This window comes from Rhinoderma darwinii, chromosome 4 (genome assembly GCF_050947455.1).
Source record: "Rhinoderma darwinii isolate aRhiDar2 chromosome 4, aRhiDar2.hap1, whole genome shotgun sequence".
Lineage (NCBI taxonomy): Eukaryota > Metazoa > Chordata > Amphibia > Anura > Rhinodermatidae > Rhinoderma > Rhinoderma darwinii.
In genome coordinates, this window is record NC_134690.1 from 290,182,538 (window position 1) to 290,326,716 (window position 144,179).

At 42.3% G+C, this 144,179-nt stretch overlaps 1 protein-coding gene across 3 annotated transcripts; it reads right to left on the reverse strand.

The window, feature by feature from the left end:
* Positions 1-5,615: 5,615 nt before the first annotated feature.
* Positions 5,616-111,856, reverse strand: FAM120B (family with sequence similarity 120 member B). 3 transcript variants are annotated; one of them, XM_075862593.1, is made up of 12 exons: positions 111,757-111,856; positions 109,249-110,283; positions 105,436-105,616; positions 100,990-101,091; positions 96,180-96,352; positions 94,303-94,395; positions 49,757-49,963; positions 25,767-25,878; positions 14,170-14,286; positions 10,982-11,065; positions 10,523-10,612; positions 5,616-5,814 (listed from the first exon to the last, which is right to left on the reverse strand). In XM_075862593.1, exons 2-12 carry the CDS (start codon positions 110,266-110,268, stop codon positions 5,756-5,758), a joined length of 2,238 nt encoding a protein of 745 aa, XP_075718708.1. In that variant the 5' UTR covers positions 110,269-110,283; positions 111,757-111,856; the 3' UTR covers positions 5,616-5,755. The 3 variants fall into 3 exon arrangements, with proteins under 3 accessions (XP_075718708.1, XP_075718709.1, XP_075718710.1); XM_075862594.1 differs by lacking the exon at positions 111,757-111,856 and adding an exon at positions 111,699-111,732; XM_075862595.1 differs by lacking the exon at positions 10,982-11,065.
* Positions 111,857-144,179: the final 32,323 nt, after the last annotated feature.

Consider the following 144,179-nt stretch of genomic DNA (forward strand, 5'->3'; position numbering starts at 1 on the left):
GCAACCCCAGACCATCACATTACCTCCACCATGCTAGACAGATGGCGTCAGGCACTCTTCCAGCATCTTTTCAGTTGTTCTGCGTCTCACAAATGTTCTTCTGTGTGATCCAAACACCTCAAACTTCGATTCGTCTGTCCATAACACTTTTTTCCAATCTTCCTCTGTCCAATGTCTGTGTGCTTTTGCCCATATTAATCTTTTCCTTTTATTAGCTCAGATATGGCTTTTTCTTTGCCACTCTGCCCTGAAGGCCAGCATCCCGGAGTCACCTCTTCACTGTAGACGTTGACACTGGCGTTTTGCGGGTACTATTTAATGAAGCTGCCAGTTGAGGAGCTGTGAGGCGTCTATTTCTCAAACTAGAGACTCTAATGCACTTGTCTTGTTGCTCAGTTGTGCAGCGGGGCCTGCCACTTCTCTTTCTACTCTGGTTAGAGCCTGTTTGTGCTGTCCTCTGAAGGGAGTAGTACACACCGTTGTAGGAAATCTTCAGTTACTTGGCAATTTCTCACATGGAATAGCCTTCATTTCTAAGAACAAGAATAGACTGTCGAGTTTCACATGAAAGCTCTCTTTTTCTAGCCATTTTGAGAGTTTAATCGAACCCACAAATGTAATGCTCCAGATTCTCAACTAGCTCAAAGGAAGGTCAGTTTTATAGCTCCTCTAAACAGCAAAACTGTTTACAGCGGTGCTAACATAATTGCACAAGGGTTTTCAAGTGTTTTCTAATCATCCATTAGCCTTCTAACACAGTTAGCAAACACAATGTACCATTAGAACACTGGAGTGATGATTGCTGGAAATGGGCCTCTATACACCTATGTAGATATTGCGTTAAAAACCAGACGTTTGCAGCTAGAATAGTCATTTAGCACATTAACAATGTATAGAGTGTATTTCTGATTAATTTAATGTTATCTTCTTTGAAAAAAAACTGTGCTTTTCTTTCAAAAATAAGGAAATTTCGAAGTGACCCTAAACTTTTGAACGGTAGTGTACCTAATGTAGCAAAATAATATCATATCTCACTCCATAGAAACCAATGCGGCGTTGTATATTTGGTGTTTCATATAATTTTTTTATTTTTGTAATACATTATGTATTTTTGTTTTTATCTTTGTTGTTGCTTAAATTAAAAAATAAACATATTTTTGATACAATATAATATATACTAGTCTATATGCTCCTTTTGTTCGATTTTGGTTTATATCATGTCTATTTGGGAGCCGTGGGCTGTTCCCTTCTCATTTGAGACGGACTATTTATAGGAATAACTAAGAAGATATTTTTATGACTAAAATTAGTTCCATACATCTGAATGGAGTAATTTCTGCAGCATTTTCCTCCACAGAAAAGTTTATACTTGTCATAAAGGAAAATGTTAATACTATATGAAATATATATAAACTTTTATCATGATTAATAATCTCTATGTGTAAGAAAAATTCTTTACCTACAGGCACTCTGCACTTTTGGACATGTTGCACCACCCAGTTGTAATGGAGTAGCACAGCTAAAACAATCCACTAGTATAACCAGCACCCTACTTGCGCTGGCCTAAAAATATTTTTGCAGGTTAGTGGACAAATGATTAGGAGCTGATTTTCACCCCTCTCCAGCTAAATGTTTGTGCTAGACACTGTGACATATGGCGAGACCTAATGCAAAGGTGTTTTCTTTTTTTAGGGTGAAGTTCTGGGTAAATGTATATGAAATTGGATTCCATTATTTACTTTGCACAGTTGCTCTGTGGTGTTAAGAGCTGAAAATATTTAGTTTTCATTACGAGACCTGTTAGTTGGTTCCCTACTTTACTGCTTTCTTCTTGGCTGGCAGCCTACTGGCAGATACACGCAAGGAAGTTGCAGGGATCGAGCATAGTGCTTCGCCAGGGACATCTATGTAAAAAATACAATGACGCAAAGTGGGGTACAACATTTTACTTCATAGTGATACATAGTAATGTTAATACATAAGCAGATGTACTGAACCGTTCACGTGATTATGTAATATGACTGCATTTATGTGACATCACAAGGGCTTTCATGGGACTAAAACAGGAATCCCCCTCACCAGGGTCGGCTCCAGGTTTATATGGGCCATTGGTTGACACAGAATTAGTGGGCCCCTTTGCGGCAGTAAAACGGTAGAAAATGGCAGTTTGTGCCCCCATATAGAAGTTAGGCCCTGTTTATGCCCCTATATTAAAGTTAGGTTCCTAGTTTGTGCCCCCATATAAAAGTTAGGGCCCCTATGTCCCCATATAGAAGTTAGGCCCTCAGTTTGTGCCCCCATATATAGTGTCCTCTGTAGATAATGCCACAGTGCCCTCTGTAGATAATGTCACAGTGCTTTCTGTAGATAGTGCCACACACACACCCCCTATGGATAATGCCACACAGCCCCTAAAGATAGTGCCACACACACCCCCTTGTAGATAGTGCCACACACCTTCCCTTGTAGATAGTGCCACACACCCCCTTGTAGATAATGCCAGTGCCCTTTGTAGTGCCACACAGCTCCTAAAAATAGTACCACACACCCCCTAAAGTTAGTGCGAGCCCCACACCCTCCCTTGTAGATAGTGCCACCCCCCCTTGTAGATAGTGCACACACACCCCCTTGTAGATAGTGCCACACAAACCCCCTTGTAGATACTGACACACACACACACACACCTTTTGTAGGTAGTGCCCACACACCCTTCCTTGTAGATAGTGCCACACACACACTTGTATAGTTATACACAGCCTCAATTGTAGATAGTGCCACACACCCTCCCTTGTAGATCGTGCCACACACACTCCCTTGTAGATAGTGCCACACACACCCCCTTGTAGAAAGTGGCACACACCCCCCCTTGTAGATAGCGCTACACCTGCCCTGCCTGTATCTAGCACCATTGGGGCTCCCTCTAGGAATGGAATCCCAAGCCAGAGCATTGCCGACGTTCTGGCCGGGGATTTCTCTCCTGGAGGAGCCCCTGATGTCACTGTCCACATATGGATAGTGCCATCAGGGGCTCCCTCTAGGAGCGGAATCCCCGGCCAAAGAGTCGGCAGCGCTCTTATCGGGGATTCCGCTCCAGGAGGAGCCCCTGACGTCACTGTCCATATGTGGATAGTGACACCAGGGAATTCTCCAGGAGCGAAATCCCATGGTCAGAGCGTCGGCAACGCTCTGGACGGGGATTCTGCTCTAAGGGGAGCCCCTGACCACACTGTCCATATAGCGACAGTGATGTCAGGGGCTCCCTCTAGGAGCGGAATCCCTAGCTAGAGCATTGGCAACGCTTTAGCCGGGGATTCAGCTCCTGGAAGAGCCATGACGTACAGCAGCCAGCGGCCGAGTGGGCCCACCCAAGGATAGTGGGCACCGACATTTGCCCGGGCTTGCCGGGTGCGGACGCCAGCCCTGCCACTCACAAAAAAAGACCCAAAACAGTGAGTTCAGAAGCAGTTGACATTTTTTTTTCATTTTTGGTGCTAATCCACAGCAAACACTGCATGTGTTACAAATCTGCAGCATAATAGGCATGCTGCAGATTAAAAAAATATGAAGACACCCCCAAATTCAGTGGAAAAATAATCTACATGTAAATGGGGTTTTGAAATAAATTTCTATTTCGATACACACGTGTATATATACATGCAGTATATATATATATACACAAACCGATCGGCCATAACATTAAAACTGGCTAATATTTATACGTCCCCTCTATCCCGCCAAGACCCTTGGAGGCATAGACGCCACAAGCCCTCTTAAGGTGTCCTTTGGTATCTAGCACCAAGACGTTACAAGCAGATCCTTTAAGTTAAGTCCTGTAAGTTGTGAGGCTCTATGGCCTCAAACCATTCCTGAACAAGTTTTGCAGTGTGGCGGGGCGCATTACTCTACAGAAAGCAGCCACTGGCCATTGGGGAATTCCATTGCCATAAAAGGGAGTACTTTTCCTGCACCAAAGTTTAGGTAGGTGGTATGTGTCAAAGAAACAGCCACATAAATGCCTGGACTCAAGGTTCCCCAGCAGAACATTGTCCAAAACATCACACTGCCTCTGCCGGCTTGCCCTTCTCTAAAAGTGCTTATGATCTAAAAGAAAATGTGACTCATTAAACCAGGCCACCTTTTCTATTGCTCCATTCTCCAGTTCTGATGCTCACGTGCACACTGTCGGCCCTTTCAGTGGTGGACAGGGGTCAGCATGGGCACTCTGACGAATCTGCGGCTCTCCACGTGCATCAATAAGCCTTGGCTGCCCATGACTCTGTTGTTGGTTCACATGTTGTCCTTCATTGAACCTTTTTTTGGTAGGTACTATCCACTGCATACCATGAAAACTCCATACAACCTGCTGTTTTGGACATGCTCTAACCCAGTCGTCTAGCCATCACATTTTGGCCCTAGTCAAAGTCGCTCAGATCCTTACACTTTTCCATTGTTCCAGCTTTCAATACATCAACTTCAAGAACTAAATGCCTAATATATCCCACTCCATGACAGGCGCCATTGTAATGAGATAATCAATGTTATTTACTTCACCTGTCAGTCGTTCTAATGTTATGGCTGATCGGTGTCTATCTAATCTATCTATCATCTATCTATCTATCTATCTATCTATCTATCTATCTATCTATCTATCTATCTATCTATCTATCTATCTATCTATCTATCTATCTATCTATCTATCATTAATGTAAATTTTCTCATGCGTTATGGAGACCGGAATGGAATTGTAATGTTATACTGAAGTTGGATATTAGAGGGCTCCTGATTGACATAGCTCCATAGACACCAGAAGGATTTATTACATACTGTTTGAGCTAAGTCTACAATGTACATGAAGTCCATTTCCTTCACTATGACAAGGGATGCCTTCTTTTCTTTTGATCTATGCTCTAGGGTGGCTTAGTATGTGTTTTGCCCAAGTACGGCAGATTCCTTGTCTATTGTTCACTGTTAGCATTAATTATAAGGGTAACGGCATAACCTCTTGTCATATAACATACCTAGCATTTGTCATACTTTTAAAGTGAAATTTTAGGTTTTGGCTTCCTTCAGAACGCAGCCTAGATTGGTACTCTTATTTTTTTTATCTCCGCATTTCATAAGCCATATCTTTTTTATTGTTCCATCGATGTATCTGTATAAGTGCTTGTTTTTTTGCAGGACAAGTTGTTTTTTTTAATGGCGTTATTCAAGGGTACATATAATGTAATGTATAACTTACATTTTTTAGGGTGAAAAAACCCAAACTGAAATTCCATAATTGTGTGTTGGGTTTTGTGTTTACAGCATTCATCGTGTGGTATAAATGACATGATAACTTTATCCTGCTGGTCGGTACGATTATAGCGATCCCCTTTTTTATGTTCTTCTACTTTTGCACATTAAAAAAAAACTATTTCTTTTTTTTTGTCGTTGCATTCGAAGACCCATAAAATTTTAATTGTTTTTCTTGACGGAGCATTACAATGGCTTGTTTTCTGATTTTTTAGGCAAGATCTAATACCCTAGTCTAATATCCTTCTCACTCTGTCTAACCACTTAGATGCCGTGGTCAGTGGTTGTGTGTTAAGTATCATTGTAGGAAGGGGTTAAACATATTTAAATTTTATGACAATATTGTTTTGCTTTATGAAGTCCTCTGAGCAGATCTGGCAGCTTCCAAAGACACCAAGGGGTGCGCAAACTTTTCTGAATCTGGGAGCCACATTGTTAGACTGTCTTGCTTCAAGGGCAGCAATTATGGGTTAGAAAATTGGTGTCCTCTACTTCTTTGGCCTCTGTGACGCGATCTTTGTCCTATAAAGAGGTTACAGAACAGTGTTAATGAACTAGTATAGATATTGCAAAACAGTTAAGTTGATTTAAAAGAAGATTGAATATGTCTGCTGTATAAAAATGAATGTAGAGTGAAGGGTCTCCATCTCCCTTATTAAAGTGGTTCCAGAAAGCTGCTCTCTGTAGTATTATTAACATATGTTTTACCTTTAACACCGATTTACCCATGTATTGCCCTACTTCTGTCTCTAGGCCATTCACATCAGTAAATATAGATCAGTGTATGTAAAAATGGCAGAGGAAAAGCAAATGTAATGATGGCAAAATCAGTTTATGTGACTTTTCGTAACACAATATAAGATAAACACAATATAAAACAGCGAGCAATTAAAGCTGTACTGCAACTCTATCATTCCTCAGCTTCCAGCGGACGATGAGATAACAAGAGAAGAAGAGTATTTAGGAGTTTAGGTTAATTCCAATGCAACTGATTGGTCTTAGATCATTAAAAAGCTTAGAGATATATCACTCAAGAGAAGGGATTTCCTCTCTCTGCCTTAAATGTTCTTCTTATGAGTGGTTTTGCAATTAAATGTAAAAGTTATGTTTCTCACAACATGGCGACAGAAAAAAATACATTATTTTTACAAAAGTAATTTTATTGTGCAAAACGTTATAAAACATATAAAAGTGCTATAAATGTGGTATCACCGGAATCATACTGACCCGAAGAATAAAGTTAACATGTAATTTATAATGCATGGTGAATGCTGTATAAAAAAAAAAACTATGCCAGAATTGCTGTTTTTTGGTTACCTTGCCTACCAAAAAATAGGATAAAAAGTGATCAAAAAGACGCATGTGCCCCAATACGGTACCAATAATAACTACAGTTCGTCCCGCAAAAAAACAGCCCTCATACCACTATGTCTATGAAAAAAGAAAATGAGTTAAGGCTCCAATAAGTCAGGAAATAAAGGGGAGGGCCCAAACATATCTGCTGGAAGCGAGGGTGCCCGTATTATACCAGGACAATGCTTTCCTAGCAAAATTCCCCAAACTACAAAGGCCCAGAGTGTGGACCAAAAGGGGGATAAGAAACAATACTATTTATCAGAGCGACACTGGCCTGTGCATAAAGGATTGCTTCACAGCGTAACACACATCTATGAATTATTTTATTGGTTTCTTTACCCCATTATTATACCACCCACCTGACTATGTACTATCTACTCTGCCCAGCTTACATTGTACCCTCCCATTATAAACGGAAACACCAGTAAAACTCCAAACAAAACTACTACCAAGCAAAATCCACGCTCCAAAAGCCAAATGGCGCTCCCTCCCTTCTGAGCCCTACAGTGTGCCCAAACAGCAGTTTACTTCCACATATATGGCATCGCCACCCCCGGGAGAACCCTTTCAACAATTTTTGGGGTGTATGTCTCACCACACCCCTTAATAAATGCCTTGAGGGGTGCAGTTTCCAAAATGGGGTCACTTCTAAGGGCTTTGTTTCATTATTTCACATCAGAGCCCTGCAATTGTGAACCAATACTTTGTAAATCGCCAAATTAGGCCTCAATTTCCCATGGTACACTTTCACTCCTGAGCCTGATCGAATGTCTATGCAAAAGATAAGGGCAACATGTAGGGTGTTTCTAAAACTGGGAAACACAGCATAATAAGTAGAGAGCTGTCTTGTTATGGTGGCACAAGCTGGTCACCACATATTGTCATATTTATGGAAAAAATAAAATTTTCACTCTGCAACACCGAGTGCACACTAATTTCTGGAAAACACCTGCGGGGTTAACATTCTCACTACACCCCTAGGTGAACACCTTGAGTGGTGTAATTTCCAAAATGGGGTTACTTATGGGGGGTTTCCAATCCTTTGGTTCCACAGGGGCTTTGCGACATAGCGCTGTAGCGCCCATGGCCGCGGGACGTCGGGTTCACTCACCTCCCGACGCCCGCAGCCATGGATCTGTGAGCGCTGGCCTCTGTCTCCCTCCTAGGAGATGTCAGCGCTCACTTCCGCTCTGTTCGGCCGGGTCCCGTAGGGTGCGCGCGCACGCTCGCGCCCGCTCTTAAAGGGCCAGCGCGCGCACATGAAAACTATGATCATTAACCCACGTGATTCCCTGCCCTATAAGAATGCCCCAGCCCTTCTGATCCTTGCCTGAGCGTTGTTAGTCTTTCCCTGTCTGTCTCGCAAATGGTCCCTTAGTGTCTCCCGTTCCAGCTGTTACCCGTGCCGTTACCGTTCCTATATTCCGCATTGTTCCTGTGCCTACCCGTGTTCAAGTGCCATCTGCCACGTCAAGTGCCATCTGCCACGTCAAGTGCCGTTTGCCACGTCACGTGTCGTCTGCCACGTCAAGTGCCGTCTGCCACGTCAAGTGCCATCTGCCACGTCAAGTGCCATCTGCCACGTCAAGTGCTATCTGCTCATCGGATACTGCCCACCACGTCTGGCGCCACTTTCCGCACCTGCCTCCATCCGTGCTGAAGCCACAGTCACCGTCCGGACTATTTCAGGTACCTAAGCATTACTGTCTGCTATCTTACTTTCACATAGACTGTGACCTGGTCAGCTGCCTCCCCGCTACGGCGGAGCGGCCTAGTGGGTCCACAAACCCAGTGTCCGTGACAAGCGCCCAGAAACCAATCCAGCTGAATCTACATTCAAAAAGCTAAATGGCACACCTTCCCTTCTGAGCCCTACTGTGTACCCAAATAGCAGTGTATGACCACATATGGGGTATTGCCATACTCGAGAGAAATTACTTTACAAATGTTGGGGTGCTTTTTCTCCTTTATTTGTTGAGAAAATGAAAAATTTTGAGCTAAAGCTACGTCTTATTGGAAAAAAAATGTTATTTTTATCTCAACTGCCAAATTCTAATAAAATCTATGAAACGCCTGTGGGGTCAAAGTGCTCACTACACCCCTATATTAAATCCTCAAGGGGTATAGTATCCCAAGTGGAGTCACTTTTGGGTAATTTCCACTGTACTGGTACCTTAGGGGCGTTGCAAAAGCGAAATGGTGCCAAGAAACCAATCCAGCAAAATCCGTGCTCCAAAAGCCAAATGGCGCTCGTTCTCTTCTGATCCTTGCCGTGTGCCCAAACAGCAGTTTATAACCACATATGGGGTATTTCCATACTCCAGAGAAGTTGCTTTACAAATGTTAGGGGGCTTTTTCTTCTTTTGTTTTTTTTTTTAGGTAGAACTACATCTTATTGGAAAAAAATTAATTTTTCATTTTCACGTCCAAATTCTAATAAAATCTATGAAACACCTGTGAGGTCAAAATGCTCACTACACCCCTAGATGAATTCCTTGTGGGTGCAGATTTCAAAATGGGGTCTGTTTTGGCATCAAAAGACCTATTCAAACCTGACATGGTACCTAAAATATATTATAATAAAAAGACGGCCCCAAAATACACTAGGTGCTCCTTTGCTTCTGAGGCCGGTGCTTCAGTCTATTAGCACACTAGGGCCAAATGTGGGATATTTCTAAAAACTGCAGAATCTGGGCAATAAATGTTGAGTTGCGTTTCCATGGTAAAACCTTCTGTGTTACAGAATTTTTTTTATTAACTATGAATTTCTGCAAAAAAAATAAAAGTTGTAAATGTCACCTCTACATTTAATTAATTCTTGTGAAACGCCTAAAAGGTTAAGAAACTTTCTAAATGCTGTTTTGAATACTTGGGGTGAAGTTTTTAAAAAGGGGAATTTTATGCCGGTTTCTATTGTATAGGCCCCTGAACTGGTCCCTGTAAAAATAGCCTTTTGAAATTTTCTTGAAAATGTGAGGAATTTCTGCTAAAGTTCTAAGCCTTGTAACGTCCTAGAAAAATAAAAGAATGTTCAAAAAAACGATGCCAATCTAAAGTAGACATATGGTAAAAGCTAATTAGCAACTATTTTGTGTGGTATTACTATAACCAGATACATTTAAATTTGGAAAAATGCAATTTGCAAATACTGAATGTATCGACCAAATTTTACCACTAACTTAAAGTACAATGTGTCACGAGAAAACAAACTCAGAATCGCTTGGATAGGTAAAAGCATTCCAAAGTTATTACCACATAAAATGACACGTCAGATTTGAAAAATAAGGCTCCGTCAGGAAGGTCAAAAGTGGCTGCAGCGGGAAGGGGTTTTCCCATGGGAGACATTTATGACATATCCATAGGATTTGTCATAAATGGCAGAGAGATGCGGGTCCCACCTCTGGGACCCGCACCTATCTCTAGGACGTGGCGCCCCTAAACCCCGTTCTACCTTTTTCTGCTCCCCCTGCCTCTTTGGCCACTTCCTGACTATATGGTTGGGAATACGAAAACAGCGTAGCTCGCTGAGCTACACTGTTTCCGTAACTCCCATAGTAATGATAGGCAGTTAGGCGTAACTAGCATTCAGTTCTATGGGACTTACGGAAACAGCTTAGCTCAGTGATCTACGCTGTTTCCTAAGTCATGGTCAGAATTCTCCTGCTTCAGCCACAACACAGAGCGGTAGAACAGGGTTTAAGGACCCCCATTCTAGAGATAGGTGCAGGTGCCAGTAATCGAACCCACATCTATCTGACATGTCATAAATCTATCTCATGGGAAAACCCCTTTAAAGCAAAGTTCAACAAGGTAGCAATGTTCACTAACTAAGTTATGGTGAATAAACTACAAATCAATGCAATTGTTATTTTACCTGGATTGTATCTTCCATATTCAAGACCCCCATAATGTGCAGTTCCTCTGCTATCATACTCATGTGAAGGGTTAAAGTCTGTCCACTGTCCTGTGTACAATAAAAAAAACACATATGTATGGCAATCGAAACTGTCAACTGTAATAAAAAACATTATATTTTCTGTATAATAAACGGCTGAAATAAAGTGTCATGAAATAAACGTATTTTTTTTCTATTGTGCTCCATTAGATTAAGGGTAAAAAAAACCTTCAGCGGTTGTGCAAAATTGAGGCAATTACCGTAAAATTTCTGTTTAAATGGTGTAATTTCGGTAAGATGCTGTGCTTCTGCCAAAATGTGACAAATTTTTTTTGGGGGACTGCAAATTTGCGGCAAAATTTTTTTATCACAAAACCTGCTTGTGTGAATGCATGCTTATCTAATTGTTGTTGTTTTTTTGTCCATTTTATTAATTACCTTGATGACTTGCTTGCTGATTTGGAACATTTTGCCAATAATTACTTTTGCCCCTTTGGTCATGGTAAGAATAAAAGTGCCTTCCTGATAAAAATAAAAAAAATGCCTTATTTGTACAATCTACAGCAATACAATGTATAATGCAGTATTATAACAATGTAATAAACAATCTAGTAATGAAAATCTACACAAACATAAAGGGGGGGGGCGATTTTTACTGGCGTTACATACACCAGTCTTAATATAAAGTGTGCTGGAGTAAAATATGGAGATAGGCCCCTTTTACAGCTATAACAGCCTCCACTCTTCTGGGAAGACTTTCCACAACATTTTGGGTTGTGTCTGTGGGAATTGGTGCCCATTCAGCCAAAAGAGCATTTGTGATAGAAACGCATTTCATGAAGCTCCAAATGCACAATTCTTGTGCGGATGTCACTTCCAGAGGAAGTTTTGAACTCTGTATTGAGTGATTGGCAATTTTTACGCGCCACGTGCTTCAGCACTAGGTGGCCTGGCTCTGTGAGTTTGTGTGGTCTACCGCCTTTTAGGCTGAGCTGTTGTTACTTCCAGATGCTTCCAATTCACAATATTAGCGCTTAGGGCTTGTTCACATCAGCGTTGTCTTTCCGTTGAGGGGTTCTATCGGAGGTTTCTCAATGGTAACGGAAACGTTTGTCACCGTTGTGACAGGGTTTTGTTGTTTTGATGGAATTAATAGCGCAGTCGACTTGAGATCAATGATGATGCAAACAGAAGCTAAGTTTTCTGTTTTCTTTTCCGTTGAAAACCTCAGACGGAACACCTCAACGGAAAGACAACGTTGATGTGCACACAGCCTAAGGCCTCATGCACACGACCGTAGTGGTGTACACGGCTGTGATTTGCGGCTCGGACAGCCGCGGTGTGTCACCCGCGGGCCAATCGCGGGCCGTGCGCATTAATTTCTATGAGCCTGGACCGCAAAACACGGCTGTAATAAGACATGTCCTATCTTTTTGCGGTCTAGGATCCTGTGCAATGCACAGACCATGGAAACCACGGTCGTGTGCATGGGCCCATAGAAATTAATGGGACTGCAATTCACCCGCAGATTTGCGGCCGCAAAAACATGTTCGTGTGCATGGGGCCTAAGTCCTTTTTTGACTAAGGAGATTGCATGGCTGTGTGCTTGATTTTACACACCTGTTTGCAAAGGGTGCGTCTGAAAAACACCTGACTCAATAATTAGGCTAGGTGTACTTTTGGCCATATAGTGTACCTGGATTCTGAATTCCAGCCCGCATTACAGAATTGCATTCACATTTCAAGCTCTGATTAGACATTGAGGAATGATGGGATATTTCAGCTTTGAAGCCTGCAGAATTGTGAATGCAGTTCTGCACTATAAGGCTGAATGCACAGGTTGAGTATTACGCAGCAAACCTGCAGTTAATACAGTACCAGCAAAGTGCAGATACACGGTGCAGATTTTTTCTGCGTGAATATTGACGTGCAGTGCGTATTTTAAAATCTGCAGCATGTCAATTTATCCTGCGTTTCCGCTTGCGAATTGTATCTGAGTAGTTTTAAAGAAAAACACACCAAAATAAGCAGCATAAAGCCAAACCTATTTCCGCATCAATATGTAAATACTGCACCTAAAAATGCATCAAATTACGCAACGTATGCATGTAGCCTAAGGATAAGGCCAAACGGAGCGGCCCTGACATGGTCGTGACGTGGCCAACAACCATGTTCAGCGCGGCTGTCAAATATCCTGTTAATGGCTGCGTGTTAATGCGGGTAAAACTTTCCTTTATCTGCAAAATCGTGCGGCAGTTAAGTAATACACCCGTTATGGATGCACGATTTTGCAGATAAAGGAACGTTTTACCTGCATTAACGAACGGCCATTAACAGGGTATTTGACAGCGGCGCCGAACGTGCTGGTGGCGCGGTTGTTGGACTCGTTGCAACCGTGTCAGGTCCGCTCCGTGTGACCTTACCCTAATATAGGCTGTAACTCTTGATAAGTACAATATAAGTAATAGCAGGTAATTACAAAGTTAATCAACTTTTATGTAAAATATTATTGAAAGGTAGACATTCTATTACTGATTAGGCTAAGTAGTTGCCGAATGCGTCTCTGCCATGAGGCCCATGAACTGTAAACAAGGTATCTATAGGATAGCCATAAAGGGTTAATCTGTGAGTGTTTAGTATTACCACTACACAACGCGCAGAACCTGAGACTGGGGAACTGTGGGGGGCTGTGTACTGTGCTTGGTATATAACTGAAATGGCCATGACGGAGGAAAACCTTGTGTGTTAGCCAATCCGCATTGCTGAGAACACTGCCAGTGATGCTGATTGGCTGAGAGCTGTTCACAATCCTCCTCTCAAATGTCCTTTTTAGCTAAATGCCCGCCATTAGTATAAAACCACAAAACTCTGGTTCTGGGATCGGTAAATGGTGCAGTAATTATATTAACCCTTTACGGCCATATAATAGATGCTGTGCTTTATCTAGCAATTCCTAACACTTTTACACATTGTTTATATTTACAAATAAACTAATGCTAACCTGGATAACTACTTATCATAAAGATATAACTAGTATTTCTAAAAAAAAAATGAAAGCACATATGGATATCATAGAAAGTGATTTACTGCTTCCAGCAGCTATTTCTGACTTCTATACGTAAGGACTTGCTTTATCTAGATTAGTTATCTTCCTATTTGTCTTTAATCTTATTTTGGGAAGACATTTCGGGGACTTCAGAACCAATTACAGGTTTTCCATAGACTTATCGTATAAAGCTACAATAGTTTCAACTTACAATGGTCGTCCCGGTACCAATTAATATTGATACCTGTACTACATTTCAACTCATTGCTGGGCCAGCTTCATTAAAAAAAGGGATTGTCTTCGTAATAGAAGCCAACCAACCACAATATCTTTTTTTGTTACTAATGTTACTAACTCTATTGTGTAACCGAATGCACTAAACTATAAACATATTCTTCCCAATTACATGTATGCAGAAAATTCTGAAAGTTCAAAAACTTTCTAGCATCACTGTACCTTTAGATATTTAATAAAACTAGTGTTAATTATTAATTCAGAAATCCTTATAGAAATATATAAATATTGTACAACGAAATGACAATCATATAAAACAATCCAGCAGAGATGTTCTCGGACATACCTCGGTTAGGTGCTTGCTGATGGCGGACATTCTGACACTCGTCTCTTTCTCTTCCCTGGTCATACTGAGGATCAAAATCAGACTGTTCCTTTCTAGTACATGAACCACTGGACACCTCTATAAGAAATAAGTAAGAATGGTTTTAATAAGTAGACCAACAAGAACCTAACAAATCCATCTGTTTACTGCACACCTTTTACAAAACGACCTAAAACTTATTGCTCCCACAATGCATTAATTCCATCTTTCTGCGGTATTTTATCACTTTGCGGTAGTAGATTCTAAAGTGGTGCCTTTCTATGGTGCTATATAATATCTTTTGCACCAAGACTTGTGCAGTGCAGAAGCCCTGGATAGGCCCTGTGGAAGCGGCAGATAGTTTTTTATTGCTTGTGCAATGAAGATTGTTACATACACAGTGATAAATCATTGCAAGATGAAGTACCCGTTCTTATGTAAGGTCCGATGATCACGTTATTGCTGGGCATCTGTTAGGGAGGAATAACTGCTGGAAAAAAGCAACAGGATGAATATACAGTTGCACCCTGTTGCCATTGACTTCCATTGTAAAACATAAACCATGTACGGATATAGCCATCTTTATCTTGACTCTGATAACTTGCTGCAGCCTGACATCACACAACAAAAGCCATTAAAAAAGTCAAGATAAAGGATCTTGCCACTGTGTATTTAATGTGTTAAAAGTCAAGATAAAGATGGCTACATCTGTTCGTCTGGAAACTGTTTTTGACAGGTCAGAAAAGTGTAAGAGGCCCACAGACTGCTGCCCTTCTGTGTCCTGTAAAGAACATAAAGTTAAATACTTCATGTTTTAGAGAGCGGGCCCGGAATTCCGCTCATAGACAGAGCCCCTGATGTCTCTGTCCATATATGGACAGTGACGTCAGATGAGCGGAATCCCCTGCCAGAGCGGACCGGGGATTCCGCTCTAGGAGTAACACCTTGACGTCAATGTCCATATATGGATAGTGACGCCAGGGGCTTCTCTAGGAGCGGAATCCCCTGCCAAAGATGGGTCTGACTGCTGGGGATTCCACTCCTACAGGGAGCTACAGTGGTGCGCTATCTACGGTGATGGGTGGGGGGCTTGCTATCTTTAGGCGGGGGGTTGCTATCTACATGGAGGGGTGCTAGCTACAAGACTGCAGTCCCTGGCCAGAGAACTTGCGATGCCCTGGCCGCTGAATCAATTCTTGAAAACCCGACATCACTGTCCTTCTATGGACAGTAATGTCAAGGGCTTCCCTGGGCTCAGTGCTCAAAGAAGCGCTGTGTGCGGGGAGTCCTTGGCCAGGATCAGTTTTTACCGGTCGTTACAAGGATTGTTTCCTAAAAAACGGCCGGTAAAAACGGATCCATTGACTTCTATGGGAGCCGTCTGGTCGGGAAAACAGCCAAAAATAGGACATGTCCTATTTTTTGACGGCCATTATTCACGGCCCGTGAATATTGGCCGTCAAAAAATAGGACATGTTTTTCACTGCCGTGTGAATGTAGCCGTACAGAAAGTAAAGACAAAGGAAGATTAAAAAATAGCAGTGCCAGCATTTTTCTTTATAAACAGAAAATTTAACGTATAAACTGAAAAAATGTTTCAGATTTCACCTTACTGAAGTAATATTTAGTGGCATAACCTTTGTTTCTGAGAACTGCTTGAATCTGAGTCGACCAACTCCTGGCACCTCTGAATAGGTATTCCAGTCCAGGAAGATTGGACTACATTCGACAGTTGTTCTGCATTTTTGGGTTTTGCCTCATAGACCACATTTTTTATGTCACCCCACAAGTTCTCTATGGGATTGAGGTCAGGGGATTGGGCTGGCCACTCCATTACCTCAATCCTGTTTGCCTGTAACCAAGATGTTGTTCTCTTACTGGTGTGTTTTGGGTCACTGCCGTGCTGAAACACCCATTTCTAGGGCATTTCTTCTTCGGCATAGGGCAACATGATCTCCTCAAGTATTTTGATATATTCAAACTGATCCATGATCCATTGTATGCGATAAATAGGCCCAACACCATGGTATGAATATCTCAGAAATATACAGTATCTATCAGGATTTTTGCACGACAATGCATTACTGTCTTCTTCAGTGTACTTTGGCTCGAATTCAGTGCTCGGGGGTCGTCTGACATACTGTTTGTGGCGACTAGACCCAAAAAGAAAAATTTTGCTTTCATCAGTCCACAAAATGTTGGGTCATTTGTCATTGGGACAGTCAATGTGTACCTTGGCAAATTTTAACCCATTCAGGACATGTCTTTTTTTTTAACAACGGGACTTTGCGGGGAGATCTTGCTGGTAACTTGGCTTCATTTAATCGTCTTCTGATAGCAGTACTCACTGGTAACTTCAGATCTTCTTTGTTCTTTCTGGAAGTGATAATTGGCTGAGCCTTTGCCATTTTGGCTATTCTTCAATCCATTCAAACAGTAGTTCCCTGCTCACTTTTGCATCTTTCGGGTTTTGGTTGCCACTTCAAGGCATTTGAGATCATTTTAGCTGAGCAGCCCATAATTTGCTGCACTTCCCTATATGTTTCTCCCTCTACAATAAACTTTTTAGTCAAAGTAAGTTTTTCATCAGAACAATGTCTGGAATGACCCATTTTCCCCGTATTTCAGAAGGAAATGTACTATAACCAACACGTGCAGCATTTGACACCCTCCTACCTTAAATAAGTGCCAAAATTGACACCTGTTATGCCACAGAATGAATGACTTCACCAATTTAACTCCTCTCTGCTATTATTTTGAACAAGCCCCTTTCAAATAATGACTTAATTACTCAGAATGAGCAGTGGCAACCAGGTCCTAATTGTTGGCTCCGTTTTTTTCTCTCCTACTTTATTACACTTACAAGTACATTATTTGCTATGTAGAAATATCACTTCTACCAAAAACATTGATTTATCAGGTTAATGGTGTTGGACTGCTATTTTCTGAGCACTACTGAATATTATATATATATATATATTTTATTTTTTTTGAAGGCTGGGTTATATGAATTCAGCAAAGCCATATCCACTAACCGCAAAGGGTGACACATGGAACAATATTTTTGGTCTGTAGGCTATCTGCCATTTTTCCCTTTCATTGAAGCAGGCTTGTAGGGGAGAATGCCTGTGCAATACAGTATGTGTGAGAGCACGCACATTTATTTTTGCTCACAGATTCCATATGAATCCATGAAAAAAAAAAAAATATGTGAGCCTCCATATAATACTGGAGGCACATAGAGGTACAATACACATTGTAATCAGAACAACATACTGTAGATCTGTGATATAGCTCCCTAAGGCTCAGTTCACACCTCTAAGTCGTTATAGTCAGTGCCCTCCACTTTTTGCTGTAAAGTATCAGCAGGAATTTAGAAGTAAAAAACATTTAATTGAGGATTCATTGTGAACCAAAATTGACCCACATGTATGCGTGCAATGGTCTATAAGTCACTCAAATAAATGATTAAATTCTTTTTAGGGAATATGAAGCAGAGCTTCAGTTTCTACCCACGCAAACACTGAAGGCCCTCATACTTTTTGTATAAATTTACTACGTGCAGGTAGGATTAAGACATGACAATAGCAATGTCATCTGTCTGTAAGGAAAAGGAAGACATGAATTAGAATGTGTTTAATACAGGATCAGATCCTCATAGCAAAAAGAAAAACTACTCGTCATAAGACATAAAGGGAAGTGTTCTGAATATACTGATAATCACACAGTGAACCCATGACCACTGCTGAAATCTTCATTCATCACTCACGTGGGTGTGCTATTCATGAAAGTGATATGCACCTCCATACAGCGAACTAATGGCTCAGCAACTTTCTATACATGTCACCTCAACAAATAGCATTAGGAAAACAAAGAATTCTTTGGGTTTCTATGCAGCATAAGCCCTAAAGACCAGGTCAACCCTTAATGTTATAGTATCTAAATAGGAAAGTAGATTTAGGACATTATTGCAGGGGCCACCATGTTGTATAATAATTTGGAGTAGTGGTGTTCTGATTGTGTAAGTACTATTTTACGTTGCGTGTACAGACCTGCAACCGTGCCAGTACTGTGGTAAATGTTCACAAATACCTGGTGACAGTAAATAGATGCATTACGTGAAGATTAAGTGGTTAGCAATATGTTCTTACATTAAAGAGAACCTTTCACCTGCCTATACAAGCACAGCAGAGTGCACCATGTAATAGGCAGGGCAACACAAACCTTGTCACACTTTACATTTTTCCCTATCCTTATTTAAATATCGGTGCTGTTATATTTGGCGCCCGATATGTAAATAACCCCCTGAACTGTCAATGGGTCATTTCTTTATTTCTAAATGGCATGGGGGCATGTTACTTATCGCTCTGACACTGTCCAAGCGAATGTGCGCGCACGCTCCGTGCAGAACGACAAGACTGTGTGATCTCGTGAGAGAGATCACACAGCACAAGTCGCTTTTACACTGTCTGTAGCTGATTGGACAGTGTCAGAGCGATAAGTAACACGCCCCCATGACATTCAGAAACAAAGAAACGCCCCATTGATAGTTCAGGCGGTTATTTACATATCGGGCGCCAAATATAACGGCACCGATATCTAAATAACAGAGGAGGATAGAAAACATTTTTAAAGTGCCCCAGGGTTTGTGCAGCACTGCCTATTACATGGTGCACTCAGCTCCACATGTAAGGGCAAGTGAAAGGTTCTCTTTAAAGATGATCTAACCTTCGATCAAAGGGTACAAAGTTTCTTATGCAATGCTTTTGTTGACAGAGAAAGATCACCTTTAGGGGGGATTCACACGAGCGTGTATTCACGCGGCACGCATGGACCAATACAAGTCTATGGGGCAGTACAGACAGTCCGTGCTTTTTGCGCAGCGTTTGTCTGCTGCGCAAAAAGCGCGACAGTTTCAATAACTCTGCGTATTTCGCGCATCACGCACCCATTGAAGTCAATGGGTGCGTGAAAATCACGCGCACCACACGGAAGCACTTCCGTGGGACGATCGTGATTCACGCAACAGCAGTGAAAAGGATGAATGAAAACAGAAAAGCACCAAGTGCTTTTCTGTTTCCGAACATCCAAACAGAGTGTCTTTGCGATGAGCGAAGCCGGACAAGCGAACCGAACTTCACCGGGTTCGGCCAAACTCGTTTTGGCCGAACCCGGCAAAAAAATTATCGGTACGCGACGTCAGGAGATAGTCACTGTCCATGGTGCTGAAAGAGTTAAACTGTTTCAGCACCATGGACCGTGACTTCCGATCCCAATATACATGAACCTGTAGAAAAAAAAACGAAGTTCTGACTTACCGCTAACTCCCGGCTTCTTCCTCCAGTCTGACCTCCCGGGATGACAATTAAGTCCAAGTGACAGCTCCAGCCAATCACAGGCCAAGCACAGGCTGCAGCGGTCACATGGACTGGCGTGTCATCCAGGGAGGTGGGGCCCGATGTCGAGAGGCGCGTCACCAAGGACGCGTCACCAAGGCAACGGCCGGGAAGTTCTCGGTAAGTACGACTTTTTCTTTTTTTTCAACAGGTTTTTCGATATTGTGTTCGGCATTCACTGTCGAGGGTGCTGAAAGAGTTAGCTCTTTCAGCACCTTGGACAGTGACGGGCGTCGACTAGCCTCATCTCTATGATGGCGGCTGCGCGAAAATCACGCAGCCGCGCATCAGACACGGATGACACACGCAGCTGTCAAATGGTTTTTGCGCGTGCAAAACGCAGCGTTGTTTGCGCGCGCAAAAACGCAACGTTCGTCTGTATCTGCCCTTATACTAAGGTAGTTAATAAGCCAGTTTGGTTTTCCCTCTTGGGTGACGCATTTTAATACTTAAAAGGGGTTTTCCCATCAGGGACATTTATGGAATATCCATATGATATGTCATAAATGTTAGAAAGATGCGGGTCCCACCTCTGGGAGCCACACCTATCCCTAGAACGAAAACCCCTTTAACGACCCTCGGTCAGTTCTCTCTATTTAAGTGAAACTTCAGGTAAAAGATGAGTGGAGGTGCCCATTTTAGCCCCAAAGACTAAATTATGTGGTCCCTGCCGATCAAGGGATCTGAAGGTGTTTTCTGGTAGGCTACTTTATGACCCACCCAGGAATCTGTATGGAAAGTACTCACTGCAAAATCTGAGTCACTTCTTATTAGGGTTGTTACGATACCAAAATTTGGACTTCAATACGATGTAGTATTGCGATTCTCAATACCAAAATTATACTTTGCCAATAAAATAAATAATAATTAAAAAAAGTCCTTCCATTTTCTGATGTGAGGCACATGGTGTGATGAATTTTGAAACTCTATGTGCCTTACATAATTAATAATTCATTAACCCCATCATGTTTCTCGCAGTCATAATGGACAACATTGGGTTAATGTGTGAGGTAAATGATGGGGTTAATTACTATTAATGTAAGGCACATGGAAGTACTAAATTCATAACACGTCGTGCCTCACATTAATAAGTGAAAGAAAGCATTTTTTTTTTACAGCATACACATCATAAATTATGCTATAAATTTGTTGTGCAGGTTATTATGGTAGCGACGATACCGAATGTGTGTATATTTTATGTATTGGGACTTTTATTTTATGGTTTATTATAAAAAATGTGTGTTTATTTTATTTACATTTTTTTTTATTCTTTAACTTTTTTTTTTACTTTTTTATTTTTAAACTTTAATGTACTGGCATATATCTATATGCCAGTATATTAGCCTGTGTACTGATAGTACACAGGTAGTTGTTAGGACATACCTAAGAATGCCCAAACAACAGGAAATATGGTAAGACAGCCCTGGGGTCCTTCAATGGACCCTGGGCTGTCTGCCCATATATGGCATGTCCCTCGATCGCGTCACAGGGATTCCCTGTGATGCGATCTGAGGGGCATCCCCCTTCCCAATTTCCCCTTGAATGCTGCGGTCAGCTTTGATTGCAGCATTCAAGGGAATAGCGGCTGAGATTAGAGGTTTCTCTGATCTCCGCCATTAGAGCGGGGCTGCGGCTGTGTAATACAGCCATTGCCCCTCTCCTAATAACAAGTGCGCGCGCGTGATCAGCATGATGTGATGTGGCCGGCGCTGCACTAATGAGCGGTGGCACAGGCCCTGATGACAGAGAACATGGAAGTGCTTTGTAGTGCGCCCGCCATGTTCTCTGTCTTCAGTGCCAGCTACATCACATCATGCTGACCGTGTGCGCACTCTTGTCAGGAGTGGGGCAATGGCTGTATTACACAGCCTCAGCCCTGTTCTGACTAAATTCATGTGTTACAATTCTAGGCTATGCGGCCGCACAGCTTAGTATCTAAATGCATGAATTAACGGTATTGAACCGTTTGAGGGTGCGCGCCATCAAAATATTATCGATATTCTTCTTATACAGGTTCATGAGCACATCTATGTCGGACCTGAGGGCCTGCTAGAAAACACCTGTGGAACCCCAGATTGGCAGGGATCACGTACGTAAGAGTTTGGGGCTGGGATGTGCGGATCCACTTCTGGCATTAGCTGCATTTTCAGCTTTTTCCACGGAGTTTCACTTTAAACAACTGTGCAACATTATTTGTTAATTGGTCATATCAGCATGGGTTTATGAGGGATCCGTCCTGTCAAACTAATCTGATCAGCTTCTTTGAGCAGGTAAGCTGTAGACTGGACAGAGGACTCATTGGATGTCATATATCAATGATTTTTTCAAAGCATTTGGTACTGTGGCACATAAAGGGTTGGTACATAATATGAAAATGCTGGGACTGGACGAAATTGTGTGCAATTAATTTGCTCAGTAATAGAAAACAGAGGGTGGTTATTAACAGTATACACTCAGATTGGGTCACCGCTACACTTGTGATACCACATGGGTCAGTGGTATCTCATATTGGGTGCCATTCTGTTTAATATATTTATTAATGTCCTTGTAGAGGAATTGCAAAGTAAAATAAACAGTTTTGCAAATGATACTTAACTGAGAAAACTGTTAAAACTGTGTAAAGTAATAAACACATAAAAAGACAGTATTCTGTTACAAATAGATTTTGATAAGTTGGAGACTTGGGCACAGAAGTGGCAAATGAGGTATAATACTGATAAATGTAAGATTTTGCACTTAGGAAGGGAAAATAAATGTCACCCTTACATACTAAAAAAGAAAACAATGGGTAACAATGACATGAAACAGTATTTAGGAATTTTAGTTGACAGTAAATGTAAGGCTGGGTTCACACGACCTATTTTCAGGTGTAAACGCGGGCGTATTATGCCTCGATTTACGCCTGAAAATACGGCTCCAATACGTCTGCAAACATCTGCACATTCATTTGAATGGGTTTGCCGACGACCTGTAATTTACGCATCGTCGTTTGACAGCTGTCAAACGACGATGCGTAAAATTACTGCCTTGTCAAAGAAGTGCAGGGCACTTCTTTGGACGTAATTTGAGCCGTTTTTAATTGAATTCAATGAAGAACAGCTCTAAATTACGGCCGTCAATGACGCCTCGCAAAATGCGAGTACGAGCAATTACGTCTGAAATTACGGAGCTGTTTTCTCCTGAAAACAGCTCCGTAACTTCAGACGTAAATGCAGTTTACGTGTGCACATACCCTAAATCTGTAGCAACCAGTACTAGGCAACTGCTGCCAAGGCAAATAAAATTACAGGGTGCATTAAAATAGCATGGATAAACATGATGAGAACATAGTTCTACCACAAAACAGTGTCTCGAAGGTAACCTTTCAGGGGTATACAAAAAGGACATTTGTTTTGGGGTATGTCTGACCCATAGAAAGCTATGAGTATGTTACAGTAAATGTTTGAATACTATTTTTTTGGTGTAGAAGCATATATGTCTGACACATGAGCCAAATGTGTCTGGATGTTGTGAATATATATTTACATGAAGAGAAAGCAAAAAATATCATATTGAGACAAGCTACTTACTGTAGTACAAAACATCTACATAACATCTACAGACGAACGGTATATACGTCCGTGCAACGCGCGTGATTTTCACGCGCTTCGCACGGACCTATATTAGTCTATGGGGCCGTGCAGACATGTGCGTGATTTTTACGCAGCGTGAGTCCGCTGAAAAAAAGTCACGACATGTCCGTTCTTTGGGCGTTTTTCGCGCATCACGCACCCATTGAAGTCAATGGGTGCGTGAAAACCACGCATGTCACACGGAAGCACTTCCGTGCGACCAGCGTGATTCGCGCAACAGCTGTGAAAAGGATGAATGAAAACAGAAAAGCACCACGTGCTTTTCTGTTTACAAACATCCAAACGGAGTGTCATAAGCACGCAGCTGCGCATCATACGGGGCTGTCACACGCAGCTGTCAAGTGCCTTTTGCGCATGCAAAACGCTGCGTGTTTTGCGCGTGCATAACGCACACGCTCGTGTGAATCCGGCCTAACATTGTATTGCTCACTTACTGGAGTCACTAGGGACTAAATATCATATAAAGTACTGTGAGCCCAGAGACTAGACAATGTTTAGAAATTGGGTTCATTAGGACTGCGCATGCTACTTGCCAACTTGGAATAAACATGAAACATACTAGCTGACATGATACTTTTGGGACACCACAGGATAGGCAGTTTTAGGTGATATTCAGACAACAGCTAAAAATGTCCGTCACATGGCCGTTTTCAGAACAATGAAGTTCTATGGGTGTATCCACACGGCAGTTTTTTTTTTAGGGCCCGTGAATACTGGCTTTCAAAAAAGGGAACATTTTCTATTTTCGTCCATTTTCACGACCCGATGGCCCCCATAGAAGTCAATGGATCAGTTTTTAGAGTTTTTCAGAATGCCTTCCTTGTGATGGTCATTTAAAACTGATCCTAGCCCTCACAAGGGCTGTGGCCGAGGACTCCTGTCTTGGGAAAGCCCTTGACGCAACTGTAATGCGTCGGCAACGTTCTGGACGGGAATTCTGCTTATAGGGGGAGTTACTGACGTCAATGTCCATAAATGGACAGTGACGTTAGGGGCTTTGAGATGCAAGAATCCCCGGCCAGAGGGTCGGCAATTCTCTGCCCGGGGATTCTGCTCCTAGTAGCGCTATCTACAGGAGGTGTTTGTCACTATCTACAGGGTGGGTGTGGCGCTATCTACAGGGGGTATGTGTGGTGCTATCTACAGGGGGTGCGGCGCTATCTGCATGGGGTGTGGCACTATCTACATGGGCACTGTGGCACTATGTGGGCACTATCTATCTGTGGTGCTATCTAAATGAGCACTGTGTGTGGCACTATCTACATGGGTACTTTGGCACTATGGGCACTGGCACTTTAAATGTGGGCACTATCTACAGTGGGCACTGTGGCAGTATTTAACTGGGCACTACTTACAGTGGACACTGTGGCACACATGGGTATTGTGGCACTATGATGTTTTTAGGGGGTTGGGACAAAAAAAACACTGATGAATGAAATTCATCTGTTCAGACGACTGGGAAATGGATGAAAATTTTGAGACACGCTGATGCAATACGACCATGAAAAACAGACAGTTGATCTGTTTTTAACTGACTTTTTTTCACTGTAGTGTGAATAGTAGCCTAAACTGCGGGGCACATAGATTGGGTAATTTGGTACAATGCTAGGAGTTTTTTTTTATGATGTCACAGAGCTCTGATGGCAATTTGTTACAGGTCTAAACGCCAATAAAACAATTTGTAGTGATAACCTCTCGCTAGCCAAAAGCTTGAGATGTGGTGTGATGAAAATCGTTGGCAAGGCAAGACATAAATGTGGGAATGATCAAGTGATGAAATAACTCTAACATGGAAGAGAGCACAGGGCAACTATTGAATAGACTCAATACTACATAAAACAATACTAAATATGTCAATGCTCTAAAACAATAATGTATGTCAATGTCCCTTGACAAGTTGTTACAGCGCGCTTGGTTACAAGCACAATGGATGAAATCACAGTAAAATAGTTATTGTTATGGGTTGCAAAATAATTTGTTTACAGTGTGTTCAAATGTAGAGAATTAATGACAGACCTTGCTATAATTGGACTGCAAAAGTGTTATGTCAAAGCTAGAGAAAGCTGTTTGTCAAATAAAGACAATGCTCCCAACTCCACAGATAGCCACAGGCAGCATATGAGACATTTCTTATCATTTATCCCTTTATTGCACACACTGGCATGTGTATAGTAAACTTACTTAGCTGGTTTGGAGAAATTCTATGTCTATAGTCTAACTGCGCTTTCTTGGTAAACAAGTCAGGGGGCTTCAAAATTGGCCCTTGATGTTCAGTATGATAGCTGTCAGATGGACAATAATTTAGCCGACAGATATCAGCCCTAATTCACCCAGTAACATGCATATTTGGCACCACTGAATATAGTGATCATGCCTGTGTATGTACTGTCCATCGTAGTTCATATGTTGTGTCATACAGCATTATCAGCCGCATAGACATCTGATTGGCTGTTTAAAGGCAGAGCATTTTTTTTTCCATTCATTGACCCCTCTTATGGTGCCCCAGACAGCTGCCTACCCCTCGCCCCCCCCACCTGGCCTAACTCCTCACCTGTTAAGGGTCCACCGGATGTTTTTGGGCTAGGTTGCAATAACCTTTTTTGTGCTGCACACGCTTCAGTTATCATAGTCCTCAATTTCTTGAATTCGGCTATTAAAGATTCCTGCAAACAAAAGAATTCTGCAGTGATAACATTTTATTATTGACCTAGCATGATATAATAATACAATTCATTACGTTTGGTTTTTTTACGTTGCATTTTTAGGTTTTACAAGCACCATAGGAAATATTGATGAGTGAAATATACCTAATAAACATCTTCTGCCATGTGATATATATGGTATCGTGGCATGAGAATTGTGTCAGAGATTTTCATTGGAAATAAAAATATATTGACAAGTTCTGATGGGGTTTGGGCACTTTACAAAGCAGCTTTTACTTTTCTGAGCAGACCACCACCAATAACATCTTCTGACAAGTCACTGTTATTATTGGAGATAAAATTATTTTCATTTCAGTAATCCAGAAGTTTACACTAAAAAAAAAACAACACATATTTCAACGGCAAAGTAAAAAAGTTAGAATTTTTTCTTGGCGGGTTGAAACGTTAATACTGTCATTCCACTGAACATATGGATACACTTGCGTAAATTCACCCGACGGCATATTTTGAAGCAAACAAATAAGTTAATTACCACTGAGTACAGAGCAGATTATTTTATTATAGCGTTCTATACTATAAATAGAGAGAAGGAGGAAGTGGCAGCTGTTCTCTTTTGGATAAAATCCTCCTATCCCTCTGGCTTTCCAGCTAGTATACTTTTGTATGGGTTCTTTTGAATGCAGAACGGCTGCCAGAAGCATCAATCTAGAACATTTGAGCCTGAATTTAAGGAAATACAAAGAAGCCTGTTTTATGTCCCCATGGCATGGATTGCTACACATCAGTAATATAAGTTCATCTATCCACCCCTTTGAAATCTTTATTCTTATATTTCAGATTTTATTAACAATTTGCGCAGTTTCTAATAATGCCCAGTAATACATAGGGTTCCCTTTAAATTATTCCCTGGAAGCAGTAAAAACTTTATACAAGCGCATGGTGTTAAGCCAGCAACAGGTACCAAGAAGATATGATTACGGTAGTTAAAGAGTAAAGAGTACATTGGTGGGACTTGTGCAGAAGAAATGGATTTGGATCAAGAGATTGATGAGAAAGATGGAAAAGGAAAGTCAGAGAGGAATGAAAGAATGGAATAATGGGCCGATCTGATGCACTCCTCATCAAAGCCCTTTAAGGAAATCCAAAAGAATTTATGTGAAATTGTAGTAAGGGTCCTACATATGCTAAACTTTAATTACTTGAAAGTTCTTCCTTATTTTGGGTTTCATATGCCTCTGTCACTTCTTTGACATGTCCATCAATATCTGACACACAGAGGCACCAAGAAAGGTCTTCCGAAGTACATATGAGATCTTGTATTGGGCCGCTGCAGAAAGGTGGACATGCTTTGTGATGATAAACCATTAATCATGGTGCGATGCAGAGATCTGTATTTGCACAGGTGCCTTTGGAATGCAGAACCAATCACGGCTAAGAAAGACAAATACCCAGTCCTACATGCTTAAAATATGTGAGCATAAAACTAATGTGAAATCAGGTAAACAGAGACTGAGCCAATACCAGGTCCTGTCAATGAAAAGCTGAAAATGCAATACTTTTATGTGTCACTCATCCTTCCATACTGAGAAGGAAAATGAGAACGGATAAGTCTGGACGACGCAATACATCCACAGATCAAGCTACGATGCCTTCACTTCTTGTCATACAGAACAAATATCCAAGCTATTAATAAAGAGACAATGTACCACAATAACATTTATTGACAAAATGTAAAAATGGAGTAAGTGAAGTTAAAGGAGTGGTTTGCAAACTCACCAGCCATCATGAAACTACAATACAACTATGCCCTGGCAGCCTCCAGAAGTCAGCATGCTGGGAGTTGTAGTTTTCCAACAGTTGGGGAACCACAATTTAAAAACCATCACATTAGAATGGTAAATCATTTCCGTTAAACAAGAATCAAAATTAATTTTAGTAATGGCTGAAGTCAAAATAACTCAAGTGATTGAAGATGTTTGACATTGCTAAGTAGATCAAGATAGTATTGGAAAATATCTGTAGTAAATATCTGTTTGTGCTCTTTAATTGGTTGATCAGATCTTTTATGCGGTCAATAAAATGGTTGCCAGTCGACATCACGTCCTCCTGTGTAGACATGGAGATGTGCTGCCGACATGATGCAAGTGTATGGGGACGAGCGATCGCAGTAACGTTACCGATGACTGCTGATTGTAAATGGAGCTAACGGGTGCCGTGCCCTGCCAGTACCACACCGTCTAAGGCCTCATGCACACGACCGTAAAAACTCCCGTTATTACGGGTCGCAATTACGACCCGTAATAACGGGTTCATAGACTTCTATTGGCGACGGGTGCCTTCCCGTTTTCTCACGGGAAGGTGCCCGTGCCGTTGAAAAAGATAGAACATGTCCTATTTCAGGCCGTAATAACGGCACGGACAGTCCATAGAAGTCTATGGAGCTCTCGTAATGACGGGTGGCTACATGTGTGCACCCGTTATTACGGCAGCGTTGCTAAGCGACGTCAGTAAATAGTCACTGTCCAGGGAGCTGAAAGAGTTAACTGATCGGCAGTAACTCTTTCAGCACCCTGGACAGTGACTACCGATCAGTATAAACCTGTAAAAAATAAAAATAAAAGACTTTCATACTTACCGACAACTTCCTGCTTCCTCCAGTCCGGTCTCCCGCCCGTTGCCTTGGTGACGCGTCCCTCTCGACATCCGGCCCGACGTCCTGGATGACCTTTCAGGCCATGTGACCGCTGCAGCCAATCACAGGTCATTCACAGGCTGCAGCGGTCACATGGACTGCCGCGTCATCCAGGGATGTCGGGCTGGATGTGAAGAGAGGGACGCGTCACCAAGACAACGGCCGGGTAAGTATGAATTTCTTTATCTTTTATTACAGAAAAGGCTGTCCCTTCTCTCTATCCTGCACTGATAGAGAGAAGGGGCTGCCGATTAGTGCAGTGCTATTTTGCCGCCAAAAACGTGCCCGTAAATACGGGTGGAATACGGGTGACACCGGACCCATATTTACGGGCACGGGTTCGTAAATACTGGTGCAAAACGGGTGGAATACGTGTGACACCGGACCCGTATTTACGCCAGTATTTACGGGTGGGAAAAAATACGGTCATGTGCATGAGGCCTAAAAGAACCTTTAGAGTCAACACAATATACAATTTGTCTTTCAATAGAAGTTTGCATCTGATTAACATGGCAGTAAGTAATAGACAAAAGTGTGCAAAGCCTTCTTACCCCTTCTCTGCCTCAGCTCATTAACCTGAGTAATAGGAGACAAGTTGGTTGCTCTTTTTGCTGTTTGTGTTAGTTGGTAATGGAAGCAATTCCATTAATAGCAATACACTATGTGACCACAAGTATGTGGACTCAAAGGCATTTTAGACATTTGTATGCTTCCAACTTTGTGGCAAGAGTTTGGGAAATGCCCTTTCCTGTTCTAGCATGCCTGTGCCACTGTGCACAAAGTGAGGTCCATAAAAAGATGGTTTGACAAGCTTGATGGGGAGTAACTTGAGTGGTCTGCACAGAGCCCTCATCCAACACCTTTGAGATTAATTGAAACGGCAATTGCAAGCCAGACAATCTCAGCCAACATCCCTGCCTGAGCTCACCAATGCCCTTTTGGCTGAATGGGCACAAATTCCAACAAATACATTCCAAAATCTTGTGGACAGTCTTCCCAGAAGAGTGGAGGCTGTTATAGCCGCAAAAGGGGGCCCAACTTTATATTAAAACCCATGGTTTTGGAATAGAATTTTCAACATACTCATACTTTTGGTCACATAATTTACAGAAGAGAACTGCTGGTTAAATTTGGCTATGAAATAATAGTAAATTCAAAATTGTATGACATTTGACTATATCTCCATGAAGATATGTAAGATGATAACAATGGCCAGGGTTGTCTGTCAATTAGCTGCCCACACATTTGTAGTAAAGTGCCCACACCCTTTCAGCCCTGGTCCTACATGTATGTCCAAAATGTATTGAGAATTCTGTTTTGGAAATTAGAACAACCAGAATTGCACTGTTAAGGCCTAATTCACATTGTGTTTTAACCCATCATTTAGTGTGTATGTTGGGAAAACTCTCGAGGTACATGCTAGGACTCCATTGACCTCCGTTGTGCTGGTATACTTTTTTTTTTTTGAGGATAGAATAACGTAGTAGACGACACTATTCCATCCTGAGGGTCTCGCAAAAAAATGTATACCACACCGTAAACATTTTTTTTCTAACGTGTGTGAAAATGCGACTGTATGCCATTCGTCTGAGGTATTTCTTAATCATATAACTTGGGGAGCTTCCCTAGGGTCGGAGCCCCCAGGTAGAGAATCAGGTAGCGCTCAGCCTGGGGATTCTGGCCCTGGGGAAGAGTCCCTGGCCAGAGAATTGGAAGCACTCTGGCCAGGGACTCTGATACTAGAGAGCCCCTGACTTCACTGTCCATATATGGACAGTGACGTCAGGGACGTCTCCAGGAGCGGAATCCCCGACCAGTGTGTTGCCGATGCTACAGCCGGGGATTCCGGGATCTTAAAGCTCCTAATGTCTCTGTCCATTGAAGGACAGTGACGTCAAGGGCTTTCCCAAGACAGGATTCCTTGGCCAGAGCTCTTGCGACAAAAGCAGACAAACGCAATGTGAATCCAGCCTAAAGGGCAGTGCTTGCTCTAATACGGCTGTGCAGTTTGTTAATTGGTTAACATAAAAAAAAAAAACAGAAAAAAACTGTCCGCGAAATATATATATATATATTTATATAAATGTGTTTTATTGTTACTACAAAAAGGCAGTCATTTAAATGGTGGTGCATCACTAATGTGTGAAATGACGCCAATGATACCTTTGGAGTTTCCACAGAATCAATGTGTTAGAAATTCCAAGGTCTTTAAGTAAGGTTCCAAGCACACAGATAACTTGAAGGCTATGTACAACTTTGCGAAAAAAAAAAAAAAATGTTTATTGTCCTAATGCATAAAAATTTATAATGAAGCTCTGACCGTCAGCATTTTCCCCTTCAGTCACCAGAAGCCTATATCACTATCCTCCATAAAGAAAGGAAGGACCCGAACCAGTGCGTCAAATACCGTCCGATTTCTTTACTTAATATGGATGTCAAGTTGTTCGATAAATAGTTAGCGAATAGAATGAGAACGGTGCTGCCACTTTTGGTCGATCAGGAGCAGGCAGGTTTTGTGCTGGGCAGAGAGGGGAAACATAACACTATTCAAATACTTTATCTACTCCAATACACCAGGTCAAAAAATATTCCTTGGACTCCACTCTGTACTGATGCTGAGACAGCCTTTGACCGGGTGGATTGGTGGACCTTTATGTCCCTTAGGCCTCATTTACACGAGCGTGTGCGTTTTGCGCGCGTAAAAAACGCAGCGTTTTGCGTGCGCAAAAGGCACTTTACAGCTCCGTGTGTCATCCGTGTATGATGCGCGGCTGCGTGATTTTCGCGCAGCCGCCATCATAGAGATGAGGCTAGCCGACGTCAGTCACTGTCCATGGTGCTGAAAGAGTTAACTGATCGGCAGTAACTCTTTCAGCACCCTCGACAGTGCATTCCGATCACCATATCGAGTAACCTGTTTAAAAAAAAGAGGTTCGTACTTACCGAGAACTTATCGGTAAGTCAGAACTTTTTTACACGTTCACGTATATTGGAATCGGAAGTCACTGTCCAGGGTGCTGAACCAGTTTAACTCTTTCAGCACCCTGCACAGTGACTGTCTCCTGCCGGGTTCGGTCAAAACGAGTTCGGCCGAACCCGGTAAAGTTTGGTTCGGTCATCTGTAAGACACTCCATTCGGATGTTTGTAAACAGAAAAGCACGTGGTGCTTTTCTGTTTACATTCAGTTTGACAGCTCTTGCGCGAATCACGCAGTTCGCACGGAAGTGCTTCAGTGCGACCTTCGTGGTTTTCACGCACCCATTGACTTCAATGGGTGCGTGATGCGCGAAAAACGCAGATTTATAGAACATGTCGTGAGTTTTTTTCAGCGCACTCACGCTGAGCAAAACTCACGGACTGTCTGCATGCCCCCATAGAGTAATATAGGTGCGTACGACACGCGTGAAAAGCACGCGCGTATATTACGCTCGTGTAAATGAGGCCTTACTCTAACTAGGTTTTGTTTCCCTCCAGAGTTCATACATAAAATTATCACACTCTATAACTTCCCGAGTACCAAAATAAGGTTCAATGTCTCCTTGTCCCCATCTTTCTAAATTTGTAATGGAACGAGACAAGGATGCCCCCTTTCCCCACTACTTTTTGTCCTTACTATGGAAACTCTTACCAAACGTTTGAGGCAGGAAACTTTAATGGTGGGAGTTAAGATTGGGGACAGGATACACACAACTGCTTCCTTTGCTGATGATCTACTACTGATAACCACTAACCCTCTGACCTCTCTCCCGTGCCTTTCTACTTTGAGGATTTTGGGAAGTTATCAAATTCTAAAATACATATGAGCAAATCTGAAGCCCTTTGTGTCTCATGTCCTCAGTCTTTGCGAGATTCCCTAGCATCCACCTCACCCTTTTCCCTTAGATTTGACCATATTAAATACCTGGGATTACGAGTAACGGAATTCCCGGACTTATGTTATACTCAGAACTACGCGCTTCTATTGTCCCAGATTGCTTCCCTCATTTCCTCCTGCAAGTCCCATTCAATTCATGGATAGGTAGAACTAATTTACTTAAAATAATAGTCCTCCCTAAGATTCTTTACATCTTACAGTCACTCACAATTTCACTCCCGCTGGCCTTTTTTTCAACTCTAAGGTGTATGCTCACAAAATATATTTGGGATGGTTCTAGACCTTGGTATACTTACACCACCCTGATACACCCTAAAGGAGTATCAGGGTATGGGACATCCGGACATTCTTTCCTACTATAAGGCCATATAACTCTCTCCCTTCTGGATTGGCTTGACATCCCAACCCCTACACTTTGTGTGCCGGTGGGGAGGAGACAACAGTAGATCTCCTTTTGTTCCTCTCTCTTGTGGTTAGAGCAGCACCTTTCTAAATAATTTTTTCAGAAGAATTTGCTCACTAATGCTTGTATTTCTACTTGGCACCAAATACGTGCTAGCTTGCATATTCCTCCCTCCTTCTCCCTGTTCGTGTCAATCTCTGATCTGGTAATATTTTGTGCTAAACAGCTTCCTACCATTCTATGACTTCCAAATGTAATAAAAAAAAGCTACCATGCGAATCTATTCCTAAAAATAGGTTATTACCATCCTATACTGAACTTGTCTCTTTACCTGATTTCTCCTCCCTCAATTTTCTGACCTACTCTCAGTTAAAACACTGCTTCCTCGAGCCCTCCAAATCCAAACTACCCTTACTTGGACGTTCAGTGATGTGGCTGGAAACTCTTCTCTTTTTAAGATGCCCTCCTAAGAAAGTGATGTCCTGACTATATGCCAAACTGATTTGATCAATACTCCCTAACCGTACATCAATGCCTGGGAAAATGAGATCGATATCTCGGTTACAGTGAAGGATTTTAGGAAGGTTTAGAGGAACTCTTTTGGGATATCGAGATGTGTTCGAATTCAAGAGTTGTATTATAAGTTAGTCTTCTGTTGGCACAAAACACCCACACTTCTCCATAAAATATACGCTGATAGTAGCCCCATTAAGTTCCTGGCACTTATAGGCATATATGGTGGGACTGTGAGAAGATTGTCCCTTTTTTAACTCAAGTCCAATCTCTACTGACAATCATATGCAGTCACTCTGTCCTGCTTACCCCGAAAGTCATTTTCCTGAACCTATGGCCCTCTCTCAGAGGTTTCCCCAAGGTCCTGTGGCTTCACCTTTTAAATATGGCAAAATCCCTTATTCCTCTATACTGGGTATCTACTTCAACCCCTCCGATTAGTCATTGACTAACTAAGATCTCTCAGCTGGCTAAAATGTAGGAATTATGACATATAACCTTACGTACTCACTCAAAATAGAAACTTATTTGGCATGGCGTGGTTTGACTTTTGCAAAATTATTCCAACAAGTCTCCTTGGACTAACCCCCCACCTACTTAGAAACTCACTGTACCCTCATTGAAGCCTCTATTGCTTTGTGCTTTTGTTCTGACAAATTAAACCTGAATGTGTTCTCCTGGGTCAAATCACGAAAATTAAAAGAGAAAAAGTGAATCAACTAAAGCAGATAAATAGAGTTGCTTCGGAAGCAGAAGCAGTTTATGGCATATCCCAATGTGCTAAGCAAGAAAAAAAATGGCTAATAGCACAAGAGAAATGAAAATGAATGTACTTTGATAAAGCAAAGTATAGTGCGCAGGCAAGCAAGATTAAGTTCCAGGTACTCGGTGAAACGGACCCTAAGTTCATATCAGGGGTGATTGAAGCCCAACGTAAGAGAAATTTCATTGGGGCAATTAAATCTCCAGAAGGTAAAATTGTTAGGGATAGGGTGGAAAAATGGAGGTGTTGGGGAGATATTTTTCGGAGCTTTATGCCTCGAACATGAATATCCCCTCTGTAGAAATTTCTGATTATTTGACAGGTATTAGATTACCAACTTTAGAGGAGCAAACGCAGTTGGAGTCTCCTTCTCTTGTGTAAGTGGTGAGAAATAGCCCAAAAGATAAGTTCCCCGGTTGTAATGGACTTCCAAGTGAGGTTTTTGGGAAGTACGGAAGTATATTATGCCCATTGCTTTTGGAAGTGGTTAATGAGGCTGGTATAAAAGAGATACTGCCCCCTCTATGAGGGAAGCTCTGGTGGTATTGATCCTGAAGGAGAGGAAGGACCCTGAGGAAGTAGCCTCATATAGACCGATTTCTTTAATGAACTCTGACTATAAGTTTATAGGAAAATTATTGGCCAATTACATGCAGGAGGTGATTGAGAAGTTAATTCACCCAGATCAGGAAGGGTTTATGCCCAGGAAGACTTCGTCTAGTTACATACGACAGTGCTTCTTGGCTCTGAAGGGCGACCGACAGGGGTTTGTGGACCCAGAGGTGGTTTCTCTGGACGCGGTCAAAGCTTTTGACCTCGTTGAGTGGCCTTATATCTGGGAGGTCCTGAGGAGATTCGGTTCTGGGGATCAATTTATAAAGTGGGTTAAGCTCTTGTATGCAGGAGCCAAGGCAGGGATTAGTGCAGATGGGGACGCATCCCCGGTTTTCTCTTTATGGCGGGGAACTAGGCAGGGCTGTCCCCTCTCGCCCCTGCTATTCGCATTAATGATTGAGCCATTGGCACAGCGATTAAGAGAGAGAAGGGACCTTTGCGGATTTAGATTAGGAGGGTTGTAAGATAGAGTGCTGCTGTCTGCGGACGATGTGTTGATTTTTTAGGAGAACGTTCAGGAGTCAATCGAGAAAGTAATGAAGATATTAGTAGATTTGGGAAATATTCTGGGTTTTTAATAAATTCGTCCAAGTCCGCCGTTATTCCACTTAGGGTAAGGAAGGACAGAGATAAGTTAGAAGGGCTGAATTTGGTAGAAACGTTTAAGTATCTGGGGATTTGGGTGGCCCCGGAGGTTAAAGAGTATGTGAACCTAAATATAGTTAATTCTATAAGATATATTAGACAAAAAGTTAAGATCTGGAGAAAATTGCCTCTCCCTTTGGCAGCAAGAGTTGCCTTGGTTAAGATGGTAGTTTTGCCCACTTGGTTGTATCCTCTACAGAACAGTCCTATATGGATCCCAGACAGGATGTTTAGGGTAATGGACTCTATTATAAGAGATTTAATCTGGAAAGGGAAGCAGGCATGTATAAGTTTGGAGAAGTTGCAGTTAGATAGGAATAAAAAGGGCGGGTGGAGGTGCCACATTTCAAATTAAATTTTTTCGTGGCACAGATGTGTCTTCTGATAAAGGAGGGAGGATGGTTAGTAAGACACATTAAGGGATCTACGAGTTAATTTATACATAATAGATATGACAATTTTATGTATTTGGAAGCTGGGCTATTTAAAGAAAGTAGGCTTGTGATCCTAAAAATGGCGCAAAATTTTTTGGAAAAAGTAAGAAATTTTTTTGGGGATATGCGGTTATATGAAATTTACGCCAATTTGGGGGAATGAACGCTTTGGTTGTGGTAAAATAGTGAATAGTCCGTTAGCTAAAGAGGCGGACATTCTGTATATTCATCAATTCATTGAACAGGAGAATATTAAGAGTTTTTGGAGTTGAAGGTGGATTATGGTTTAAATATGTCCATTTTTTTTTGTGCACAAGTATATCATGCGTTAAGAACTTGTAAGTTAGGGGGGAATTTAAGAGCTGCACAGTATGAAGATCTGAATTTTTTTTTTACAGGTTACTGGTACTAGGAAAAAAACAATCTCGACAGTTTATACCGGTCTAAAGAAAGCTGCTGGGAGTCCAAGTTTAGTGTTATTGTATGCCAAGTGGCAAGAGGCCTTGGGTGACCTGTTGGAGCCCAAGTGGATTGATGCTCTTAATATGGTGGTGGAGGCAACTAGGAATATGTCATATAGAATCTCAGTTATTTGTGATACATATGCCGTACTGGTCTCCTAAAAAGATGTTTGGGTTTGGGATTAGGCTAGATGCTTGCTGCCAGAGATGTAGGGAGCCCGATGCTGATTTGGTTCATATGATATGAAGATGCCCAAGGCTACATCGGTACTGGCAATTTATAGTGGGGAGATTGAACAAGTCGTTTCATATTGAGATTCCTTTTAAAGGAGTTAATAGAGTATTGGGTAGTAAAATGGGTATAAGGTCGGGTAGATTAAACAGACGGATGGGTTTAAAGGGGTTACAAATTGCAAATAGATTAATTGCCCAAGAGTGGAAGAACGAGGCGCCTCCTAGTGTTAAATGCTGGGTGAATAGGGTGAACTGGCTGTTTGTTGCAGAAAAATATGATATGGACCAAAGAGGTAAGAGGTCTCGACTCCATCAGATTTGGCAGGATTGGGAGGATAATATAGGAACTGGGGCAGGGTGAAATTTTCACTGTAAGAAGGGGTCACTACAAGGCTAAACGCTCCCCTTTGGTGATGTTTTTTTTTTGTGTTTTCTTTTCTTTGTCAATCCCGGGTTAGGGAGGGGGGTAGTTCTGGGGTTATTTGTTTATTTCAAATTCTTTTATTTTTCCGTTTTCCAAAACACAACTAAGATGGTGCAGACATAATCAGCACTGACATCGGCCCACAGGCCAGTATATGCAGTTACAGTAAGTGCAAGAGAAAAAAACAAAAAAAACAAAAACAAACAACAACATACAGCTGAAATCAGTATTGAAGAAGACATGTTACGCATCCTGAACCCGCAGCCATGCATAATGACGTGTATGAGAACAGGATAGAGATACAGAGAGAAGCGAAAGAGAAGGGGGAGCAGGAGGAAGAAAGGAAGGAGAGAAAACTGACAATTCACACTAGGCCTAGGAATTATGCTCAGGAGGCCATAATGGTCCTATACTCCACAGAAGATTGAAATCTAATCCAATAATGCCATGTTTTGAGGAATTTAGCATGGGTCCAACTCATGGATGCCGTGAGGTCCTCCATTCTCATAATCTCCTGGATCTTGCCGAACCACATGCCCACCACCAGAGGACAAGATTGTCTCCACACCGCGGGGACGTACGCTCTAGCTGCATTCACTAGATGGTGTACCACTGAACGTCGGTACGTAGATAATGGAACATCACAGAGATGGAGCAGGAAAAAGGTCAGAGAACGTGGAAGGGGGAATCCGTAAATTTGGAGGAGATACGCCACACCTCAGACCACAAATCTGTCAACTGCAGGCAGTCCCAAAAGATGTGTAAAATTGTGCCCACATGGTCTCCACATCTCCAACACAACGGTGAGACCGCGGGGATCATCGCATGCAATCTGGAAGACACTCTATACCATCGCGACAAGATCTTAAATCCAGCCTCCTGAAACCTGCTAGCCATGGAGGATTTATGTGTCATAGTGAACAAGCGATCTTTCTGCTCCACAGTAAATGTGAGACCCAAGTCCCTCTCCCAGCTAAGCAAATAGGAAGGTGTGGAAAGAGTGGATGTGGAGATCAAGAGAGCATAAAGTCTGGACAACGAGTGACGCACCGTGCCCATGCCGATGCAAAGGAGTTCAAAAGGGGAACTATCTCGTGAGTATGCCGATGGGTTAGGTAGGGACGCGAGAAAATGTCTCAACTGAGGGACCTGCCAGGAAGTAAAGGAGATAGGGTCTGACAAAGACGCCAACTGTGGGCTAGTCATCCATGTCGCACCCTGTTTGAAATGGGCAGCATGTCCCTTACCCGCCCTCAACCAGTGCTGGAAGGGACCCCTTCCTGACCTGGTGGGAATGCAGGATTGCCCAAGATAGGAAACAAGGGGGAGGGAGACGAAGAGATCTCTTTCCGGGGAAAGAGCCGGGACGCAACCGCCAGGGTGGGCCCAATAGTTGGGTGCGTCCGCGCCGATAGAGGGGTGTGTTTGCCCAACCAAGGCAGTGCCTGCAATGGGACATCAAGAAAGGTCTGTTCCATTGACACCCACTGTTTAACCTCAGTGTGTCTAAACCAGTCCAAAATTCGTGTCAAGTGGGAGGCCTGATGGTAGGAAACAAAGTCCGGGAGACCATTGCCACCCTCACACTTAGCACGAAAAAGCATGGAATGGGCAATACGTGCTGGTTTCCCCACCCATATGAATCTGTGGAGTAGTGACAGCAGAGCTTGAAAGAAGGGGGGTGGGATGTGAACCGGCAGTGCCTGGAAGAGATACAAAATCCGTGGTAAGACATTCATTTTAAATATTGCACACCTACCAAACCAGGTAAAGGTGCCCGCCATCAAGGAATCCAAATCGCTCTTTACACGTTGAAGGAGCGGAGGGTAGTTCACCGTATAAAGGCGAGACAGATCACTGGGAAGACGGACCCCCAAATATTTAAGCAAATCTCTAGCCCATTTAAAGGAGAAGGACTCAGACAGATCATCCACCAGAGACTGTGGCAATAAGATATTGAGAGCCTCCGACTTCTGGTAGTTGATCTTGAAGTTGGACAATTTCGAGGAGGTTATTTGTTTATTGTCCTTGTATTTGAATATTGTTATGTTTATAATTAAAAAAAAACAATAAAAAAAAAAAAATTAAACCTGAATGCGTTTGTCCCGTTGGGTATGTGGACCCACTGGGCCGTACCGCCTTGACGGTATGGCAGCTGGCCAACAGGACACAGGTAACAGTCTATAGTTCGTATAGTGTACCTGTGGTAGCTCAGACAGTAGCAAGACAGGCTCGGCTGGGACTAAGCAGCAGACAGGCGCTAGGCGTGGCGTAGCATTACAGGCGTGGTAAACAGCACAGCACGACTTCAACTCGACACGGCACTTGACCAGGATAGCACGGGATACAGGTTACAGGTAGCAGGAATGGGGAACACTGGGAACTGGAAAACATTTAGGAGACCATTTGCATAGACATACTAGGATAACAACAACAACAAGGCTCAGGCATTGCAGGGAGGGGCACAGTCCTTCTTATAGTCCAGGGTGCTCTGGGACCAATCAGCTCAATCTCCCACCTGTGTGCGCTTTGGCTCCTTAAGTCTGGACTGAGCTCGCGAGCGCACCCTGGTGGTCACTGTGGAACAGGACGGCCACATGTGCAGACATCTCTGGGGAGAAGGGCGTCGACCGGATGGAAGGAATTCGTGGTCAGCGACCATGGACGTTACAGCGTTCTTTGAATTTATTATGTATGTCAGTTTTTACTGTTTTACTCTTCAGTCTTGGAGATGTGTATTCTCCAATTTTCGAATTTTATGTACAGCTTTTCATATGCTATGCATATGTTTCATTATTGCTTGTGTGATTTGTGCTCAATTGGACTGTTTAGTTGTATCTGTACCTTTATAAATTTTAATAAAAAGATATTTTAAAGAAAAATTAAAAAAGAAGCAAATGAAAAGATGAACTCTTGATTAAAAAATATCCGACCATTGTGTGTCTAAAGCTTCTATGAATACAGACAACAAACAAACCCAGTGTACTCTGATCCTGCTGGCATATTCCCTTCCATCTGTCCTCTAGTTCTTGGAAGAGATACATTTAATAGGGGACGCATGGAAGAGAGTATGCCGCAGGATCAGGCTACACAGGGTTTGTTGTCTGTTACTTTAAAGATACATGATATTTTTAATCAAATATAGTTGCAAAGTTGCTTTCATTTTAATACATTGGAGCAATAAAAACAAAATTTGGTGCAAAGGTGAACATAGCCTTTAAGCTGCCCATAAGACTTACACAGCTGTCAGCCATAAACGCTCGTTCGGTGGTTGGACAGCTATCACTCCCAACTATTCCACATAAATGCACGCTTTTAACGTCCAAACGTGCATCTGTTTTCAGTGGGGAGAGGTAAATAAGCTGCAGCCAGACTCCTCTGGCAGCGGCTTATCTCCTGCAGGAACAAAGGATCCAGTGGATGTTGACGGAGAGATGGAACACCCCTATAAATATTAACTAGTCGGCCAGTCACGCAGCGGGTTTTGACGACTTTCATCTAATGTGCATGGGCAAACTCTTTATGAATATGGGGCCATTTGGCTGAATATTATGGGTAGCAATACATTCCTATATATTCAGTACTAGCTGAATATTGGTCTTACGCTTCATGCACACGACCCTGTGTGCCGTCCAAGTCCCGTCAGTGATCCGAGGAAAGATAGGACATGTTCGATCTTTCCTCAGATCGGAGACTCAGACCATATTTCATGGACCAGATCCACCCGCTAAAGTGAATGGGTTCGTGAAGAGTATCGGGTGCCACTCGGATGCTGTAAAATACAGGCCCGAATGGCACAAGAGACCTTACAGATAGAACACATCAGAAACGTGGAGACACCAGGAGTAATAGTAAGCAATATCTTACGTTTGTGGGTTGACTAGTAATATATAATAAAGTCACATGAATTGTTCAGTGGGTTTTTGTAGTATTGAATATCTGTACACCCACATAAAACAGTATAAACTGGCAATTACTATGGTAGGGATATTTTAATATGTAACACAGCTTGCACTGTATCCGGCACATAAATATACACTGTTGATACAACACTACAAGATGTTTAATGTGCACACATTCAGGCCGGTGGTGCATTTTTACACATTCATTATCTTTTATGACTTGTTTTTGCTTTGCATTGTTCATGTAGGGAATGTTTATTATGTAAGATATTTATATTCACCGCTCTAAATTCAATCATAAAGAATATATATTTCTATTTACAGTAACAACATGATCTGCCGCAAACAATATAATCCATGTACACAAGTACTCTGTTCACTCATGCCCAAATCTATAGTAATCTCCACTGCAGAGGAATCTTGTCTATCTCTTCAAGAAAACCCTGGACTCAGCAATAAGAAACATACAAGATATGGAAACATATAAGTAGATTCTATTCGGCACAAAGATCCTCACGGGCATATTATAGTGCCTCTGGGGCACAAGCTTTGTTTTAAGTTGAAACACTAAACAAGTCTTCTGTACATTATCTTAAATTTAAAACTGACCTATCTTACAAGAAAAACAGCATAACTGTTCTAAGGATTAAACACAGTCCATTCCTACTAAATCCTTCTGATAAAACTAGTCTGGAGAGGAACGGTTTCTATGGGGTATGATTATTTCTAAGCATGAGGAAGTGACTGTTTTAGGGCTTATTCCCACAAATGGGTCTGAAAAATTTCTGCTTTTCACAGCCGATTTGCATCTGTGCGGGACCCGATTTCACATATCCGTCATAGACTTGAGTCTATTGAGGGATCCGTGAAAATATGCAAAAATGGGACATGAACTCAAAATCGACCTGAACGGAGTTATACAAACCAAGGGAAGACAAATGTGTAAATATAAAATATACCTTTTATTAAATATGTAAAATAAAAATAGAAACATAAAGCTGGTAAAAATTAGATATAAATTCTACCATACAGCTAGTATTTGAATATATAAATGTATCTAGAATTTTTATAATATGTAACGCATGAACAACCTATAACATATAAGTGATTGTAATGCATGTGATATACTATGAGATTCATGTATACATGGATCCTAACAAATGGACTCTTTCATTTCCACACTATAGTGTAGTAACAACTAAGGATACCAACGAAACAAGGTGAACAACAATAGTATTTAAGAAGCTTTAGGTGTTCACCTAGCTGTGAGTCTTTTGAGAGTGTTACCAGCCGCCTTGACGCGCGTTTCTCAATGGTATTCCTCAGGGGGTGTCATGTCCTATTTCTTCATGGGCCGTTCACATGGTCCGTTAAAAAAGATGGCCATGTCAATAGCCCCATAGACGTACAGTACATTGATTTTAATGTATACGTGTGACGGCAGTTAAAGAATGTCCATCACACAGCCGATTACCCCATCGGCATTGAAGTCAACCGTGGAGGAAACCTAAACATGCTCTCTAAAGCATATATAGGCTTACCTCAAGCAGATATGCAGCATATTTTTGGGAGTCAGCAGTGTCTACTGGATGTCATTGTAGCTACCACACTATGTTTAACCCTTTCACTGGAAAAGGTTTTAGTGTGCGGCAGTGCGTACAAAGTCCTGATGCTTCTGCCGTTAGAACAAAGTGAAAGGCCGCGCATGGAGCTAAAGAGGAGCCCAGAAGCAAGGAGTGTGATTCTGAATAACTTTTATCACTCTGGCCTGAGGTCTAAATTTAGGGGTCTGGTGTCTGCAATTAATTAAGGGGTCTGAAGTTATTTTCGTATAAATGCTGGGGATGAAACATGTTTAGGCAGCAAATTCTGCAGTCGTCAGGAGAAATAGTCATGGCAGTCTGGGCCGGATGAAGAAGAAAATATGAAAAAAACATCCATAATCAGAGAAGACGTCACCTGTAAGTCACTGGATTTATAGAGAAGCTGTCACCTCTCCTGACATGACTGTTATAGTAAATCCTTTTATTTCCCATGAGTTAACAATTCTGGAGCATCCTTACTCAGAGCTCTGTGCTGTGGTGTTCCTCTGTTATTCTTCCTAAAACTGTATTAACAAGGCCTAGCCTACATGGAAACTTTTTGTGAAGTAACTAACTGATTTTAACTATAGAGCAACAGCTACAGCACAACACAAAGCAGGTGCATGCAATTTTGTGTATGCAACCGTAACTCGAAAAAGGGCTTCAAAAAGTCTCTGTGTAGCCCAGGCCTAATTTCCCCTTGTTAACCCCTTCCCGCTCCTTGACGTACTATTACGTCATGGCAGCTGTATCGTTCGCGCTCCATGCCGTAATAGTACGTTTTGGGAGTAACGGCCGTTTCGGCCGTCCTCCCGACACATACAGGAGCTGTGACGCTGCTGTCTTGTTCAGCAGCTGTCACAGCTCCTACAGCGGGGACCGATCGCTGTGTCCCCGCTGATTAACCCCTTAAAAGCCGCGTTCTATAGAGATCGCGGCTTTTTAGGGGTTAAGCTGCCATCGCCGGCCTGCTACGCGATAGCGGCCGGCGATGGTGACTATGGCAACCGGACCCCAAACAATGGCGTCCGGCTATGCCATAGACGGAAGCCTAGTGGGTCCTGACAACGTCAGGACCCACTATGCTTGCTGTCAGTGAGTAGCTGACAGTTCTAATACACTGCACTACGCATGTAGTGCAGTGTATTAGAATAGCGATCAGGGCCTCCTGCCCTCATGTCCCCTAGTGGGACAAAGTAATAAAGTAAAAAAAAGTTAAAAAAAGATGTGTAAAAAAAAGAAAATAAAAGATTTAAAAGTATTAAAAGTAAAAATACCCCTTTTTCCCTTATCAGTCATTTATTATTAATAAAAATATATAAACAAACAAATAAACTATACATAATTGGTATCGCCGCGTCCGTAACGGCCTGAACTACAAAATTATTTCATTATTTATCCCGCACGGTGAACGCCGTAAAATAAAATAATAATAAACCGTACCAGAATCACAATTCTTTGGTCACTTCACCTCCCAAAAAATGGAATAAAAAGAGATCAAAAAGTCGCATGTACCTAAAAATGGTACTGATCGAAACTACAGTTCATTACGCAAAAAATAAGTCCTCGCACGGCTTTATTGATTGAAAAATAAAACAGTTATGGCTCTTAGAATAAGGTAACACAAAAAGTGAATGATTGTTTACAAAACGTATTTTATTGTGCAAACGCCATAAGACATAAAAAAAAACTATAAACATCTGGTATCGCCGTAATCGTATCGCCCCGCAGAATAAAGTGAATATGTCATTTATAGCGCACGGTGAACGCTGTAGAAAAAAAAGAATAAAAAAACAATAGTAGAATGACTGTTTTTTAGTCACCGCGCCACCTAAAAATAGAATAAAAACTGATCAAAAAGTCGCATGCACCCCAAGAAAACTACAATGCATTCCTTAAGGGGTCTAGTTTCCAAATTGGGGTCACTTTTGGGGGGTTCCCAATGTTTTGGCACCACCAGACCTCTTCAAACCGGACATGGTGCCTAATAAAAAAGAGGCCTCAAAATCCACTAGGTGCTCCTTTGCTTCGGAGGCCGGTGCTTCAGTCCATTACCGCCCGAGGGCCACATGTGGGATATTTCTCTAAACAGCAGAATCTGGGCAATACGTATTAAGTTGCGTTTCTCTGAGAAATCCTTTTGTGATATAAAAAAAAATGGTATAAAGAGGATTTTCTGACAAAAAAAAATATGTAAACTTCACCTCTACTTTGCTCTAAATTTCTGTGAAACACCTAAAGGGTTCATAAACTTTCTACATGCTGTTGTGAATACTTTGAGGGGTCTAGTTTCTAAAATGGGGTGTTTGATAGGGGTTTCTAATATATGGGCCCCTCAAAGCAACTTCAGAACTGAACTGGAACCTAAAAAAAAAAAAAAAATGAGGCAATACTTCACTTCTCACATTATACTGATAATGAGCCGTGCCCACCCCGAGATGACCCCAGTTTTGACCGTTTGTATAAACGGAGACCCCTATTAGACCGTTCCAGTGCCCGGTTTTCCCAAGCATACACCCCCGAGAAGTGTATTTCTATTGATGAGTCCTTGGTACATTTTAAAGGGAGGGTTCAATTCCGCGAGTACCTGCCGGGTAAGAGGGCAAGGTATGGCGTGAAGATGTCTAAGCTGTGAGAGTGCATCAGGGTATACCTACAGGTTTAGGATATATGAAGGAAAGGCCACCCCCAAAACAAACTGCATCCTGGACTACAATAGGTACATGGGAGGGATGGACTTGTCAGATCAAATCCTGAAGCCCTACAGCGCCATGCGGTGTGGTATAAGAAGCTGGCCGTGCACATCATACAGATGGCTTTGTACAATGCGTACGTGCTACGTCGATGTGCAGGCCAGACGGGAACTTTCCTGGAATTTCAAGAGGTGATTATCAAGAACCTAATCTTTAGGGACCAAGAAGGGGGGGCACCCAGTACTTCTGGAAGCGGGGACACACGCATCGTACCAGGGCAACACTTTCCAGGAGAAGTTCCCCAAACTGGCAAGAAGGGAAATAGTCAATAGAGGTGCAAAGTCTGCTATAAGAGGGCGATAAGGGATGACACAATATATCAATGTGACACGTGTCCCGAATAACCAGAGCTCTGTATGAAAGAGTGTATTAAAATGTATCATACATCCCTTGGTTTATAATTTACCCCAATTTTACTTACCCTGATGCACTCCGCACAGCTTATCCCCCCTCGTCTTTCCCCTCTGAGCCCTGCTGTGTGCCCAGGCAGCTGATAACAGCCACATGTAGGGTATTGCCATACCCGGGAGAACCCACATTACAGTTTATGGGGTGTAGGTCTCCGGTCAAAATGCTCACTACACCTCTAGATGAATGCCTTAAGGGTGTAGTTATTAAAACGGGGTCACTTCTTGCGAGTTTCAACTGTACTGGTACCTCAGGTGCTTCTGCATACATGACTTCGCACTAGAAAATCCCCAGTAGGCCAAATGGTGGTCCTTTCCTTCTGAGCCCTCCCATGGGCCCAAACGGCAGTTTATCACCACAAATGGGGTATTGCCGCACTCAGGACAAATTGGGCAACAAAATGGAGTATTTTATTTCTTGTGAAAATAAGAATTTTTGAGCTAAAATGACATATTATTGGAAAAAATATATATATTTTTAATTCCCAGCCCAATTCAAATAAGTTCTGTGAAGAAACTATGTGGTCTAAATGGTCACATTACCCATAAATGATTTCCTTGAGGGGTGTAGTTTCCAAAATGGGGTCACTTCTGGTGGGTTTCCATTGCTTTGATACCTCTGGGGCTCTGCAAATGCGACATGGCACCCGAAAACCAAACCAGCAAAATCTGTACTCCAAAGAACACACAGCGCTCCTTCCCTTCTGAGGCCTCCCATGGGCCCAAACGGCAGTTTATTGCCACAAATGGGGTATTGCTGCACTCAGGAGAAATTGGGCAACAAAATTGAGCATTTTGTTCCCTGTGAAAATAAGAAATTTTGATGAAATGTTTTCCAATAAGATGTAATTTTTTATTTTTTTAATGTCACAGCCCAATTGAAATAGGTGCTGTGAAAAAACTGTGTGCTCAAAATGCTAACAACAACCATAAATGAATTCCTTGAGGGGTGTAGTTTCCAAAATGGGGTCACTTTTGGTGGGTTTCCATTGCTTTGATACCCCTGAGGCTCTGCAAATGCGACATGGCACCCGAAAACCAATCCAGCAAAATCTGGACTCCAACAAACATATAGCGCTCCTTTCCTTCTGAGCCCTCCCATGGGCCCAAACGGCAGTTTATCACCACAAATGGGGTATTGCCACACTAAGGACAAATTGGGCAACCAAATGGGGTATTTTGTTCCCTGTGAAAATAAGAAATTTTGATCACAAATGACATTTTATTGGAAAAAATGACATTTTTTTCATTTCACAGCCCAATTCAAATATGTGCTGTGAAAAAACTGTGCGGTCAAAATGGTAACAACAACCATAAATGAATTCCTCGAGGGGTGTAGTTTCCAAAATGGGGTCACTATTGGGGGATTCCTACTGTTTTGGCACCTCAACACCTCTCCAAACCCGGCATGCTGCCTAAAATATATTGTAATAAAAAAGTGGACTCAAAATGCACTAGGTGCTTCTTTGCTTCTAGGGCTTGTGTTTTAGTCCACGAGCGCAGTAGGGCCACATGTGGGACATTTCTAAAAACTGCAGAATCTGGACAATACATATTTAGTAGTGTTTCTCTGGTAAAACCTTCTGTGTTACAGAAAAAAAAAATGAATAAAATTGAAATTCAGCAAGAAAAATGAAATTTGCAAATTTCACCTCCACTTTGCTTTAATTCCTGTGAAATGCCTGAAGGGTTAAAAAACTTTCTAAATGCTGTTTTGAATACTTTGAGGGGTCTAGTTTTTAAAATGGGGTGTTTTATCAGGGTTTCTAATACATAGGCCCCACAAAGCCACTTCAGAACTCAAGAGGTACCTTAAAAAAAAGGCATTTGAAATTTTCTTAAAAATATGAGAAATTGCTGTTTATGTTCTAAGCCTTGTAACGTCCAAGAAAAATAAAAGAATGTTCAAAAAACGATGCCAATCCAAAGTAGACATATGGGAAATGTGAACTAGTAACTATTTTGGGTGGTACAACCGTCTGTTTTACAAGCAGATGCATTTAAATTCAGAAAAATGCAATTTTTTCAAAATTTTCTCTAAATTTTGCAATTTTTCACCAATAAACACTGAATATATCGACCAAATTTTACCACGAACATGAAGCCCAATGTGTCACGAGAAAACAATCTCAGAATCGCTTGGGTAGGTTTCAGCATTCCGACGTTATTACCACATAAAGTGAAATATGTCAGATTTGAAAAATGGGCTCTGAGCCTTAAGGCCAAAACTAGGCTGCGTCCTTAAGGGGTTAAAAGATGTGTCCTTACACAGACTAATATTTTCAGCGATAATTTGTCTGTCAGACCGTGCAAGGACACAGCACCTTGATAAAGAGGATGGCAACACCCAGGTGTCAATTTATTCATACATTTCCAGGAGGAATGCAGAGTTCCAAGAAAAGACGCTCCAGAATTGTTATCTCATGGGGATTACAAGTATTTACTAAAACAGACATGTGAGGAGAGCGGATAGGGTCTCTCTAATTAAAATGTATTCTGGATATACCTGCGTCTTATTAGTACTCTACTCTCTTGTATGGTCTGCAGCGTGAGAATACTCTGCAGAACGCCTCTGTCAAACTGGTATATGACCACTATATGGTCATTGTATGCCAGTATTATTTGTTATATGGGTATTTGCTTAGTGGTAGCGTACTATTGTCCCAGATTGAAAAAGTGACGCCTGTCCCTGACCATGTGATTAGGTGTTTCTATGTTCCACTTTTATTTTTACTTACTTGAATTGATGATGAAGTTTACATGTTTTGCTCTCTACGCTCTTTTATCTCCTTGCAATGTGGGTGGGTGGTTTGTTAGGTTAGGGATGTTTTCTACTTTAGGAGGTATTCATATACATGTGCTATTTTGTAACGGTTTCTTTGATTTTTCTGTAATTGACCTTTTTGAGGAGTGTCGAGGAGTGTGACCAAAAAAAAATAAAAAATTCTGTGCAATGCAATTTTGGGGGGAGGGGAGTTATAGTGTATGTGGACTGGTGGGGTTTGTGTGCCAGGACTGTTTTTTGGTCTCAGTCCCACCCTTATTGATAATCTATATTTACATAATTTCATGGCTGCAAAAATCAGCCTCACCCTCGAAACTGTGGTACATGCAGCTTTGGCCAGAATCAGCAGTATATGGGTCATAGGCCCACATTGAGGGTAGAAGTGATGAGCCAATCATCTTGTCCAATCACCAGTCCATAGAATACAATAGGGCATTCATTTGCCTATTATTCTCTTAAAGGAACAGTGTCATCACAATTTTTTTTTTAATATGTTAAAGATGTTAGTGCTTTATTAAAAACGTTTATATTTATTTGTGTGTTTGTGTTTTACTTTTTCTTATTTTTACACTTTTTTTTCCCTATGGGGGCTGCCATACAGACATGGAATACGGCAGCCACAGTCCCATAGGGACTGCGAACGGGTCCCGTCCCATCCACTTCTGTGTACGCCGTCTGTGTGGGAACTGCGCATGCGCCGCTCCCACACAGTCCAATTTGAAATGCGCGCCGTCCGGCGCCATTTTCCTGTGGACCGGAAGTCGCGGCCGGACAGTAAGATTACTACTTCCGGTCGCGGCTTCCGGACTTGTGCACTTGGACCAGCGGCTGCAGATGGAGCGGACGGGCCGGAGGGAGCCGCGGCGGCAGGAGCAGGTAAGAGATTTATATGTATGTTCGTGTTTGTGTACATTTACTACTGTATGTAAACCTACTACACTGTGTGTTAGCTCAAAAAATGGCGACACACAGTGTAGGAGGTTAGACCGTTCAAACCCCTCGTTTATCCCGGCACTAGCCAGGATAAAGGAGGGGGGGATTCTCAGAGCTCACTAGAGCGAGAGCTTTTTTCCCAATTTTGCAATGCTGCAATTTTGGGAATAGCTCCATCTAGTGACCAGCGATGGGAAATATTATAAATTAGAATCTAATTTATAATATTTCCTGACTCGTGAAAAAAATAAAAAAAATTTGAACAATGTTTAATCACCTACACACTAAATGTTTAATTAAAAAAAACAAAACATGTTTTGCTGGCAACACATTCCCTTTAAATTCGCAAAAAGCAAATCTCAATCCCTGCAAATCAATCCACCAAATGCATTAGTACATCGAGGTGCCTTTCATTGTGTTGCAATGCTAGTATAAAATAATCACATATTTGCTCACTTTTTTTTCTAAGATCACATCCACAGGTCTGTGCTCATGACATAACAGGTACTTCTGATGAAAGAGCTTCCCATCAAATGTGTTCCATGGCATCAAATCCATCATGTTAAAAGGATAGCCACATGCACTATTAGCAGCCATCAATGTATTCAGTCCACGGAGAAAGAGAAAGGCCAGATGTACCGCTCTGGAATCCACATAAGGAAGCTACAAATGGGGGGAAAAAAAAATCAAGAAATAAAATGTTTTCATTTTGTTAGATTTATTTTTGTTAATCAAAGACTGAATAGTGCATTTATTATAAATGTTATCACATGCAAAAGCCGAACCAGTGACATAAAGTGCAGTGCTGCCACCTATGTTAGAATTTCTATGTGTTTAAAAATGGTGCGAATTTATCCTCTGTATGTCTAAACTAAATTTCTATATAGAGGGATTCTGAGAGATAAGCTTCGGTATTGGCAAAAACTTCTTTCATCCATTTACTATGAACGTCTTACGCATTATACAGAAGAGCAGGTGTTTTTACTCAGTCATTGCACAAACCCCACATAATAGGTGCCAATATACATTACTTCACCTAAATACCTGGCCACACCTTGCAGGAATTTATCACTCAAGAATTTTATACATTGTTTGCTTTTGACTTGTGCAATATGTTTTTGTCACCTGTGTAATTCCCTGCTTTTGGCTACAAATGCCACTCTGGTACAGTTCTACTTGGTACATTCATTCTGTGCACCATCTCACTAAGGCAGGGACTGTAAGCTACACTGTCAACAAACAAAAAAGCTCATCGCCAAGTGCCCATATAATACCAGCCATAGCGTCCATATAAATGTCCTAGTTTACAGTAGAATAAGCCAAGCCCATGAATCTATTGCGAGATAAGATTGATTTCTATGGGACAAAACAGGTCAAAATTTAACACTAGATATATTATACTATAGTACAGGAGTGAGGTTTAGTAAATCAAAATAATATTTTTTTCTTAAAATAAAGCAATAAAAAGAAACACAACTACAGTGGAGCCATAATGTATGTACACATGTAGCAACCAGAGTGAAACCATCCATTGTTTGCATTGCTGACTGCATTTCCAGAACTGCAACGGTGCAGAACAGAAATTAGATTTATGTTACAAAGTAACTTTTTTATTTCATAACCGGATAAATGTATTTATCAAAAATAAAAAAAAGTTTAACAGACCATTGAGCGGAGATTTATATGGGATATGACTATTGAACAGCTGCATAGCTCTTGTTCTACCACAATGTGTATATTAATCGTAATTTGTTAGTCTCATTTGTCATTTATTCAGAAACGAACGCAACAATAATACATGGTCATCTGTATCAATGGCTCGTACACATTAGACCATATCATTTGGGTTAGATTAAGTCTAGATTTGAATGTTAAAGGCTTTATTACTATTTTGTATTGTTATGATCCGATCAGTATGCCTCCCAGTCGACCACTTCCATTTCAGCCACAGCTTCCTACAGCAGGTGACAACTTTATCTGCCCTCACTCAGCATCAACCCCAGCAAAATCAGCGATCTGCATTTTCCTAATACTGCGTCTGGGACTATGCCAGCCACTATTTCCAAAACATGCCTTAGAAACATTTGTAATTGTACATCTCTTTCCTGCTTATGTGAAGCTGGGAGGCCTCCCCACAGCATCTAAAAGAACAGAAAACCGGAAGAACGGGTTTCTACTGCAGCACGGTAAATATTTACCCATAAACAGTCTGCCTGTTTTTGTTGATATGCAGTCCTGCAGAATTTGATAGGTCCTTGTGTGTAAACTGATCTCTCTCAACAAAATGGAAAACTATTTAGGTGAACTTTGAGCAATTTCGCAAAGTGATGACAAATATTGCTCCATTTTGCTTCATTGCTCTATTTGCATTGTTATGAAAATAAACAGCAATTGGGCACAGGCATAAACCAACACAAGCAGAGAGCTGCTGGTCATTCTGGCTGAAAAGCAGCTCTTATACAGGTGTGAACTGTGACCTTACCTATATTATATCTATCATCAACTGTCAAGCACAGGGAAAACAGTTTTAATGCACGGCAAATACAACTTTACATTTTGATCCAAGCCTTCGATGTAAGGGCTTGCATTATTATTTATGACCTCTTACTAAGCAAAAACATTTCCCCAGTGCTACACACAGAATACAAGCTGAGTCTTTTCAAGTTGGGCTCACAAGGGGGAAAGTTGTCACGTACGTCCTCCCGATAGGTGAGGGCCCCAGAGGTGGGACCCACATCTTTTAGACATTTATAAGATATCCTGTGGCTAGGCATAAATATTTAAATCTTCCATCTCATTTATTTTTTTATTAACAACCAATTGTTATCCCAATTTTTTATGATTCTACATGTTCAGGATTTTTAGATCACCCTTGTTTTGTGGTAATGGTTCGAACATAAATGACATCCACAGGTAAACATAAAAACAAAAAGCGTCCGTAATGCATCATAGCTAAAGTAAAATAAATTTTTTATTTGAAGCATCTCAAATACAGACGGGGTCCTCCGCTTGCGCGTTTCAGGCCATGTAGCCTTTTCAGGCAGTTTAAATAACCATATTTCTTGTCCGGTAAACGACCGCTTATCCGCAATATAGCACGTCGATTGGTGCTCGTTTAACTTCATTTACATTTATATCGGAATGTATGGGGACGAATGTATGGGGACAAATAACCCTAATCTTGCCCCTTTAAATAGGGAGAAGTGCTGTTGAAATTTTTTGGCCGCATAAAAGATCAAGCCAAAGAACAAGCTCATCGGCTGATCACTGCCGTGTTTATACAGGGCAATGATCTGGAATGAGCGTTCATATAAATGCATTTTCGCCCGATCATTTGTCCGTGTAAAAGGGCCTTTAGTCATAGCATGGAGCATCACATGAGATATAAAAAGGCTTGTATCCAATCACATTCTGCATTTTGGCATCAATTCTCAGTTTACGTGAATAATAAATTAAGTAGTAACATCTCAGCATATTAGTGCAGCAACATAAAGACACTCACGAAACAATATTCCTAGAAATTGAACATATCTTATTTTTCGGACTATAAGACTCAGTTTTTAGCAAGAATAAATCTTGCTAAAAAGTCCCTGCGTCTTATAGTCACCAGTCAAGGGACCGGACTCCGCCAGATCACCTGACAGCGTTTTACTTAACCCCTTCCCAACCCATGATGTGCCGGCACATCATGGAGCGGGAAGGGGATGATGATTGGAGCAGAGCGTGCTCACGCGCTGAGCCCGCTCCATAAACTGTAGGTGTCAGCTGTGTTTTACTGCTGTAATGGCCAGGAACAGTGATGGCGCTGTTCTTGGCCGTTTAACTAGTTAAATGCCGTGGTCAATAGCGAACGCGGCATTTATAGGGGTCTTCCCATGAAGGACATTTATGACATATCCACAGGATATGTCATAAATGTTAGATAGATGCGGGTCCCACACCTATCTTTGGAACGGGGTCCCCTAAACCCTGTTCTAGCTTACTCGGCTCCGCTGTCTCCCGGCCACTTCCTGGTTAGGTGGTTGGGAATTACGGAAACAGCAGAGTGCTCGCTGAGTTACGCTGTTTCCGGAACTCCCATAGAAGTGAGTGGGAGTTACGGAAACAGCGTGGCACCGCGAGCAACGCTGTTTACGGAACACGGTAGCTACAGCGTACATGGTCGAGTTACGGTAACAGCGTAACTCGCTGATCTATGCTGTTTCTGTAACGCCCATAGAACTGAATAGTAAACAGCGTAGCACACTACGCTGCTACTGTAAATGCCATTCACTACTATGAGTTACGGAAAAAGCGTAGCTCAGCAAGTTACGCTGTTTCCGTAACTCATCCATGTATTGCAGTGTATTGCACCAGCGATCGAATGATCGCTGGTTCAAGTCCCCTAGGGGAACCAATAAAATGTGTAAAAAAAAAAGTTGGATAAATTTTCAGCAGTGTAAAAAAATATTAAACGTTAAAAAGAAAACCATTTTTCCCCAAGCACAATGTAAACAATAAAAAAATTATTATTGCTGCGTCCATGAAAGTCAGAACTAGTACAATATAGCATTATTTGACTCGCACAGTGAACGACGTTAAAAAAAAAATATAAAACCCTAGAATCGTTGCTTTTTGGTCACCTTAGCGCTAAAAAGAATGAAATAAAAAGTGATAAAAAAAATTAGTCTGTACCATAGAATGGTGCCAATAAAAACTACAGCTCGCTCATCTAAAAATAAGCCCTCACACTCAGAATGTCGTAAAACAAAACAAATTATTTTTTTTAACAAATAGTTTTTCTTTGTAAAAGTAGTAAAATATGATATTTTTTACTATTTTCTGTTGTCTAAAACCTGGGTGCGTCTTATAGTCCGAAAGCATAGTATGCAATTATTACAAAAAACACTATATTATGCAAGACTAGCTAGGCAAATTAGATTATAGAAATAATTGACATCCCAGTAGTGCAATATGAGATCACCAGTCGGATATTGAATACTAGATAAAAAAGATCCCTAAAGCTTCACAATTAAAAAGCAATTGTCTATGTGCTCCCACTCTCGACGCCTTGCACCATAAAGCATAAGGTATTACCACCAAAAACTTGAAAGTATCTAGATTCTGATGACGTGTTCTTTATATGTATATATGTATCATCAGAAAAAGACATACCGTATATGTCGGCGTATAAGACGACTGGGCGTATAAGACGACCCCCAACTTTTACCCTTAAAATATAGAATTTAAGATATACTCACCATTTCGTGCAGGAGCGCTTCACTATGGACATCGGCGGCAGGACCCAGGACTCTCTGTCTCTTTGAACTCGCGCATGCGCAGATAGGCTGCTTCATCGCGCGAGATCTGAGAGGCAGGGAATGAGAGGAAAGGGAGATCTACGGAGGCTTACAGAGATGTTCCCTGGCGGCTAATACCGGCTTCCCTCAGATCCGTGGCGGATTCCGTGCATCCCGGGAGCCTGTGTACCGGACTGCAGACTCACAAGGTAAGACACAACCTGTGTACAAGACAATATCCGGCATATAAGACGACCCCACACTTTTGACATTTTTTTAAGGGTGTAAAAAGTCGTCTTGTACGCCGATATATACGGTACTATTTATATCAGGTTTTAATTCTAAAGGTATTTTTAAACAATGTTTTCTTTCTAATATCGGCATGTTTTTTTTTTTATATTCCACTCTTCGCATTGGCCGCAAGAGCAGACACAATAGTCTGACACTTCCTATTTTCTGTAACTTACTTTGCTTTGCTGTACAGACTTGTGTAATATGAGCAGTGTCACCTTACTATCATTAGGTGAGTTCTGTGCATTACACAGACTGTGAGGAAGCTGCAATGTACCGTCTTGAGCTGCAATGTTTACATGCCGTGGTACTTCGTTCAGGATGGTGAGAGAGGGGGGTGATTTTTTTTTTTTACAAACATAGTATTGCAAAGGCCTCCTATTTTTCAAGAATAAGAGGGCTAAACAAAAAACATATATCCTGGAGAACTTCTTTAATTACAGTTCTTTTCTACTGCTGGAGGCCTAGATAAGAAGGGATATTAACACTTTACACATAGATAAGCTTTTGTATACACTCTCTGGTCTCTGTGGGGGCTATATTCCATTACTAGTCTATTGATAAGTGTCTGTCAATCGACTCCCATTAATTTCAGATGCCAATAAGCAAACATATTCCACTGCACTGTCTATACAGACTTCCTTCAAAGTTTATCAAAAAGTTATCAAAAGTTGTATAATTCAAAATGGACTGAAAGTTGCATGAAACAACAATATGCTGGAAACAAATACACCAACCATGACTGCATTTCAAAGTACCAATTTTAAGCCAACAGTTGAGTTGAGTTTTGAACTCTAAAAAAAAACTAGGTGAGACAATATTACTAAGTGTGTGTATGAGTGGGTGCGGAAAGGGGGAGCGAAATACATTTAAAGCTCTGCTGCAAAATGGAAAATAGGATTTAGTCCTGTTATTTGATAAATTAAAGAATAAGCTTCTTTATTATATCTGGTGAAAAAAATAGGGACATCGTTTTAGATGTTCATTGATGGATTTTGTTTGTAGGTGAATATAGCTTTTCTGGATTTATGTTTTGCTATATTTATTGACCTTTTTTAATGATAACTGTGGAGCCTTGTCATGATACCAAATGAAAACTCTTGAGGTGAACAATTTCTTCATACCCTTCATCTGACCTACTGGTACTCCCTTAATAACATAGAACAGATGGTACGATTCGGAAGGCAGAACAGTGTTTCTAGCAGTCTGTTTACAATAAATGTGGGTACCGATAGTATGAGAACGAAATCCGATCCTTATCGAATACCCCAAAAATATGAAACTTTAACTTCACGGGGTTATCATTGAAATTATTCTCAGTCAAGTATGGCCACCAATAAATATAACATTAAACCAAACAGCATAAATAAAATATCTTCCAATTTACAGAATATGGCAGCTGTCTGGCAAAAAACAAACACTGGACTTCTCTGAAGTTAAATGTCGCCTTTTGTGGTACAGTATATTATTAGCGAAAAAATGACCTGTGTCCTGCAGGTCAGACTGGAGAGATTTAGGCGAATCTGGATCCCTTGGTGCGACCACATTCAATTTACTGTGCAAGCAATGGTCGTACTATCCCGTTGATGCCCTTATTCTAGCTAATGCAGCATGCCCTAGAGCTCCTGTCCCACTAATTTTTCAAATCCATTGGTCGGCCAAGAGCCTGCCACCCAGATACCCAGTTTACCGCAGTTTTGAGTACCCAGGATCCAACCTGGTTTAGGTGCTTTGCTAAGTACCTATACACATTATCCTATCTTGGTGAATAGGTTTTTTATATTCATATTTGTCTTATCTCTTAAATGGTTAGCCTACCTCTGTTTACTTATGTTTGACATTTATGAAGGTTTGTAACTTTCATTTAACCTAAAACCTCAATAAACACATTCTACAATATATACACATACATACACAGACCTATATATATATATATATATATATATATATATATATATATAGATATTTTTTTTTATGTGCACTTCAACTGGGCTACTATTTTTTAAGGTCTCTTTTTTGATGTACGTGTTTAGTAATAAGTGAAGCAGTTTTGCTAGAGAGAATGAAAACACAACTGTAGTGAGTGTTGGACTCATAAACTGCTTCTTTATTTCGAGACAGGTGATAATGTAGAACATGAAAAGGCTGCCAGCTAACGTTCTTGTACAGAGCTGTCATGACCGGTTTAACTGGCACTGTAGTGTCCTCCACTCCTGGTATGCGGAAAGTGTGTGAAAGTGAATAACTACATTTTCAACGTCAGAATTAGGTCTTCCAGCAAAGGAAAAGCTCATGCGTTTGTTTTGGCGGCAGAATTAGTTATCAGTAACTGCTTTAAAACCCGCCCTTATGTAGAGCGGGTAATATTGTGCATATATTTTATACAATGGAATGACAGGAATGAGAAAATTAGCAACTTGTCTGACAATGAACCATGTAGAGTTAGGCCGGATTCACACAAAAACGCAGCGTTTTGCACACGCAAAAGGTACATAACAGGTCCGTGTGTCAGCCGCGTATGATGCGTGGCTGCGTGATTTTTGCGCAGCCGCCATCATTATGTTTGTATGTTTATAAACAGAAAAGCACGTGGTGCTTTTCGGTTTTCATTCATAGTTTTTACTGCTGTTGCGCGAATCACGAGCGTCACACGGAAGTGCTTCCGTGTGCTGCGCGTGATTTTCACGCACCCATTGACTTCAATGTGATGCGCGAGAAACGCACATATATAGGACATGTCGTGAGTTTTACGCAGCGTGAAACTCACGGACAGTCTGCACGGCCCCATAGACTAACATAGGTCCGCGCGTGGCTCGTGAAAATCAGGCACGTTGCACAGACCTATTATACGTTCGTCTAAATAAGCCCTTAACCTAACAATGTCCTTTACAGAATATATGAGTTCCTTTGTTTCAGTAAGTAATTGATGGATTTCAATAATTTCAAAACAGAAGAGTTTACACAGCATGTCATGAACATCATTTATGTTCAGCTTTATTAACCCCTTCCCGCTCCATGACGTACTATTACGTCATGGCAGCTGTATCGTTCGCGCTCCATGACCTAATAGTACGTCTCGGGAGTAACGGCAGTTTCGACCGTCCTCCCGACACATACAGGAGCTGTGACGCTGCTGTCTTGTTCAGCAGCTGTCACAGCTCCTACAGCGGGGACCGATCGCTGTGTCCCCGCTGATTAAACCCTTAAAAGCCGCGTTCTATAGAGATTGCGGCATTTTAGGGGTTAAGCTGCCATCGCCGGCCTGCTACACGATAGCGGCCGGCGATGGTGACTATGGCAACCGGACACCAAACAATGGCGTCCGGCTATGCCATAGACGGAAGCCTAGTGGGTCCTGACAACGTCAGGACCCACTATGCTTGCTGTCAGTGACTAGCTGACAGTTCTAATACACTGCACTACGCATGTAGTGCAGTGTATTAGAATAGCGATCAGGGCCTCCTGCCCTCAAGTCCCCTAGTGGGACAAAGTAATACAGTAAAAAAAAAGTTAAAAAAAGATGTGTAAAAATAAGAAAATAAAAGTTTTAAAAGTATTAAAAGTAAAAATCCCCCTTTTTACCTTATCAGTCATTTATTATTAATAAAAATATATAAACAAACAAATAAACTATACATAATTGTTATCGCCGCGTCCGTAACGGCCTGAACTACAAAATTATTTCGTTATTTATCCCGCACGGTGAACGCCGTAAAGGAAAATATTAATAAACCGTACCACAATCACAATTGTTTGGTCACTTCACCTCCCAAAAAATGGAATAAAAAGAGATCAAAAAGTCGCATGTACCGAAAAATGGTCTTGATCGAAACTACAGTTCGTTACGCAAAAAAGAAGTCCTCGCACGGCTTTATTGATTGAAAAATAAAAACGTTCTGGCTCTTAGAATAAGGTAACACAAAAAGTGAATGATTGTTTACAAAACGTATTTTATTGTGCAAACGCCATAAGACATAAAAAAAAACTATAAACATCTGGTATCGCCGTAATCGTATCGCCCCGCAGAATAAAGTGAATATGTAATTTATAGCGCACGGTGAACGCTGTAAAAAAATTTTCATAAAAAAACAATAGTAGAATTGCTGTTTTTTAGTCACCGCGCCACCTAAAACTAGAATAAAAACGGATGAAAAAGCCGCATGCACCCCAAGAAAACTACAATGGATTTCTCAATGGGTCTAGTTTCCAAATTGGGGTCACTTTTGGGGGGTTTCCAATGTTTTGGCACCACAAGACCTCTTCAAACCGGACATGGTGCCTAATAAAAAAGAGACCTCAAAATCCACTAGGCGCTCCTTTGCTTCGGAGGCCGGTGCTTCAGTCCATTACCGCCCGAGGGCCACATGTGGGATATTTCTCAAAACTGCAGAATCCGGGTAATACGTATTAAGTTGCGTTTCTCTGATAAATCCAATTGTGTTGTAAAAAAAATGGAATAAAGAGGATTTTATGACAAAAAAAAATGTAAACTTCACCTCTACTTTGCTCTAAATTTCTGTGAAACACCTAAAGGGTTCATAAACTTTCTAAATGCTGTTGTGGATACTTTGAGGGGTCTAGTTCCTAAAATGGGGTGTTTGATAGGGGTTTCTAATATATGGGCCCCTCAAAGCAACTTCAGAACTGAACTGGAACCTAAAAAAATAAATAAATGAGGCAATACTTTGCTTCTGAGCCCTCCCATGGGACCAAACGGTGTTTTATCACCACAAATGGGGCATTGACGCACTCAGGACAAATTGGGCAACAAAATGGAGTATTTTATTTCTTGTGAAAATAAGAATTTTTGCGCTAAAATTACATATTATTGGAAAAAATAAATATTTTTTTCATTCCCAGCCCAATTCAAATAAGTTCTGTGAAGAAACTATGGGGTCTAAATGGTCACATTACCCATAAATGAATTCCTTGAGGGGTGTAGTTTCCAAAATCGGGTCACTTCTGGTGGGTTTCCATTGCTTTGATACCTCTGGGGCTCTGCAAATGCGACATGGCACCCGAAAACCAAACCAGCAAAATCTGCACTCCAAAGAACACATAGCGCTCCTTTCCTTCTGAGCCCTCCCATGAGCCCAAATGGCAGTTTATCACCACATATGGGGTATTGCTGCACTCAGGAGAAATTGGGCAACAAAATTGGGTATTTTGTTCCGTGTGAAAATAAGAAATTTTGATCACAAATGACATTTTATTGGAAAAAATGAAATTTTTTTTCATTTCACAGCCCAATTCAAATACGTGCTGTGAAAAAACTGTGTAGTCAAAATGGTAACCACAACCATAAATGAATTCCTTGAGGGGTGTAGTTTCCAAAATGGGGTCACTTTTGGGGGATTCCCACTGTTTTGGCACCTCAACACCTCTTCAAACCTGGCATGCTGCCTAAAATATATTCTAATAAAAAAGAGGACTCAAAATGCACTAGGTGCTTCTTTGCTTCTAAGGCTTGTGTTTTATTCCACGAGCGACTAGAGCCACATGTGGGACATTTCTAAAAACTGCAGAATCTGGACAATACATATTTAGTAGTGTTTCTCTGGTAAAACCTTCTGTGTTACAGAAAAAAAAATTAATAAAATTGAAATTCAGCAAGAAAAATGAAATTTGCAAATTTCACCTCCACTTTGCTTTAATTCCTGTGAAATGCCTGAAGGGTTAAAAAAAACTTTCTAAATGCTGTTTTGAATACTTTGAGGGGTCTAGTTTTTAAAATGGGGGTGTTTTATCAGGGTTTCTAATACATAGCCCCTTCAAAGCCACTTCAGAACTCAAGAGGTACCTTAAAAAAAAGGCTTTTGAAATTTTCTTAAAAATATGAGAAATTGCTGTTTATGTTCTAAGCCTTGTAACGTCCAAGAAAAATAAAAGAATGTTCAAAAAATGATGCCAATCCAAAGTAGACATATGGGATATGTGAACTAGTAACTATTTTGGGTGGTATAACCGTCTGTTTTACAAGCAGATGCATTTAAATTCAGAAAAATGCTATTTTTTCAAAATTTTCTATAAATTTTGCAATTTTTCACCAATAAACACTGAATATATCGACCAAATTTTACCACGAACATGAAGCCCAATGTGTCACGAAAAAACAATCTCAGAATCGCTTGGGTAGGTTTAAGCATTCCGACGTTATTACCACATAAAGTGAAATATGTCAGATTTGAAAAATGGGCTCTGAGCCTTAAAGGGGTTGTCCGAGATACTAACATTTTTTCAAAAACTCTGTCATACATTACCCCTTATACAGACAACATAAATAAAGCATTATTTTTTTAAAAAATTCTACTTAACACATTTCTTCTTTGAATTTAGCACGGTTTGTTTACATGCAGTTCAGGTCTGGTTTGTTGATCTTTCCTTGTGATGAAACTTTTTTCCCGTGCACGCTCATTGCAGGCTGCAATGAGCGTGCACGTACCTTCCAAGAGTTCATGTGAGCTGTCCTTGCTCCTCCCCGCTGACCTCCTTCACTGGACTTGTCTCCTTGCTGACATTCTTGAAGGATGATGAGCAAATGTTCTCCCCCATTATGTTTTTCACATTTATGTTTTCTTTCTCTTTTCAGGTCTATAAACCTCTTCGTGTCTCCCTCACCCTCGTCCACCCTCACCCTCGTCCACCCTCACCCTCGTCCACCCTCTTCTATCTCATGTCTCTCTCCACTAAGGCTATGTTCACACTGAGTTTTTTTGCAAGAGGAATATCTGCCTCAAAATTCCGTCTTGAAGTTTGCGGCAGATTTACCTCTCCCTGCACGTTGATTTTTGCGTAGTTTTTCCCGGAGTTTATTGTGCGCTGTTTGCGTATTTTTTTGCCGCTTTGTTCGGGGCGTTTTTCGCTTCGTTTATCTTGGCGTTTTTTGCTTGTTTGTTTGCGTCTTTTTTTGCGATGTTTTTTGCTGTGTTTTCCATTGCGTTTATCGTAGCCTTTTTCACGTCGTTTATCGTTTCTTTTTTTGCGTCGTTGTTTGCGCCTATTTTTGCTGCGTTTTTCATTGCGTCTTTCGTGGCGTTTTCCCAGTTGATTTTCGCTGCGTTCTTGGCCTCTGTTTGCGGCGTTTCTCGCGTCTTTTTCTGCTATGTTTTTCGCAGCTTTTTCCGTGGCGTTTATCGTAGCCTTTTTTGCGTCGTTTTTCGCGTTTTTTTTGCGGTTTTTTTTCTGCGTTTTTCATTGCGTCTTTCGTTTCGTTTTCCCTGTCGTTTTTCGTGGCGTTCTTTGCCTCTTTGTTCGCGGCTTTATTTGTGATGTTTTTCGCGGCATTTATCGTAGCCTTTTCGGCGTTTTTTTTTTGCGTCTGTTTTTTGCGGCATTGTTTGTGGCTTTTTTTGCTGCGGTTTTTGCGTCGTTTTCCGTGGCGTTTTTCGCCCGCGGCAATTGAGCGCCGCAGGCATAAAACAAAGCGAAATACGCTTTCTCTGCCTCCCATTGAAGTCAATGGGAGGTCAGAGGCGTAAACGCCCGAAGATGGAGCATGTCGCTTCTTTTTCCCGCAAGGCAGTTTTAATGCTCGATTTTAATGCTTGTTACAACAAATTGCAGCATAAATCACGCACCAAACACGCTTGTTTGGTGCGTGGTTTTCACGCATGCATCTACTTGAGTGTAGGTGCATGATAACGCACCAATAGAGGACATGCAGTATGTTTCACGCAGCGGACTCTCGCTGCGTGAAAACGGCCCCATTGAAATAAATGGGTCGCGTGTGCTGTGCGTGGTTTCGACGTGGTGTGAATGGGGCCTTATGCGCGATTTACACTAGCGTGAATCAAGTCTGTGTGCTGTGCTTAGAAAAAACGCACAACACACGCAACCCATTTATTTCAATGGGGCCGTTGACACATGTGTGACTTTTCACGCAGCGAGAGTCCGCTGCGTGATACATACTGCATGTCCTCTATTGGTGCGTTATCATGCACCTACACTCACATTGAAGTCAATGCATGCGTGAAAACCACAAACAGCACACACGTGTTTGGTGCGTGATTTACACAGCAATTTGTTGTAAAAAAAGAAGGTAAAAATGGGCTGGCTTTGTGAGTGCGTGAATAACACATGACAATCGAAAAGCACACTGATGCATAAGGGCGGATTTAAACGAGCGTGTGCGTTTTGCGCACACAAATACGGTGGCGTTTTGCGTGCGCAAAATGCACTTGACAGCTCCGAGTCATGTTCATACGGATGCGCGGCTGCGGTTTTCGCGCAGCCGCCATCATTATGACACTCTGGATGTTTGTAGCACGTGGTGCTTTTCTGTTTACATTCATTCTTTTACTGCTGTTGCGCGAATCACGCTCGTCCCACGGAAGTGCTTCCATGGGATGCGCCTGATTTTCACGCACCTATTGACTTCAATGGGTGCGTGATGCTCGAAAAACGCAGAAATATAGAACATGTCGCGAGTTTACGCAGCGGACTCACGCTGCGTAAAACTCACGGACTGTCTGCACTGCCCCATAGACTTGCATAGGTCTGTGCGACCCGCGTGAATACCACGCGGGTTGCACGGACGTATAGCACGTTCGTGTTAATCCGCCCTAACGCAAACACACGGATGGGATTGACGCAAGTTTTTCACGCGCGGAAAATACACACGCTAGTGTGCATGAAGCCTTACTAATGGACGCTGTTAGACAGTGGCCATTAATAATGAACTAATAATAAATTTTTAAATAAATGAGAAGGACCGCAACGGCATGTGCAGGCGCTTGAATGCCGCGTCCATTACGGACGTAACTGTAGCTGGTTTTCCATGTAGTCCATGGAAAACGGCTCCATTTACGTCTGAAGAAGTGACATGACACTTCTTTGGCGCGGGCGTCTATTTACGCGCCGTCTTTTGACAGCGACGCGTAAATATACGCCTCGTGTGAACAGACAAACATCAGCCCATTGCTTTCAATGGGCAGATGTTTGCCAACGATTTCAAGCCGTAATTTCGGACGTAATTCGGGGGTTAATACGCCCGAATTACGTCCGTAAATAGGCCGTGTGAACATACCCTTATACAGGAATAAAAAGAATGTCATTGTGTTAGGCTTAGGTACAGGCTCCATGTGTGACACTGTTTGTTAGACCCTGTATCTAAGCCTAACAATGTAGGCTTAGATACAGGACCCCAGAAGATCTTATCTAGTTCAGGACGGGGCACCGTTTAGCCCTTTTTAGCACGTGTTAGTTAAATGGCTATAACTTTTTTATTTGTTGCGCTAACGACGTTATTTTTGCGGCGTTTTTTCCGTAGACAATGCAGGTTTATTTTTTTATCGTTTTTATACACACCTTTTTTGCCATTTTAGAATTTTCATTCATAAAGTTTGAAAATAATAGTAAAAAAAATAAGCTTTTTTACGTTTCAACTATTTTTTTTGGTAATAACATAGTTTTACCCTAAAATAGACCTTTTATTTGTGATCGCCATTGTCTACCGTAAATTTCTATATATTACATGTCTATATTAGGGTAATTGGGTCAGCGCTAGCGTTACAACAATGATTGACAGGGGGAACTGTATTTTTTGGGGTGGGTATTTTATGTGTATTTATTATTTAATTTTTTTTTGTACTTTGCTATTTTTTTATTATTATTGTCTGTCCCTGAAAGGTCAAAAAAGACCTTTGGGGAACTTTATATATTTTTTTTACACCATCTTTTCCACTGTAACTGGAGCTGCACAGCAGCCCCAGTTACAGGGGAAATCAGCCCTCTCATAGTGACGATTGTCACTAATAGGGCTGTGCTGGGTCTAGTAAGACCCAGCAGCAGTCTGCCACTAACGGTACCCGGTGATCATGTGACCAGTCACATGATCACCGGGAGGAATAGAGACAGCGCCGCTGCTGCTGTCTCTATTCCTATACACAGCGTTCATTGAACGCTGTGTAAAAAGACATCGGAGAAGACAGAAGCAGCGAAAGCTGCTTCTATCTTCTCCTCCGGGTCCCCGGCAGTCACTGACAGCCGGAGACCCGACATTCCCGCAGGTGCCGTCCCTCTTCACTTTTTTCACTGTGAACACGCATAGGCGCGCTCACAGTGAAAAAAAACTGCATAGGCTGGGCGGGCACCCGCAGAAACGACACGTCTCCAGTGACGTGTCGTGTCCCATCCGAGGTCTCGCTGGGGCGAGACCATGTGATCGGGACACGACACGACAGTGGAGGAGGAAGAAAACGTGACGTCAGAAGACAGGTGATCGGAAGAAAAGAGCTGCCAGAACGGAGAACAGAAGCAAGATTGCACAGGTAAGTATATTAGGGAATATTTAATGTGTGGATTGTGTGTTTAACTTTTAAATAAAAATTTATCTCGGACAACCCCTTTAAGGCCCAAACTAGGCTGCGTCCTTAAGGGGTTAAAGCAGAAATTAATATAGCTTCAATGGGGGTGAATTTTCTTCGACTGGTGTTTCATACGCCAGACTTAATATAAAGAGAATTGGAGAAAATGCGCTTATTTTAAGTGGCGCACGATTTGCGCCACCTATGAACTGGAATTGATTTCCGCTATAATTACGCTTTCATTTCTCGCGTAAATTCTAGTAAAGTTGTCAGGCTGTGGGTGGCCCTGCCCCTCCCACTTTAAAAAAAAAAAGAGGGATGGAGGAGATGTAATACTGCAAAAATTCCCTTCAATGTATTCAGTTGATCATGTTAGTAAATGCAACAAATATTCTGTAGTACAAAATTTACAATTTGTCTTAAAATGATAAGTGTCATGAGACAACCTTTTCATAACTATATACATTATTGGAATCATCTGCATTGAACAACCCGATCTTAGTTTGTGGGTTTCCAAGAGTAAAGTTGCTGATTGGGGTGTCTCACTGCTGAGAAACTCCGAGATCAGCTGTGAAGCTCAGTGCCTCTGCTGGAAGATCAAGGCATTGCAAGGCTCCGCCTGCAGTCTATCAGAGCAACACAAGATGGGATCTAACTTAATATGCCATATGGGAAGTAACAACCTCATTTAAAGAACATATCATCATAAAATTCTGCACATTACACAGTATTGACAACCTTCAACAGGACCAAGCAATCTATAAATATGCAGAAACAAGTTATCTGCTTACAATCAAAAATACTTTGTGCTCAATGATAAAACACATATCAGTAAGAAATGACATCATTTTACATACAGATCACCCCCAGCAGGATACCAACACTTTACCAGTCATAATAGGGCTTAGATCATTTACAATTATAAAAATCTTTCAACTCATGAGGCAGAAATCCAACTGCTTTTTATAAAAAGGTTATCCACTTCGGACATCCCCTTTACATCAGCCCTTTCAGGGCATACGGTGATAAAAGATGGGGGAGGGTGCTCCCTGATAGGTCATTTATAAAGGTGGATGACTTATCGCCCCCGATGTTACCATGAAGCCAAGTGTGCAAGTTTACTTCAATAGGGAAAGGGAGAAAATTCGCTGACAGACACTTCTGGTAGCGGCTTTCCTACCAACAAAACAAACGGATTGGGCATGTTAAAATCCGACATGGCCAATCATGTTTTCCCAGACATATGCCATTGAGGGAACACCAGAGATACCTCCATACAAACAAGATTGTTGGCGGATCCCACTGAAATCACAGTGGCTCTCAATGGAGCAATTGTACAATGGATGCTCACTCATGCAATAGGTACAATGTAGTACTTCACATCCATTGAAAGTGATAACTCCTAAAAACCCTTGGGAAACCAGATCAATTAAAAAGGGTTGTTCAACTGGGATACCCTGAGCGGAGCTTAGATGTGGGCACCTGCCAAATAACATCTAACAATAATTTATTTTTTTTGTCAAATGTTTTTATTTAGATTCTTTATTCACATATAATGTGACTGAAATGACGAATAAGTCAAGCAGTACATTGAGGTGTAAAGGGAGAGAACATCAATGTCATAAGTCAATGAAGCCACTTAATTACAGCTAAGATGAATATGATATACAATTGACATAGACAATAAAATAAACATAGGCTACACTGGGTTCCATCAGAAATATAATCAATAACAATGTGATGCGTAAAAATAAAAGTTGTATAGAGTATGTCACTAAAGATGACCCCCAAGGTGTGAGGGGGTCTGATGTGATCAGACCATTAGTTAACTTTTAGAGGCCATGTAAAACTGCGAAACAAGGTCTCTCACATAGGAATATAAAAAAGTGTGGTGGGAAAGTTTGAGAAGACGCACCGAGAGGGACCATAAATCTACAAATTTCTCGTGACTGATTCACAACTGGACAATTCCTCGAGGTGGAAGATTTGTTTGAGTCTTTTAATCCAAATTGGAATAGTTGGCGGATCCTTGTTAAGCCAGCAAAGCAGAATGAGGAGCTTAGCTGCCATAATCATCGTGATAGGTAGATTGTGTTTGGAAGGGTTACAGTCCCTAGAAGGTAAATTCAATAAGGTCAATTTGGGTGGTAAAGTTAATTCTGTGTTACAAAATGTGATCTGAGTTACTTCCGAAGGACATATATGATAAACCAATGTCTTTCCCCCAAGAGGAGAGAAAATGTGGTTTAGGAGGCACGTTGTTAGTCAAAAGCTTATTGTCTGGTTTGGGTGGTCAGTGTGGCACTGTAAGGTTTCAGACTTTCTCTGTGCTTTGAAGGCACTCAGGAATATATCTCAGGTTTTGACTAGTACCTATACCCATCGATCTCCAAGAGTCTAAAGAGGGAGCTGCGTGATTCTTGAGGAGGTTGTCCAAGTGGATTTCAGAGATTGTGGACCAAATGCCTAGCAGGTCGTCACATTTACTATGGAATAAATATGGTAACAAATCATTGGTATGAGGGGAGATGAAAAAGGCATGAAGAAATGGGATCTGTTTACAGAGAACCAAGTATTGATCAAACCTCTCAGTAACATGTTATCTGTGCCCTCAGAAGGCCCAATCCCATACCCTAAAATTTGTTAGTGCGATGTTTCCACTCAATTTAGTACTAGACTTAGTTTAAAGTTTTAATAGTAATCAGATTTTTCCATTTTTGACTGGAATTTTCCTTTAAGCAGCATATATTATCCTACACATCGTTCATGGCATATTTCCGTTATTACGTGCATAATTCCATTTCACTATTCCTCTCATTTCTAAATTGAGTAAGGTGTGCTTCATAGATAACATAATCCGTGAAATCAGCGAAGCAATGAAATAAACCCATGCTGAATAAGCAAATGTTTGATTTTATCAGGTGACATAATTGCCATGGGACTGCTGCCCGTTCTGTTCTGACGCAGCCATCAGTAGGATAGGCTTTGCTAGTGCACTTTGTATGACGTCAACCTTTGACCTCCCTTCCTGAGAAACAGAGCCACCCTGCCCTAATTCATTACAAAGGCATCTAGCCCTTCCTGGCTTTCTCAGGGAGCAATGCCAAGCTACGAAGCTTCCTGTGAGACATCACTCTCCGCTGCTAGGGGCATTTCCTTACCATGACTTAACTCTCTACTGGCTTGGACGCAGTAATAGATGGCATTACTATTTGTCAGTTTACAGCTCCATGTTATCAAAACTTCTGGAGGGGGAACACTTGCTACTTACACAGCTATGTTAAATCACTGGCGTTTGGAACAACTTTAACCGGTTCAGGACCAGGCTATTTTAAGCCTTCAGGACCAAACACAGTTTAATCGTTTTTAGAATGCGTTGGTTTATTGTCTACAACATTTTATTTGTTTGGCTAATGATGCGATTTTCGCAGCGTTTTTTTCATGAACAATGCAGGATTCTTAGCATTTTTATATACGTCTTTTTTGTTTTAGAATTATAATTAATTTAAAAAATCTATTTAATGGTAAATGGGTCTTGGCCAGCGGTAGGAGAGCGATTGGCAGGGGATCGTTTTCAGAAATGACCATTGGAGGGTTATGTCTTTTCTACTGTAACTGGGGTTGCCCAATAGCCTAAGTTACAGGGGAAATCTGCCCTGCTGCAGTGAGACCCAGCATAGCCTCCAACAATCAGAATCCCGGAGATCATGTGACCAGTCACATGATCACCCGGCTTAATGTAGCCAGCGGTGCTGACACCGATGCCTCCATTGCATGTATTCTTTACACAGCACTTATTGAGCGCCGTGTATGTGAAAACAGAGAAGTAGTGAAAACCACTTCTGTATTCTCTCCAGGGTGCCCAGCAGTCTCTGACTACCAGGCACCCGTTGTCCAGCTGACCGGCCGACCGCCAAACATAAAACACTTCCCACAGTACTGCTGGAGTACTTCAGGTCAATGCACGCCCTATTGTTCCTTGGAATTGTTCTTGATTGATATTTCTCGGTCACAGAAAACTGTGTATCTAGTCCAATGGTGGCTTGCACCTACTTTATTATATTGATAGGAGTCTTTATGCCAAGTGAAGTCTCTTGATTCTATGTTCTACTTTGTGGTCCTCCACTTTTAGCGTTATCAGATGCTTGAACTTTTTAATTAATGACATGCCACTTACATGTACGTGGCAGCTGTTAAAAGGAAGTATGGAGCAGGCTCACGAGTTGAGCGCGCTCCATACTTTGCGGGTGTCGGTTGTATAATACAGCCGACACCTCACTGCAACGGGGCAGAATCAAAGATCAATTTGAGTCCGCCTGTTTAACCACTAGATGCCGCGGTCCATAGCGACCGCGGCATCTATCTAAGCCATTAGAAAGAGGAGGGTGGGCCCCTCTGACAGCCAACCGTCTCACCCCTTTTTTACCTAAAGTAATGTTGAGAAAATAAAAATGAACATAACTGGTATCATTGGGTCTAAACTATTACATTATAACATTATTTAACCCGCACAGCGCTGTACAAAAAAAATTAAAAAAATAAAACCGCCCAAATTTCCGTTATTGGTTACTTTAGCTAGCCAAAAACATTGAAGAAAAAGTGATCAAGAAGTCGCATGTACCCCAAAATGGTACCAACTACAGCTCGCTCTGCAAAAAATAAGCCATCACACCGCTCAATCGACAGAAAAAAAAAGCTATGGCTCTCAGAATGTGGCAACACCAAACTAATTTTTTTCAACAAATAGTTTTTTCTTTGTAAAAGTGGTAAACAAAAAACCCAATATACATTTGATATCACCGTAATCATATCTACCCATTCAATAAAGTCAATATGTCGTTTTTACCACACACATAAAACCAAACTCAAAAAACAATGGCGAAATCGCTGCTATTTGCTCATTTTACCCCACAAATAATAATTTTTCCAGTTTCCCAGTACATTATATGGTACCAATGAAAACTGCAACTCATCCTGCAAAAAAACAAGCCCTCATACGGCTATGTCAACGGAAAAATAAAAAAGTTATGGCTGGCGGGGAGGAAAAGACGAAAATGAAAAAACTAAAATTGGCTGCATCATTGAGAGGTTAAAATCAATGTCTATGCAACGTTTCATTAAAATAATCGATAGTCAACATAATCTTGTATGATTAAATTGAAGGCTCCTATACAGCATATGTGTATACATTCATGTTATCTATCTACATACATACCAATCAGATATTCATATTGTTTAAGTCATGTAATGAAGGGACAAGTCACAATTTTAGGGGGGGGGGAAACATTAAACGGAGGGAAAAGAATTTGTCCCTTCCCCCAGCTCTCCTGCAGGGCCATCTGCCCTTCACTGGTGAAAGCCCAGGCAGATGTGAGGCTTGCATTCCAGCCTATGAGTTAACAATAGCTTTGCTGACAGGTGCAGCCAGCCAGGAGCAGATGACAGGCAGGTGCGCGTGCCGGTGCTTACTTTCTGCAGCCTTTCTCTAGATTGTCCCGCCCTTTGGTCAACACCTGCCGCTTGTGGACACAGGTCAGCTACAAAACATTGTAAACTCTGACCGCACCCAGCATGGACTACTCAGGTCCTTACCTGGACTCTGCTACTTGCCTCCCAGTAAACCAAACAATCGCTTCTGTCAAACACACGGGTGAGGGAGAAGAGAGATTTACTGAGGTAAAGGTTGCTTTGTAGCAGTTATGCATCCAATTGTCGGCCCTATTCAACTCCCAATGTAAAAGTATTAGAGGTTTCCACCTATGTGCAAGTACTTATCTATGCATACATTTTATTCAACTATTCAAGTGCGAACCTATACAGTTCATATATATTCAAGAATGGCATGTATAACAATTCCCTAAAATATCAAAATGTTTCCTTTCATTGGAATAATGAGAGAACGGCGAATCTTCTCTACATGAAGAATCATTCGGTTTCTGATTCTCCATTCACAGAATATACACTGCCGTAGACTGAAAGTCCATAAATAATCAGTGATTTTCTTGAGGAAAAGAAGAGCACAGAGACCTCCAAGTTGGATAACCGCGAATTAATAAGAACCGTACTACCCTGCGATTGTCCTGTATTAGATCTATCCTATTCCTGTCGTTTTAGTTGGAAAAGGGCTCAGTCAAGTGCACACTCGTGTTCATGTAGAATTCAGGTAACTATCTTAGTGGCGTCATTTAATCCAGTCCTGTGTTCACTCCTTTGCCCGCCTAACCTTGCTTGCCTGAATAGAATAGAAGAGGAAACAGATGGAATGGAGTGCAGGATCAGTCAACAGACAGTTTATGTTTGTAGTCTGTACTTAGATGTGATCATTGTTAGGTGGATTCTGCTTGTCAGAGACTAGCAGAACTAGCTTTCAGCTGATCCGTCAGTACAGTTAAGCTGACGGAATCATCTCTGACGGAAAGAATTACAAAGAATAAATAGAAGCTGAATCTTAAAAAAATAAAAACATTTTTTAATGAAAGTCAATTTAAAAGTTGTTTTAAATCACTTAAAACATTGATTTATTAAAAACCAGGTTTTTTTTGTACATAGGCTTTAAGCAGAACCCCAGTGCACACCAACTTAAGTGAATCATGTATTCATTATGTGTCTTATAATATTATATTACTATTATTATGAAGTGAAAATGCAAATAAAATAAAATCGGTCCTTGTCCCAATACGGGACTTACATATTGTGACATAATAAATTCAGTGATAGCAGCGTGATTAATAAGGATCGGTCATTGGTTATTATCCAGAATTTATAAAGCACATTTTGTCCTTGTCCATGTTGTGTATTTAATATAAACTACCAAGGTAATAAAATATAAAGACATCCAGTATATGCAACACATACAGATACTTAGGGGGAATAAAATGGAGCTTGCTATGCCCACACATCCCCCACCTCAGGCTTACTTAAGGCCTCATGCACACGACCGTAGCCGTGTGCACGGCCGTGATTTTCGGGTCGGGCGGCTGCGGACTGTCAGCCGACTGTCAGCCGCGGGCCGCCCGCAAATCGTACGACATGCACATGGCCGCCGTCATTGTTTTCAATGAGCCCGGACCGCAGAAGATGTCCGTAATAGGACATGCCCGTTCTTTCTGCGGTGCGGGTTCCCGGGCCATGCACGGACCGTAAAAACTACGGTCGTGTGCATGGCCCCATAGAAAAGAATGGGGCCGCAATTCTCCCGTGGATTTTCGGGGGAATTGCGGCCGCAAAAACACGTTCGTGTGCATGGGGCCTTATACTGATCCATGATCTCTATGGGTGGTGGCAGCCATACCTCATGTTTCTATACAAACGCATGCCACATAAAGTCTACAAATAGATTGTATCTTCCTGTAAGATGGAACAATCACGTTTAACACAAATACACAATGCTATGGGAAAGTCGATGGCTGATGTTAAAATGACCTATTGCATATTTTTCTCTTTCCTTTGGGCACACACACATGACAATATGAGCCATACTACCCTCCCTCTTTCTTCATATTAGCTGGCGTGTCAGAAAAGAGTACAGCGGAAGTAGAACAAATGAATGTATGGGTGGGACCGCAAGCCGTGCAGACAGTCCTGATAAATTCTGAATACAAACACCACCAGAGAAAGTGTAATAAACAATCACTCAGGACACAAATCTTAGTAAAAACGTAAACTTAGTAGTGCCCACTCGTCTAGGTGTGGACGCGTCACCATACCACGGCTATATTTTGCCATTATGCCCACAGTGAAACACCACTCTTAGCTCTTTCCTCGTATAACCGCTCATATACATTGTACTGACACTATGGATCCTAACCATAGAAAGAGCTACAAAAGCAAATAAACCATGAAAACGATGGTATTTCTATACCGTATATACATCATACCGTACCTGAATATGATAAATAACCTAGGATAATCTCCATTCAGCTAATACTTTTGGATCAAATAAAAGCACGGACTTGATGCTCGAACAATGACACATTGAGACCTCCCGGTAACTGGGGCTCAAGTGTCAATATTAGCTTCTTGTCAGACCTTTGGAGAATTTTCTTTTATCTCTATGCCCCAGGCACTGTACGCTAGATCATGAGTTTTATTTTACTTTTACATCTACGTATACAGCGCCATATACAATTCTGAATGTTTGTAGAAAATGGTAAACAATAGCACAGATAAAAGTTATCTCGTAACTTATCAGTACAAGACGGAGCACATGGAAGTCATTGCTAGGCTGAATTTTTATTGTTAGTAAAAAAAAAAAAAACGTAATGCTTTATGTAAATATATAAGGCTCTAAAATGCGGTCTCTATATTGAATTAGGATTATGTTACAGAAGTTGATAACATGATTTTGTAAGCAATACCCATGGACCATACAGAACAAAGACAGTCCGTTACAGTAACCACAGGAAGACGGGTCGCTGGAAGAGGCTGGCATGGTTGTGCTAGATGTGACTGCTGGTGTCCCATCTTCCCCCAGGCTGGGCTCGATGCCTGAACCACAGAAGATGAATGAAATGGAAAGTGGATGGAGATGCACCAAGATAATCTAAATTTAGAGCGTATGTTCTGCATCAGCAGCCATAGGGGACGGAATGACACTACTTTAGAAGTGCTGTTCTGCATAGGAGAAATGGGGTTTCGTTTATTATTGGTTAGAAAATATTTTGTTCATAAAGTTTACTGCTAGGAGTGTTCACTTCTAATTTACATATATAATTTCATAAGTATCTACATCTCTATCTAATCTTAATTGTCGATCTGGTTTATTACAATTTATGGCCATAACTGTATCCAAGATCTTGTCAATGTTTGAAGTTTTTATTAACTGTGATACAGTGCGGAGGACGCAGTGATACAATCAGCACGTGACAGTTCTGTAATTCGGCAATTCGCTTTTCTTTTACAGTGGCCCGATGCTCTGTTATGATGCATGCCACGTTTTTAACCCCTTAATACCGCACATATTTTGGACCTTAATAGCTATGAAAATCTTTGATGACGTTTTTTTTTAATGTATTGTATGACTTTTTGCATATGAAGCACTTTTCTATGACAGTTTTATTAATCATTTTGTACCCATTTAGCACTGCAGCTTCTATGTATGTATTTTACATAGAAGCTGCATAACTGTAAGCCAAATCTCTCAGTGAGTTAGGCTGACAGCTCGAAAAAGCAATTTCGTCTGAAAAAGCAATTTTTTAACTTTTTTTTTTATTGACGCATCTCAAGAGCCATTACAGGTTTTTTTTCAGTGCATGCAGCTGTATGAGGGCATGTTTTTTGCAGGTCGAATTGTGTTTTTCAAAGGACCAATGTTTGGATACATATCATTTATTGATTAACTTTTCTTATTTTTTTGGGGGGGCTAATGGGAAAAAAATTGCGATTTTAGCAATTATTTTTTTCCCCTACTATTTACTAAGCGGTAAAAAAAAAAAGTTAACGTTATTCTACGGATCAGTACAAATCCAGCGATACCAAATAAGTATAGAATTTTTACATTTTAGTACTTTTGCACAATAAAAACATGTTTTATAGAAAAAAAGCAATTTTGTGTAGCAGTTGACAGTAGTGGGAGGCAGTTCACATCAAAACAGAAGCTCTGGGAGGCTATTCTGACATCCTGCAAAGATATTCAAGCAGAAACTGTCCAAATACTCACAAATCCAATGGATGCAAGAATTGTGAAGGTGATATCAAAGAAGGGGTCCTATGTTAACATGTAACTTGGCCTGCTAAGTTTTTTTTTTATTGAAATAGCTTTTGATTTCTGTAAATATGACCTCCTGATGCTGCAAATTCAACAAACTACCATTTTAGTTCTCTTTACAACCTTTAAAATGTTTTGATCTCTGTGGGGGATAATAATTTGAAACCGTGCATTTTGAGTTTTTTACTTCTAAAAAAAAATCTGTTATCATTAGGAGATTTGTTCCATAAAATTTGCATTATACTCCAACGGTTGATGGCTTGAAGATTATACTGACTGTCATTTGAATCGACTATTTAGGAAAATCAGTGAAAAATAACATTTGCATAATAATTTGGAACGCGGTGTATAACGACAGACATCAGAGAAACCTTTCCTCTCCGCCGCTATTCTCCTGAATGCTGCGATCAAAGCGGACTGCAGCATTCAAGAGGAAGTGGGAAGGGGAGATGCCACTTGGATTGCATCACAGGAATACCTGTGATGTGATTGAGGGACATACCATATATGGGCAGACAGCCTAGGGTCCATTGAAGGACCCCAGGCCTGTCTTACCATATTTCCTGTTGTTAGGGCATACTTAGGTATGTCCTAACAACTGCCTGTGTACTATCCGTATGTAGATATATGCCAGTACATTAAAGTTTAAAAATAAAGTAAAAACATAAAGTAATGTTAAATTTAAAAAAATACACATACACCTTTTTTACAATAAACATTAAAATAAGTCTCAATACATAAAATATTCACATATTGGGTATTGGCGCGGCCGTAACAACCTCCACAACTATTTTATTGCATTATTTATGATGTGTACTCTGTAAAAAAAAAACGGCTTTCTATCACTTATTGTGGGGCACGAGGTGTGATGAATTTAACCTCCATGTGCCTCACATTAATAGTAATTAACCCCATCATGTACCTCACACATTAACCCATTATGACTGAGAAACATGATTGGATTAATTACTATTAATGTGAGGCACATTCAAAATTCATCACACCACGCGCCTCACATGAGAAAACGGAAGCACTTTTTTTTTTATTACAGTTGGCAATGTATCGAATTGGTATCGAAATTGCAATACTACACGAAGTATCGGTATCGAAGTCCAAATTCTGGTATCGTGACATCCCTACTAGCTAGTATAACCAGTAATATAATAATCACATTCCCATTATGTAGAACATGACACTACGCTATATTCAGTGGCAGAATCAGCTGAGTTTCCACATACAAAGCAATTTTACTTGAAAGACCCTCTTCATGCTTAATAATTATTCTCGGGAAGGAAACATTAACTTCTGCAAATTTTCAGTTTGTTTGCAGATGTAGATTCCAGAACACTAAAATCAAACATAAGCTAAACTAAAAAAATAAACAAAATATAAGAATTTGGAAGAAAGAACATAGTGTGACCTTCTGTGGGTTAACAGTCTAGTTTCTAGCCTGTCTCCATTTCTTTTCAGGAAAAGGATTTCCCACGGAAACTGTCTTCCTACAGCAACTTCAACATTTCAGCAAGCTCACAGGACGAGAGAGTAAAGAGCAAATAGAATGCAGAATTACTCTTATGCCTTTTTAGTAGTTCAATGGGAGTTGATTACTTCAGTTAAAGGTGTATCCCTCTAAGTAACAATGGTGGCAAATCTCGGGCCTGCTGAAGTTCACAGACATCAGTTAGGATCTGCTCACATCACATTTGTGCCTGACCTATACATTTGTATATCAAAAAAATTATATAAACGTGTACATATAACCATATATTGCATCTGTATAGGTGTCCTTACAGGCTTCGATAATGAGTACGATTCGTCGAATTCTGATCTTTGCTTACAATTGTCTCAATGTGTAAATACTTGTAGGAATCGACTTTTGCTAGTCGAAAACAACATTGCAAATCTTCAGGAATGCTAAAAATTTTGATTATAAGACCCGCAAATTGCTGTGTGCAATTGCAATCGTTCGATAGTCTGGCAATTAAACCACCCATCCAGGCTTTGGTACGCTGCCTCTGTACCATGTGACTACAACTACAATTGAGTCAAAATATCGAGGAATCGCCACATGTACACACGCGTCATTTGATTTTCCTCAAGGCCAGTAGCAAAGACGCGCTAGTGAGATATCGCTAAATTGTGCACATTATTGAATATTATTACAGGAACCCTATGTGATGTAAACAGAGCCATAGATAGTATTCTTATGCTTGTATCATTGTGTTGTGGTCCATTTAAAGGTCCACAGAATTGTTGTACGAAATTTTGGCCAGCTGCGGCCGTGTCCACATTTGCATCTGGGGTTTCCGTTGCTCTGCTCCATCTTAGACTTTAATACGCCTCTGTGATGGTTTTCGTCATATTGCCAGACATTTTGTTCGGCAAAAACAACGGAATCTGTGGCGGAGACCGCTAACAGAGCCTCCAACGCAGATGTGAACAGTCCCTACCTAATTATCTATAGGGTAATATTACAGTATATCCTTTTAATGGTAACACTGAGGTCTTCCAGGGGTAGTCAGCCAATACTGCAGCTGTGTAAAGCGTTTTTTTTAGTTGCTTTGCTATTACACCAGTTATGCAGCATATAGAGGATTTTATAAAGAGATGTAAGAACAAGCCCCCTCTTTAATTAGCAGAGTCTATAAAGTAAGAAAATGAGAAATGTAGAATCCTTGTAATATATTGTATTTTCTGGACTATAAGATCCACTTTTCAGCTTAGAAAATTGAGAAAGCAGGTCTGTGCATCTAACAGTTTGAGTGACACAGCAGGCTTTTTCCTGTTTTCTTCTATCAAAACATGGGTTGCACTTGGCGGATGCTATCATTTTATGTCTGCCTACCTCAAGAACACTTTAACACCCCTGCAGCGCTGCTCATTGAAGGCTATGAACAACTTTGAAATCATTATTCTTTTTTTATAAAAATCTGTGTGTTATGTGCAACTTTCTAAATACTTTATTAAAAATAATTTTTACTTTTTGAGATACAGCTGCTTTGTATTCTTTATACAGAGCAGCTGTATCGTGCGCCGAGACCTGAATCCATCAGGGGTTGAGTGACAGTGGGTCAACACGCAGGATCCACCTGTTATCGATCACATGTAAGTTATGAACTTAGATGTGATCGGTAACTGCTCGATCCTGCTTGTCGGAGACACGCAGGACCTGCTGACAATGAAGACGCCAGTGCGGCTGATCTGACGGGTACAGGTTTCAGTGCTTGATACGGCTGCTCTGTATACAGAATACAAAGCAGCTGTATCTCAAAAGGTTACAATTATTTTTAATAAAAAGTATTTAGAAAGTTGCACAAAGCACACTGATAAACATTTACATAGCCTCTAATACATAAATACCCGATGCAGGTAGAACATTTGGATGTTCAAGTGTCGATTAGAATTCAGTATATATGTATTATTGCGCTCAGCAGTTCTGGGTATTCACACAAGTCAGTTAAAATAAAATGACAAGCAGATTATATATATATATACACATATATATACACACACATATAAAAATATATTTATAAATAATAATAAAAAAATAAAATAAAAAAATATATATATAAAAAACATGTCACAAATAGGGGTCATCAGCAGACAGTCTGCAGGTAGTGGTAGTTTTCATTTCAGCATGGTGGAGCATCCCTTTAAGCTCTAAATAGAAGGTGTTTTGGGCATAGCAACTACTATAAGGGGATTAATCTCTTAAGGATTGCCAACACACCTTTTCATGGCACTGTGTCATAAGGCTGGCACAGATGTCACGTGTTGGCTATAGCAGGTGTTGAGCTGTCTAAAGACAGTTGGGCTCCTGCTTTAACAGCCGGGACTGGAGTTACCTCTGATCCCAGTTGTTTAACCCATTAGATGCTGCTGTCCATAGTGACTGTGACATCTAAGTGGTTCAGAGGGTGGGAGTTTCCTTTTACACCCCATCAGCACAATGGTTCCATAGCAGCTGGGGGCATAACAAAAACCCATTTTTCCTCTAACAAAACGTTTTATTATAAAAATAAACAAAAACAAACACAAACAAAAAATGAAAAAAAAAAATACACATATTGGTATTGCGGTTTCCATAATGACCCAAATTATAAACCTATCATGCTATTTAATCCACACAGTGAATGTTGAAAATAAATAATAATTTCATCCTGCCTCTCAAAAAAGTTGTATGTACGCCAAAATAGTACCAATAAAAAGTCGTCCCGCAAAAAATTAGCCCTTTACCTTGGCGGAAAAAAAAATAGAAATGTTATGGCTTTTAAAATATGACATGTAGTAAAACATATAAAAATATATACAGTACATTTGGTAACGTCGTAGTTGCAATGACCCTCAGGATAGAACTATTAACAAGGTAAACGGTGTCAGTTTAAGATACAAAAAAGAATGGCAGAATTGCTGTTTTTATTCCATCCCCCCCCCCCCCCAAAAAAAAAGCTAACAAAAGTTAATTAATTATATGTACCCAATGGTGCTATTAGAAAATACATCAGTCTATGATGTAACCATGACGTAGCAGTTTCTGAAGGATTAAAAAGTAAGGAAGTATAATGGATCCCAAAAGTGACTGTGCTGTCCTGCCATTGAAAATTATATTTGCCATCAAAAAAATCCCATTGAAATTAACGTGGATGTTAATGGGAACCTTTCCCTACAATTTTCTTTAAAAATAATGGAACAGAATAACAGAAGGCAAATGTGAATGTGAACAGAGCCTATGAAAAGGATATAAATTTCTGTTTCTTAAGTTAGCCATATACATAGATAATACGGTCTATGGCACTTAGCCATTTAGTTGTGTAACAGATCGTTCATAGAAAACTATTTCCCCCAAAAAATCCAGACACAAAAATTTGTACATGCCCGGTCGACTTTCCAGCAGAATTCTCTGTCAGATATTACCGATACAAATATAATGGTGGTTTCTCTTGGCTCAAATACCCACAAAATCTCTCTCAGACCGGAGCAGGCAAAACTAAATTGGGTATGATCCAACAAATACCCTAAATAGCATATATAAAGTACAGTGAAGTTTACCGCTCAGACGGCACTGGTAACAGTCCAATATCATTCAGTATGGACACTCTCTCCCAGAAAAATGCAGTGGACAGTCCGCAATCCAATGAGGGTGTGGATGGTAATTCTTATCCTTGTAGTTCCACCAAGCTCCTTATCGTCTCCCTCCACATTCAAAGAACTCCTGGTAGGAAAAGGATCTTATGTCTCTAATAGATGGAAAAAGGAAGACACATAGTGCAACACCCTCTGAAAAAAGATTGCTCCACGCCAAGTTTAATCCATACTCACAGAAGTAACAAGAAATAAAAGCATCAAGGTAAGTAAAAATCTTAAAAATTCCTAGGTGGCACGCCAAACACTCTCGCCCGACCCACCCTGGGTTTCGCCCTTCCGGCTTCCTCTGGGGCATGTGTGACGTGTCTAATTAACAGCATATCATTTAAATTTACATAAATTTACATACATAAAAAATGGTTAAAAAAAAAAACATATACACCCACAATGATCTCTGCAATATATAGAGATAATCTGATCTTACCATCATAATCGTATACATATATATACACTTTTATTATTTTTATATAAATGCCTAATCTCTTTAAAAAGTAAAAAAATATATATAATATATTATGCTAAACAAGCCTATTTGCCACCTTTATAGTTGGTTAGATTCCACATATTATCCCATATCCATTATATTGATTTTTATTTACATTTTATCAGAAATTATAGAAGGCCTTACAATGGCAATACTTATAAAAATAGTCCAAGAAGAAATTTTGGAGTATACCAGCAGAGCTATCCTCCTTCTTTTAGGAATAACTATAGTTCTCAAGCCTATCATAGACAGTATCACCATATCCCATACCAACAGAGAGGTTTTAGACCTCCGAGATACTATAATAATTATCAATATCAGGAAGTGGATCAATACATACCCTCATTACAACCAGGCAACATGAATCATGGTATTAATCCAAAAAATTTTCCCCACCAGTTATTAAAATCGCAAAATTTAATACCCCAGAAAGAAAATCATTTTCAAGGGGAAAGACTGACGCCGCTAAAAAGAAAATTAGACGAGGCAAAAGGACAAAGAATAGAAGGGGTGACTGTTCCCCCAAAAAAACAGAAGGAGATCTGAGTAAAAAAGGAGTATTCAATTTGAGTGATAAAACACTCACAGATGACCACTATAGAGTTCTAAGTAAAGGGATTAAATTTGCACCCTCACAATCCATGAATAAATTTAAAACATACATTGACGTACACAAGTTCATTCGATCCCTCAACCTCCAGAAGCATTTCGCTATAAAAAATAGTAGAGATAACGTCACACATAAAGAGACCGTCTTTGAAGGACATAAAGACCAATATAACCACACACATTTACGTGATAAATCAGGATTCATACCCCTTATTAGCAACAACCATTGTATTGAGGCTTTTAAAAAGGTTGTACTCAACCAATTGGATCTGATAAGTGTGAAGAATAAAGGAAAAAATTTAACCTCCGCAGAAGAAACAGCGTTGAGAGATTTAGAAAAAGATCTTAAGGTGGTAATAAAACCTGCGGATAAAGGGGGGGGGATTGTTATTTTAAATAAATCTGATTATCACACTGAAATGAAAAGATTACTGTCAGACTGTGTTACCTATAAAAAACTAAAGAATAATCCTACCGAAGTTTTCAAAAAACAACTGGAGAGTCTCCTTCTGGATGCAAAAAAGAGGGGGATTCTAAATGACCGTGAATTTGAATATTTAAATATAAAACATCCCAAGATCCCTGTAATTTACTACTTACCTAAAGTTCATAAGAACAAGACCAATCCGCCAGGTCGGCCAATTGTAGCCGGAATAGATTCGCTAACTAGTCGCATTTCTGAGTATATTGATTGTTTCTTGCAAAAATATGTTGTTGCTAGTAGATCCCATGTGAAAGATTCCACACATGTAATCGAGGAGTTAAAAACCGTGAATGTCAATAGAGACACTATTTTATGCACATGCGATGTCTCATCATTGTATACCTGTATACCCCACGAATTAGGGATACAGGCTGTAGAACATATTCTTGGTATGGATAAAAATATGACTCCTGAGCAAGGTCATTTTATTATAGACCTCATTAGGTTTAGTTTAGAGAAGAATTATTTCTGGTATAATTCAGACTATTACCTTCAGACTGCCGGTACTGCTATGGGCGCTAAATTTGCACCAAGTTATGCAAATCTGTACCTGGCAGTCTGGGAAGATTCTTTTATTTACTCTAGTAATAATCCTTTCTGTGAATTCATAAAGTTGTACAAACGTTACATAGATGATGTGGTTATCATTTGGGAAGGAACAACAGAGAATTTATTAACTTTCATAGATTATATTAATAACAATAAATGTAATCTGACCTTTACTTCAGAGTATGATAAAAATAGAGTTAGCTTTCTGGATTTGGAAATTTTTATAGAAAACAATGTACTATACACCAAAAATTATTTCAAACCTACTGACTGTAATAGTTATATTGAATGTTCAAGTTGCCATTTTAAACCTTGGCTTCGGAATATCCCAAAAGGGCAGTTTAAAAGGATAAAGAAAAACTGTACAAAAATAGAGGACTTTGATGTACAGTCACAAGTTATTAAATCTCGTTTGATAGAAAGGAATTATGAGGAACAGAGGGTGTCGTCAGCATTGAAGGAGGTTAGAGAAGAAATCGCAGTCCATTCTGGCGATAACATCAAAAAAATTGATAATTTTCATACAAAGAGAATTGATGATAATGATAAAACATTAAGGGTTCCGTTCATTACCACATATTCCACAAGTTCTTCATTGATACGAAATATTATTAGAAAAAATTGGCATATTGTAAGGAACGATCCTGTTATAGGATCTAGGTTGCCCAAAAATCCTAGTATTGTACATCGTAGGGCACCTAATATAAAGGATAAAATTACTCATAGTTTTATAAAAGCTCCTACAAAACCAATTATTGCGACAAAAGGATTTTTTTCCTGTAACAAGTGTAAAGCTTGTAAAGAAGTGGGGTATAATAAAAGAAAGGGGAATGTTACCTTTTTCATGGATGCCGAAAATAAAAGAAAATATGAGATCAAACATTTTACAACGTGTAATACTAAAGGGGTTATATACTTATTGCAGTGTCCCTGTGGGCAGTTATATGTAGGACGTACAGCCCGCAAATTGAAAACTCGAATAGCAGAACACTGTAATAACATCAGAAAAGGCAAGATGGACCATAGTGTGTCAGCACACTACTGTAAATTCCATCATAAAGATCCCAAGGACACTAAATTCTTTGCTATTGAGACAATTGATAATCATTGGAGGGGGGAGGATTTTATTAAAAAAATGAGCAAGCAAGAAAGTTTTTGGATCTATCAATTAAAAACGCTTCAGCCCTTAGGACTCAATTCAGACTTCGAATTGAAGTGTTTTTTATAAAAATGTTTTTTTGTTTTTTTTTGTTTTGTTTATACAAGTATTTATTAATATTGGTGAGATACCATCTGATAGATATTCTGGTCCATATTTGTAGTTCCATGTTATGAAAACAATTATGCCAAAAAATGCCCTATGTATAGTATTAGTAAGAGACTTGTTCACACATAGCATTATGACCAAGGGATCTTGTCTCAGCAGAACTTAATTGTTCTGATTAGCTGCAGCTCACTGAAGCTCTGGAAGCTTTAGAGATTGGCCACAGTTCAGACTAAGTGGAAAATTAGAGACAGAAAAAATATAAAACAACTGATAAAATATAAATAAAAATCAATATAATGGATATGGGATGATATGTGGAATCTAACCAACTATAAAGGTGGCAAATAGGCTTGTTTAGCATAATATATTATATATATTTTTTTACTTTTTAAAGAGATTAGGCATTTATATAAAAATAATAAAAGTGTATATATATATGTATACGATTATGATGGTAAGATCAGATTATCTCTATATATTGCAGAGATCATTGTGGGTGTATATGTTTTTTTTTTTTTAACCATTTTTTATGTATGTAAATTTATGTAAATTTAAATGATATGCGGCTATATAAACCTGTTAATTAGACACGTCACACATGCCCCAGAGGAAGCCGGAAGGGCGAAACCCAGGGTCGGGCGAGAGTGTTTGGCGTGCCGCCTAGGAATTTTTAAGATTTTTACTTACCTTGATGCTTTTATTTCTTGTTACTTCTGTGAGTATGGATTAAACTTGGCGTGGAGCAATCTTTTTCAGAGGGTGTTGCACTATGTGTCTTCCTTTTTCCATCTATAAGAGACATAAGATCCTTTTCCTACCAGGAGTTCTTTGAATGTGGAGGGAGACGATAAGGAGCTTGGTGGAACTACAAGGATAAGAATTACCATCCACACCCTCATTGGATTGCGGACTGTCCACTGCATTTTTCTGGGAGAGAGTGTCTATACTGAATGATATTGGACTGTTACCAGTGCCGTCTGAGCGGTAAACTTCACTGTACTTTAGATATTACCGATAATTGCCACGCAATATTTTCACACTACCATTGGATGAACCAGTCAAAATTGGCCATTTCAGCTTTGTTTGATGTGTATAGGCAGCTATAAGTGGGAACAACTACAATAATAGATCTCCAATCAGAGCATCAAATAAATTGGTTATATTGTCATCCAGAACGGAAACTAGCAGCAGCTGCACCACTAGAGAAAGCAATGACAATGTAAAGGAATAGTGGAGCAGGGAAGTACAGGAGGGTGGAGTATGTCACATTTCAATGAACGCATTCACAATAAGCAAATATTAGTTGTAGATATTCATTCGACATGTATTCTACTAACCTGCTAAGTAAACATGTAGTCCATCATATTGTCAGACTCAAGACTGGAGTCCATCACATAAGAACTAATGTTTCTGTTCTTTCTTCTCCTGGCTATCTCACTGACTACGGACTACTGGATTCTTTGGACTAATGGGGAATGTATGAAATACTGTACTTTGTAGGGTTGTCACGATACCAGAATTTGGACTTCGATACCGATACTTTGTGTAGTATTGCGATTTCGATACCAAAATGATAATTTGCCAACAGTAATAATAAAAAAATAAGTTCTTCCGTTTTCTGATGTGAGGTACAAGGTGTGATGAATTTTGAATGTGCTTCACATTAATAGTAATTAACCCCATCATGTTTCTCAGTCATAATGGGTTAATGTGTAAGGTATATGATGGGGTTAATTAATATTAATGTGAGGCACATGGAGGTTAAATTCATCATCACACCTCGTGCCTCACATTAATAAGTGAAAGAAAGCAGTTTTTTTTTTGTTTTTTTTACAGCGTACACATCATAAATGATGCAATAAAATTGTTGTGCAGATTATTACGGCCGCGCCAATACCGAATGTGTGTATGTTATATATTGAGACTTATTTTAATGTTTATTGTAAAAAAGGTGTATGTGTATTTTTTTTAAATTTAAGATTACTTTTTTTAACTTTAATGTACTGGTATATATCTATATGCCAGTACATTAGCCTGTGTACTGATAGTACACAGGTAGTTGTTAGGACATACAATATTTCCTGTTAGGGCATACTGAGGTAAGACAGCCCTGGGGTCCTTCAACGGACCCTGGGCTGTCTGCCCATATATGGTATGTCCCTCAATTGCGTCACAGAGATTCCCGGTCAGCTTTGATCGCAGCATTTAGGGGAATAGTGGCGGAGATGAGAGGTTTCTCTGATCTCCGCCGTTAGAGCGGGGCTGCGGCTGTGTAATACAGCCATTACCCCGCTCCTAACAAGTTTGCGAGCGGTCGGCATGAGGTGATGGGTGTGTTTTGCAGTGCGCCCGCCATGTTCTGTCTTCAGTGCCAGCGCTCATTAGTGCAGCGCCGGCCGCATCACATGCTGACCGCGCGCACACTTGTCAGGACTCAGGAGCGGGGCAATGACTGTGTCACACAGCCGCAGCCCCGCTCTCATACATTTATGTGTTACAATGCTAAGCTGTACGGCCGCACAGCTTAGTATCGAAATACATGAAATAACGATATCGTACCGTTTGAGGGCGCACGGCATCGAAACAGTATCAAAGTTTCAATGCATCATGCATCCCTAGTACTTTGGGTGTATTACAGTTAGTATGGTTGAAAAAAGACACATGTCCATCAAGTTCAGCCAAGGGATGGGAAGAGGGAAGGGAAAAATTTCTACACATAGGAGCTAATATTTTTTCATTCTAGGAAATTATCTAAGCCTTTTATAAAACAATCTACTGTCCCTCCTGTGACCAGCTCCTGCGGTAGACTATTCCATAAATTCACCGTTCTCACAGTAAGGCAGGGTTCACACTGAGTTTTTTGCAGGCAGAAAATTTTGCTCTGCCTGCACGCCGATTTTCACTGCGTTTTTTGCCCGAGGTCATTGAGCGCCGTGGGCAACAAATGCCGCAAAATACGCTTCTTCTTAAGAGATAGGCCAGTCAGGAAGCAGAAGGCTGGCCAGTCAGGGGAACAAAATGAGCCATTTTAGAAAATCGATCCACCACCACCCAGACCCCACTGCATCCAGCAGATCCGTGACAAAGTCCATTGCAGTATGTCGCCAGGGGGCATCAGGCACAGGAAGTGGCTGGAGCAGACCAGCTGGTCTGGAGTGGGCAACTTTATTTGCTAGCAGCGCATACCATACAGGAAGTCCATGACGTCTTTGGGCAGCGTGGGCCACCAGAACTGACGGGCAATAAGGTCTCGGGTCTTACGGGTACCCACGTGACCTGCCAGCTTGGAACTGTGACCCCAGCGAAGGATTCTTCCTCTGTCTGCCAGACGTACAAAAGTCCTTCCCGGAGGAATGTCTCTAACTTGCAGAGGGCTAACAGAATAGATGCAGGAAGGGTCGATAATATTCTGTGGGGACTCCACAGTGTTCTCCGTCTCAAACGACCTAGACAAGGCAATCGGCCCTCACATTCTTGTCGGCAGGTCGGTAGTGGAGCTCAAATTGGAACCGAGCAAAGAACAGCGACCACCTGGCTTGACGAGGATTCAGCCGTTGAGTCGTCTGAAGATAGGTCAGGTTCTTGTGGTCCGTGAAGACCAAGATAGGATGAGCTGCGCCTTCTAGTAGGTGTCTCCACGCTTGCAGGGCCAGCTTGATGGCCAGTAACTCCCGATCCCCAATCGAGTAGTTGCGCTCTGCGGGAGAAAAAAGCTTGGAGTAGTCGCCACATACCACAGTACTGCCTCTCGACCCTCTCTGGAACAAAAGTGCGCCAGCACCAACAGAGGAGGCATCCACCTCCAATGAAAACTGTAGGGATACAACAGGATGGTGAAGGCTTTTTTTAAAGGATTTGAATGCGGCTTCTGCTTCCGGAGAACACACCTTGGCATTCATGTCCTTTTTGGTGAGGGTAGAGATGGGAGCTGTCAATGAAGAGAAGTTGGGAACAGCCGGTAAAAGTTAGCAAATCCCAGGAAGCGTTGTATGGCCATAAAGCCTTGAGGTCGTGGCCATTCCAGGACAGCCTTTACCTTTTCAGGGTCAATTTGAGGCAGGAAGGGTAGAGACTTTCTTTCAAACACGCACTTCTCCAGCTTGGCATAAATGATTCTCCCTTAATCGAAGCAAAACCTGGCGGACATGTCTCTGATGAGTTACCGGATCTGGGGAAAAAATCTAAATGTCATCGAGATACACCACAACACAGGCATAGAGATCACGAAAAATGTCATTGACAAATTCTTGAAACACCGCAGGGACGTTACACAGGCCAAAGGGCATAACCAGGTATTCATAGTGCCCATCACATGTATTAAATGCAGTCTTCCACTCGTCGCCCTGACTTGTCCGGATTAGATTGTAGGCCAACCGTATGCGATCAAACAGTTCAGAGATCAAAGGCAATGTGTATCTGTTTTTCACCTTGATCTGGTTGAGACCCCGGTAGTCAATGCAGGGTCAAAGGGATCCATCTTTTTTCTTGACAAAGAAAAACCCACCTCCGGCCAGGGATGAGGATTTACATATGAAGCCCCTCTCAAGATTCTCCTTAATGTAGGCCGACATTGACTGGGTTTCAGGTCAGAAGGGAGAGTATACTCTACCGCGAGGAGGGACTAATCAGGAACCAAGTCGATAGGACAATCATGCACTCGATGTGGTGGCAACGTCTCTGCTTTCTTCTTGTCTAAGACATCTGAGAACAGGGAGTAAAAAGGAGTTCCAATCCAGGACTGGGGTTTGTAGACGGAGGCAAGGCAAACCCAGCAGCACTGGGTTGACGGCCTTGGGCAGGACAAACAGGGAGATGAGCTCAGAGTGAAGGGCTACTACTTGAAGCCTCAATGGTCACAGACAAAATTGGGTCAGGCAGCGGCAGTCCATCTACCGAGGCAACGATCAACACCTTTCCAGCACAACAGTGGGCAAGTGAAGAAGATCAACAAGGTTTTTCAGATTAAATTGGCTGCAGAGCCGGAGTCCAGGTAGGCAGAGACTGGATGGGACCTCTCGCCAGCGACGATGGTCACAGGAATGAACAGTTTGGAGGAGAGCTCTCTATTAAATTCTGTATCGCCCAGGGTTGTCTCTCCAACCAATCCTAGGCGTTGGGGTTTTTTGGCTTCTGGGAACACAGACACACGACATGGCCAGCGAGGCCGCAATATAGGCAGAGTCCAGAGGTGCGCCTGTGCGGTTTCTCATGAACTGACAGTTTAAGCCGATCCACCTGCATTGGGACCTCGGGTGGAGTAGTAGAAGAAGGCAAGAGGGGTTGCTGGAAGTTGCATAGACGTTACAATACTGCCTTGGAGGTTCTTCTCTTCAGCTTGTAGACTAGTTCTTTAAAATTATTCTTAAGGCTCCTCCACCTACCATGTATTCTATCGTTGGTACCCACATGGACCATGATAGCTGCATCATCACCAGCCCCTCCCAGTAATTTATCCACCCATTCCACCACATGCCGAACCCTGGCACCAGGGAGACCGCAAACTATTCAGTTGAGGCGGTTTTGGCGACAAATTATTCTATCCGTCTTCCTGATTGTAGAATCCCCTACAACTACTAATTGTCTTGCCTTACCTGCATTACCATCCCGCCGACTACTAGCTGGGTTGTTCTCCTGGCTGTTAGGGAAATCAGTATCCACTAGGGCTGCCATTTCTGAGACGGACACCCTCGCATCATCATCTAACTTGGCAATTTTGCTTGGAATATCAGAAACAGGATTGGCCTTCCTTTTAATGGACCCCTTTCTACTGCCCCTAACTACATTAACCCAGCTACTTGTCTGGTCCTGCTGACCCATGTCTTCACCCTCCAGGTCTACCCCACTAACTGCTTGCTTAGTGATCAGCATGCTCAGCTCAAGATTGTCGATCGCCCTCAGTGTTGCATTTTGCTCCTCCAGATCTCTAATGTGAGCTTCCAGGTGAACAACATGCTCACATCTGCCACAGAAGTAGCCACCGTGGAACTCCGGCTCTAGTCGTGCATACATATGGCAAACTGTGCACTGAAGAAAACCTCCAATCTTGATATCCATATCCCAGTTACAAAAAAACTGTGAACAATTAAAAAAGTAAAAGAAAAGAAGAGCAATAATAATAATAATCTTTATTTATATAGCGCCAACATATTACGCAGCACAATTTAGAGGGAACATAAACAGACAATATCAGACATTACATAGTGAGAAAGCTAAATTACAATTCAGACAGGAGGATTCAGGACCCTGCTCGCAAGAGCTTACAATCTTTGTGGAAATGAGGGAGACACAAAGTGTAAAAGTGTTTGTTCAGTACAATGGTCCAGCCATCTTTTATACACATGGGGTAGTACACATAAAGCTGAATGAGCCGGTCAACAGCCAGTATCCATGTATGATGGACATGAAATGCAGTTCGGTGCAAGGAGTGTGGGGGACTCTTATTCTGATGACTAATGGGGACAAGGAAAGGAGTCAGATTAGGGAATGTTATAGGCCTGTCTAAATAGATGTGTTTTCAGGGCACGTTTTAAAACTGTGGATATTGGGAATTAATCTGATTGTCTGTGGTAGCGCATTCCAGAGGACCGATGCAGTACTTACAGGGACTTTAACTCCTCTTTTTAACTCCGGTTTAATAACTCCACTTGATCCACAAGCCACTTAATTTAGCAATCACAAAAACAGAACAAGAGTATTAGCTAAAGAAATCCATGTACTGTCGTCTAAAATGTCTATCTGTCATGGCATGATGGTAGCTCTTTGGCTTTCTGAGAAATTGGTCAAAATGATCTTATGTTTACGAAGATCACATTGGTGAAGTCTATAATCTGAGACTGAATCATTTGAATAGTAGTTTGCTTAGCGTGCATTCACATGAGGCGGTAATAGTGATACAGATATCCACCCCAATACCGCATCTCAAAAATACATAAGGCTGGATTCACATATGCAGTATTGTTGCCGTTTTTGGTGCAGATTTTGATGCAATTTTGAGCCAAAGTCAGGAGCGGATACAAAAATAATAAAAAGAATAACAGAAAGGCTTGATAGACATATGTCCCAAACATAGTGTAACTCTGCAACTTCAGATGAACAAGAGGGTTTTAATTATACTCACAAACATGGATAAAAACAGGGCTCTTCAATAACAATGCAAGTAGCATTCCTCACATGGACCCGACCCTGGATTTCGCCTTAACGGTTTCTTCCTGGGGCAATGATGTCTATATACTTACACAGCCTGATACAATTAGAGCCATTTGCCTATGTACAATAAACTGCAACAGTCTTAGTACCTGTGGAAACTATCAAACACAAAGTTCTGGTGACAATATGACACTCACACCAATGCACCTGGCACTAGCAATTCTACTGCTTCTGCCCATATCAGTCAGTAATGTCAAACTAAGGCTTCGTTCACATCTGCGTCAGGGCTCCATTCCGACGGAGCTTTCCAAAAGAACGGAGCCCTGACTGACACAAAAGGAAACCACAGGTTTCCGTTTCCATCACCATTCATTTCAATGGTGACTGATCTGGTGCCAATGGTCGACTATGCTATTGATTGACGCAAAAGTTGACTACACTATTGATTCTGTCAAAACTACGCAACCCTTGCACAACAGAGAGAAACGGAAACCATTTGCACCGGATCAGTCACCATTGAAATCAACGGTGATGCAAACGGAAACCTATAGTTTCCGTTTGTTTCAGTCAGGGTCCTGTGCTGGCGGGAAGCTCCGACAGAACGTCCGAACGGGACCCTGACGCAGATGTGAACGAAGCCTAACTGGTGTTTTAGATTCACTAAGTAGAATGCCCCTTGTCATGTGACGGGGTGGATGATTAGTTTGTGATGCCATTGTAAGCAAATAGATCTACAAGGACATATACCAAAGCTGCAGACCAACTGTTCTAGATATTCTATTGATCCTGATGAAATTGAGAGTGTGTTTTGTTATTTTATGGTAACAATTAAACGTTAACAGGTTGTAGATCTGAACACATAAAGCTATGGCTTGTCAAACTGTAATGCCCCATTATTAATAGCAGGTAAGAAGATATGACATTGTGCAAACGACATGAACAATACATTTTTACTGAAGTCAATGAGCTTGAAAAAAGTTGGCTCAGGGTCAGGTAGTTGGCTCAGGGTCTTTTGTCTAAAGGCCTGTCAGTGATTTGTACACAGCGGCTCTAATGTGCTCTCCCCATTTACATCTCAATAATGTTTAAACTAAATGTATTCGTGTCTGTGCAAAAGGGCGTATAAAGACAATGAGTAGACCGTCCATCTGATAGCCTGATATTGTCACAATAAGCCTGCAATTTAAACACCTTTCATATTGAGACATATTGTTTACACCCCCAAAAAACTTTTACTGTATCAGTTTGTATTTTGAATATAAGATTTAGCTTTTCAGAAATCTTCACATCTGAGTGTTTTTCTACAATGCCAGTTTACTGCTATCAGTTTCTGCGGGTTGGTGTTTTTCAAAATGTAGGTGTTGACTCGACACATTACTGTGTCATATGCTATCAGGTGTAAATTCTGCAGTTATTATGTGTCTCGAGTGTGTAAAAAAAATGTTTTCCTCCACCATTTCTATCCAGTCAAAACACTCCGTTTAAAATGTAAAATGCAGCCAGCACATGGTATTTTTATTTGTTTCTTACTTTTGCTTTTTTATAGTCTTTGTGCGTCCCGATATTTGTTATTACTACATATTTTCTACATTCCGGCATTAAGTGCCCTGCTATCTCCATGACAATTGAGTCAGCCGCATATTAATTACCTCTCCTTACATAGATATCAGTGGGCGGGTGTTCACAACTAAGCCCCTCCCAGCCAGAGAAAGTGTAAAACTCGCAGTTGGAAACGGTTATGGAGCATGACTAACATAAAAATGAGGTATTTATACATCTTAACATTGTCCAAGCCCCATCATCACTGGTGTCCTATTAGTATCCTGCAGCGGGGTAGTCCTCGGTGTAGCATTATGTGATTGTATTTGAGTAGATTTCCTATACTAACTCCCAAGCGGCTCAGAACAGCATTGTTCTGTTGATATGGCCGGCACAGGCTTCAGCTGAAACTTTACAGGCTTTTAGAGCTCCATGACCAAAAGATGAATTTTTAGTTTTTGATTGTAAGTAATCTGGTCAGAATGATCTTCTGATATGTCATAGATGGACATGTGAGAAGATCACATTGGTGAAGTTTCTGACCGCCATTATTTACAGCATAAAAAAGGCTTTATTTAAAGTGAATAACCGCTAAAGTAAGTTTATGTCATGGTAGCCTTGCTTCCTTTAGGGTCTTTCCCAACTAATGCTGCTGTATGGATAGGATTTATGTCACCTATAAGGTAACTTGTAGAGTAGTTAAAGCATTGGTAACAGAGATATGCCTGATAAAAAATAAGGCTGCTTAACCCCTTAACAATGAGTGACAGAAATATCCGTCACATGTGGTTGCTAGTTCCTGCATAGTGAAGGATATATAAGTCACTTGTATCTTGTGGGTACTGCCACTCTAAGTACGAGATCAACGCCAGGAGCCAGGCTGTTATACACAGCCTAGCTCCTGCCGTAGTTGCCAAAATTGGAGAGAACTCCTATTCCAGCAGTTTAATGCCTTAGATGCCACGATCAATAGCGATTGCAACATCTAAGTTGTTAGACAGAGGGAGGGAGTTTCCTGTCACCCCATCGGCATACCCTCGAAGTGATCACGGGGCGCCGATGGGTTACCATGGCAGTGGGAGCCTAATATATTGCCTGTCAGTTTTACACCGACAGGCAATAATGCTTTTGGTATACAGAGTATACCAAAGCATTATATCTGCGATCAGAAGATTGCATTGTGAAGTCCCCTAGTGGGACAGAATAAAAAAATAAATTAAAAACAGTTAAATAAACTTTGTTAAAAGAAGACTACAGTATCCCTCCCCAAACAAAAATTTAATAAAAGTTAATCAATAAGTCTCATGTACCCCAAAATAGTAGCGATGAAAACTACAAGTTGCCCTGCAAAAAACTAGCCTACATATGGCTACACCGACGAAAAAATAAAAAAGGTATGGCTCCTGGAATGCGGCGATGCAAAAACACATTATTATTTTTTTTATTGTGCAAACGTATTAAAACATAAATAAACTATACATGTTTACTATCGCCGTAATCGCACCAACCCATAGAATAAAGGTGTTATTTACGCCGCTAATCAATGCTGGAATAGCAGTTGTTTTTTCCCCTCTGAAAAAAGTTAATCAACATATTATATGCCCCAAAAATGGTGCAATTGAAAAATATAACTCGTCCTGCAAAATACAAGCCCTTATACAGCTATGTTGATGGAAAAATAAAAAAGTTACGACTCTTGGAATACAACGATGAAAAAAAGAAAAATAATGCTTCGTCAAATAGGCCCGGTCCTTAGGAGTTAAAAGTGTTTAGATATTGTTCACACTTGGATTTTCATATTAATGAATATCACTTGGACATTCACGCTTTCCTCTTTTTCATATTCATGCTATGAATTGAATAAAACACGATCATGTAATTTATCACTTCAGAAAATCCAATCTACATATGTAACTCCAACCAGAACTTAAAAATCAGACAATTGCCTAAAATTTTACATAAAATCCCAAAAAGCAGAGATCTATATATTTTGCGTGCCCGTACATGCATTGGTTCGCTGGGCGGCACACTGCCACTGTGTGTATGGCACCCTAATGGAAGTAAATGTGTGACAGAGACTCTAATTTCCCCTGCATAGTATAACGTACATGGAGACTTAAAAGGCCAGGAGGTACCCTGTGATGCTAGAAAGATAAGGTTAATATAAATACTATACGGGGTTATATGTTGCGTCTGTACCTGCAGGCTACTTAACTGTGATCCAGATTTCCCTGCAAGGCACAAGGCTTGGGCTAGAAATGCGTCTACGTCTGTTAGAGTTAGACTCTCCACCTGAAGAAAATAGGCAAAAAACGGCTGTGAGCCAAAGTAAAGGAAAGATCACACAGAAATGTTTTGTTCACAAATGGGCACCAGACAGAAGTCCAGCTCAGCACATTAAATTCATAGCTTTAGGGTAAGGCACTTGAGCCATCACCAAATGTTAGCTTCAGGAATTCAGATAAAAGGAAGCAAAGCCCTACATCCAGTCTGAAATTGTGGCTGGAGGCCCCTACCTCGCCGAGCCTGTCCACACCCAAGAACACCGTAATCCTCCATTTCAATGGGCTAAAATGCATTCCGATAATTTGACACATGGAAAGAATCCCTAGTCCTCAGAATTAAAAAAAAGGTGCCCGTTTTCCATATGTTGAATATTTGTTATGCGTTGTATAGTCCCTGCTTCGTGTTGACCAGGATTCAGCCAAGATGAGTCAGATGACTACTGTGTGCCACAAATGGCAATGATACACATATTGTCAGCTGGCTATTTCCTCTAAGCTGAGTTATCTGGAAATCATATACATTACGTTTCGGATTCTCTAGGAAAGGTCCTATAGATGTCATACATAAGTAATAAATTCACCTACATCTGTAGTCAACAGCTATATCTAAGGGGGGAAATATAACTCATAATTTATTCCAACGTTTTGAATAACTGAAGCCAAAATATGCTTATGCGTGAGACCCGTTGTGTCCAGACATTGATGCTATTCAAGACTCTAAGAGCAAGGCGGAGGAGGGGAACAGAGCTGCTTAGTTAGAATAAATCTAACCAGTCCTGGATAAGCACAGACCGGGTGCAGAGAGTCTCATCTCCTTCCTCGCCTTGAACAGAATAAGGTGAGCACAATATACGCTCACACTATAACTCTGCATGGTAAATACTCCTTGCTCATTCTACGCTTTTTGTGAAAAAAAATTGAAATAAAATCTCAGCCACTTTGTATTTTATGTGTAAGAATAGATTAATTAATACATAGGCACAACTTTAATGCTAGTTACACCTTTGCAAGCAATTATTTTTATTTTTTTATTAAATGATTGTATTTACTGTTTTTATGCAACTTTCAAATTCACTTTTCATAAAAAAAAAAAAAAAAAAGTTTACTTTTTAATATACAGCTTCTATGTATCCTGTAGATATAGATATAAGTTGTATTGTTCTGCTCAGCTGAGTCAATCAGGTCAGCTGAACTGACGGCTTGGCAGAAAGCTGGTCCTGCTTGTCTCTGACACCCAGGATCCACCTAATAATGATCACATCTAAGTTCATGAATTTAGATGTGATCGATATTAGCTTGATCCTGCCTGTCAGAGACACGCAGGACCTGCTCTCAGCCGAGTCGTCAGTTCAGCTGACCTGACGGACTGGGCTTAGATAGAATGAGACAGCTGCTATTTAGACAAGCTATCTTAAAAAGTAAAAAAAGATATAATAAAATTCATATTTAAAAATTGCTTAAAAACACAAAATATATTCATTCAATAAAAAAAATTCTAACAAAGGTGTACATAAAGCTATTTTTTGTTGGCTGGCCATAGACACAAGATAGTTGTCGGCTGAACAATCTTCCCTGACTCCATAATTTTGCTCATTTAGTTGGGTCAATGGGCATCTTGTTTCCGTGGAGATACGGTGATAAATGGATGTCAAATACACCTGGTGCTGCTTATCTTGGGGAACACAACAGGATTGTATCGGGTGATATCCAACCTGTCCAATTATTGTTTACCAGTAACAGATCTTGTCTGAGGTAATGTAATATACATTTCCATAAGAATGTTGACATTACCTGAACTGTCAGATACATCAGAAGGCAACAGGTAGCAGCGTGCTGGCTGTCCAAGCTTCTAAGTCCCTCTGTCCATCTCTCCAAATGGAAGCATGCCATGCATGTATAGAATCTCTGTTTCTCAATGTCAGGGTTTTTGGAAAGCCAGAGCTCCCTAGCAGTTGGTGTTCCACCTACACACATAAAAGAAATGTTTTTTGTCAATACTCAAGCTTTTTTTCCCCCAGTATGTAAACACAATACATTTGCTTTAGTAGAGTCAATACAGTTAAAACACATAGAAAAATTGCTCCTTGGTAAATCACTGTCAATCTACAAAGCGCGTGGTCAGGAATAAGCCTGTTTATGAGTGTAAAAATATACTTTAAAACACAATGAAATAAAACTATACAAAAAGAAATAAAGTTGAAATCAAATCTTTCAACTATTCTTATGTAATAGACGTTTTGCCTACAATGTACAGACTGTGATGGCTGGTAGGAACTGTCAGGAGCTATATAGCTGTATACGGAGTATGCCAAATACCTGCGAGCAACCTGACCCCGCCGTTAAGAAAGGTGTTTATTTATTTTTGTGCCTGAAAAACATGGTGTCAGTTTAGTTTCATTCATGAGGCAGGGTCGGGCCAAATGTCTGCCCATAACAGTGAACTTGTGTAAGGTTCATGCCTTTAAGGAATGCAAACGACATTTTAGAATGCCATAGGGACAAATAAAGGATCATGACAGTGGATTTTTGTAGTTGGTGTAAGATACCAGTAGTTTCCTGTCCTTGCGAAAAATTTTGGAATTACACCCCTCCAAAAAATAAAACCAAGAAAAATTTTTCAATTGGTCCTACTTTGTGCCAGACATTTTTCTTTTCTTCCATTTCAGTTTTTTCCTCTCCGCCTTCCAAATGTCCTAACTTTTACATTTTTTTCGTCGATGTAGCCGCAAGAGGACTTGTTTTTTTTTGCTTGAGGAGTTGTATTTTCTAATGGCACCATATAATGCACTAGGAAGCTGAAAAAAAAAATATATTTGTGGGGTGGAATGGGAAAAAAAACAGTGATTCCTCCATAGTTTTTGGGGTTTTGTTTTTATGGAGTTCCCCATGTGAGTAATAGGACGTGTTAACTGGGGTTATGGGGATACCAAATCTATGTGGTTCTTTTTATAATGTACTACTTTTACAAAGAAAAAACAATTGTTAAAAATAAATAAATTTGCGTCGCAATATGTCGCGAGGCGAGCTGTCATTTGTATTGGCACCATTTTTGGTCACATACAACTTTTTGATCACTCAATTTTTTTTTTGGGGTGAGATAAGCGGACCAAAAAACAGCAATTGTGCTGTTTTCATTGCGGGTTAAATAACGTTATATTAGAATAGTTCCGACTTTTACAGACACGCCTATACCAATTATATTTTATTTTTTTACAATACTGTAGGGGAAAAAGGCAATATGTTTTTCTGTTTAATTTTAACATGTTTTATTTTTTTTGCCATCGTTTGATCGATGGTACTATACACTGCAATGTTTACTGGCTCCTATTAAGCCCTGCTATCTGGCCTCGAGAAGAAAGATGGCCGACCTGGTGGACTCCATTAGGCCCAGAGGCTGCCATGGCAATTAGCGGTAATCTGCGATCGCATTGTGGAGGGGGATCTTCTTTCTAGCGGCTTAGATTGCTATTGACCCCAGCATTTAAGCGGTTAAATGGCCTGGATCAGAGTTATTGATAAGCATGGCCATTACCGTGATTTAAATATTGATGCAAAGTATGCCAGCCACAAAGTGTGAAACGAAAAGTGTCTAACATGTCCAACTAGAAGCACCAGATGTATCATCATGCAGCGTGCGCAACTGTGATAAATGTGTCGCTAATTTTTTTTATTTTATTTATTTCACTTTCTGTTTTAAAGGGGTTTGCCCATCGGAATATGCCATAAATGCGAGATAGAACTTACCTAAAAAATGAATCCTCTAATTCTGCCGTGCATAGCATTGCCAAATATGTGCACATTATGTAACGAATAATGTTGCTACAGCGGTAAAGACAAATAAATGCCAGATAGATGCGGGTTCCACCTGTGGGACCCACACCTATCTCAGGAACGAGGCCCCCTAAACGCCATTCTACCTTTCTCGGCTCTCGCTGCCTCCCGGCCACTTCCTAATTTAGATGGTTGGGAGTTACGAAATCCTGTGAATATGCCATAGATGTCCCTGATGGGTAAACCCCTTTAAGGTAGTTTGTTCAATAAATGTAACGTAACCCAAAAATAAATCCTCTAATTCTGCCGTGCATAGCATTGCCAAATATGTTCACATTATGTAACGAATAATGTTGTTATAGCAGTGAAGACAAAGACCCTAGTTTAGTTTGACGTGTATCTTTTCCCCTTAGCTTTAGACATAGCAACTGTACATGGGTGATATTAAAAGTAGCACGTTAATTAACGGGTTAAAAGCCTGTCAAATTACGTGGAACTGGTGGGAAGGGGTTAAACACGGATCAACTAATATGTTCATCACAAGGGGGTTATAGTTCCCACATCATTATGGATATATCCATTATTTGGATCTCGTGGATACTGCCACTGTACCCACAAGATCAGCGGCAGAAGCACTGCTGTTATACACATTGAAATCAATTGGAAGCTGAAAAAACAGTGGCCAATTTCTCTTTACCGTTCATACACCTCTCATTGTTCCAGCCCATTGTAATTATGCAGTGAAAGAAGCAGGGCTGGAACAATGAGAAGTGTATGACGCTGATTGGTCACTGATTGGTCAGCGTCATACACTCCTCTGTACAACACCCAGTTGGTAAAAAGTAAAAACACGCCGAGTTGTCTATTAAGAAACGAATTAGCATAAATCTAAAATGGTTCATAACTTGCTCAAAAATGATCGTTTTTCAAAATAAAAACCACTGTTATGTACATTACAGCGCCGATCCGATTATATAGGAGATAGGGCACTTATAATCTGGTGACAGAGCCTCTTTAACTTAATACCGTATGAACACACCCTTCGTATTCCAAAGCATTATTGCCTGTCAGTGTATCACCGACAGGCAACCTATTATGCCTCATGTACACGTCAGTATATGTCGGCCGAGTCCCGTCCTATCTTTCCACGGATCGGAAAGTGGGGTCCGTTTTAAATAAAGTGAATGAGTCAGTGAAAACTATTGGGTGCCACTCGGATGCCGTGCCAAAACGGCCCGAGTGGCACCCGGTCGTGTGCAACTGCACTTAGGCCATGCCAGAAGTAGCTACCGATTAGCCAGTGAGCCTCCCCCTGTCAAACACTGTAGATGATGTGGTCACTATTGATCGCAGCATCTAAGCAGTTAAAGGGGTTGCCCAGTTTTTAAAAATTGATAGCCTAACCTCAGGATAGGCCATCAATATCTGATAGGTTGGGGTCCGACTCACGGCACCCTCGCCAATCAGCTGTTTTGAAGGGGTCGCAACACTCGTACGAGCGCTGCTTTTCCTACATTTCCTTTACTGCTCACACTGTGAATCGCCGACACACTTGTAGCGGCAGTACATAATATTGCAACTTTTTCTCGTTTGACCACTTAAAGAGGCTCTGTCACCACATTATAAGTGCCCTTTCTCCTACATAATGTGATTGGCGCTGTAATGTAGATAAATGTTTTTTTATTTAGAAAAATGATACATTTTGAAGGAGTTATAACCTATTTTAGATTTATGCTAATGACTTTCTTAATGTCCAACTGGGCTTGTGTTTAATTTTTGACCAAGTGGGCGTTGTAAAGAGAAGTGTATGACGCTGACCAATCAGCGTCATACATTTATCTCCATTCATTTACTCAGCACATGTTGATCTTGCTAAAAGATCATGATATGCAGTCACATACTCACACATTAACGTTACTGAAGTGTCCTGACAGTGGATAGACATCGCTTCCAGCCAGGATGCAATGTCTATTCACAATCCCGACACTTCGGTAACATTTGTGTGGGACTTAATGACAACAAGCGTGATCTCATTTTTCTAAATAAAAAACACTGGTGTAATCTACATTACAGCGCCGATCACATTATGTAGAAGATAGGCCACTTATAATGTGGTGACAGAGCATCTTTAAAGCGCCTACAATGAGCACATCAGCATCACTACTGGACAATGGATCAGTGCTAGATGTTGGCCTGGTCTAATTAATTAAGTTTTCTTTTACACTATGTGGCACTGTGGGAATAAGATAATCCAGCGGTGGCAGTGCGATGCTCTAGGCAATGTTCTGCTGGAAAATATTGGGTCCTGGCATACATGTGAATGTTACTTTGATATGTACCACCTACCTAAACATTGTTGCAGACCCAGTACACCTCTTCATGGCAACAGTATTCTATAATGGCAGTGGCCTCTAATTCACCAGAACTCAAGCCGATCGAGTATCTGTGGGGTGTTCTGGAAAAACAAGTTTGATCCATGGAGGTCCCACCTCGAAACTTTCAGGACTTAAAGGATCTGCTGCTAACATCGTGGTGCCCGATACCATGGGACATCTTCAGAGGTCTTGTGAAGTCCATGCCTTGACGGGTCACAGCGGTTTTGGCTGCACAAGGGCGACCTACATACACTGGTAAGCCGTAGCATTGGCCCCCCCATATGCAGCCAAAGCCGCTCTGACCCGTCAAGGGTAAATAAATCAGTTACCTATTTATATCCATTATCTTTAGGATAAGGAGAAAATAATACACTTATAAAGGAATTAAGGGAACTGCTTCTAGTATTTTGCACTAATAGATCATAGTTATATTTACCAAATTGTGATCATCTCACCTTTTATGGAGAGTGGAATTGTTGGAACAAGCTCTGGCTTCTCCAGCACCTTGCTATGGTATACATACCACTCGTGGACCACAGGACACGAATCTTGGGAACCTAACAATACAGAGGAACAAACTGAATTGAAACTGTAGTAAGTAACGATTAGTTTACGAAGTGTTCATTTATCTTTAATGAACCTAAATGACAACTCCCTATTTTACTGATGGTTACTACAATTCCTCCACGATTGTGAAAATCCCACCGCTGGTCTGAGAATCCCTCCTAATATAATATGAAATGATACCACAAGTGCCAAGTTACATGGGTGACAGACTAGGGGCCATAGTATTGCTGTGATAATGTATGACAGAGGGGGAGATTTATTAAGACTGGCATTTCATACACAAGTCTTAATCCAAAATATGTTGAAGTAAAATGCGCCAAAATGATTAATAGACGCACGCCTCGTCTTAGATTTGTCACATCGTGGGCTCTCCTGAAGCCAGAATATGAAATGTGCGCCTGCTATAAGCAAGCGCAGATCTGCCTCATTTTTTGAGATGTTTTCTGGCTTTAAACACAAAAAAAGGTGTTGAACTGCTTTTGAAAACGCCTCTTCTGCTAAACCCCGCCCGCAACAGTCGAGAATTATTATGCAAATACAGAGTGCGTCAAAATGTGTGACTTTTCTACGACAAAATACTGGCGCAAATCATTTGATACATTTTCCCCCAGAGTATTAAGTCAAGCATCAGCTCCTCAAAGAAACTGTGTTGGTCATATCAACTACCGTCGACATTTTTATTTTACAATGCGGTTTAGAAAATAAAAAGTGACTACTAGCGTTGCTTTGGGCAAAAAGGATTAAGGGTTTGCGCACACATTTCCGTTAAAACTAGCAGAAATTCCGCTGCAGAAAAAATGCACCCTTTCCTGCGGTTTTTACTGCAGAAAATGGTGCAGATTTTGCTGCGTTTTTCTCGATGCTGGGAGATGGTGATATCTCCTTTGAAAAACGCAGGAATTCAGTCCACTCTCCGTGGCAGGAATTGACATGCTGTGGTACGAAAAATACGCATGGACGAATTTCTGCATGGAAATTTTCCCCAGCGTGTGGATGAGATCACCCACTTTGCTGCTACTGTATTCTACTGCGTATTATCCGACCGTCGTGTCACATCGTGACCATTTCTCACTTTTAAACTTTCGTACTAAAGAAAAGCATCTAGTCTACTTTCTCTGTTTATTTAACCAATGTTCTACGTTTCCGATCCACACAGACTAATGATTTACTATTTTTGTAGCCCCATCAACACTAATTGTATATTTTAGTGGAATATTGACAACAATTGCTGGAAACACCTCAGAATATTCGTACATTTCTTTGTAGAGAAAAAAATGTAAAGAACATACGGACCAAGTCATTAGCGCCTGTGTTACACCGATGAAAGATAAGACATTTTCCTGGTCAAAAGGTTTATTTAACAATACAACAAACTCCTATACGGCAGCAATGAGATCCTGCTCTGCAGACATAATACGAAAAACATGATGTAAGTGCAAAGAAATGCACTTCTTCCAACAACAAGTATGCCTGCAGTTTCCTTTCAGATTGTTGTGTTAGGCCCTGGGTGCGCCCACCACTGAGCATCACGTCTGTGGTAAGACCAGGTGCAGATTATACTCCACAGCTATACAGAAAGATAACTGTAGCCTTTATTACTTCAAAATCTATCAAATGGAAATAATGGGCTAGCCCAGGCCCTATGTGAATATGTCCTCGAAGAGGCGGAATCACATTAGAAAAGCCTGTTTTGTTTTTTTACAGAAACAGTGCCACTCTGGCCCATGGGCTGTGTCTGCAATTACAGGTCAGCCTCATTCAAGTGAATAGGACTGCAATATCAGACAAAGCCCAAGCACAAGACTGGCAATGTATCTTAAAGAGGCTCTGTCACCAGATTCTCAAATCCCTATCTCCTATTGCATGTGATTGGCGCTGCAATGTGGATAACAGTAACGTGTTGTTTTTTTTTAAAAACGTTCATTTTTGGCCAAGTTATGAGCTATTTTATATATATGCAAATGAGCTTTGAAATGGACAACTGGGCGTTTTTTTTTCGTTATGTCCAACTGGGCGTGTATTGTGTTTTTAACTGGGCGTGTTTACGTGAATGACGCTGACCAATCAGTGACCAGTCAGCATCATACACTCATCTCCGTTGATTTACACAGCAGCGATGTGCAGCCACATAAACAGAGATTAACGTTAATCAAGTGTCCGGATAATGAATACACCTGATCATCCAGCCTGGACGTCATGTGTATTCATTATCAGGACACTTTTCTTTGAGATTCCGGCAAGGGAAGCGAAATCTCGCGAGATTACGGAGGTAAACGAGATTTCGTTTCACTTGCTAGAAATCTCAAAGAAAAGATTCAGAAGTGTCAGGATTCTGAATACACATGAGGTCCAGGCTGGATGATCATGTGTATTCATTATCAGGACACTTCATTAACGTTAATCTCTGTTTATGTGGCTGCATATCGCTGTAGTGTAAATCAATGGAGATGAGTGTATGATGCTGACTGGTCACTGATTGGTCAGCGTCATACACGTAAACACGCCCAGTTAAAAACACAATACACGCCCAGTTGGACATAACGGAAAAAAAACACCCAGTTGTCCATTTCAAAGTTCATTTGCATAAATATAAAATAGCTCATAACTTGGCCAAAAATGAACGTTTTTTTTTAAAAAAAAAAACGTTACTGTTATCTACATTGCAGCGCCGATCACATGCAATAGGAGATAGGGATTTGAGAATCTGGTGACAGAACCTCTTTAAGGAATAGGCAGACTCATTTCTTATCTTATACAACCCCTTTAGGCCTGATTCACACCAGCATGTCCATTTGTCAGGTTTTTCATCCACATGAATGTCTGTGTTGAGTCAGTGTGGTTTCCGTGTATCATCAATTTTTCTCGTCCATGTTTCTCCTCTGTAAGCACTTCCTGATTTCTCTAGCAAACGACCCGTGAAAAACGGATAACACACAGATGTTGTCTGTTTGCTGTGCGTTTTTCTCAAACACCCATAGACTTTAATAGTCGAGTCTGGTCTGCAAATACGGGTGAGAATTGGGTATGCTGTGAGTTTCATCTTAGACTCCATCTAAATTGCATGGGTCAGCGTGCTGCTCATTGATAAAACGGACAGCACATTGACCAGAAACAAGTTTGTGTGAATAAGGCCTTAGGGCTGGATTCACGTAAAGGGTTAACCAAGCTAGACGATTAGGCTCACACTGCACACTCCCTGCCACTGTGTCCGTGCTTGGGAGTGAGCGGGCTGAGAGAGTGGGAGCCCCAGAACCGCTACCCGTGGGGGCACCAGAGGACGCTTATTCACATCTTAATGATACAACCGTCACTTTCTTTTAAGATTTGAAAAGGCAGCGCTGTGAAGAGAAGCGGTTAATAAAGGAAAAAGGCTTATCTCATTCTCACTAAAACTCAGGATGTGTAACTAATGGAAAGTAACTTGAAAAGTTTGCTATTGTTTGATAGTAACCGCCCATTAATACGTTAGATTTATCAAAATTGGTGCAAAGGAAAAGTGGAGTAGTTGCCCACAGCAACCAATCAGGTTGAAGCGCTTATTTTTCAGAGGCCTTACTGAAAATGAAAGCAATGTGATGGCTATGGTCACTTTTCCTTTGCACCAGTTTTGATCAATCTTATTATCTCATCATCTATGCTAACAGTTTGGTACAGATCTCTTGCACTAGCTGGTAAACTTCACATTCATCATATAACCATATACAAATACTATGGGAGCATTCAAAACAGAGCACTACCCTTCCCAAACACTTCTAGAGAATAATATGCCTTCACTATTACCTGAAGAACATGGCGTATTTAACGGCGAGTCTCAAAACCCCAATACAAACAAAATGGATACAATATAAAAAGAGAGAGTAGGAGGAGCTTTCAGCCATTTTTCCATCTTAAAGGGGTTTTCCACGTTCTGACAACTATGACCTATCCACAGGATAGGTCATCAGTATATGATCAGTGCGTGTCCGACACCGGGACCCCCAACCGTTCCACCACCTCGGCTGCACCGGGCGATATTGCCAGAAGCAGATTGCTCCGGTCAAAGAATAGCGGCCGAGCTGCAGCTCTGCCGAACGGCCGCTATGCAGTGGTCGGAGCCATCAACTTCCGGCTCCAACTACTGCATACCGTTCCAAACATCCAGTGCACGGAGGCAGCCGGAGTGGCGGATCCGTGCGGGGTCCGGGTGTTGGACCGGCACCGATCATATACTAATGAACTATCCAGTGGGTAAGTCATCAGTTGTCAGAAAGTGGAAAACCCCTTTACGGAGAAGAGGGCATAATGAATGGATAATGAACACAAAAATCTCATAGATTAGCGACTACCATGCTTACCATTACCCGTGCCAAGCAGAATGGCATAAATATGCTGACGTGTCATTTTATAGACAAGAGCCTGACACGGGATGTGAGGGTCATTTTCATCTTCCAAGGTATTACTGCAGTCACTTTCTCCATGACACAGGACATTGCAGATCATGACATTGTCTCCTTTGTAATGTTCCTCTAATGCAATCTGTAAACAACAAAGAAGACACCTGAATCCACTGCGGACAGCAAGTGTTATAATAAGTGAAAATGAGAAAACGGCCTCCTCTGCACACTACATGTGCCCATTATGTGGATATTCTGTTACTATCCCATCATACACAAGGAAAGCAAATGTACTTGTTGAGAGTATTCAGGTAATGATGGGAAAATGTGAAATAATATGAGAAATCAATGACAACCTAACGTGAACTCCGCACACTCGGCCACCTTATGCCCGCTCCAGCGGCAGGATAAGAGTTAGAGCAATGAAATGGGCTGCAGGTCGAAAATGATTTCAAAACGGACAAATATTTTCCAACACTTTTCTTTCCCACCTTCCAAAAGCCATTATTTTTTTATCCGTAAATATAGCCGTGTGAGGGCTAGTTTTTCCCCCGAAATGTTTTCTTTTTTCACGTCACTATTTATTGTACCATATAATGAACTGGGAAAAATGTCTTTGTTGGGTGCAAAAGGAAAAACAACTGTGATTGCTCAATTTTTTGGGGGGTTTAGTTTTTACGGCATCCACTGTGCTGTAAAAACGACATGTCAACTTTATTTTGGGGATCAATACAATTACCGCGATAACAAATGTATCGTTTTTATACTACTTTTACAAGGAAAATTTTGTTTTGTGTCGCCATATTCTGAGGGCCATAACTTTTATATTTTTCTGTCGATTGTGGGGCGAGCTGTCGTTTCTATTGGTACCATGAAGTGCATGGCGGCAGCCCGACAATCCCCAAGCGTCTGCATTAGAATTCATACACAGAATCTCAATCCGTAATACACCCTGAATGTAAGTCATTATGTTGAGTGAAGTTATTTCATATTCTCTTCCGCTGTTTGTTGGTTCAAAGTCTGTAAAAACTTTGAATACACATAAATATTAAAAAGTTCCAAAAACTAAGGAGCCAGTTATATCCGGGCCTGATATACGTGTTGACACATATAGAAGTTTCTAAAAAGTTGCACAGTCTATACAGCTACTCCGTCTCAGGACCTACATGGCAGCACCACCTACCTAAGAACAATGCGGACTCCAGCTCAATGTGTATTATGTGCAACCTGATTTATAATAGGTCATGTAGGAGCTGAAATATTGATTCTTTTCTTTTCATGCTTTCATCTGGGATTTCATCTATCTTTCACTTCTGGCACCTGTTAATCTTCCAGCCTGTCATACATGTGAAGACATGAAAGGCATTTCCAGCACAGGAGAGCTTTACAACTTGTCAAACATGAAGAAGTAGTGGAAGTGAAGGTGCTCACAATACCTTTACTCATAGCACGCTGGACACATCGTGTTACTGTTTAACTTGGCCACAATATGTACAACATCAGAAACATCGCTTCGTATCAGAGAGATGATCAAAATGAATAGTCTAGTGACGGTTTTTACAGGAAGAGTTATGAAGTACCATCAAAGATGGAGGCAGGGGTCTAATATACTGGGGCAGTACTGTACTGATCCTTGGTTATAGTCAAGGTATTATATTTTTAATTATGGTTACTTAAAGTGTAACTAAACCTTCAACAAATTTCTGACATGTCATAGTGACATGTCAGAAGATTTGATTGGTGGGGGTCCAAGCACTAAGACCCCCACCAGTCGCTAAAACAAAGCGGCAGAAGCGCTTGGGTGAGCCACTTGGTTTCTGAGCGGCTTTTTTCAGAAAGCCGATGTAACGGAGTACGGGCTTACAGACTTTTTATTGAGTCCGTACACCGCTACATCGGCTTTCCGAGAAAAGCCGATAAGAAACCAAGTGGCTCAGCGCTCACCTGAGCGCATCTGCAGCTTTGTTCTAGCGATCGGTGGGGTTCTCAGTGCTTGCTCCGCCACCAATCAAAACTTCTGACATGTCACTATGACATGTTAGAAGTTTGTTGAAAGTCTAGTTACACTTTAGGCAGTTAGTTCTGTTATCTAGTAAAACTCTGTAACTTGGAGCTCAACGAGTAGCTGATGATACAGTCATGTACCGCAAATGCGGGTTCTCTAAGCCGTAATCTATTTGGCTATACTGGGGTGGGAAGTATAAGGGATTCCCTAGTTTTCCTCCTTAACCCCGCAAGGAGGTATTGACTTTGCTGCAGGAAGATCCCCAGTTTGCTGGCCCCGTATTGCATCAGTGGTGCTGATGCAGTAATAGTGTGGTCAGGAACGGAGGAAAGGGTTGCCACCAGGGGAGCGGTCAGGAAGCGACGGGCCAAAGGACGAGACAGGAGCGTAGTCACAAACAAGGCAAAGGGTCAGAGCCAGGAGAAGAACAACAGGAACCAGGCAAGGCCAGAGAATAGTCAGGAACAAAGTCAAGATCAGGATCAAACACAATAATCAATAGCAGCGCATAGGAACAAGAGTGGGGAAGCAATGTACCTCAAACACCAGGCAATGCTGATGCCGCTGAGTATTCAGGGCAGGAAAGTCACGGAAGACGGGATCCGCAGCAGCAGTGAAGGCGGCATCAGGATGCATAGCAACCAGACGCAGATGTAGGTAGGAGAAGGAGCCGCTTACTGGAACGCAAGGCTGGAACCAGGCGAGGTGAATAACAGACGATGCTCCTAGATATTTGCAACTGGCTCCTTTTTGGGTTGTTTTCTACTTTGTGTGACTGGCTCCTGAATTTGTCTAGCAGGAACAGGATCAATATGAAAGATATTTGAGGTTCTGAACTTTACAAAACTATCATATAGTGTATGACTGATCTGACCTCAGAATAGCTTAGGCACATGCGTTATAAAATTTGGCTCACAGTAAATTTGACAAATTACGCCACATCCTCAAACTGAAAAATGAGGAATACAAGCAAAAAAAAAAAAATGTCAGCCAGATGCTTCATAAATATGGAGCACAAACGTGTGCAATGTTGTACTCTATACCTACACTAACAAACTGTCCATTACACTAGTGACAATTGCTACAGATCTGATATATTCGGCTTCATTGTAGCAACAATCAGTATGTGCTGTGACCATCACAGACCATGAAATTGTATCTAACCTACAACACAAGCCCCAAAAGAAAAATCATTGTTATGGCTACATAATGGAGGGTGGTGTGGATACAAAGGCGAAAATGAGCAGTTGCCCAAAGCAGGACCAATCAGATTCCAGCTGTCAACCTTCAGATGCCCTTTTGAAAATTAAACAAACAATCTGATTGGCTCCTGTGGGCAACTCCTCCCCTTTTCCTCAGCGCCACTTTTGATAAATCTCCCTCAATGACTTATGTTGGTAAATAAAGTCAGGCTGCCATTTAAGAGGTAGTTTCACTGTGAAATCTCCTGCCCATATTAAAGCATATGGGCATTGTAGAGGGCGTTACCCTGCTCGGGAGCAAAGAGCTACTGCAAACAGCAAGTATTACATGACTGGTCATTCATATAATACTACATGTGTATGGCACATATGGCCCTACAATAACTGCTGATGGCCAGGAGTTTCCAAATCCTGATCCATGTCCATCAGCTGATTGCTGGATCGGTTACAGTATAAAAAGGGGTTGTTCTGAAGAGGATGCCCCTTGAGGCAGAGGAGGGTACAGATGATTTTAATATGGTGCATGGTATGTGCTCACACTACAGCGGAAAGTAAAGAATAAATTACCTGCACAATCTCCTGATCCTGACATAGGCTTGTTCTTGACTTGTCAGCGTAGTTGTGATAAGACTGGGAACTTGGCGGTATCCAGGGCGAACTTTGTTGTGGAAGAACATAGGACTGTATTCCTTTCAACAATAAAGTCAGATCAAATCCTGGAGGCAGCATCTTCTCTACCTCTTTAAGCCCATGTGACAGGAGTTGTATCTTAGAAATAAAGGTGGCCACAGCCCTAATGACTTTGGCCCTCTTGTTGCGTTCGTTGCTTTGAGAATAATACGTCCCGACACATTTCCTGTGAAACGGCTCCATCATATTTTCTGGAACTACGTCATTGCCAAGAAGACAGGCAAGAAGCGGCAGGTCTGTGAGGCGAAGGCCTAGTTCACAGCTGAAGCTTTCTCTGCAATACATCAGAGTGGCCATCTTGTTTAAGTGAAGTTTGTTAATGGAAAAATATGGCACTGTGTTGAAGATGAGATAGTCACTGTCTTCCCCTAATATTCCAAGACAGTTATGCTTGAGAGCGTAAGCAGCGATCTCATAATCACCTTCAACTTGTGAGCAAATTATTTCCTGACCGAGAGTCTTTAAGGCAAATCGTGTAAAAGTAGCTATTCCTGACGGAATAAAGAACATATTGCGACCAGGCTGCTGCCTACTGGACTTCAGAATTTTAAAAATTTTAGCTACTTCAATGCTGTCCCGCATTCGGCGCTTGAGCCAGACCGGTCGTTTCTTTTGTTCAATAACGCCATCAAAAACAAAAACTAATCGAATTCCCGCATTCTGAAAGGCTGCAATGAAGTCCTGTATACTGGTCAGGTATTCCTTCCACTGCCCTCCGTGAATCCAGGCGTCTGGTGTGTACCAGGTCCGCAGACAGCCCATCGCATCGACAACAATGGTAGGAACACAATCTGGATTGGAAGATTTGTGCCTGGCGGCCATAGTCTTTAGGTTGACCGTGGTGCAAACATTGAGACACGAATTCTGTACAAAGCTCTGCAGTCCTTTGATGCCCATTGCTGGAAAATAGATCTATGAAATAAAAATAAAATAATTGGAAAAATCCGTGCGGACAGTGTCACTCGTTCTACTGCACATCCTCTGTTCCCATGAACCAGCTATGATGATCTATGTGGGACGGGAGATACATCCGATGCACATCTACTTCCATTTTCAAGGGGAAACAGCTCCTGATATTACAAAGTTTTTTAAGCAAAGTCACGAATTTCGCTGCGTTTTTGGAGCTATTTTTCTATAGAGTCAATGAAAAATGGCTCCAAAAACGTCTGAAGAAGTGACATGCACTTCTTTTTCGTGGGCCTGTCGGAGCAGAACGCCGTTTTTCCCATTGAAATCAATGGGCAGATGTTTAGAGGCGTTCTGGCTCAGATTTTTCGGCTGTTTACGGCCTGAAAAAACGGCAAAAAATAAGCCGTGTGAACATACCCTTATAGTTATACTCCAGTGTTAAAAGAGCACGTTGGAGTGAATTACCCCAAATTTATTCTTTTAAAAGATGCAAACTACGGTTTTTATAAAAAGGTGTATAGTTGTGCAAAAATTTGCGCCATTTTCTAGCTATAGCCTTGAAAAATCTATAGAAAAGGTGGAGTATATGCCCACTCCCAGTAAAACCGGTCATTTTCGTGGCACTTTTCAAAACTGGCAAGTGGCAAGAAAAGTTGCAAATGTTTGTGCAAGAGTAGCGTGCACCCAGGATTTGAGACTTTTTAAACCCCTAAATTGACTTTCTGATTGTAGGGGTTTGACCTCTTAGAGCCCTAATGATCCTGATATGAACGGGCCCGCTAACCTGTGGCCCCATTCAAGTGAATGTGGAGGGAAAACAAGGCACACAGCACTAAGGCCAGGATCACGGCGCTAAGGCCAGGGTCACGGCGCTAAGGCCAGGGTCGCGGCGCTAAGGCCAGGGTCGCGGCGCTAAGGCCAGGGTCGCGGCGCTAAGGCCAGGCTCGCGGCGCTAAGGCCAGGATCGCGGCGCTAAGGCCAGGCTCGCGGCGCTAAGGCCAGGCTCGCGGCGCTAAGGCCAGGATCGCGGCGCTAAGGCCAGGATCGCACACACAGTTTTTGTCTTTGTTTTTATAGCCAAACACAGGAGTGGACACACAATAAAGGAGATGAATCAGGCTTTTCTTTATAATTTTACTTCCTTTTTGATACACTTCTGGCTTTGGCTAAATAAAAACGCACCAAAAACGGCGTGTGTAATCCTGGCCTAAAAGTGGTGCTGAATCATAGCGATATTGCTATCGTTTCATGAGATGGGGATCGATGCAGATTCCTATACTCCTAGACACTGTGCTCGATCACCTATTTGCAGGATTCGAAGTAATTATTGGGTTAATGACTACACGGCCCCTAGAGGTAAACATAGCGGCGGGGCCCGACAGGCCTGTGGTGGTGGACGCAATAACGTATGTACATACAATAATAGATGGCCCGCCACATGCGCCCCCGTAATAATAAGCTTAGCTGCAGGCTTACGTGTGCAGGATGCAGCTAGTTCTTCTTATCTGCAAGGACCTGCTGACGTCGGACGATCACGTGACAAGCAGCGTCATGTCGTACAAGCTTGGAAGCGGCTGTCAGTGACATTACAGTGTGGGAGCTGCTGGTATACTCTGGTGTGTGTGGTAGCGGGTGTATGGGCATGAGGGAGCCCGTGTTACTGCATACTGACAATAGCTAGATGTTCTCACTGCGCCGTACATATGCAGAAACATTACTGTTTGGCCCTCAGCCATGCACGATTATTTATTTGATTAGTTAAAGGTGGGTAAATGTCTGCCAGACGTCTATGCCGCTGCTTGTCTGCTTGGGTTTACCAAGAATCAGACCAGTTTTTAGGGTATGTGCACACACACTAATTACGTCCGTAATTGACGGACGTATTTCGGCCGCAAGTACCGGACCGAACACACTGCAGGGAGCCGGGCTCCTAGCATCATAGTTATGTACGACGCTAGGAGTCCCTGCCTCGCTGCAGGACAACTGTCCCGTACTGAAAACATGATTACAGTACGGGACAGTTGTCCGGCAGCGAAGCAGGGACTCCTAGCATCGTACATAAGTAGGATGCTTGGAGCCCGGCTCCCTGCACTGTGTTCGGTTCGGGACTTGCGGCCGTCCGTCAATTACGGACGTAATTAGTGTGTGTGCACATACCCTTAAACTCCAATGTGACGTATTTATTCATGCAATTGCGCCAGTCCCTTAACCCCTTAGTGACCAAGGTATTTCTTACGTTTTTTCATCGTCGCATTCCAAGAGCTATAACTTTTATTTTTGCGTCGACATAGCTGTATAAGGTCGTGTTTTTTGCGGGACAAGTTGTATTTTTTAATAGCACCATTTTGGGGGACATATTATTTATTGATTAACTTTTATAAACTTTTTTTTGAGGGGGGAATAGAAAAAAACCTGAAATTTCGCCACTCTTTTTCGCATCTTAAATCTACGCCGTTTACCGTGTGATATAAATAACACAATAACTTTATTCAGCGGGTTGTTACGATTGCAACTATACCAAATTTGTATAGTTTTTGTATGTTTTACTACTTTTACACAGTAAAAACGCTTTTTTTTTCAAAATTATTTGTTTTTGTGTCTCCATATTTGAAGAGCCGTAACGTTTTTATTGTTCTGCCGATGCAGTTGTATGAGAACTTTTTTTTTTGCGGGACGACTTGTAGTTTTTATTGGTACCAGTTTGGAGTAGATGCGACTTTTTGATCACTTTTTAATCACATTTTGTTTAAAGTCAGGATTCACAGAAAACGGCAATTTTTCCATAGTTATTTATTTAATTTTTTACGGCGTTCACCGAGGCATGATCTAGCAGGCATTCACTCCAGGCAGACCTGGGGGCCTTTATTAGGCCCCCGGCTGCCATCGGAGCCACAGACACTCGGCGATCGTATCGCCGGGTGTCGGTGGGGGAGAGAGGGAGCTCCCTCCCTCTCTCCAAAACCACTAAGATGTGGTGCACGCTATTGAGCGCCGCATCTGAGGGGTTAAACGGGTGAGATAGATACTAATATCGATCTCACCCGGTCGAGCAGGGACGCCCCCAGCCCTCCGCTGCCTCTGGCAGCTGAGAGCAGGGAGATTTGACAGCTCTCTGCTCTATTTACTTATTCTGATGCCGCGACGTAAAAAGTCTATTGCATCGGAATAAGGCCCGTTAGTGACAGACGTAAAAAGACTATGGGCCGGTCACTAATGGGTTAAAGGGGTATTCCCATAATCAACAAGTCTCACCAATCAACGAAATAGGTGATAATAGTTTGATCGCTGGGATCCCCACTGATCGCGAGAACAGTCAAGTTGCGCTCTGCTGTCTCTGTCAGCCCCATAGACATTCAAGGCAGTGACAGCGGCACATGCGTAACTGCTACTCTATTCAAAATCCTCCTCACTGCATTTGTGCAGTTAAGAGGAAGGTTCCTGCTCTACTGATCGGTGGGGGGCCTAGTGGTGGGACCCCCAGCTATCATACGATTTTTCATCTTGGAAATGTATGGACTATCCACAGGATATGCCATAAATGTCTGATAGATGTGGGCCCCAGAGATAGGACTCGCATCTTGACCCCCGTCCTACAAGGTATCTTGTGGACATGCCACAAATTTCCAAGATGGGAAAATCCCTTTAAGTACTAGGTGGGAAGGGGTTAATGTGTTAAATGGAGGAGGTGCAGGACTGATGCATTTAAGGGTAAGGCCACACGGTGCTTCGTTGTCGCGGTTTTGTTGTGGTTGAAAACCACATGCGGTCAACTGCATGCGTTTTTTGTCTCTAAGGCTGGATTCACACGAGCACATTACGTCCGTAATGGACGGAACGTATTTCGGCCGCTGATCCCGGACCGAACTCAGTGCAGGGAGCCGGGCTCCTAGCATCATAGTTGTGTACGATGCTAGGAGTCCCTGCCTCGCTGCAGGACAACTGTCCCGTACTGTAATCATGTTTTCAGTACGGGACAGTAGTTCCACGGAGAGGCAGGGACTCCTAGCGTCGTACATAACTATGATGCTAGGAGCCCGGCTCCCTGCACTGAGTTCGGTCCGGGATCAGCGGCCGAAATACGTTCCGTCCATTACGGACGTAATGTGCTCGTGTGAACCCAGCCTAATGCTGCTGTTCTGTTGAGTTTTTAAAGGAAATAATTGATGGACATAGTTTTCACCCGTGTTGAAGTTTATTAGGTGCTTCCTGTATATAGTTCATTACAATACATTGCAGAATTGTCAGCAAAAACGCAAGCAGTTCAGCAACAACATTGGCAGCGCGGTCAGTAACTGCATGCGGTCAGACATTATGAAGAGGCGGTTAACTGCACAAAAAACACATTGTAATATAATAGCAGCCGTCTGTCCATAACACAAACGTCACCATTGACTGCTATTGAAAAATGACTTGCTGCAGTTTAACCCCTTCCCGCTATTGGGCGTGACTGTACGTCCAGATACAAAGTGCGTTCCCGCACACGGGCGTACAGTCACGCCCTGTAGATAAAGCGAGCACAGGAGCTGTGCGCGCTTTATCTTCAGCGGCTGTCAGCTGTCATACACAGCTGACATCCCGCTGCAATGGTAGTTACCGCCGATCGCAGCCATTTAACCCCTTCAATGTGGCTGTCAATGACGTCCGCCGCATTGAAGTTGGTGACAGAGGGAAGGAGCTCCCTCTGTACCCCCCGGGCCCCCTGCAATGGATCGCTGGTGGCGATGGTTACTATTGCAACCAGGAAGCCGTTGCTAGGCTTCCTGGTTGCCCAGGTACGGAAGCCTATTAGGTCCTGCCCGAGGCAGGACCTAATACGCTAACTGTCAAATGATGAATGACAGTTACGATGCACTACACTACATAAGTAGTGCAGTGCATCGTAGCGGGGATCAGAAGACCAGATCTTCAAGTCCCCAGGTCAGTGTGAAAAAAGTTAAAAAAAATGTGAAAGAAAAATAAATAAATAAAAGTTTTAACTAATAAAAACAACACTTGCCCTGTTTCCCTGATCAACTCCTTTATTATTAGAGAAAAAATGAAAACATGAAAAAAAAACTACACATAATAGGTATCGCCGCGTTCGGGACGGCCTGATCTATAAAAATGTCACATTACTTTTACCGCACGGTGAACACTGTAAAATTTTTAATAAAAAACAATGACAGTATTTTATTTTTTGGTCATCTTGTCTCAAAAGAAATGTAATAAAAAGTGATCAAAAAGTTGCAAGTAACGCAAAATGGTACCAATAGAAACGACAGTTCGCCACGCGTAAAACAAGCCGTCCCGCAGCGGGCTAGTGAAAAAGTCAAAGATTAGGCAATACTGGAGCGCAGATATTTTGTATAATAATACCCAATAATCCCGGCCTGTGTATAAAGGATTGGTTCAAAGCATACCATACCAATCCATGGATTATTCATTCACCCCATTATTACATCATACTATTATGACCTGTTGCACTCCGCACAGCTTACATATACCCTGATGTACTCCGCACAGCTTACATATACCCTGATGTACTCCACATAGCTTACATATACCCTGATGTACTCCACATAGCTTACATATACCCTGATGTACTCCGCCCAGCTTACATATACCCTGATGTACTCCGCACAGCTTACATATACCCTGATGTACTCCGCACAGCTTACATATACCCTGATGCACTCCGTCCAGCTTACATATACCCTGATGTACACCGCCCAGCTTACATATACCCTGATGTACTCCGCACATCTTACATATACCCTGATGTACTCCGCCCAGCTTACATATACCCTGATGTACTCCGCACAGTTTACATATACCCTGATGTACTCCGCCCAGCTTACATATACCCTGATGCACTCCGCCCAGCTTACATATACCCTGATATACTACGCACAGTTTACATATACCCTGATGTACTCCGCCCAGTTTACATATACCCTGATGTACTCCGCCCAGCTTACATATACACTGATGTACTCCGCACATCTTACATATACCCTGATGTACTCCGCCCAGCTTACATATACCCTGATGTACTCCGCCCAGCTTACATATACCCTGATGCACTCCGCCCAGCTTACATATACCCTGATATACTACGCACAGTTTACATATACCCTGATGTACTCCGCCCAGTTTACATATAACCTGATGTACTCCGCACAGCTGACATATACCCTGATGCACTCCGCCCAGCTTACATATACCCTGATATACTACGCCCAGTTTACATATACCCTGATGTACTCCGCCCAGTTTACATATAACCTGATGTACTCCGCACAGCTGACATATACCCTGATGTACTCCGCCCAGCTTACATATACCCTGATGTACTCCGCCCATTTTACATATACCCTGATGTACTCCGCCCATCTTACATATACCCTGATGTACTCCGCCCAGCTTACATATGCCCTCATGTACTCCGCCTAGCTTACATATACCCTGATGTACTCCGCCCAGCTTACATATACCCTAATGTACTCTGCACAGCTTACTTATACCCTGGTGTACTCCGCGCAGCTTACATATGCCCTGATGTACTCCGCCCAGCTTACATATGCCCTGATGTACTCCACCCAGCTTACATATGCCCTGATGTTCTCCGCCCAGCTTACATATACCCTGATGTACTCCACCCAGCTTACATATACCCTGATGTACTCCACCCAGTTTACATATGCCCTGATGTACTCCACCCAGCTTACATATGCCCTGATGTACTCCGCCCAGCTTACATATGCCCTGATGTACTCCACCCAGTTTACATATGCCCTGATGTAATCCGCCCAGCTTACATATGCCCTGATGTACTCCGCCCAGTTTACATATGCCCCCACATTATAAGCTGAAATACCAGTAAAACATCAAGCAAAATCTGAGCTTCAAAAGCCAAATGGTGGTCCAACTGAGCCTGGCAGTGTGCCCAAACGGCAATTTATGACCGCATATGGGGTATTACTGTATTCTGGAGAACCCGCTTAACAATTTATGGGATGTGTGTCTACGGTGGTACAAGCTGGGCACAACACTTTGGGCACTGAAATGGCATATCTGTGGAAAACCGCAATTTTCAATCTGCAACATCTATTGTTTACTCATTTTTGCAAAACACTTCAAAATGCTCACTACACCCCTAGATAAATTCTTTGAGGGAAAAAGTTTCCAAAATGGGGTAATTTTTCAGGGGTACCCCTGTACTGATAATATAGTTCAATGCAACATGGTGTCAAAAACGAATCTTGTAAAATCTCCACTCCAAATTCTAAATGGCGCTCCTTCCCTTTAGAGCCTTGCTGTGTGTCCAAATAGCAGTTTATGACCACATGTAGGTTATTTCCCTTCTCTGAAGAAGTTGCTTTATAAATGTTACGGTGCTTTTTCTCTTTTTTATTTGTTGAGAAAATGAAAAATTTTGAACTAATGCTACGTCTTATTGGAAAACAATGTAATTTTTCATTTTCACTGCCCATTTGTAATAAAATCTATGAGACACCTGTGGTGTCAAAATGCTCACTACCCCCTAGATGAATTCCTCAATGGGTGTAGTTTGCCAAATGGAGTCACTTTTGGGGAGTTTCCACTGTAATGGTACCTAAGGGGCTTTGCAAAAGCGACATGGCGCAGAAAAACCAATCCGGCAAAATCTGCTCTCCAAATGGCGCTCTTTCCCTTCTGAGCCCTGATGTGTATTTATACAGTGGTTTATTACCACATATAGGGTATTTCCGTACTCTGGAGAAGTTGCTTTGCAAATGTTATGGTGCTTTTTCTCCTTTTATTTGATGAGAAAATGAAACATTTTGACCTAAATCTACTTCTTAGTGGAAATAAATGTAATTTTTAATTTTTACTGCCCAATTCTAATGAAATCTATGAAATACCTGTGTGGTCAAAATGATCACTACACCCCTAGATGAATTCCTCTAGGGGTGTACTTTCCCAAATGGAGTCACTTTTGGGGGTCTCCACTTCACTGGTTCCTTAGGAGCTCTACAAATGCGACATGGTACCGAGAAATTAATCCAGAAAAATTTGTACTCCAAAAGCTAAATGGCGTGCCTTACCTTCTGAGCCCTGATGTGTATTCATACAGTGGTTTATTACCACATATGGGGTATTTCCGTACTCTGGAGAAGTTGCTTTACAAATGTTGGGGTGCTTTTCCTCATTTATTTGTTAAAAAAATTAAAAATTCTGAGGTAAAGCTATATCTTATTGAAAAATAATGTAATTTTTCATTTTCATTGCCCAATTCTAATGAAATACCTGTGTGTTCAAAATGATCACTACACCCCTAGATGAATTCCTCTAGCGGTGTAGTTTCCCAAATGAAGTCACTTTTGGGGGGTTTCCTTTGTTTTTGCACCACAAGACCTCTTCTAACCTGACATGGTGCCTGAAATATAATTTAAGAAAAGGAAGGCCGAAAAATCCACTAGGTGTGTAAAGGATCTGCCAGACACAACTTCTGTGTCGACGCCCATAGGTAATCAGTCTGCACCTGCTTCTATGTCTGTGAGACTGACTCCATCTTCCACCACCCAGGATGGCAGGCTTAGGAGTGGGAGAGCCTATCACAGCCTGGCCAGACGGAGCTAGTTCCCGCCCACTGTCTATTTATACCTGCCTTTCCTGTTCCTCCTTTGCTTGTGATTCTTCTCTGCTGGTTTCCTGGCCCTGCTGCAGCTTCTTGAACTACTGATCCTCTGCTAGTGATTGACCTTGGCTTTTCTGACCACTCTTCTGCTCTGCGTTTTTGTACCTCGCTCATCTCCCGGTTTGACTCGGCTCGTTCACCTCGCTTGTTGCTCACGGTGTTCCCGTGGGCAACTTCTCCATATTCCCTGGCTTCTTTGTACCCTTGTCTGTTTTTTCTGTCGTACACCTATTGAGTGTAGGGACCGTCGCCCAGTTGTACCCCGTCGCCTAGGGCGGGTCGTTGCAAGTAGGCAGGGACTGAGTGGCGGGTAGATTAGGGGTCACTTGTCTGTTTCCCTACCCCGACATTACAAGGTGCTCCTTTGATTCTGGGGCCTTTGTTTCAGGCCCATAGCACACTGGGGCCACATGTGGGATATTTCTAAAAACTGCAGAATCAGGGCAATAAATATTCAGTTGTGTTTCTCTTGTAAAATCCTTCCGTATTACAGGAAAAATTGATCAAAATGGAATTTCTGCAAAAAAAAATGAAATTTGCAAATTTCCCTTCCACTTTGCTTTAATTCCTGTGAAACGCATAAAGGGTTAAGAAACTTTCTAAATTCTGTTTTGAATACTTTAAGGGGTGCAGTTTTTAAAATTGGGTGATTTGTGGGGGTTCCTAATATATAAGGCGCCTCAAAGCTACTTCAGATCTGAACTGTTCCCTAAAAAAATTGCCTTTTGAAATTTTCTTGAAAATATGAGAAATTGCTGCTAAACTTATAAGCCTTGTAACTTCCTAGAAAAATAAAAGGACGTTCAAAAAATGATGCAAACATAAAGTAGACATATTGGAAATATTAACTAGTCACTATTTTGTGTGGTATATCTATCTGTCTTACAAGCAGATACGTTTGAATTTAGAAAAATGCAAATTTTCTCTAAATTTTGGTGTTTTTCACAAATAAATATTTAAGTTATCGACCAAATTTTTTCACTAACATAAAGCCCAATGTGTTACGAGAAAACAATCTCAGAATCGCTTGGATAGGTGAAAGCATTTCAGAGTTATTACCACATAAAGTGACACATGTCAGATTTAAAAAATGAGGCTGTGTCATATGGTCCAAAAGTGTCTGCGTCCTTAAGGGGTTAAAAACGCAACATAAACGCACCGTGACCGCACCGTGTGGCCTTACCCTAAGGGTAAAGGGGTTGTATTAGAAGTTATCATTTATCCACAGGATAGGTGATCATTTTCTGATCGGTGGAGGCTCTCACCACTGGGCCTCAGGGGGTGCAGTGAGAAAGATCTGTGAGTTCAGAAACCTCATTCTCGCGATCAATGGGTTTCCCAGTAGTGGGGACCCCCAGCGATCAGAAAATTATCACCTATCCTGTGGATAGGTGATCATTTTTGTTCCTGGGAATACACCTTTAGGGCTTGTCCACACATAGCGGCTTTGCTGCATTTTTTTCCATCCGGAATTGTAGACGGAAAAAAACGCAGTAGAATACAGTAGCAGCAAAGTGGATGAGATTGAACAAATCTCATCCACACGCTGCTTAAATACTGAGCGGAAAAAAAGCACAGAAATTGACCTGCGGTGCGGAAGTTTAAACCGCAGCATGTCAATTGTATTTGCGTAAACAACTGCATATTTGTTGCGAGAATTCCCCATTGAATTCAATGGGGAGGTAAATCCCGCAACAAATAGCGTTTTTTTGGCACAGGTTCACAGCGATCCCGCCACAAAAAGCTTGATACCCAGAAGTCTGTGTTCCATCCTCCAGCGTGGGCTCCTGGGATGACGTTTCGTCGCATGTGACTGCTGCAGCCAATCACAGCTAAACTACTGTTTTCCGCAGTGGACATTCCAGGTGAAAAACTGCACCACAGTTTGGTGCGGGGATTCGCCCAGAATTCCCTGCGGCGCACAGGATGGATACGCCGCGTGCTTTTATGCAGCGTATCCGTCCCATATGAACTCAGCCTAAGGCCCCATGCAATCAAGGCTTCCAACTACTGCTATGGCAACAGGAGGCCTAACATTGGCCTCCTGCTCTGCCATTACGGTAGCCGATTAGGCCCCGCCGGGAGACGAAGCCGGCTTGCTGTCAGTGAATGACTGACAGATCTAATACATTGCACTACACAGATATAATAATTTGCTCACATAGACACTCAGCAGTCAGTTACACGCTCAACTCCCCCTGCTGTATAATAAATACTGAGGGCTCTATGGGGGATGGGGGGGTTTATTCCCCCCTTCATAGAATCCTCTGCAGTTAGTTAGATGTTAATCTCCCCCTCGCTGTATAATTAATCCCCCCTTAGCGTCTGCCGATTGTTGCTTGGGGCAGGAGGTGAACAGCAGACTAACCTTCCTCACCGCTCGAACACCACCCTTCTCTTCTGTTCCTGACTGGCGGTACGTGCAGCGTCAAAGAGGGGTGTGTTCTACCACCTAGCAGACGCACGTCTGCTAGTCCTATCCAGCCCCTGCTATTACTATCCCTCCTCCCCATCAGTAGTGCACTTGCGGCTCTATTCCATCCATTCCAGTCCGCGCCTCCCTCCCTCTCAGCAGCGGCCATTAGCGGCGCTAGCACGCCGAGAGATCCTAGAGTCTCTTAAGTGATTTTTTATATTATGTGCGGTTCGGGCCCATATGATAATCCGCCACTGCTTGTAATGTCCTGGAAAAATAAAAAGACGGTCTAAAAAACTATGCCCATCTAAAGTAGACATATGGGGGATGTTAATTGGCAAACATTTTGTGTGGTATTACTGTTTGTCTTACAAGCAGATACATTTAAATTTAGGAAAATGCTAATTTTTGCAATTTTTCGCTAAATTTTGGTGTTTTTCACAATTAAATACTGAATGTATCAAGCAAATTTTGCCAGAAACATAAAGTCCAATGTGTCACGAGAAAACAGTCTCAGAATTGCTTAGATAGGTAAAAGCATTCCGAAGTTATTATTACGTAAAGTGAAACATGTCAGATTTGAAAAACGAGGCTCTGTCAGGAAGGTCAAAAGTGGCCAAAGAGGGAAGGGGGAAAGAGCCATGCACATGGACTATTGCATTGTAGGGGTTAAGTGTTGTGTTAGGAATTTGGTGGTAGATTAATGGGGTCTTCCAATTTTATGTTAATAAAGCTTTGTCACCATATAAATGAAGTTATACAACTTTCTCACCATTTTTAAGATGATTGCTGCCAGTGAATGAAAACACTTTAACATTCAGAGGCAGCAATACATACCTTGTCCTACTCTCAGCTGAGAAGTGGATGCAATTGTATCTGGTCTAGTCAATACTCTGAGCTAAATATATCCCTCACTGATAGGGTAGTGTATATACACACGCGGGAGATTTGTTGCAGAAATTTCTTCGGCTGTCCCATTCATCTAAATTGGGTTTTCAGAAATCCAGGCGCATGATGCATAAGAACCCGATTCACCTGTATAGATGGACTTTCAGGCCTCATGCACACGGCCGTGCCCGTAGTCACGGCCCGCGATTGCGGGCACGGCTGACAGCCGCGGGTCGTGGCCCGCATTTTCGGACCGTTCGCCCATAAAAAGTATGGGAGCACGGCCCATAAAACGCAAAAGATAGGACATGTTCTATCTTTTGCGGTACAGTTCTACGGCACGGACACCTATCTGTAGCGATATGGAAAGGTGTCCGCGGCCAATAGAACCAAATTTTTACGGTCGTGTGCATTGGGTCTCAGTCGCAGAAATTTCTGCAACAAAACTGCCATGTCCATAGTTTGCTACATAGTGTCAGTCTGGAGTCCAGGATGTGTAGCTCGCAGAGCATTCCTTACAGTGGATACATCTGTTTTTAAAAATAGTTAAAAAAGAAACGTCATTTCAATTACTTTCCCATTTTTCTGGCTTATTATGTATGTTGCTTCTAAAATGACATGCCACTTGACAGTCGGCACATTACATTACTTTTACTAAAACATTAGTTTGGCCTAGTAAATGCACTGAATCAGTGGGCATTAAAGAATTTCATTGGTAGTTTTACATTCTTATTTTTTGCAGATCTGTGAAAAGTGTCCAAAGAATGAAACAACTCTCTTAGACCAGATTCAGACGAGCGAATGCAAACTCAGACGTGAAAAACCACTGTTTTTCAAGTCCAAGTCGCACTTGTGTGGGACCCGTTTACACGGATCCCTCATAGACTTGAGTCTATTGATGGATCCATGAAAACGTAAAATAGGACATGTCCTATTTTTTCACAGGCCCATCACACTTTCCCTTAAAACAACAGCAGTGTGAACTAGGGTTGTCACGATACCAGAATTTGGACTTCGATACCGATACTTTGTGTAGTATTGCGATTTTCGATACCGAAACGATAATTTGCCCACAGCAATAAAAAGAAAAATACGTTCTTCAGTTATCTCATGTGAGGCACGTGATGTGATGAATTTTGAATGTGCCTCGCATTAATAGTAATTAACCCCATCATGTTTCTCAGTCATAATTGACAACAATTTGTTGTGCCGGTTATTACGGCCGTGCCAATACCGAATATGTGTATATTTTATGTGTTGAGACTTATTTTAATGTTTATTGTAATAAATGTGTATGTGTATTTTTTTTAATTTAACATTACTTTGTTTTGACTTTTATTTTTAAACTTTAATGTACTGGCATATATCTACATTCCAGTACATTAGCCTGTGAAAGGATAGTACACAGGCAGTTGTTAGGACATACCTAAGTATGCCCTAACAATAGGAAATATGGTAAGACAGCCCTGAGGTCCTTCAATGGACCCTGGGCTGTCTGCCCATATATGGTATGTCCCTCAATCGCGTCAAAGGGAAGTGTCACAGGGATCCTTCTCATTTAACCCTTGAATCCGGTCAGCTTTGAGCACAGCACTCGGGGAATAGCGGCGGAGATCAGAGTTTTTTCTCATCTCCGCCGTTGGAGCGGGGCTGCGGCTGTGTAATACAGTCATTGCCCCGCTCCTGACAACAAGTGCACACGCGGTCAGCATGAGGTGATGCGGCCGGCACTGCACTAATGAGCTGCGGCGCAGGCACTGAAGACAGAACATGGGTTTTTTTTTCAGTGCGCCCGCCATGTTCTGTCTTCAGTGCCGCCGCTCATTAGTGCAGCGACGACCGCATCACATCATGCTGACCGCGTGCGCACTTGTTGTCAGGACTCGAGCGGGCCAATGGCTGTATGACACAGCTGCAGCGCCGCTCTCATACTTTCATGTGTTACAATACTGGGCTGTGCGACCGGACAGCTTATAATCGAAATACATGAAATAACCGTATCAAACCATTTGAGGGTGCACGTTATCGAAACCGTATCGAAGTTTTGATGCATCGTGCATCCCTAGTGTGAACAGCCCCATTGAAATACATGCATCCGTATAATGGCCGGTAAAAAGCGTTAGTCACAAGGATGAGATTTACGTTCGTCCGAATAAAGCCTTAGGCTGGATTCACACACAGCGGTTACTTGCGTTTTCTAGAACGTTCTTCATGGCATTTTTTGCACGTTTTCTTTGGCCCAAAAAGTTGGCACATGTTGTTTTAAAGTCTATACTACAATATAAGGGCTAGTTCAAACTGAGTTTTTTTTACACGGAAGCTGCGTCGGAAAACACGCCAAAAAACCAGTGAACAGAAAAACCGGCTCGCGGGAAAAAGAAGGGACATGCCCTAATTTCAGGCGTTTACGCCTCTGACCTCCCATTGACATCAATGGGAGGCAGAGAATGCGTATTTCGCAGCGTTTTATGCCCACGGTGCTCAATGGTCGTGGGAAAAACAGAATTTTGAGGCAGATTTTCCTCCTGCAAAAAACTCTGTGTGAACCCAGCCTAAGAGAGTCTACATACACAACGTTTCGGTTTGTGGTGTTTTTGTAGCATTCTTTGGGGTCAGTGGTCTTTTTTTTAAACTATTTTTTGTGAATTTTTCATAGCCGCCTCTACAGGACTGCAAAAATGTCACCAATGACTTCAAAAATGTAAAAAATTATTTTAAAAATGCTTGAAATGCATGATGGTATTTACATGCATTTTAAAAACAGAAAAAGTGTGTGTGAAGCTGGACTGCTTGTCCATGTTGAAGTTGCGTAGTGGCAGTTTCCTATGTGGCCAAAAACAATGCTACAAAACCGCGTGTGGTTTTTGCCGCAATTGCTGCGGTTTGCGATGTGGCTATCGGCCGCACGGCGTGAACAGATGAAGCACCTGTACGCACAAGCCACAGGGCCGAAAATCACATCGTAAAACCGCGATTCTCGACTGTGTGGCACACTACTGCCACGTGGCAGCAATATGTAAGCGTTTGTCTAGCCAGGACAACCCCCTTTTCTTATGACACTCCTAAGATGATCAGCTGGAGGGAGTAAGGAGGTCTTCTGTTGCCCCTTGCAATTCACTGCTCGTAGTCCACTGATTGCTGCCCTGTTTGCACAGGTTAATAATTTTTTATATTTATGGTGCTGGTCATACTTAATGATAGCTATCTAATGTTATGGTTATGGCTTTACAGGGTGATAATGACAACTCCCCTATGCTTTCTTGAATCCACATGACTGGATTCGATCCCATTCTTGGCACTAAATATATAACTCCCTCCCAGGGCTAGCCTTAGGATAGATGGCGCCCCGTGCGAAATAAAAAAAAAAATGCCCCCTGTAAAAAGTATAATGCCCCCCACAGTATAATGCCCTATATAGTGCCCCCACACAATATGCCCCTCATACAGTATAATAATAATAATAATATTTAATAATATATTATAACCCCTTCAAGGACACAGTATTTTGTCCTCTAATTGTGCCCACTCAGTATTATGACCCCTAAGTGCCACACACAGTATATTTACCCCTGTAGTACCCCTACACAGTATAATGTCCGCTTAGTGTCCCCCACACAGTATAATGCCCCCCTCCCCTGGCTGCCACACACAGCCCCCCCTTGTAGATTGTGCCCCCTGTAGATTGTGCCATACAGCCTCCCTGTAGACCGTGCCAGAATGCCTCACCTGCTTTTTGTAGATTGTGCCATACAGCCCCCCACATCCCCCTTGTAGACAGTGCCCCCCAAAAAAAAAAATTGTACTCCCCTAGGCTCCATTCCTACGACGAACTGAGCTGCTCCATGACGGGATCCTTGCATAGGCCGGCGTGATCCTGTAGCCTAGTACAGAGTTTTGCCTTTTCGGACTCGAGGCACCACTGCCAAAATAAAATTTCCTCAGGGCACCCCTACCTAAAATTGTTTTGAGAAAGACAGAAACCGGCTGAAAACAAGCACTACACTCGTAGGGTATGTTCACACAGCACTTTTTGTAAGTCCAAAAAATCTGCGTCAAAATTCCTTCAGGAATTTTAAAGCAGATTTTGAATTGACAGCGTTGTTTCACCTTTTTTGTTTTGCGTGTTTTTTGTAAGCCGTTAAACTAATGCAAAAGACGCTGACAAAAAAGCACTCCAAACGGGCGCCTCATGTATTTTCTGCCTCCTATTAATTTCAATTGGAGCTCAGAGGTGGAAACCACTTGAAGACTATCAACCCCCCACTCACAGTAAAATGACCATCAGCCCCCCACTCACAGTAAAATGACCATTAGCCCGCCACTCACAGTAAAATGACCATCTGCCCCCCACTCACAGTAAAATGACGATCACCCCGCCATTCTCACTAAAATGACCATAAGCCCGACACTCAGAGTCCCCCTGTAGATAGTGCCACACAGCCCCCCTGTAGATAGTGCCACACAGCCCCCCTGTAGATAGTGCCACACAGCCCCCCTGTAGGTAGTGGCACACAGCCCCCCTGTAGGTAGTGCCACACAGCCCCCCTGTAGGTAGGGCCACACAGCCCCCCTGTAGGTAGGGCCACACAGCCCCCCTGTAGGTAGGGCCACAGAGCCCCCTTGTAGGTAGGGCCACACAGCCCCCTTGTAGGTGGTGCCACACAGCCCCCTTGTAGGTGGTGCCACACAGCCCCCTGGTAGGTGGTGCCACACAGCCCCTGGTAGGTGGTGCCACACAGCCCCCTGGTAGGTGGTGCCACACAGCCCCTGGTAGGTGGTGCCACACAGCCCCCTGGTAGGTAGTCCCACAGCCCCCTTGTAGATAGCACCCCCCTTCCTGTAGCTAGTGTCACTGTAGCTACCTGAAGGAGCGGAATCCCCCTGTGGCCGGGGATTCTGCTCCTGGAGCGCTCCGCTTGATGTCTCTGTCCAAATATGGACATTGAAATCAGGGGAAACTCCTGAAGCGGAATCCCCGTCCACACCGTCCGTGACGTCACTGGCTTCTCCTGGAGTGGAATCCCTGGTAACAGCGTCGGGGATTCCGCTCCAGGAGAAGCCCCTGATGTCTCTGTCCATTTATGGACAGTGCCGTCAAGGGCTTCTCCTGGAGTGGAATCCCCGGTCACAGAGTCGGCAACGCTGTGGACGGGGATTTCTCTTCAGGAGGTGCCGCTGATGTCACTGTTCATATATGAACAGAGACATCAATTGCTCCTTCAGGGAGCTACAGTGGCACTATTAGATCACAGAGCTCTGCTATAGTGACGTCGCTACCGCCGGCGATTGGGGAGCCCCGTCCAGACGGGCGGCACGTGCGCCCTCGTACCCGGTGTCGCCGCTAGCAGTCGCTACAGCTGTAGCGACGCCACTGAATGAAGAAGCGACTTGGCGGAAAGGCGGCTGCTGAGTCGCCGGGTCCGGGCGCTTCTGAAACAAACAGGGGAAGGGAGCCAGCGCAGAGAAACTCATTAGCATAAAGCTAAAATAGGTCGTAACTCCGTCAAAAATGATAGTTTTTCTAAATAAAAAACACTGCTGTAATCTACATTACAGCGCCGATCACATCATGTACAATATAGGCCACTTATAATGTGGTGACAGAGTCTCTTTAACCACACGGCCAATTTTCGTTTTTTAATTTTTATTTTTTTGCTCCCCATCTTCCAAAAGCCGTAAATTTTCTTTTTTTGCCAAAATAGCTGTACGAGGGCTTGTTTTTTTGCGGGATGAGTTGTAGTTTTTCATGGCACCCTTTAATGTACCATATAACGTACTGGAAAGCTGAAAAATAATTACTCCTCAGCCAATCCTAGGCCTATTTTAAGCCTGAACTAAGATGGCTCCTTCTCTAACCAAGCAACCAGTATGGAAGCTCCTGGAGAAGCAGCAGGACGCGCTGAACGACCTGAGCGATCAGACCCAGCAAGATCCTCCAGTCCGGTACTTTAAACGGCATGGGATCTTCTAGGAAGCATGGTAGGACAAACCTTTTTTTCATTTATTAATTTTGTCCTTCCTTGTATATTACATGTTTCCTAGGTCAGAGGAGTAACAGGAAAAAGTTGGACAAGGCTTGCAACAGAGAATGTGCTATGTGTTGTAGTCAGCTAGCAGCCTCTTATTAGAAATGTTTATGCCAGTTATGTTTAGATAAGATCCGGGCAGACGACTCCACCAGCCTTGCCACAAGCATAAAAGATTTGATGCGAACAGAGGTTAAGAATTCCCTTAGATCCCTTAGAAAGAAACATGATCTTCCTAGCACCTCGTCTGGTAAGACAAGACAGGGCCTAGGTGTTTCTAATTCTTCTAGTGAAGAGGAGATATTTGAGGAAGAGGGGGAGCTATGCTCCTCTGAATATTCCTCTAACGAAGATGGATGGGAAAAAAACCTATTTTGAGGATGTGGACCAACTTCTTAAAGCAGTCCGGGCCACTATAAATATTGATGACCCCAAGGAACCCCTGTCCATCCAAGACATTATGTTTGAGGGCCTGGGTTCTAGGACAAAGAGGACTTTTCCTATTCTCAAAAATGTGGCCAGCCTCAGAAGGGAATGGAAGAACCCTGACAGGAATTTAGGCATTCCCAATATTTTGAAAAGAAAATATCCCTTTGAGGATGAATTAAGGACTGGGATTAGTATTCCCAGACTGGATGCCCCAGTAGCTAAGATATCCAGGAAAAAGGCCTTACATTTTGAAGATCTGGTTTCCCTCCCTGATTCTATGGAGAGGAAGGCAGACTATTACTTAAAGAGGACCTGGGAAGCCTCTGCAGGGGCGTTTAAACCTGGTATTGCGGCCACATGTGTAGCCAGGTCACTTAAAATCTGGATTGCTCAACTGGAGCTTCATCTCAGAGACAAAACTCCTAGGGATCAGATACTGGCTTCCCTCCCGGTTTTGTCTAAAGCTGCAGACTTTTTGGCTGATGCCTCAGTGGACTCAGTCCGTCTGTCAGCTAGATCTGCAACCCTATCCAACTCCACTAGAAGAGCTTATGGCTGAAGACATGAAAAGGAGATGCAGGCTCAAAAGGGAAACCTTGTTCTATCTCCCTCGTTCAGGAGACTTTTTGTTTGGTCCTCCACTGGATGATCTCCTGGAAAAAGCATCTGACAGGAGGAAAGGGTCTCCTACCCAGAACAATCTAGACTCCTTTTGTCCCAGGAAGGTTAATAAAAAAAAAAAATCCCAAGGGACAGGAATTTAGATCCTCTAAATTCCCTAAGAAGAACAGGGACTTCTTGTTTAGGCCACACAACGATCCCAAGAATAAGGATCACCAACAATGATTCTAGAAGGAGTGGGGTAGGAGGTCGCTTATCCCTATTCCTCCAAGAATGGGAAAAGATTTATTCAAACCAGTGGGTTCTAGATATTATAAAGACAGGATACAAACTAGAATTCATGACCCCTCCTCCAGACAGATTCCTCCCCACAAAGTGGCAGAGAGATTCAGAGAAACAGCTGGCTCTAGAGTCAGAGGTTATTTCTCTTATCAGGAAGGGGGTTCTAGAACCAGTACCGAAACCAGAGATAGGGAAGGACTATTATTCCCACCTTTTTCTAGTAAAGAAACCGGAAGGCAGATTCAGGGTTATAATAAACCTAAAATAACTGAACCCCTCTACTGTAAATCTCCTCTTCAGGAATTGTATGATGGCATCAATAGATCTGGAGGATGCTTATTACCATGTCCCTATCTGCATTACTCACCAAAAGTATCTGAGGGTGGCAGTAGTTCTGAACGACTCCCTAATCCACCTCCAATACCAATCCTTGGTTTGGCATCTCTCAGGCTCCGGGAGTCTTTACCAAACTTATAGCAGAAATGACCTCCTATATATGAACGAAGGACATTCTTATCATTCCCTAGATGATTTTTTTAATAGTGGAAGACACAGCCCAGACTTTGACACTCCACCTACAGTCAGTACAATCGACTTGGATCTGGGATGTAGGGGCGCAGCTAAAGCCTCATAGGCCCCGATGCAAAATTTCTTATTGGGCCCCCCCCCCCCCGCAAACCTCTCATGGGCGACTGTCTCCTAAGTGACCCAACAATGCAGCACTAGCAGCCAGGGGCGTCACTAAGGCTGGGTTCACACACACTATTTACGGACGTAATTCGGGCGTTTTAGCCCCGAATTACGTCCAAAAATGCGGCTCAAAAGCGTCTGCAAACATCTGCCCATTCATTAGAATGGGTCTTACGATGTTCTGTGCCGTCGGTCATTTTTTTACGCGCCGCTGTCAAAAGGCGGCGCGTAAAAAAGACGCCCGCATCAAAGAAGTGCCTGTCACTTCTTCAGACGTAAATGGAGCCGTTTTCCATGGACTCCATGGAAAAACAGCTCCAATTACGTCCGTAATCAACTACTGGATGGTACCCGGCTCTTCCCAGCACCCCTGGTGGCGGTGGGTACCGGGGTAATAAAGGGGGTTAGTGTTAGCCTTTGCACCGGCTAACACTAAGCCCCGCCTTAGCAATGGATGCTGTCAATTAGCCAGTGGCCATTACTAAGGCGGTAGTAATATAGTTTAAAAAAAAACCACAAAGACATAGAAAAAATATTTTATTGAAATAAAAAAAAAACCCACACAACCCTCATTAACCATTTTATTGATAATAAAAAAAAAAGCCGTCATCGAAGTAGTCCTGGAATCCGACGTAGTCCAACGACCGAACCTGTAAGAAAATACACAAAAAATCGATTAGTAACACGTGTTAGGCTTAGATACAGGGCCCATGTGTGATACTGTCTGTGCGACCCTGTATCTAAGCCTGCCACACGGTAGGTTTAGATACAGAGTCCAGCAGACAGTAATCTTATACAGTATAAGATTACTGTGTGCTGGGGCCCTGTATCTAAACCTACCGTGTGGCAGGCTTAGATACAGGTCCCATCAGACAGGATCACACATGGGCAGGGCCGCCATCAGGGGGGTATTAGGGGTAGTGGTGTGAGGGGCCCGGCCAAACCTAATTAAAAGGGGGGCCCGGCAACTGCCTCGACATTCTTTTGGTAGGAAAAAACGGGCCCCTGCAATGGGGCCCGTATTTTTCACCAAAAGAATGTCGTGAGCTGCTGCTGCTGCTGCTGCTGCGGGCCCCCTCCCCTCGTCATGGGGGGCCGTCAAAAGGTCCGCCCGCGCGCGCGCACCCGATCGCGCGCACAATGAAACTCCCGCGCGTGCGCACTCGCGAGCGCGCATCCACGAACGCCCGCACTGGAGACCGCCCGCGCGCGCACCCGCGATCGACCGCGCGCGCACCCGCGACCGGCCGCCCGCGCACCCGCGAACGAAGCGCGCGCAGCCGCGGACCCACATGGACAAAACTTACCTGGAGCCTGGCTGGAGGTGAAGGACTGGACGTCTGGACCGAAGACCTCCCCTGGAAGACATCGCCGGAAGAGGACTGGAGTGGGAGCAGCTCTTCTGACAGTGAGTAAATTATCTCAAAGTGTTGTTTATGTATGGCCCTGTTCACACAGTATTTTGCAGGCAAAAAAAAATCTGCCTCAAAATTCCTTAAAGAATTTTGAGGCAGATTTTGCCCTGCCCACACTATCTTGCCGCGTTTTTTTGCTGCGTTTTTTGCCCGCGGCGATTGAGGACAGCAGACAAAAAACGCAGCGAAAAATGCATTTTCTGCCTCCCATTGATTTAGACGGGAGGTCAGAGGCAGAACCGCGGCAAGAAAGGACGTGCTGCTTTTTCTTTTTTCCGCGACTGGCTCCCATTGATTTCAGATTAAATCAATGGGAGGCGGTTTTGGAAGTTGTTTGGTGCTGATTCTGACGCAGTGTCCGAGTCAATATCAAGGCCCAAAAACTCTGTGAACTGGGCCTTATTGTTGGGGCTTATTCAGACGAACGTGTAATACGTCCGTGCAACGCGCGTGATTTTCACGCGCCTCGCACGGACCTATGTTACTCTATGGTGCCGTGCGGACTGTCAGTGATTTTCACGCAGCGTGTGTCCGTGTGTCCGCTGCGTAAAACTCACGACATGTCCTATATTTGTGCATTGTTCGAGCATCACGCACCCATTGAAGTCAATGGGTGCGTGAAAATCACGCCCAGCACTTCCGCAGCAGTAAAAACGATGAATGAAAACAGAAAAGCACCGCGTGCTACAAACATACAAACAGAGTGTCATAATGATGGCGGCTGCGCGAAAATCACGCAGCCGCGCATCATACGCTGCTGACACACGGAGCTGTTATGGAACTTTTGCATGCGCAAAACGCCACGTTTTTTGCGCGTGCAAAAAGCACATGCTCGTGTGAATCCGGCCTTAGGGTAGGAACACACTAGGCATGAACACTGCGGATTTTATGCAACACATTTTATTGTGGAAAATCCGCAGCGTATTACAGTCGCAGCAGAGTGGATGAGATATGAACAAATCTCATTCACACGCTGCAAAAAAAATGGACCTGCCGTGTGGCTTTGGCTTTTTAAGCCGCAGCATGTCAATGTATTCTGTGGAATCGCCGCTCCTCTGTTGCGGAAATGCTGCGGTTCTGCCGCAAAAATCACACATGAGAAAAAAAAAAGGCACTTTTTTAAATTGATAAAGTTTAGACTTACCCCGGCCGTAGTCCTGGTGACGCGATCCTCTATTCTTAGCGCAGCCCCGCCTCCTGTCATGACGTTTCATCCCATGTGACTGCTGCAGGTCACATGGTCTACAGCGTCATCCCAGGAGGCGGGGCTACGTTCAGAAGAGAGAGATGCGTCACCAGGACTACGGCCCTGGCAAGTCTAAACTTTTTTTTCCCTGCAGGATTCCCGCAGCGGACACGCCTCACGAAACCTGCGCCGCTATTTGGTGCGGTTTTGCTGGCGGAATTCCCTGCGGCTCCCGGGATAAGCTGTGTAGTTTTACTCAGCATATCCGCCTAGTGTGTCCCTTATGATGTCGCTCCTGGAGCTGCTGCCGCTCTCTAAATAGGCAGTTGGTCCAGTAGAATTTGGAATTATTTTTTTTTGTGAACCAGCTTAAAAAAATACAAAACTTTTGTGTTAGGGCCTATTCACATCACTGTTCGCTTCCGCTCCGGGGTTCCGTCTGAGGTTTCTGTCGGGTGAACCCCGCAACGGAAAGTGAAAGTGACAGCACAGCTTCCGTTTCAGTCACCATTGATCTCAGTGGTGACGGAAACATCGCTAATGGTTTCCGTTCGTCACCATTCCGGCTGGTTTTCGGACGGAATTAATAGCGCAGTCGACTGCGCTAATGGTGATGGAAACGGAAGCTGTGCTATCACTTTCACTTTCCGTTGCGGGGTTCACCCGACAGAAACCTCAGACGGAACCCCGAAGCGGAAGCGAACGGTGATGTGAACAGGCCCTAACACAAAAGTTTTGTATTTTTTTAAGCTGGTTCACAAAAAAAATAATTCCAAATTCTACTGAACCAACTGCCTATTTAGAGAGCGGCAGCAGCTCCAGGAGCGACATCATAAGGGACACACTAGGCGGATATGTTGAGTAAAACGACACAGCTTATTCCGGGAGCCGCAGGGAATTCTGCCAGCAAAACCGCACCAAATACTGGCGCAGATTTCGTGAGGCGTGTCCGCTGCGGGAATCCTGCAGGGAAAAAAAAGTTTAGACTTGCCCCGGCCGTAGTCCTGGTGACGCGTCTCTCTCTTCTGAACGTAGCCCCGCCTCCTGGGATGACGCTGTAGACCATGTGACCGCTGCAGCAGTCACATGGGATGAAACGTCATGACAGGAGGCGGGGCTACGCTAAGAATAGAGGATCGCGTCACCAGGACTACGGCCGGGGTAAGTCTAAACTTTTTCATAAATTTAAAAAAGTGCCTTTTTTTTTTTTTCTCATTTGTGATTTTTGCGGCAGAACCGCAGCATTTCCGCAACAGAGGAGCAGCGATTCCACAGAATACATTGACATGCGACTTAAAAAGCCAAAAAGTCACACTGCAGGTCCATTATTTTTGCAGCGTGTGAATGAGATTTGTTTAAACCTCACCCACTCTGCTGCGACTGTAATACGCTGCGGATTTTCCACAATAAAATGTGTTGCATAAAATCCGCAGTGTTCATGCCTAGTGTGTTCCTACCCTAAGGCCGGATTTACACAAGCGTGTGCTTTTTGCGCGCGCAAAAACGTTGCGTTTTGCGCTTGCAAAAGGTCCATAACAGCTCCGTGTGTCAGCAGCGTATGATGCGCGGCTGCGTGATTTTCGCGCAGCCGCCATCATTATGACACTCTGTTTGTATGTTTGTAGCACGCGGTGCTTTTCTGTTTTCATTCATAGTTTATACGGCTGCGGAAGCGCTGGGCGGGATTTTCACGCACCCATTGACTTCAATGGGTGCGTGATGCGCGAACAATGCACAAATATCGGACATGTCGTGAGTTTTACGCAGCGGACTCGCGCTGCGTGAAAATCACTGACAGTCTGCACGGCCCCATAGAGTAACATAGGTCCGTGCGAGGCGCGTGAAAATCACACACGTTTCACGGATGTATTACACGTTCGTCTGAATAAGCCCTAACAATAAGGCCCAGTTCAGAGTTTTTGGGCCTTGATATTGACTCGGACACTGCGTCAGAATCAGCACCAAACAACTTCCAAAACCGCCTCCCATTGATTTAATCTGAAATCAATGGGAGCCAGTCGCGGAAAAAAGAAAAAGCAGCACGTCCTTTCTTGCCGCGGTTCTGCCTCTGACCTCCCATCGAAATCAATGGGAGGCAGAAAATGCATTTTTCGCTGCGTTTTCTGTCTGCTGTCCTCAATCGCCGTGGGCAAAAAACGCGGCAAGATAGTGTGGGCAGGTCAAAATCTGCCTCAAAATTCGGTGCGCGGTTCCAGGCGGTCGCCGGTGCGCATGCGCGGGAGTTCGCGGGTGCGCGTGATCGGTCGCACAGGCGGCGGTGTTTGACGGCCCCCATGCTACCCAGGGCCGCCATCAGGGGGGTATTAGGGGTACTGATGTGAGAGGCCCGGCCAAACCTAATTGAAAGGGGGGCCCGCAGCTCATGACATTCTTTTGGTGAAAAAAACGGGCCCCATTGCAGGGGCCTGTTTTTTTTCTACCAAAGGCAAGTCGCGGCAGTTTGCCGGGCCCCCCTTTCAATTAGGTTTGGCCGGGCCTCTCACATCAGTACCCATAATACCCCCCCTGATGGCGGCCCTGGGTACCATGATATAGTACTGGACGGAGTACCGTTAACAGGCGGTGCCACGGTAGGGGGGCCCAGAAAATGTAGCTGTAGGGGGCCCTGAAATTCCTGATGGCGGCCCTGCACATGGGCCCTGTATCTAAGCCAACCATGTGATTGGCTTAGATACAGGGCCCAGCAGACAGCATCACACAATCTGTGATCCTGTCTAATGGGCCCTCTAAGCCTGCAACATCGTAGGCTTAAAGGGATTGTCCAGTCCCTAAACATTGATGGCCTATCCTCAGGATAGGCCATCAATAGCTGATGTGTCGGGGTCCGACTCCCGGGACCCGCCAATCAGCTGTTTTGAAGGGGCTGCAGCACTCGTATGACAGCTGCTTCCCCTTCATTTCACGTACTCGCTCACACTGTGAATCGCCGACACCGATTCACAGTGTGATCAGAATGAAGTGACCGGAATGAAGGGGAAGCAGCTGTCATACGAGTGCTGCGGCCCCTTCAAAACAGCTGATTGGCGGGTCCCGGGAGTCGGACCCCGCCAGTCAGCTTTAGCAGTCAGGGCTACTAATCTTACCTTCCTCTTCAGCCGCAGCGGAGGTCCTGTCCTCTCGATGTTGTGCGCGACGCATAGCGCTGTGCTGTCAGGACCTCCGCTGCGATCCGGAACCAGGAAGATAAGTACAGTCTGTTACTATAGTAACAGGAGCCCGCGACCCGAGTTACTATATGCCTGTCAGAATCACGATATACTGCAATACATTAGTATTGCAGTATATAGTGCAAGCGATCTAACGATTGCTGGTTGAAGTCCCCTAGGGGGATTAATAAAAAAAGTAAAAATTTGTAAAATAAAGTTTTTGGGGTTTTTTTAGGAAAAAAAAAAATAAACGTTCAAAGAACCCACCTTTTTCCATTTTCCCCCGAGAGCATAGTAAAAACATATATAGATAAACCTAATTGGTATCGCCGCATCCTTAAAAGTCTGAACTATTACAATATATCATTATTTAACCCGTACGGTGTACGCAGTAAAAAAAAAAAATGTAAACGCCAGAATCAATATTTTTTTGGTCCCCTCATCTCCCACAAAAAATGAAATAAAAAGTGATCAAACCGTCGCATGTACACCAAAATGGTATTATTAAAAACTACAGCTTATCCCGCAAAAAATAAGCCCTCATGCCACTTAGGGAAAATAAAAAAGTTATGGCTCTCAGAATTTGGCGACACAAAATAAATTTTATTTTTTACACTTCGGTTTTTACTTGTAAAAGTAGTAAAATATAGAAAAAACTATATATATTTTGTCTCGCCGTAAACGTATTGACCCGCAGAATAAAGTTAACATGTTGTTTTAATTGCACAGTGAATTCCGTAAAAACGAAGTGCAAAAAACAATCGAGGAATCTCTACCCCACAAATAATTTTTTCCCCATTTCTTAGTATATTATATGGCACAATAAATGAGCCCGGAACGCAAAATGCTTCCGTAATAAGATATGTCCTATCTTTTTACGGTCCGGGCTCCCGGGCAATGCACGGAACGTGGAAACCATGGTCGTGTGCATGTGCCCATAGAAATTAATGGGACCGCAATTCACTCGCAGATTTGCGGGTGAATTGCGGCCGCAAAAACACGTTCGTGTGCATGAGCCCTAAAAGTTATGACTCTCAGAATATGGCGACATAAAACAATTCATTTTTTTTTACAAATATTACTGTTAAGGATCTGCCAGGCACAGCTTCTGTATCCACGCCCATAGGTAATCAGTCTGCACCTGCTTCTATGTCTGTGAGACTGACTCCATCTTCCACCACTCAGGATGGCAGGCTTAGGAGTGGGAGAGCCTATCACAGCCTGGCCAGACGGAGCTAGCTCCCGCCCTCTGTCTATTTATACCTGCCTTTCCTGTTCCTCCTTGCTTGTGATTCTTCTCTGTTGGTTTCCTGGCCCTGCTGCAGCTTCTTGAACTACTTGTTCCTCTTCGTATTGACCCTGGCTTACTGACTACTCTTCTGCTCTGCGTTTGGTACCTCGTACACTCCTTGTTTGACTCGGCTTGTTCACTACTCTCCTGCTCTGCGTTTGGCACCTCGTACTCTCCTGGTTTGACTCGGCTCGTTTACTACTCTTGTTGCTCACGGTGTTGCCGTGGGCAACTGCCCCGTTTCCCTTTGTTCTGTGTTTCCTTGTCTGGTTGTCTGTCGTGCACGTTCGTCTGAATAAGCCCTAACAATAAGGCCCAGTTCACAGAGTTTTTGGGCCTTGATATTGACTCGGACACTGCGTCAGAATCAGCACCAAAAAACTTCCAAAACCGCCTCCCATTGATTTAATCTGAAATCAATGGGAGCCAGTCGCGGAAAAAAGAAAAAGCAGCACGTCCTTTCTTGCCGCGGTTCTGCCTCTGACCTCCCATCTAAATCAATGGGAGGCAGAAAATGCATTTTTCCCTGCGTTTTTTGTCTGCTGTCATCAATCGCCGCGGGCAAAAAATGCGGCAAGATAGGGTGGGCAGGTCAAAATCTGCCTCAAAATTCGGTGCGCGGTTCCAGGCGGTCGCCGGTGCGCATGCGCGGGAGTTTGCGGGTGCGCGCGATCGGTCGCACGGGCGGCCATCAGGGGGGGTATTAGGGGTACTGATATGAGAGGCCCGGCCAAACCTAATTGAAAGGGGGGCCCGCAGCTCATGACATTCTTTTTGTGAAAAAAACGGCCCCCATTGCAGGGGCCTGTTTTTTTTCTACCAAAGGCAAGTCGCGGCAGTTTGCCGGGCCCCTCTTTCAATTAGGTTTGGCCGGGCCTCTAACATCAGTACCCCTAATACCCCCCCTGATGGTGGCCCTGGGTACCATGATATAGTGCTGGACGGAGTACCGTTAACAGGCGTTGCCACGGTAGGGGGGCCCAGAAAATGTAGCTGTAGGGGGCCCTGAAATTCCTAATGGCGGCCCTGCCTATCCCTGTCATTACAATTACACATCCAGTACCCGCTAAGTATGGAGCTTTGAGCCTGCTCAATACTTCTCTTACTGGCTTCCAGGTACATGGCATGCTGTTCAGGGGTTAATTTAGTTTCTTTTGAGCCATTCAGAGTTGGTCTTGCTTGTGTGCTTGGAGTCATTTTCCCCCGCTCGCTCTGATAGGTGACAGGCTACTTTTGGCTTGCAGCCTCTGAGACGGCAGCGTGTGCAGGGAACGTGTCCCAATGTCTCGTAAGCTGCAGGCCTAAAGCAGCTGAGGAGGCCTGCAGCTCCTCTATACACCATGGTAACGGGACTAGGTGAGCATATTTAAAGAGCCATTATTACTGAGTGGGGGGGTTATAAGGGTCTCAATTACTGAGTGGGGGGGGCACTAGGAAACATTATTACTGAATGGGTCTACTAGGGAGCATTATTACTGAGTGGGGGAGCTAGGAGGATAATATTACACTGTGGTGGGCACTAGGGGGCATTATTACTAAGTTGGGGGCACTATTGGGACATTATTACTGAGTGGGATGGCACTAAGGGGCATTATTGTTTATTGTGGGGGACTAGGGGGCATTATTACTGAATGGGGGCATTATTACTGTGTGGGGCAGCACTAAGGGCAGTATCACTGAGTGGAGGGCACTAAAGGGTATTGTTACAGAGGGGGGCACTAGGGGGCATTATCACTGAGTGAGAGGCACTAGGGGGATTCTCACTCAGTGGGTGGCCTCTAGGGGGCATTATTACTGAGTGGGGGCCATTATTACTGAGAGCAGAATGAAGCTCTTAAGCGTTGTATCCCCTTTATAGTATTTTCAATTTTACTGCACCGCTGTGCAGGGAACTGCAACCCACTCCTAAATGGGGGGGGGGGGGTCAGGTAATCAATGAAGAGAGTTAAGTTTTAGATGGGGAGGGGGCGCCAAACGGAATTTTTGCCCCGGTGAAGGAAGCCTAGCTACGCCCCTGTTGCTGAACAACCTAACTGGGCTTGAGCTTTAGGTCTGACTGGGGCTGATATTCTCCTTTAGGAACTTCAGATAAAGAGCAGAATTCATGGTTTCTTCAATTAAGACAAGTCGTCCAGGTCCTGCAGAAGCAGTGCAGCCCCAGCCCATCAAACTACCACCACCATGTTTGACTATTGGTATGATGTTCTTAGGATAAGTTTATACGAAGCGTAAAAAATGTGAATTTTCCGCAGCGGATTTAGTTGCGGAAAATCCGCAGCATATTACAGTAGCAGCAGAGTGGATGAGATTTGAAGAAATCTCATCCACACGCTGTGCAAATGATAAGCGAAAAAAGAACCGCTCAGTGCAGTTTTTTAGTCCACATCATGTCAATTATATTTACATAATCGCTGCTTTTTTGTTGTTGGTTTTCCCAATTGAATTCAATGGGGAGGTAAAACCATCCAAAAAAACAAACCTTCTACTTACCCAGAATTTTGTGCTTTTTCGCCCAGGTGGGCCTCCTGGGATGGCGTTTCATCCTATGTGACCGCTGCAGCTAGTCCTAGGGCTGCAGAACTTTAGGACGTTAGCACGTCGGAGCGACACGGTCGCCATGGTAAGTATATCCTTTTTTCTTTTTTTTTTCAGTACAGGATTTCCACTGCGGGCATTCCGACCAAAAAACTGCACCACAATTTGGTGCAGTTTTTCGGACGGCATTCCCTGCAGCAACCAGGGTGGATACGCTGTGTGCTTTTCCACAGCGTGTCCGCCCTGTGTGAACAAAGCCTTATAGTGGACTGGGGTGTTAGCTTTACGCCAGATGTGTCACCTTTGACTGATTAGAATATTATCCCATACGTTTTGGCAGATATGTAGATGTTTTCTTTGCAAGTGTGAAACAAGCCTTCGTGTTCTTTTCGGTCAGTAGTGGTTTGCGTCTTGCAACTCTCCCATAGATGCCATTTTTGCCCAGTGTCTTTCTTAATTTGGAATCGTGTACATTGACCTTAACTGAGGCAAGTGAGGCCTGCAGTTCTTTAGATGTTCGCCTTGGTGCTTTTGTAATCTCCTAGATTAATTGTTGATGTGCTCTTAGTGAAATTTTGGTAGGCCCTCTCTGTTACATCGTTGATAAGATTGAAAAAAGACACCGGTCCATCAAGTCCAAGCTATAATTTTACTGTGTTAATCCAGAGGAAGTCATAACCCCCATGAGTTTGATGCCAATTGCGTCATTAGGGTAAAAATTCCTCCATGACTCCAAATCTGGAAATCAGGATAAATCCCTGGATCAACGTCCCATCTCCAGAATCTAGTACTCATAACCTCAAGGAAGGCATCAAGGCCCTTCTTGAACATCTTCAAAGACTCAACCATCACAACAACCTGTGGCAGAGAATTCCATAGTCTCACTGCTCTCCCATTAAAGAATCTCCGTCTGTGATGGTGGTGAAATCTTTATTCCTCTAGACATAGAGGATGCACCCCTGTCCTTGTTACAGGCCTAGTTGTAAAAAGATCATTAGAAAGATCTCTGTACAGTCCAATTATATATTTGCACATTGTAATTAGATCGCCCCTAAGCCGTCTTTTTTTCTAAACTGAATAGCCCCAAGTTTGATCACCTTTCTTGTTACTGCAATCTGTCCATTGCCTTAATTACCTTGGTCGCCCTTCTTTGCACCCATTCTAGTTCAGCCATGTCCTTTTTATACACAGGTGACCACAATTGTACACAATTTCCATATGTGGTCTGACTAGTGATTTGTATAGAGGCAAAACTATGTTCTTGTCATGAGCATTTATGACTCTTTTGATGCATCCCATAATTTTATTTGCCTTGACAGCAGCTGCCTGGCACTGGTTGCTAAAGGTAAATGTACTGTCAGCCAATATCCCCAAATATTTTTCAGCAGTAGATTTACCCAGTGTTCTACCATTTAATGCATAATTGTAAAATGTGTTTCCTCGGCCCAAGTGCATAACCTTAGGCCTCATTCACACGGCAGGTTTTCCCGGCCGGGTGCCGGCCGTTCATAAATCGGCCGGCACCCGGCTGCATTAGGAATAATAGACCCCTAATGGGGCTATTCACACGACCGATTTTTTGATGGCCGGGAAAACTAAATAGGACATGCTCTATCTTCGCCCGGGTACCCGGCCGCCCGGCTCCCATAGAAGTCTATGGGGCCGGGTAATACACGGCCATCACCGGGATGTGTCCCGAGTGATGGCCGGGTTTTCCGGAGCTTGCGCTCTATCTCCTCCTCCTCACAGCGCAGAGTGCATGTGAGGAGGAGGAGTTGATGCCATTCTGACGAATGGCATCACTGTACACTGTGTGGCAGGGCCGGGGTGTACAGCAGGTGGAAGGGAGCGCTGCGCTGGCTCCCTTCCCCTGCTTGTTTTAAAAGCACCCTGGCCCGGCGACACCTTCGATGGCGCCGCTAGTAGCTGCAGCTGCTGCTGCTGCGGCTGCTACTACTGTAGTGACGCCACTATAGCAGAGCAGGGAGGTATCTCCCCGCTCTGCTATGTGCTAGCCGCACTTTAGCTCCTCGAAGGAGCGGAATCCCCGTTTGTTCGGGGATTCCGCTCCTGGACAGAGCGCTTGATGTCTCTGTCCATATCTGGGCAGTTACATCAGGGGAAACTCCTGAAGCGGAATCCCCGAACACATGGGGATTCCCCTTCAGGAGTTGCCGCTGATGTCACTGTCCGGATCTGCCCGGCCCGGCACGGATGAAAAACTTAATGCAAACCGGCCGGGCAAAATGGCCGATTTTACCGGCCGACACTCGGGCTCGGGAACGACCCGGTCGTGTGAATCCCGCCTTACACTTATTCACATTAAACTTAATTTGCCATTTCTCTGCCCAATCCTCCAGCTTCCCCAAATCCCTCTGTAGTATTACATTATCCTCCTCTGTGTTGACTACTTTACAGAGATTTGTATCATCTACAAATACTGAAATTATACTCTGTAAACCCTCTAACAAGGTCATTTATAAACATATTAAAATGAAGAGAGCCCAATATTGACCCCTGTGGAACCCCACTGGTATCTGTGACCCCCTCTGAGGATGTACCATTAATACCCCCCCCCTGTTTTCTATCACTGGGCCAGTAATTAACCCAATCACACATATTTTCCCCCATTCCCAGCATTTTCATTTTATATCCCAACCTTTTATGTGGCACAGTATCAAACGCCTTTGAAAAGTCTAGAAACACCACATCCACAGCCTTACCCAGGTCCAGTCTAGAACTTACCTCCTCATAGAAGCTAATATTTTTCTATTTTAATGTTTTTAAGGCGGCGCTGCACTTCTTGCTGGGTTAAGCAGGTGACATTTAATGGAGAATTTACTTTATCACTAATCATGTCGTCTGATATTGGATTTTCTTCTGTAAATACAGTAGAGAAAAAGGAGTTTAATAGATTGGGCTTTTCCTCATCCTCCTCCACCATTATACCCAGATTATTTTCAGGAGGGCCAACACTTTCAGTTTCTTGTTATTTATATATTTGAAATATATTTTTGGGTAATTTCTATTTTCGCTTTAATAGTTTGAATGCTTTCTTTTTATCATTTATTGCCTCCCTTACTGTTTTATTTAACCACATCGGTTTCATCCTGTTTCTAGCTTGTTATTCACATAAGGTATATATTTTTCACAGGAACTATTTAAGAGGCTTTTAAAAATTGTCCATTTAGTTTGTGTGTTTTTTGTTTGTTTTTTTAAAACATTAACCCTAGTTTATGCCCTTAACCCCTTCCCTCTTTAGCCACTTTTGACCTTCTTGACAGAGCCTCATTTTTCAAATCTGACGTGTCACTTTATGTGGTAATAACTTTGGAATGCTTTCACCTATCCAAACGATTCTGAGGTTGTTTTCACGTGACACATTGGACTATATGTTACTGGCAAAATTTGCTCGATACATTCAGTATTTAAATGTGAAAAACACCAAAATTTTGCGAAAAATTGCGAAAATTAGCATTTTTCACAATTTAAATGTATCTACTTGTAAGACAGGCTGTTATACCACACATAATAGTCGCTAATTAACATCCCCCACATGTCTACTTTGGATTGGCATCGTTTTTGAACTTCCTTTTATTTTTCTAGGACGTTACGAGGCTTAGAACTTTAGCAGCAATTTCTCACATTTTCAAGAAAATTTCAAAAGGCTATTTTTACAGGGGCCAGTTCAGTGGTGAAGTGGCTTTTAGGGCCTTATATATTAGAAACCTCCAAAAAGTCACCCCATTTTAAAAACTCCACCCCTCAAAGTATTCAAAACAGCATTTAGAAAGTTTCTTAACCCTTTAGATGTTTCACAGGAATTAAACCAAACTAGAGGTGAAATTTACAAATTTAATTTCTTGTTGTTGCAGAAATTCATTTTTAATCCATTTTTTTTAGTAACACAGAAAGTTTTACCAGAGAAACGCAACTCAATATTTATTGCCCAGGTTCTGCAGTTTTAGGAAATATCCCACATGTGGCTCTAGTGTGCTTATGGACTGAAACACAGGCCTCAGAAGTAAAGGAGCACCTAGTAGATTTTGGACACTCCTTTCTAGAATATATTTTGGGCACCATGTCAGATTTGAAGGGCTCTTGCGGTGACAAAACAGTGGAAATCTCCCATAAGGTTTGGGAAACTAAACCCCTCAAGGAAATTATCTAGAGGTATAGTGAGCATTTTGACCCCCAAAAAGTGAACCCACACCCCTCGAGGAATTTATTTAGGGGTATAGTAAGCATTTTGACCGGACAGTTTTTTTTGCAGAAATTTTTGGAAGTAGGCCAT

Excerpts from the sequence above, each read along its gene's own strand:
- FAM120B (XM_075862593.1), bottom strand. The coding sequence starts at position 110,268 with ATGGGCATCAAAGGACTGCAGAGCTTTGTACAGAATTCGTGTCTCAAT. Across the intron at positions 94,396-96,179 it reads TGATGTATCTGACAGTTCAG|GTGGAGAGTCTAACTCTAAC; the intron begins GTAATGTCAACA and ends TATTTTCTTCAG. Across the intron at positions 25,879-49,756 it reads ATGTGATCTTAGAAAAAAAA|GAATCTTTAATAGCCGAATT; the intron begins GTGAGCAAATAT and ends TTTTGTTTGCAG.